General features: G+C 43.3%; 1 protein-coding gene across 3 annotated transcripts; it reads right to left on the reverse strand.

The window, feature by feature from the left end:
• Positions 1-30,798: 30,798 nt before the first annotated feature.
• On the reverse strand, positions 30,799-86,119 carry TEX55 (testis expressed 55). Of its 3 annotated transcripts, XR_012881224.1 has the most exons (7): positions 85,878-86,119; positions 82,698-82,747; positions 76,079-76,849; positions 51,013-51,150; positions 49,813-49,875; positions 32,000-32,160; positions 30,799-31,071 (listed from the first exon to the last, which is right to left on the reverse strand). XR_012881224.1 is itself a non-coding variant. In XM_075851012.1 (6 exons), exons 2-6 carry the CDS (start codon positions 82,743-82,745, stop codon positions 32,125-32,127), a joined length of 1,056 nt encoding a protein of 351 aa, XP_075707127.1. In that variant the 5' UTR covers positions 82,746-82,747; positions 85,878-86,119; the 3' UTR covers positions 31,553-32,124. The 3 variants fall into 3 exon arrangements, 2 of the variants coding, with proteins under 2 accessions (XP_075707127.1, XP_075707128.1); XM_075851012.1 differs by lacking the exon at positions 30,799-31,071 and having other exon boundaries at positions 31,553-32,160; XM_075851013.1 differs by lacking the exons at positions 30,799-31,071; positions 51,013-51,150 and having other exon boundaries at positions 31,553-32,160.
• Between the last annotated feature and the right edge of the window lie 58,060 nt (positions 86,120-144,179).

A 144,179-nucleotide genomic window follows, 5' to 3' on the forward strand; every position in this document is an offset into this window, starting at 1 on the left:
ATATACATGTATCTGTAAAAAAATATATAAGTTCATACTTACCGAGAACTCCCTGCGTCTGTCTCCAGTCCGGCCTCCCAGGATGACGTTTCAGTGTAAGTGACGGCTGCAGCCAATCACAGGCCAAGCACAGGCTGCAGCGGTCACATGGACTGGAGCGTCATCCAGGGAGGTCGGGCCGGATGCCGAAAGAGGGACGCGTCACCAAGACAACGGGCGGTAAGTATGAATTTCTTTGACTTTCACTAGGGAAAGTGCTGTCCCTTCTCTCTATCCTGCACTGAATAGGGAGAAGAGAAGCACTTTTCCTGCAGTCCGCAGCGGCCAGTCCGCATCAATTTTCTGCACATTTTGTGCAGATCCGCTGCAGAATCTGCAACGCAGATTCTGTGCGGCATTGATGCGGACAGTTGCGGAGGAATTCCGCCATGTGTGGTCATGCCCTAATACTGCCCCCTATATACAAGAATATAACACTGCTCTCAATATACAAGAATATAACTACTATAATACTGCCACTATATACAAGAATATAACTACTATAATACTGCCACTATATACAAGAATATAACTACTATACTACTGCCCCCTATATACCAGAATATAACTACTATAATACTGCCCCCTATATACAAGAATATAACTACTATAATACTGCTCCTATATACAAGAATATAACTTTTATAATACTGCTCTTATATACAAGAATATAACTACTATAATACTGCTCCCTATATACAAGAACTACTATAATACTGCCACTATATACAAGAGTATAACTACTATAATACTGCCCATATATACAAGAATATAACTACTATAATACTGCTCCTATATTCCAGAATATAACTACTATAATACTGCTCCTATATACAAGAATATAATTACTATAATACTGCCCCCTATATACCAGAATCTAACTACTATAATACTGCTCCTATATACAAGAATATAATTACTATAATACTGCCCCCTATATACCAGAATATAACTATAATACTGCTCCTATATACAAGAATATAACTACTATAATACTGCCCCATATACAAAAATATAACTACTATAATACTGCCCCTATATACAAGACTATAACTACTATAATACTGCCCCCTATATACAAGAATATAACTACTATAACACTGCTCTCTTTATACAAGAATATAACTACTATAATACTGTCCCCTATATACAAGAATATAACTAATATAACACTGCTCTCAATATACAAGAATATAACTACTATAATACTGCCACTATATACAAGAATATAACTACTATAATACTGCCCCCTATATACCAGAATATAACTACTATAATACCGCCCCTATATACAAGAATATAACTACTATAATACTGCTCCTATATACAAGAATATAACTACTATAATACTGCCCCAATATACAAGAATATAACTACTATAATACTGCCGCCTATATACAAGAATATAACTATAATGCTGCTCCTATATACAAGAATATAACTACTATAATACTGCCCCATATACAAGAATATAACTACTATAATACTGCCCCTATATACAAGACTATAACTACTATAATACTGCTCCTATATACAAGAATATAACTATTATAATACTGCCTCCTACATACAAGAATATAACTACTATAATACTGCTCCTATATACAAGAATATAATTACTATAATGCTGCCCCCATATACAAGAATATAACTACTATAATACTGCCCCCTATATACAAGAATATAACTACTATAACACTGCTCTCTATATACAAGAATATAACTACTATAATACTGCCCCCTATATACAAGAATATAACTAATATAACACTGCTCTCAATATACAAGAATATAACTACTATAATACTGCCACTATATACAAGAATATAACTACTATAATACTGCCACTATATACAAGAATATAACTACTATAATACTGCCCCCTATATACCAGAATATAACTACTATAATACTGCTCCTATATACAAGAATATAACTACTATAATACTGCTCCTATATACAAGAATATAATTACTATAATACTGCCCCCTATATACAAGAATATAACTACTACAATACTGCCCCCTATATACAATAATATAACTACTATAATACTGCCCCCTATATACAAGAATATAACTACTATAATACTGCTCCTATATACAAGAATATAACTACTATAATACTGCACCCTATATACAAGAATATAACTACTATAATTCTGCCCCAATATACAAGAATATAACTACTATAATACTGCCGCCTATATACAAGAATATAACTATAATACTGCTCCTATATACAAGAATATAACTACTATAATACTGCACCCTATATACAAGAATATAACTACTATAATTCTGCCCCTATATACAAGAATATAACTACTATAATACTGCCCCCTTATTACAAGAATATAACTACTATAATACTGCCTCTATATACAAGAATATAACTACTATAATAATGCTCCCTATATACAAGAATATAACTACTATAATACTGCCCCCTATATACAAGAATATAACTTCTATAATACTGCCCCCTTATTACAAGAATATAACTACTATAATACTGCCTCTATATACAAGAATATAACTACTATAATAATGCTCCCTATATACAAGAATATAACTACTATAATACTGCCCCCTATGTACAAGAATATAACTACTATAATACTGCCCTCTATATACAAGAATATAACTACTATAATACTGCTCCTATATACAAGAATATAACTACTATAATACTTCTCCTATATACAAGAATATAACTACTATAATACTGCCTCTATATACAAGAATATAACTACTATAATACTGCCCCCTATGTACAAGAATATAACTACTATAATACTGCTCCTATATACAAGAATATAACTACTATAATACTGCTCCTATATATAAGAATATAACTACTATAATACTGCCCCTATGTACAAGAATATAACCACTATAATACTGCCCCTATATACAAGAATATAACTACTATAATACTGCTCCTATATACAAGTATATAACTACTATAATACTGCTCCTATATATAAGAATATAACTACTATAATACTGCCCCTATGTACAAGAATATAACCACTATAATACTGCCCCCTATATACAAGAATATAACTACTATAATACTGCTCCTATATACAAGAATCTAACTACTATAACACTGCTCCTATATACAAGAATATAACTACTATAATACTGCCCCCTATATACAAGAATATAACTACTATAAGTGTTCGTTTAGACGAGGCGTAAAATTCCGCTGCGGAGCATAGGCTGCGGAGCGGAATTTGGTGTCCGCAGCATGCTCTGTCTGTTGCGGAGCAGTGGCGGACTCATGGCGGAATTTCTCCATTGACTTCAATGGAGAGTCAAAATTCCGCAATGAAGTCCGCAGATCTTATGTGTGCTGCGGAGCGTATTGGTTTTACTACCATGACATTTCTTCATTCTGGCTGGACCTATGTATTTCTAGGTCTACAGCCAGACTGAGGAAGTCAATGGGGCTCCCGTAATGACGGGAGCGTTGCTAGGAGACGTCTGTAAATAGTCACTGTCCAGGGTGCTGAAAGAGTTAAGCGATCGGCAGTAACTGTTTCTGCACCCGGGACAGTGACTACCGATCTCAATATACATGTATCTGTAAAAAAACATATAAGTTCATACTTACCGAGAACTCCCTGCGTCTGTCTCCAGTCCGGCCTCCCAGGATGACGTTTCAGTGTAAGTGACGGCTGCAGCCAATCACAGGCCAAGCACAGGCTGCAGCGGTCACATGGACTGGCGCGTCATCCAGGGAGGTCGGGCTGGATGCCGAAAGAGGGACGCGTCACCAAGACAACGGCCGGTAAGTATGAAAATCGTTTACTTTCACTAGGGAAAGTGCTGTCCCTTCTCTCTATCCTGCACTGATAGGGAGAAGGGAAGCACTTTTCCCGCAGTCCGCAGCAGCTAGTCCGCATCAATGTACTGTACATTTTGTGCAGATCCGCAGCAGAATCTGCAACGCAGATTCTGTGCGGCATTGATGCGGACAGTTGCGGAGGAAATCCGCCACGTGTGGTCATGCCCTAATACTGCTCCTATATACAAGAATATAACTACTATAATACTGCTCCTATATACAAGAATATAACTACTATAATACTGCCTCCTATATACAAGAATAACTACTATAATACTGTCCTTATATACAAGAATATAACTACTATAATACTGCTCCTATATACAAGAATATAACTACTATAATACTGCTCCTATATACAAGAATATAACTACTATAATACTGCTCCTATATACAAGAATATAACTACTATAATACTGCCTCCTATATACAAGAATAACTACTATAATACTGTCCTTATATACAAGAATATAACTACTATAATACTGCTCCTATATACAAGAATATAACTACTATAATACTGCCCTCCTATATACAAGAATAACTACTATAATACTGTCCTTATATACAAGAATATAACTACTATAATACTGCTCCTATATACAAGAATATAACTACTATAATACTGCCTCTATATACAAGAATATAACTGCTATAATACTGCCCCTATATACAAGAATATAACTACTATAATACTGCCTCTATATACAAGAATATAACTGCTATAATACTGCTCCTATATACAAGAATATAACTACTATAATACTGCCTCTATATACAAGAATATAACTGCTATAATACTGCTCCTATATACAAGAATATAACTACTATAATACTGCCCCCCCCCTATATACAAGAATATAACTACTATAATACTGCTCCTATACACAAGAATATAACTACTATAATACTGACCCCTATATACAAGAATATAACTACTATAATACTGCCCCCTATATATACAAGAATATAACTACTATAATACTGCCCCTATATACAAGAGTATAACTACTATAATACTGCCCCCTATATACAAGAATATAACTACTATAATACTGCCCCTATATACAAGAATATAACTACTATAATACTGCCCCTATATACAAGAATATAACTACTATAATACTGCTCCCCTATATACAAGAATATAACTACTATAATACTGCTCCCTATATACAAGAATATAACTACTATAATACTGCCCCCTATATACAAGAATATAACTACTATAATACTGCCCCTATATACAAGAATATAACTACTATAATACTGCCCCCTATATACAAGAATATAACTACTATAATACTGCTCCTATATACAAGAACATAACTACTATAATACTGCCCCCTATATACAAGAATATAACTACTATAATACTGCCCCTATATACAAGAATATAACTACTATAATACTGCCCCTATATACAAGAATATCACTACTATAATACTGCCTCCTATATACAAGAATATAACTACTATAATACTGCCTCTATATACAAGAATATAACTGCTATAATACTGCTCCTATATACAAGAATATAACTACTATAATACTGCCCCCCCCTATATACAAGAATATAACTACTATAATACTGCTCCTATATACAAGAATATAACTACTATAATACTGACCCCTATGTACAAAAATATAAGAATATGGATCTAAACTAATAGGAGAATTTTTTTAATGGAGTTTTACATGTTATTTTATGTAATACCACTGCTTGGTTTATAGAGTAAATTCTCTTTGAGAAAACGATCTAAAATTGCAATGCAAACGGTTTGTTCTTCTGGAGGGGTGGTCCTCTGAATGAAGATCGCCAGTTTGCATATTATATTATGGAACGAAAAGTTACAAAACAAAGCAAAAAAAGTCAAACAAAGTGTTGATGAATGACTTAAAACAAAAAACACAAAAAAACTTGTGCAATCTGCATAAATAAAATGAAAATGTACTGAAAAATTATACAAAAATATTTATATGCAAACAGTAATATCAAAATACGTAAAAAAATACTTTGCGTCAGGGGGCGTCATTGGATACACTTGAATAATATGCTGTCAGCTCCCTGCTCTGCTATTCACTCTCATATAGGCTACATGCCACTTTAGGACTGTAGCCTATGAGACACCAGGACAGGACCCATTGACAGGCCGATGCGATGCAGTGATGTTATTGCGTCAGAGATACCATCCCAGCGTCTCATTGTCTGCAGGTCTAAAGAGACTAAGCGGCTCGTTTATGGAACATGGCCTAGGTGAATATTAGTTTAAGTTTTTCATTTGACTAGTCCTGAACAACAAGGGGGCGCCATTACTGAGTGGTTGCCCTAGTAACTGGCAGCATTGTTGAATGGGGGCACTAAGGTATGACAGCATTACTGAGTGTGGGCACTAGGGGAGGTAGCAGTACTGAGTAAGGAGCACAAGGGGGGCCACATTAGTGAGTAGGGGAATATTATTATCATTACTTTGTGGGCGCACAGGAGGCACTATTACTGTGTGGGGACATACAAGGGGGCACTAGTACTATGGTGGGCACTAAGGAGTACTAATTTTGTGCGGGGCACTAATACTGTGTTGTGCACTAAAAAGGGTGGCAAACTCTGAAGAAACAAGTGATGGCCAGGAGAAGTGGTCATGGTGATTTAGTCCGGATGGAGAAGAGAAGGAAAGTGAACGACTTCAACCAGAGAAGATGTCACCTGTGAGTCACTGGATGTAATTGTATTGTAGTCACTTATATAAGGTCTACAGCGTGATAATACTCTGTAGAGCACCAGTGTAGAACTGGTATGTGACCACTGTATCGGCACTGATTAGTGGTATTATTAGTTATATTGGTCTTTGTGGTCATTGTATGTATTATTTGGTAAGTGCATGATTGTAATATTTAGAGATTTGCTATTATATATATTATATATTTGTATTTATGACAGGGCAAATTATTTGGGGGCATGGCTGATGAATCTATGGGTACAGGTTAAAGTAATCACATGGGGTAGTGTACAGATGAGGTGATGTATCTAAGCCCATTGTGTGCTAAATGTTATTTTATAGCTATGCTGTCTTCAATATATTTTTTGGGGTGAAGTGGGTGGCAAAATACATGCTCTGGTGCTTGTGTCCCAATCTTTTTAGATCCAAGCAACAAACCTGCGTTGTGTAATGGTAATGTGTAAGGGGTTAAAATGCATCTCCATCTACAACAATCTACACACAGATGACATCACTATTCATTTATAAGTAAAAACTTGGGGCAATTTTTTTAAACATATTGACCCTAAGTATATTTTTTTCATGGCCCATGAACATAAATTTCAGGACCATGATGCATTTTATCAATGTTCTTCATTCAAACTAATCTTGAGTGGGTAGGACTTCCTCCTCCAACTTTTAGAGCTTATGAGTGTCCATGAGCCCTTACTGGGGGGGGGGAGGGGGGGACACAGTCAAAAATTTGCAGTGCAGGTGTCTTTTAACGTACAATCTGGATAGATTGGGATCTTTAAGGATAAAAAACTTAATAGAGTTCTCCTTTTGGACAATACATACTTGTTAGGAGGGACCCTTGACTATGAGCTGAAAACAAAGTGTCCCCCTGCTGGGACCCCCCAGCGATCAGTTGTAATCTGTGGGGAAACTTGGCAGTAAGAGTTCAATTTGCCTGCAGCGCCACCACAGTGGAAATGAAGTATTACACAGTGTCCATTCATATCAATGTGTTGTCTATGTAATACAGGACAGGACAGGTCCTCCAGAGAAAGAGACGCTCTATGTAACCGCTCTCCACCCTGACCAAGAGATGAGCATCCTGAACATGGGACCCCCCTTTATTACCTCAGAATTCCCTAATAGGGGGTATGACAATGGATTTTCTTATTTATCGGCGACAGGAGAAGATCAGGTAATGCTGTTGATGGTTTATATCATGACACATGTGAAAAATCTCTGGGTGTTGCAGAAACCGAAGTCTGCTGACTGCCAAAAAATATTCTATAAAATGCAAATTGCTGCGAGCAGTGGTATAAACGGCTCCTGTAAATCTAATTGTGGTAATTATACTTTTATATCCGATGATGACTTTTCATTGTTGCTTAGTAGTAACCGGATTAACAAACTTGCAGATTCTAGAAGCTGTAACCAACTATCTATCTCATATCTATCTATCTATCTATCTATCTATCTATCTATCTATCTATCTATCTATCTATCTATCTATCTATCTATCTATCTATCTATCTATCTATCTATCTATCTATCTATCTATCTATCTATCATCTATCTATGCAACTAATTCTACAGCAAAAAGGAACGTTATAGATGAGTCACACGGTCCACTTGTCTATTGGTGGAGTTATCCTTTATAGATCATTATTAAGTTGCATTATTCCCTCTCACCAATTATATAAACCTGTAATCTATACAGAGCCATAAATCCACAGGTAACGCAGTATATCTATCAACACTGAGGAGCGATGAAGCAATGTTCTGAGACATAAGATCTTGTAACATTTAGGGCACGGCCAGACGTGGCGGAATTGCTGTGGAATTCTCCAGCGGACGTTTTTTACAGTTGTTTCAATACATTTTTAGGAAAGTTAGTTCAGACGTTGCGGAAAACTCCGCTGCGGACCATAGGCTGCGGTGCAGAATTTTCCCTCCCAGCATGCACTGTCTGTTGCAGAGAAGAAGCGGAATTTCACTGCGGATTTCAGCCTTTGCAATGCAAAAACTGAAATCTGTGGCAAGTCCGCTGTGATAACTGCAACGTCTGAATTACCTGTCAAATATGCAAATGTTGCTGCAGATTCGTTGCGTAATTGCCCCAAATCTGCACCAACAAGAAAAACTCTGCCACTGGACGTGCCCTTAGTATGCGGTATCTATGAAGGATTTCCAGAGATTGTACAAAGGCTTTGTGTCTTAGACACCTCTTTCCATATGTCCTAATACTGATGAACCTATATACATACACCTGGAAAGGATTTCATTAAACTAGCTTGACCTAAGCGTCCACCGACTTTCCTTAAGTCTATAAATTAAGCGGAAACTGTGAGTCTAGTACCGTAGAGAATATTATGAGTCTAATGCTGTAGAGAATACAATGAATCTAGAACTATATAGAATACTATGAGTCTAGTACTGTAGAGAATACTATGAGTCTAGTACTGTGGAGAATACTATGAGTCTAGTACTGTAGAGAATACTATGAGTCTAGCACTGTAGAGAATACTATGAGTCTAGTACTGTAGAGAATACTATGAGTCTAGTACTGTAGAGAATACTATAAGTCTAGTACTGTAGAGAATACTATAAGTCTAGTACTGTAGAGAATACTGTGAGTCTAGTACTGTAGATAATACTATGAGTCTAGTACTGTAGAGAATACTATGAGTCTAGTACTGTAGAGAATACTATAAGTCTAGTACTGTAGAGAATACTGTGAGTCTAGTACTGTAGAGAATACTATGAGTCTAGTACTGTAGAGAATACTATGAGTCTAGTACTGTAGAGAATACTGTGAGTCTAGTACTGTAGAGAATACTATGAGTCTAGTACTGTAGAGAATACTATGAGTCTAGTACTGTAGAGAATACTATGAGTCTAGCACTGTAGAGAATACTATGAGTCTAGTACTGTAGAGAATACTATGAGTCTAGTACTGTAGAGAATACTATGAGTCTAGTACTGTAGAGAATACTATGAGTCTAGTACTGTAGAGAATACTATGAGTCTAGTACTGTAGAGAATACTATGAGTCTAGTACTGTAGATAATACTATGAGTCTAGTACTGTAGAGAATACTATGAGTCTAGTACTGTAGAGAATACTATGAGTCTAGTATTGTAGAGAATACTATGAGTCTAGTACTGTAGAGAATACTATGAGTCTAGCACTGTAGAGAATACTATGAGTCTAGCACTGTAGAGAATACTATGAGTCTAGTACTGTAGAGAATACTATGAGTCTAGTACTGTAGAGAATACTGTGAGTCTAGTACTGTAGAGAATACTGTGAGTCTAGTACTGTAGAGAATACTATGAGTCTAGCACTGTAGAGAATACTATAAGTCTAGTACTGTAGAGAATACTGTGAGTCTAGTACTGTAGAGAATACTGTGAGTCTAGTACTGTAGAGAATACTATGAGTCTAGTACTGTAGAGAATACTATGAGTCTAGCACTGTAGAGAATACTATGAGTCTAGCACTGTAGAGAATACTATGAGTCTAGCACTGTAGAGAATACTATGAGTCTAGCACTGTAGAGAATACTATGAGTCTAGTACTGTAGAGAATACTATGAGTCTAGTACTGTAGAGAATACTGTGAGTCTAGTACTGTAGAGAATACTGTGAGTCTAGTACTGTAGAGAATACTATGAGTCTAGCACTGTAGAGAATACTATAAGTCTAGTACTGTAGAGAATACTATGAGTCTAGCACTGTAGAGAATACTATGAGTCTAGTACTGTAGAGAATACTATGAGTCTAGTACTGTAGAGAATACTATGAGTCTAGCACTGTAGAGAATACTATGAGTCTAGTACTGTAGAGAATACTATGAGTCTAGTACTGTAGAGAATACTGTGAGTCTAGTACTGTAGAGAATACTGTGAGTCTAGTACTGTAGAGAATACTATGAGTCTAGCACTGTAGAGAATACTATAAGTCTAGTACTGTAGAGAATACTGTGAGTCTAGTACTGTAGAGAATACTGTGAGTCTAGCACTGTAGAGAATACTATGAGTCTAGCACTGTAGAGAATACTATGAGTCTAGTACTGTAGAGAATACTATGAGTCTAGTACTGTAGAGAATACTATGAGTCTAGCACTGTAGAGAATACTATGAGTCTAGTACTGTAGAGAATACTATGAGTCTAGCACTGTAGAGAATACTATAAGTCTAGTACTGTAGAGAATACTGTGAGTCTAGTACTGTAGAGAATACTGTGAGTCTAGTACTGTAGAGAATACTATGAGTCTAGTACTGTAGAGAATACTATGAGTCTAGTACTGTAGAGAATACTATGAGTCTAGCACTGTAGAGAATACTATGAGCCTAGCACTGTGGAGAATACAATAAGTCTAGTACTGTGGAGAATACAATAAGTCTAGTATTGTAGAGAATAGTAGGAGTCTAGTACTGTAGAGAAAACTAGGAGTCTAGCACTGTGTCACGGTTTGTGGGTATGTGGACCCACTAGGCCGCACCGCCGTAGCAAGGAGGCAGCTGGCCAAACAACAGGGAACCCCAGCAATACAAAGTCCCGCACAAGGGTACCTGGATAGTCCAGACAGTGGCCGCAGCTCTGGCACGGAGGGAGGTGGGTGCAGCAGGTAACGCCAGACGTGGCGGATGACAACAGGTGCCGCAGGTTGCGCCAGGCGTGGCGAATCCCACTGGACGTGGCAGATGACACAGGACGTGGCGGATGACACAGGACGTGGCAAACAACAGCAGGTGCAGTAGACACAACCCCAACTAGTAGGAACAGGAACAAGAACACAGCAAGGGATACAGGAACAGGTACGGGTAACAACTGGAACGGGAAACGCTAAGGGACCATTTGCAAGACAGACTTGGGATATACTAACAACGCTCAGGCAAGGATCAGAAGACCTGGGGCCTTTTTATAGTCCAGGAAATCATGTGAGTTGATGATGATGATTGTCTTCATATGCGCGCGCTGGCCCTTAAAGAGCGGGCACAAGTGGAAGTGAGCGTTGGCGTCTCCTAGGAAGGAGATGGGGACCAGCGCTCACAGATCCATGGCTGCGGGTGTCAGGAGGTGAGTAGACCCGACGGCCCGCGGCCATGGACGCTACAGTATGCCCCCTCTTACACGCCCTCTTCTTGGGACCAGAGCAAGAGGGGAACTTCTTAACGAGAGCACGGGCATCGAAGTTCTCCTCCGGCTCTCAGGACCTCTCCTCAGGACCAAACCCTCTCCAGTCCACCAAATAGAAAGTCCTTCCTCCTTCCCTTTTGCAGTCCAGGATCTCCCTCACCTTGAACACATCAGAAGAATCGCTGGGAGCAATTGTGGAACAGGAAGTCTTGCTGTAGCGGTTCAGGACCACTGGTTTCAGGAGGGACACATGAAAGGAGTTGGGGATTCGGAGGGTAGGAGGCATCCGCAGTTTATAGGAGACAAGGTTAATCTGTTGCAGAATCTCAAAAGGACTGAGGAACCTGGGAGCAAACTTGTATGAAGGCACCTTCAAACGAATGTTCCATGAGGACAGCCGGACTTTGGTACCTGGAAGGTACTGAGGCGGCTCTCTTCTTTTTGTATCCGCTTTTCGCTTCATGCGATCGACTGCCAGCAAAATAGAGGACCGGGTCTGTTTGCCAGATTTGCAGAAAGTCCCCAAATGCAGAGTCAGCAGCGAGTACCTGAGAAGTAGTAGACACTGGAAGAGAGACTCTAGGATGTTGACTGTACACAATGTAAAATGGAGTGGAAGTGGTGGACTCGATTGTGTGGTTGTTGTTACGAGAACTCGGCCCATGGAAGAAGCTGTACCCAGTTATCATGCTGTAAGGAGATGAATTGATGGAGATAATTCTCCATGATCTGGTTGATCTTCTCGACTTGCCCATTGGACTGGGGGAGATAGGCTGAGGAAAAGTCCAATCTCACATCCATGAGTTTACAGAGGCCCGTCCAGAACTTTGAAGTAAACTGAACCCCCCGGTCGGACACAATGTGAAGAGGCAAACCATGCAAGCGGAAGATGTGTTGAATGAAGAGACTCGCCAGTCGAGGAGCAGAAGTTAGACCGGTCCTGCTGAGGGGGGAAGGTCAGTGACAAAGTCCATCGCAATGTGCTACCAGGGGGCATTGGGTACAAGCAGAGGTTGAAGCAGGCCGGCAGGCCTGGAGTGAGTAACCTTGTTAGAAACACACACTGTGCAAGAAGAGACAAAGTCCAGAACATCCTTAGGTAGCGTGGGCCACCAGAAGTGACGAGCAATCAAGTCTCGGGTTTTACGAACACCAGGGTGCCCAGCCAGTTTAGAACTGTGTCCCCATCTGAGAATTCTTCTCCTGTCTGCCAACCGACCAAAAGTTCTCCCCAGAGGGATGTCTCTAACCTGCAAAGGATTGGCAGTGACAATGCAGGATGGGTCTATGATACTTTGAAGGGATTCCAACGTGTCAGCCGTCTCAAATGACCTGGACAGGGCATCTGCCCTCACATTCTTGTCAGCGGGACGGTAGTGGAGCACAAATTGGAAATGGTTGAAGAACAGCGACCACCTGGCTTGACGGGGATTCAGTCGTTGTGCAGACTGAAGGTAGGTGAGGTTCTTGTGGTCGGTGTAGATCAGGATGGGGTGAGCAGCGCCCTCTAAAAGATGTCTCCACTCCTCCAGAGCCAATTTGATGACCAGTAGCTCCCGATCTCCAATAGAGTAATTGCGCTCTGCAGAAGAAAAAAGTCTTGAGTAGTAGCCACATACTACTGCCTTTCCTTTGGAGCTCCTCTGGAACTGAAGTGCACCTGCACCAACAGAGGAAGCATCCACCTCCAAAGAAAACTGCCAAGATACGTCAGGATGATGGAGGATCGAGGCTGAAGTGAAGGCTTTTTTGAGACTAATAAATGCGGACTCTGCCTCTGGAGTCCACACCTTGGCGTTCAAACCCTTATTGGTAAGGGTGGAAATGGGAGATGTCAGTCATGAGAAGTTTGGGATAAACTGCCGGCAGAAATTGGCGAATCCCAGGAAATGCTGTATGGACCTCAGGCCTTGAGGACGTGGCCACTCCAGGACAGCTCTCACTTTCTCGGGCTCCATCTTGAGACCTTGATCCGAGATGATGTAGCCCAGGAAGGGCAGAGAACTCTTCTCAAAGACGCAGTTCTCCAGCTTGGCGTATAAACGATTCTCCCTTAATTGCAGTAGAAATTGACGGACATGCCTTTGATGAGTCGTCGGATCTGGGGAGAAAATTGAAATATCATTGAGATAAACTACAACACAGATATAGAGGAGATCTCGGAAGGTATCTTTAACGAATTCCTGGAAGATCACGGGAGCGTTATACAGTCCAAATGGCATCATGACCAGGTATTCATAGTGTCCGTCTCGAGTGTTGAACGCCGTCTTCCACTCGTCCCCTTGACGGATTCGGATCAAATTATAAGCCCCATGCAAGTCTAGTTTTGAAAAAATTCTAGGGATCCGTCATTCTTTTGAACAAAGAAGAACCCAGTCCCGGCCGAGGAGGAAGCCTTTCGTATGAAACCCCTCTTCAAATTCTCCTTGATATAGGCTGACATGCATAGAGACTCTGGCAAGGAGAGAGGATATACTCGGCCATGGGGGAGAGAGGCATTAGGAACCAGTTCAATGGGGCAGTCATAAGCCCGATGTGGAGGCAGCGTCTCAGCCTCCCTTTTGCTGAAAACATCTGCAAACTGAGCAAACTGTGGGGGGGGGAGGCAGTCCCGTCAATGACTGAGGCTGAGGAGGCTGGACAGGATCGATCTTCAAGAGACAAAGACCAAGGCACTTGGAGCCCCATTAGAGAACCTCTCCAGAATTCCAGTCCAGGACTGGGGCATGCAGTTGAAGCCAAGACAGGCCAGGCAGAACAGGATTGATGGCCTTGGACAAAACAAGGAAAGAAATTAGTTCCGATTGAAGGACTCCAACCTGGCGCTTCCACGACTTGGTTTTAGAAACGATGGGATCAGGCAGAGGCAGTCCATTCACTGAGGCAACAGCCAAAGACGTCTCCAGGGGAACTGTGGGCAACTGAAGATGATCCGCTAGCTCCTTTTGGATGAAATTTGCCGCAGACCCAGAGTCAAGATAGGCAGAAACTTGATGCGTCCTCTCTCCGGATAATAGGGTCACAGGAATAGTCAGCTTGGAACAGAATGCTCTATTAGGTACCGTTCCACCTAGGGTTGTTTCTCCAACCAATCCTAGGCAATGGGCTCTCCCTGGTCTCTGGGGACACAGACGCACAATATGGCCTCCGAGGCCGCAATACAAAGTCCACAAGTGGGTCTGCGTTGTTTCTCCTGGATAGACAATTTGACATGGTTCATCTGCACAAGATCCTCTGGTGGGTAAGGATTGCTGGAAAGTAGAATCCAGCCTAGGAAGTTCTCTCTACCCGAGAACCTCTTGGGAACACTCCCGGATCCTCATGTCATCCCGGGTGGCAAGTAGGATAAGATCGTCCAAGGTAGATGGCAGATCGCGAGCGACCAGCTCGTCCTTAATCCCCGAAGACAGTCCCTGCCAGAATATGGCCACCAAAGCCTTGTTGTTCCAGGTTAACTCAGCAGCCAGGATACGGAACTGAATGGCATACTCGCCCACAGAGAGGTCTCCCTGGTGTAGGATCAGCAGAAATGCAGCAGCCGAAGAAACTCTCCCAGGTTCCTCGAAGATCGAGTGGAAAGTCCGTAAGAAGCACTGCAAGTCACGGATCTCTGGTCCCTGATGTACCCACAGAGATTTGCCGATGCCAGGGCTTTGCCAGTAAGGAGAGAAATGATGAAGGCGATCCTGACGTCATCCAAAGAGAAGGACCTGGCATGTAGTCTGAAGTGGATCTGGCACTAATTAAAAAATCCCCTGCAGGTCCTCTGGTCTCGGTCATAGCGTGGAGGTAGCGGCAAGAAGCACAGGGGATCGGCACTGGTACAGACAGGAAGTGTAGCAAGAGGAACAGCAGGAATGGGTGCGGTGATGACTGTGGTTGGAGCAACCAGCCGATGGGCAATGGTGTTCGCTAACAGGAGGAGTTGATCTTGTCGTGACTGGAGGTCTTGCATCTCGGCCAGCACGGCTTGTGTCGTCAAGGTCTCAGGTTGACCAGCGGGGTCCATGGCCTGAGCGTACTGTCACGGTTTGTGGGAATGTGGACCCACTAGGCCGCACCACCGTAGCAGGGAGGAAGCTGCGAAACAAACAGGGAAGCCCAGCAATACACAGTCCCGCACAAGGGTACCTGGATAGTCCAGACAGTGGCCGCAGCTCTGGCACGGATGGACGTGGGTGCAGCAGGTAACGCCAGACATGGCAGATGACAGCAGGTGCCGCAGGTTGTGCCAGACGTGGAGAATCCCACTGGACGTGGCAGATGACACAGGACGTGGCGGATGACACAGGACGTGGCAAACAACAGCAGGTGCAGTAGACACAACCCCAACTAGTAGGCACAGGAACAAGAACACAGCACGGGATACAGGAACAGGTAACAGGGCACGGGTAACAACTGGAACTGGAAACACTAAGGGACCATTTGCAAGACAGACTTGGGATATACTAACAACGCTCAGGCAAGGATCAGAAGGGCTGGGGCCTTCTTATAGTCCAGGAAATCATGTGAGTTGATGATGATGATTGTCTTCATGTGCGCGTGCTGGCCCCTAAAGAGCGGGCACGAGCGTGCATGCGCACCCTATGGGAAACAGCGGACCGGAGCGGAAGTGAGTGCTGGCGTCTCCTAGGAAGGAGACGGGGACCAGTGCTCACAGATCCATGGCTGCGGGCGTCAGAAGTTGAGTAGACACGACGGCCCGCGGCCATGGACGCTACACACTGTTGAGAATACTAGGAGTCTAGCACTGTAGAGAATATGATGAGCCTGTCACTGAAGGGACTGCCACTTTAAAGAGGCTCTGTCACCAGATTTTGCAACCCCTATCTGCTATTGCAGCAGATCGGCGCTGCAATGTAGATAAGAGTAACGTTTTTATTTTTAAAAAACGAGCATTTTTGGCCAAGTTATGACCATTTTTGTATTTATGCAAATGAGGCTTGCAAAAGTCCAAGTGGGCGTGTTTAAAGTAAAAGTCCAAGTGGGCGTGTATTATGTGCGTACATCGGGGCGTTTTTACTACTTTTACTAGCTGGGCGTTCTGACGAGAAGTATCATCCACTTCTCTTCAGAACGCCCAGCTTCTGGCAGTGCAGACACAGCGTGTTCTCGAGAGATTACACTGTGTCATCACTCACAGGTCCTGCATCGTGTCAGACGAGCGAGGACACATCGGCACCAGAGGCTACAGATGATTCTGCAGCAGCATCGGCGTTTGCAGGTAAGTCGATGTAGCTACTTACCTGCAAACGCTGATGCTGCTGCAGAATCAACTGTAGCCTCTGGTGCCGATGTGGCCGACACGATGCAGGACCTGGGGCAGGAAGTGAGTGACGTCACAGCGTGATCTCTGGAGAACACGCTGTGTCTGCACTGCCAGAAGCTGGACGTTCTGAAGAGAAGTGGATGATACTTCTATACACAACGCCCAGCTAGTGAAAGTAGTAAAAACGCCCCGATGTACACACATAATACAATAGACTTTTGCAAGCCTCATTTGCATAAATACAAAAATGGTCATAACTTGGCCAAAAATGCTCGTTTTTTAAAAATAAAAACGTTACTGTAATCTACATTGCAGCGCCGATCTGCTGCAATAGCAGATAGGGGTTGCAAAATCTGGTGACAGAGCCTCTTTAACTCTGGGTTCCTCTATGAGTCTGGCAGTGTAGAGACTACTATGCATATGAGACTATAAATTACTATGAGTCTTGCAAGCTAAAAAATACTATGAGTATGGGATTTTAAAGTCTACTACGAGTCTGGCGCTGTAGAGAATACTATGAACCTGATATTGTAAGGACTACCTTGAGTCTAGAACCATAGGTACGAACTACCATGTGACTTCAACTCCACATTTTACTAGGTGTCCGGCAGTGTAGGGACTACTATAAGTCTGGTACTGTAGGGACTACTATGAGTGGCAGTTTAGGGTCTACTGTGAGTATGGGGCTCTAACAAGTACTATTAGTTTTATGAGTATTCTCACTGTTGCCTAAAGATTATGGTCCGAAGTGATTTTAAAGATTTAGCTATTGTCTGAAAATACTTCATCCACCCCTGCTAATAGAAAGTCTACAAGCGCTCCTGTCTCCAGCACTGCTCAAGATCAGCTGAAATACATGATCCTGGTAGAATATACGCCTGGTGGCATCTGCCGCGTACCCATACACACTAGATTGGCGGCAGACATACACTGTAATATATCTGTGAAACATTAGTGTCTATTATTTTGGGATTAAACAGTGACACTGGAACAAAGCCGTGAGATCTACATTGACTCGGCGCCATCTGTGAATATTTCTATATATTTCATCAATATAATGATTTACATGGAAGAGTCTTTGCTATGAAATGGGATTTGCAAGGATTATCCCAGTTTTAAATGCACTTACATGAGACACGCGGCCTTATTGACACAGAAGTATATATATTATATGTATTATACATCTACATGAAGGAATACTGTACGGACTAGTGATGCCGGTCTGTCACATTAGTGTTACTGATATTTTCACTTTTTTCCACATGCTTGTAAAATAAATCAGAATGTAACGTGGCCCCGTACATAATTTTCACCCATTAATTCGCCACTTTTTAGCAGACAATCTGTTATGTTGAATTATTAGGCCGATTTGCAGCTCATGGGGTCATTTTTGCATCAAACATCCTTGGTCTGTGTATGGCCGCATGTGTTTGTACAACTATTGACCATAAACTCCATCCAATGACTGAGAGGTGACTCATGTGGTTCCCGGTTTCGTTCTCATGTTTATGCTAATGTGAAGTCTTCAATAGGTGTTTTCAATGGATTAATAATGTCCCAGTCACTGGTTCCAGCAGTTTAGCGTCCCAGTCCCTGATGTCCAATGGTTCAGTGTTACAGTCCCTGGTGTCCAGTGGTTCAGTGTTACAGTCCCTGGTGTCCAGTGGTTCAGTGTTATAGTCCCTGGTGTCCAGTGGTTCAGTGTTATAGTCCCTGGTGTCCAGTGGTTCAATGTTACAGTCCCTGGTGTCCAGTGGTTCAGTGTTACAGTCCCTGGTGTCCAGTGGTTCAGTGTTATAGTCCCTGGTGTCCAGTGGTTCAATGTTACAGTCCCTGGTGTTCAGTGGTTCAGTATTACAGTCCCTGGTGTCCAGTGGTTTAGTGCTACAGTCCCTGGTGTCCAGTGGTTCAGTGTTATAGTCCCTGGTGTCCAGCAGTCAAATGCACCAACTCATGGAATCTACTCAAGTGCTTGGTTGCCAGAGTGCATGGTGCTCAGTGATTTAAAGGGAACCTGTCACCAGCATTTAATCTATTAAACCAGCAATACCTGGTGGTAGTGGGTGAAAAATCATATCTATGTAACCTATAATTCTTAGTCGGCTCTGTACCTTTAGTATTCCATTTTTAGTGTTCCCGTGCCGTATGCTAATGAGCAAAAATGAGTCATATCTTTGTTCGAAAAGAGTCATATCTTCATTCCTCAAGCCTTTCCAAGTTAACCCCGCCTCCTTACTTTTGATTGACAGCTCGTCGCCTCCCCCAGCAAACACAAAATCCCGGACTTGCACATCGATGTCCTGTTCTGGTGCGTGCGCACAAATGGACACCGGATTATTACCATAAAAGACGCAAAATGTTTGCAGATCGTTGTTTACGGTCGAAGGAGGAGTTTAGGAGCGGCGATAACGGCAATGAACTTTTGAGTAGAGTTGTATAGGTGAAATGCTGGTGACAGGTTCCCTTTAAGAGTTCCTCCAGGAGTATATTATATATGGAAGTACAATGTATCATACTGTAATAAAAGGTTATAGAATTTAAAGTAAAATAATATTTCGTCTTTACTAGCCCACTGCTATGTTCTCAATCACAAATTCATTAAACAGAGACATAATTAACCCCTTCACACACTGCGACATAGAAGTAAAGAAATTGTAAACTAAATTTTTTTTTAAATTAAATGTATTGAACTGTGTTCACATCCCGTTAGCGCTTTCTTTCAGAGGTGTGTTGGGAGAATTACCCAACGTATGTCTCCTATGGGAGAATCTGACTTATTTTTCTGCATAGACATACAGTCAGGGGCGTAACTAGGAATGACTGGGCCCCATAGCAAACTTTTGACTGGGGCCCCCCCTCCCCTGAGTGTCACAGAACCCCCCCCCTTGTAGATAGTGTCTTTTTTATAGCCCCCCCTGTAGATAACGCCATACATCCCCCTGCGGATAACGCCATACAGCCTCCCCCCTGTAGGTAACGCCATACAGCCCCCCCTGTAGGTAACGCCATACAGCCCCAACCCCCCCAAAAAATCTGACCTATAGTGTGTCCTACAAAAGACATGTATCCCCTATCCACAGGATATCCACAGGATAGGGGATACATGTGTGATCACTGGCAGCGATAGGGAGAACGGGGGACCGAAAGTCCCACCAAGTTCTCCATGACAAACCTCGGACTTCCAGAGTCTGCGCAGCTCAATAAAAATGAAAGGAGCGCTGGTCACGCATGCGCACAAGCACGACCGGCGCTCCATTCATTTCTACGGAGCTGCCGACACAGACCCCGGAAGTCCGAGGTTTGTCATGGAGAACATTGGGGTACTTTCGGTCCCCCGTTCTCCCTATCGCTGCCAGCGATCACACATGTATCCCCTGTCCTGTGGAGAGGGGATACATCTCTTTTGTAGGAACAACCCCTTTAATGGCAGAGCGGGGAGATACCTCCCTGCTCTGCCATAGTGTTTAGTGGCGTCGCACTATAGTAGCCATAGCAGCTGCTAGCGGAGCCTCCGGCCATGGTGGAGGCCCGAGCCGGCGGGCGACACGGGCCCCCTCATGCCGCGGGCCCCGTAGCAGTCGCTACGGCTGCTACAGCGGTAGTTACGCCACTGTATACAGTGCCATTCATCTCCCATAGGGTCTCATTTTTACTGGATGACTTTATATTGTATAGTTTAGTTGACTACGCTATTAAATACAGTAACAAAATAGGTATGCCCAGGGCCGGCGTTGGCTTTACACTGCCGAAATGGCTCTTGCCGGGGATACCGCTCTCAGAGGGAGCCCCTGTCTAGGAGCAGAATTCCCCCAAGGCGTTGCCCACACTCAGGTCAGGGATTCTGCTCCTGGAGAAGCCCGGCGTCACTGTCCAGACATAGATAGTGATGTCAGTGGCTCCTCCTGGAGAGGAATTCCCGGCTAGAGCATTGCTGCCAGTCTGGCTGGTGATTCCACCCCAAGAGGGAGCCCCTGACATCACTGTCCATATATGGACAGTGAACTCAGGGGCTCCTAATGGAGTGGAATCCCCGGCCAGAGTGTTGCCGACATTCTGGCCAGGGATTCCGTTCTACAATTGAGGGTGTGTGGGGCGCTATCTACAAGGGAGAGTGTGTGGGGGCGCTATCTACAAGGGAGGGTGTGTGGCACCATCTACAAGGGGTGTGTGTGTGGCACTATCAACAGAGGGCACTGTGGCATTATCTACAGAAGGCACTGTGGCATTATCTGAAGAAGGCACTATATAGATAGAGGCACAAACTGGGGGCCTAACTTCTATATGAGGGCATAAACAGGGCCTAACTTCTATATGGGGGCACAAACCGCCGTTTTCTGCCGTTTTAGTGCCGCAGTGAATTACCCCCAAAGGGGCCAACTAAGTCTCTGTCGCCCAAGGGCCCACATAAACTTAAAGCCGGCCCTGTGTATGCCGACACGTACCGCTCCAACGTATGTCAAACGTACACCTTTTTTTCATATATCATGTCAATGGGGCTCTTTGAATACGCATTTTGAGACCCGCGCCAATTTGGAGAACGTGGGTCTTTATCCTTTCTAACTGTTACTTCCTTTTTGAAGGACAACTAATGACCTATCCACAGGATAGGTCATCAGTACATGATCAGTGGGGGTCCGGCACCTGGACCCTGCACCTATCAGCTGCCTCCAGCCCCTGAATGTCCATGCCAGAAGCAGATGGCTCCGATCACGGAATAGTGGCCGAGCTGCAGTAGTCAGAGCCATCTGCTTCTGGCTCTGAATACTGCATACCCTTTGTCGTGGAAATCCATCGCTCAAAATATATTAGACTGAAATTTATACGAGTACAAACAGACTCTCAAGGCCAGACCCCATTAGTCAGTATCCTAATTAGGATATTTCACCGATATATATCGAGAGAGGAGAAGAAAACACACAGACGCTGCTGAAATGTTCAAAATGCTCCTCTGAAGGATTTATTACCAAACTCAAACTGTTAAACTGAAATTCAGAACGGGTGTAAGCTTGAGGTTAACCAATCAGAGACAATGTAACAGTATTTGTTATTCAGTAAAAAGCAGACAATAAAATACATCCCAGATACATCATTATAATTCTTCACACATTATGTTTACAGGTTTCTTATCTCTCTTTTGGACAGAATGTCCTCGTGAAGATGGGGGAGACCTTCCCTCACGCATACTTGCCATCCTCCCATCTCACTCCCTGTCCATCTTCGCATGGGAACCAAGGTCAAAGATAAAACATACGAAATCAACATTACTTGTATTAAAGGAACAATGACTTTTCTATTCACTACAAAAGAACCAAGATGCGAACTCCAGACAAGATGGCAACTCCAGACAAGATGGGAACTCCAGACAAGATGGCAACTCCAGACAAGATGGGAACTCCAGACAAGATGGCAACTCCAGACAAGATGGGAACTCCAGACAAGATGGCAACTCCAGACAAGATGGGAACTCCAGACAAGATGGCTGCTGCACGAAACTAAATCATTTACACATTATCATCACTTTCACATAATACATATCTTAGTAATTCGGCCTCCTGCTTGATAATTCACAATGTAATTTCATACAGAGAATATAAGCAAATAAATCATCCTTCACACCTTCATAACATCCGACGCCCGGAGACAGCAGGAACAGCTGATTGGTGCGGGGTCGGACCGCCACCGATCATATACTAATGACCTATGCTGTGGATATGTCATCAGTTGTCTGTTCGTGGACACCCCCTTTAACCTTTGGCCCTATGTCTATAATACGGTAATGATATGCAGCATGCCACTAAGGTACCTGAACCAAAGAGCTTACAATCTAGGAAGAGAACTGATCCCAGACATGTGACATTGACCCAATATCACAAAACGATAAAGAGGAGCATGACACATTGGGTGATTTTCTAATCATATGTTTATGAGCTGACAGCTCCACCAGCTATTACTTTATTGCAGCAAATAAACTATTTTTGGCGATACTCACATTCCTCCGGCTCTCGCATTACTCACCCAATAATGAAGTGCCGGGCCCGCACGTCAGATCACTAATTACTGTTATGTTCTATGTCTGCATTTCCCCAGAACCATAGAAATGTTCATCATTTTAGAATAATTCTACATAAAAAGTTAAATCACTTTGTTTATTATTTATCCTGCTCTGATCCTGATTTACGTCTGTATTATACTCCAGAGCTGCACTCACTATTCTGCTGGTGGAGTCACTGTGTACATACATTACATTACTTATCCTGTACTGATCCTGAGTTACATCCTGTATTATACTCCAGAGCTGCACTCACTATTCTGCTGGTGGAGTCACTGTGTACATACATTACATTACTTATCCTGTACTGATCCTGAGTTACATCCTGTATTATACTCCAGAGCTGCACTCACTATTCTGCTGGTGGAGTCACTGTGTACATACATTACTTATCCTGTACTGATCCTGAGTTACATCCTGTATTATACTCCAGAGCAGCACTCACTATTCTGCTGGTGGAGTCACTGTGTACATACATTACATTACTTATCCTGTACTGATCCTGAGTTACATCCTATATTATACTCCAGAGCTGCACTCACTATTCTGCTGGTGGAGTCACTGTGTACATACATTACATTACTTATCCTGTACTGATCCTGAGTTACATCCTATATTATACTCCAGAGCTGCACTCACTATTCTGCTGGTGGAGTCACTGTGTACATACATTACATTACTTATCCTGCACTGATCCTGAGTTACATCCTGTATTATACACCAGAGCTGCACTCACTATTCTGCTGGTGGAGTCACTGTGTACATATATTACATTACTTATCCTGTACTGATCCTGAGTTATATCCTGTATTATACTCCAGAGCTGCACTCACTATTCTGCTGGTGGAGTCACTGTGTACATACATTATATTACTTATCCTGTACTGATCCTGAGTTACATCCTGTATTATACTCCAGAGCTGCACTCACTATTCTGCTGGTGGAGTCACTGTGTACATACATTTCATTACTTATCCTATACTGATCCTGAGTTACATCCTGTATTATACTCCAGAGCTGCACTCACTATTCTGCTGGTAGAGTCACTGTGTACATACATTACATTACTTATCCTGTACTGATCCTGAGTTATTTCCTGTATTATACTCCAGAGCTGCACTCACTATTCTGCTGGTGGAGTCACTGTGTACATACATGACATTACTTATCCTGTACTGATCCTGAGTTACATCCTGTATTATACACCAGAGCTGCACTCACTATTCTGCTGGTGGAGTCACTATATACATACATTACATTACTTATCCTGTACTGATCCTGAGTTACATCCTGTATTATACTCCAGAGCTGCACTCACTATTCTGCTGGTGGAGTCACTGTGTACATACATTACTTATCCTGTACTGATCCTGAGTTACATCCTGTATTATACTCCAGAGCTGCACTCCCTATTCTGCCGGTGGAGTCACCATATACATACATTACACTAATACTAGTTTAGAATTCCAGTTTATGTATTCCAAATTGTTATACAAGTGATCAAATGTTCGCTGCTTCAAATCCCCTATTAGTAAAAAAAATGTTTTTAACGTTTTATGAAAATAAAAGAAAGTCTCCACCAGAAAAATAAAGGAATTTTAATAATTTGTATGAGTTTACATGTAAAAAAAAAATATGCATATTTGGTACTACCGCTATCTTAATGACCAATAGAACAAAAATAACTTATTGAATGGCGTAAAAGAAAAAAAGCGGCGACACAAAATATTATGTTTTTCCATAAAACATGTGTTTTTGTGTAAGGTCTTGTCCACACGTAACGGAATTGCAGCAGAATTCAGTAGCAGCAAAGTGGGTGAGATCAACAAATCCCATCCACACGCTGCGTAAAATTTTCATGACCTGCGGTGCGTATTTTTCGAATGTGGACTGAATTGCTGCATTTTTCAGAGGAGATGTCACCATCCCCCAGCATTGTGAAAAACGCAGCAAATGGTGCGGTTTTTCCGCAGCGGAATATCTGCTAGTTTTAGCGGATATGCTGCAGATATTTTTTGCAGTAATTCCTAAAAGTGCTAAATAAAACATCAAAAAAGCGAAACATATTTGGTATCGCTACATTGATACCAAACCATTGAGTAAAATGAACTGGTCATTTTTACCGCACGATTTACTGCAAAAAAAGGAAAACTATAAACGGAATTGCGGTTTTTTTTTTGCATTCCTTCCAAAAATATTTTTATAAAAGCTTATCAATAAATTATATGTATCCCAAAATAGTGGCATCAAAAAAATAAATACAACCTGTTCTGCAAAAAACAAGACCTTATACAGCTGCACCAACGGAAAAATGAAAACGTTATGGCACTTGGAATGCGACAATGAAAAACCCCCCAAAAAAATTCCATGGTCCTTAATGCCCAAAATAGGACACGTCCTTAAAGGGTTAAATTGACCATGTCCCTAGAGAGAATTCTATAAAGTAAGGGAATCATTTAGAAAAGTGATCGCCAGCCTGTGTCTCTCCAAACTACAACTCCCAGCATGCCCTGGGCCCCAGGGCATGAAATCTAGTCACTGTCCTGTATCAAACTGCTGATCTCCTAAGCAGTGATTCTTATCAGAGAGAATCTGTCAGGGTCATTTACATAAATTAACCAAAAAATATTCGCCCTATTGCATGGAGTACTAGTCACAAATCCGGTAATAGGAAACTAATGTGTGTTTCTGCTGCCACCTGCTGGTCACATGTTGTATAGCAACGTTATTATACACAAATCCGTAATATGCAATGTCATGAGACAATAATGATAACGTTTTATCCATGGTGACATGATGGCAGTTGACCGCCACGTCATGTGACCTAAAATCAGTGTCATCACGTCATGTAAACAGTGTTAAAGGACTGAACATGAAACACAACTGATATATTACACATTTTTCGTTTTTTGCAGTGAATGATGTTTGGCCGCTATTTTTATAAAAATGGACCGTCTCTTTAAAGCCTTACTATACTGTGCAGCCCTCTGTTAACGTGGCAATTCTGGTTACCTAGCAACCACTTTACTTCCTGTCTGGGTGACCACCTCTCCAATACATGAAGCTACATGTCTTGAAGTGGTCACAGGAAGTCCTCTCTACTATACAATAGACTGCCTCTCCAGGCTCCACAGACTTGTTTTGGGGATTTGAGTCTTGAGAAGATTGTAGAAGATATCATACAGCTTCAGGAAATAAACTAAGAAATCCAGACAGTGGGCAGTGCAGGAACATGGAAAAGCATTTTACACGTCCGGTGTGTGATTTTTTAATTCCTTTAGACCATGTCCCCCTAATGGACAGTGGAAGTAGCAACGACCTTTCATGATAATTGCACAATTATATAATCCCACCAGATGAAGCTATTCCACTGTAAGGGTAAGGCCACATGTATGGGCACCATATGGTCAAAGTGTGGGTGTGATATGGCCAAAAAACATGGGCTTTTACCAGAAATCGGCACGGTTTTCGAATGCTTGTCAATGTCTGCATGGTCTGTGCAGGTAAAAATGTTGTTTACCAGCAGAAACCGTGTTCTCTCAACACTTTCTAAGGGATTCACTGAAGTACTTGGTCGAGGGGTGGACTCTTCTCTGTCCTTAGAGGGTCCCACCTTCTACCAAGTTCTCATTCTGTCTCTACAGCTTCACCTAGGGGCATTATATGCTCCTTTTTCATCCATATTCCAGATGGCCCATACTGTCAACAATCGGGTGATTAAGTCTTCGGCCCTCTGCCTTTCTTTCATTCCACCTTTTGTATATCTCCTACAATTCTGCATATACAGCTCATATGGAGACCAATGTGTCTCCATGGTTACAGACTACAAACAATCCCTGTGTAGTCTGAGCCTGTAATCATCTACTCCCCACTCTCTGATCCTTCTTGCAGATAAACTACAGACAATAGGAGAGGGGACAGGGAGTAACAGATAACTGCAGGATCAGACTACACAGGGTCTGTTTGTAGTCTGTAACCATGGAGACACGTTGGTCTGTTTAGGAGCTGTAGTTATAAAACGGTAATTGCATTGAAACAATCAAAAGTCGTTTTAAAATTGTAGACGGACTAAAGATAATTGTTAAGGATTAGTAACGGAATATCTCCATATGGCCATATATACTTCATACTCCAATATACCAGAGGGCCCATACTAAGTCAACAATGGGGTGGTTAAGTCTTTGGTTATGCCGGATTCTGAGGAAAATGGGAAATTGCCTGTGAAAGATGGGCCACCATCTTCATCAAACCATCGGAGGCGCTGTGCTCCAGTATCTCAAAGATTAAGAACATGGGATTTTCTTTTAATTTACCCTGTTTTTGTTTCTAGCAGCCCGCCAGAGCTTCTTATCTTATCCCATAGGATCTGGGTAGGATTTAAATTGACAACTGATTTTTTCCTTCCCTCCTTTTATATATCGCCTACCATTCTGTACATACAGCTCCTATGCAGTCCAATGTGTCTCCATGGTTACAGACTACAAACAAACCCTGTGTAGTCTGAGTCTGTAGTCATGTGTTACTCCCCTCCCTCTAATTCTTCTTGTGTATATACTACAGCCAGTAGGATTTGGGACAGAGAGTAACACATGACTGCAGGATCAGACTACACAGGGTTTGTTTGTAGTCTGTAACCATGGAGACACATTGGTTTGCATAGGAGCTGTAGATACAAAATGGTAGTTTTCATTAAAACAATAAAAAGTGTTTTTTTATAGTGTGCACAGACTAAAAATAATTGTTTAGGATTTGTAATAGCATATCTCCACATGGCCATATACTTCATACTCCATGTTCCTGGGGACACCTCTTGTTGATGATTGGTCAGTTTAAAAAGAACTTGATTTCTTCATACTTCAGGTTGCGACTACGCAGCAATTCTATTACGTTACTGCAACAGTACAATCAAATTAAATTCCTCACCAATTTTAAGATCTCTGCTTCTTGTCAGTTAATGGAACAATGTATCAGTGCAGGAATTGTATCAGCCTGGAGTCCAGGAGAGGAGATCGATTTAATCTGCTGATGTACCACATTTTTTGGACTAGACGCACTTTTTAGATAAACTTGGTAAAAACTGTGTGCTTCCTATAGACCCGGAGTCAAGGGCGGGAAAAGACACAATATTTCCCTGACTGTTTCCTTATAGTCAGGTTGTCCTCTCTGTCCCTACTTAACCCTGATCTGTAGGCTCATTGCAGGGCAGAAAGGGGACGCTGAATACAATCAGGACGTTCAGGACAAACAGGACACATCACTGAAGCCCACGGAGTTGAACAAACCACTAGAGCACCACTTATTTACCAGCTTCTTCAACTTAGACCACCAAGGAAGAGAACATTAACCCTCCTATTACTCTAGACCACCTGGGAAGAAAACAAACACTTCCACTACCCCAGAGAAGCAAACATGAACCCATGCACTACCCCAGACCACCAAGAAAGCAAACATGAACCTCTGCACTTTCCCAGACCACCAGGAAAGCAGGCGTTAATCCCATAGATATCTAAGACCACCAGAAAAGCAAACATGAACCCCTCCACTACCCTAGACCACCAGGGAATCAGACATTAACCCCTCCACTACCCTAGACCACAAGGGAAGCAAGCATTAACTCCTCTACTACCCTAGACCACCAGGAAAGCAGGCATTAACCCCTCCACTACCCTAGACCACCAGGGAATCAGACATTAACCCCTCCACTACCCTAGACCACAAGGGAAGCAAGCATTAACTCCTCTACTACCCTAGACCACCTGGGAAGCAGACATTAACCCCTCCACTACCCTAGACCCCCAGGGAAGCAGACATGAACCCCTCTACTACCCTAGACCACAAGGGAAGCAGGCATTAACCCCTCTACTACCCTAGACCACCAGGCAAGCAGGCATCAACCCCTCTACTACCCTAGACCACCAGGGAAGCAGGCATCATCCCCTCTACTACACTAGACCACCAGGGAAGCAGGCATTAACCCCTCCACTACCCTAGACCACCAGGCACCAATCCCTTTATTACCCAAGACCATCAGAGACGCAAAAATTAACCCCTCCACTACCCTAGACCATCAGGAAAACAGACATTAACCCCTCCACTACCCTAGAATACAGGTAGCCAGACATTAATGTCGGCTATCCTAAATCACCATGGCTGGTGGGATTAACCCCCTTCACTACCCTAGACCATCAGGGGGGCAGGCATTAACCCCATTCCAACGCTGCCTTAGACCATCATGGCTGGTAGCATTTAGCCCCCTCCACACTACCCTAGATAATCACGGCTGGTATAAGCCCCTCCACTACTGTAGACCACCAGGAAATTCTGAATTAGTCTAAAATCTTTTTTATTCTTTTGTCTAAACCTGACCAACATCTTATAGTCCCAAAACAATTAGCTCAAAGAATTGCCTAGACTGATACATTGTACTAAACTCTTAACTGCGAGAGCAAGACAGGTTTTCAGCTTCTGAAAGTTAACACTGACAGCAAGCGGAGATCTTGACAATGGTGAAGAATCGATTAAAGCAAATTAAAAAGTTGCGGAACTTTTCATTATACAATGATTATGATTTACTTACACAAGACTGGACATGTCCTTTAACCCCATCCCCGCTCCTCGCCATTTCACCTACTAGACACATATTTCACCAAAATTAATTTTTTTCCTTTTTACAGCTAAAAAGCAATTTACAAAAACAATGTGAGATACAGCGGACGGGGCCTGTGGGGCCGAGATCATCGAGACAGAAACCTTCTAATTCCTTACTGGGCAGGAGCAGCCGCTTGTTCATTAGACGTGTTATAGTGTATGGAGAGGAGTCGATAACGGCGGCGCTCCCCGGAGACGTCATTACCGCGGAGTAACAAACATGAAGTGGAGCCGAGCACGCACAGCTCACAACTACTCCACTCCCTCAACATGTCACCAACTCCACGTGTAACCAGTCTTATTAATGAACAATCAGGATCCCAAGATGGCGGCTGCGTCAGGTTATCAACGTCATTATTTACATAAGATGTAACCCGAGGGGAAGCCGAGCAATGTGTATACTGTAGTATGGGGGATGCTGCGTGGATCTGTCAGACAGTATCACATATGATAGGTTTAGATACAGCAGCAGAGCAGACAGTATCACACATGATAGGCTTAGATACAGCAGCTCAGCAGGCAGTATCACACATGATAGGATTAGATACAGTGGCTCAGCAGACAGTATCACACATGATAGGATTAGATACAGCAGCTCAGCAGACAGTATCACACATGATAGGATTAGATTCACAGCTCAGCAGACAGTATCACACATGATAGGATTAGATACACAGCTCAGCAGGCAGTATCACACATGATAGGATTAGATACACAGCTCAGCAGGCAGTATCACACATTATATGATTAGATACACAGCTGAGCAGGCAGTATCACACATGATAGGATTAGATACACAGCTGAGCAGGCGGTATCACACATGATAGGATTAGATACAGTGGCTCAGCAGGCAGTATCACACATGATAGGCTTAGATACACAGCTGAGCAGACAGTATCACATATGATAGGCTTAGTAGGAGATGTATAGTCCGTGATCACAGCTTTTCCTGGTGCATTTGTCGCATTGACTTCAATGAGGGGGAAAAAATTGACACAAAAACTTCCGGGACGGGGAAGGAAACGTATGAGGTGAGACTAGACCGGAGACTTTACTGACACACAACACACGGAGGATAACAGAGAGTAATAGAGAATGATGTTTATTCTGTGCGTTGAGCTGAATGAAGCGTCACAATAATCGGACGTGTAATGATGGATCCTCTGATCAGTTTCCTGTCCCGGTTCACATCCGTCCACGTTGACGAGGCGCCACAATCAGGAGTCCGGTCCGCATAGTACGTGATATATACGACAATCAGACGACACAGGGTCACATGATTACACGGAAATCGCAGACGCGGCGTGAGACAGGAGTGGACGATAATATTCAGCATACATGATGGAAAACATGGCATCTCTGCAGCGGATGGGGGACACGAATCATCAAACCAATCTCATCTCCATTTACTAAATGGTTAAATACAATCTATTGCTCCCTGTTATCACCCACTTTAGGCTGAATACAGCACTTTTTAATGAAATAACTGGAAGTCCAGAATAAAAAAAACCTGCTCCCGTGATCATAACTTATATCTCATGAGCTCACGACTCCATGAACATTTATATCCATCCGTGACTGATATCAGACGATCCGCTTATAACTACTGAGATTTAAGAAACTGTCGACTTTAGGGGTATTGGCCCTTTAAATTAAGCAATACCTTCATCATGGTCCCATTTGAATCTTGTAAGTTGTGGTGATCTTGTGATTGCGAAAGCCTTGCCTGATTTCAATAGCTAATGCTGCTTGCTGTCAGTGAATGGGAACATTCTTGTTTCCATCCAGAAGCCGAAATCGTAGACCTAATACTTCTCACAGCTGGGGGTTTGTTACAATCATATCCAGTTTAGACAATCCTCTTTGAGCTAAATACATCAGCAGCACAAATCTCTACCCAGTCCTTATAGTTTGTTACAATGTATCAGCGAAGGTAAAATGTATCAGTCTAGAGTCCAAGCTGTTTAGCCCACAGAGGATTATCTAGACTGGATGCAATTGAAGCAAACACTCAGCTGTGAGAAATATTAGGTCCCTATAGCTTTTCAGGCAATGGATGTAAACAAGAATTTCCCCCATTCACTGACAACAAGCAGAGATCTTGAATAATGGTGAAATATTAAAACACAAAGTATATTAGAGAGTTGCAAAACTCTTCTAAGATGAGAAAAGTTCACAGTCTCCTCCCTAAAGAGCTTGAAGAACATATCAGGTAGTAGGATGTGGCCATACAAAGATTGAGTCACTCGTCGGGGCACAGTCAGTATTAGTCCTTGATGGTTAGTACCAGTAGTGATCAGAAGAGTCTCTCAGCAGTCCTAATGTTACATGGTCCTTTACAGTAGATGCCATTGATCTGTATAGGTGAAATGTGGAGATTTCTTCCTAGCATGCTCCGCGGGGGCGGGATCATTACTGATCCTTCTTGCAGGTGATCATAGACTGGACCTAAAAAGCAAAAAGAGATGGACTGAATCACAGTAATGATGCTGAAGTCTCTCCATTATTCATGAAAAAAGGCAACAGCAAAATATAAGTGGAACTCCAACTAAATTGTAACACATCAAAACCTAAGCAAAGAGAAGCATTTCTCATTGCAACCAATCAGATTTCAGCTCTAATTTTTTAGGGGATCTTTCAAAAATAAAAGCAGCAAACTGATTCTTGTATTCTGCTGATATATCCTGGCATATAGAATAAGTCCGAAGCGAACTCACTTGCATAATTGTATAAGAAAACAAGGTTTAAAAGGCACCATCCAGGAAATGGGATACACTGTGTAATGCCTAGCGCAGGGTCTGAGGAGGCCGAGCATGACACCGGGATTAAAGAGCAATTCCAAGAGTCGACATTTATCACCTATATATAAAATAGGTGATAAGTGTCTAGTTGCAGGGGATCCCACCCCTGAGACCCCTATCGATCACTAGAACGGGGTGCGTTGCCCTCCTTTCCTCATCACGACATCCTTCCTCTGCAAAGATGAGGAGCTTAAATGGAGCAACAGTCCAGTATGCAACCTATCACTCCATTTAAATAATATAACTACTATAATACTGTCCCTATATACAAGAACATAATAACTATAATACTGCCCCTATATACAAGAATATAACTACTATAATACTGCCCCTATATACAAGAATATAACTACTATAATACTGCCCCCTATATACAAGGATATAACTACTATAATACTGCTCCTATATACAAGAACATAATAACTATAATACTGCCCCTATATACAAGAATATAACTACTATAATACTGCCCCCTATATACAAGAATATAACAACTATGATACTGCTCCTATATACAAGGATATAACTACTATAATACTGCTCCTATATACAAGAATATAACTACTATAATACTGCCCTCTATATACAAGAATATAACTACTATAATACTGCCCCCTATATACAAGAATATAACTACTATAATACTGCCTCCTATGTACAAGAATATAACTACTATAATACTGCCTCCTATGTACAAGAATATAACTACTATAATACTGCCTCCTATATACAAGAATATAACTACTATAATACTGCCCCTATATACAAGAATATAACTACTATAATACTGCTCCTATATACAAGAATATAACTACTATAATACTGCTCCCTATATACAAGAATATAACTACTATAATACTGCCTCCTATATACAAGAATATAACTACTATAATACTGCCTCCTATATACAAGAATATAACTACTATAATACTGCCTCTATATACAAGAATATAACTACTATAATACTGCCCCGATATACAAGAATATTACTACTATAATACTGCTCCTATATACAAGAATATAACTACTATGATACTGCTCCTATATACAAGGATATAACTACTATAATACTGCTCCTATATACAAGAATATAACTAACTACTATAATACTGCCCTCTATATACAAGAATATAACTACTATAATACTACCCCTATATACAAGACTAGAACTACTATAATACTGACCCTATATACAAGAATATAACTACTATAATACTGCCCCCTGTGTACAAGAATATAACTACAATAATACTGCCCCCTATATACAAGAATATAACTACTATAATATTGCCTCCTATATACAAGAATATAACTACTATAATACTGCCTCCTATGTACAAGAATATAACTACTATAATACTGCCCCCTATATACAAGAATATAACTACTATAAGACTGCCTCCTATATACAAGAATATAACTACTATAAGACTGCCTCCTATATACAAGAATATAACTACTATAATACTGCCCCCTATATGCAAGAATATAACTACTATAATACTGCCCCCTATATACAAGAATATAACTACTATAATACTGCCCCCTATATACAAGAATATAACTACTATAATACTGCCCCGATATACAAGAATATAACTACTATAATACTGCCCCCTATATACAAGAATATAACTACTATAATACTGCCCCCTATATACAAGAATATAACTACTATAATACTACCCCCTATATACAAGAATATAACTACTATAATACTGCCTCCTATGTACAAGAATATAACTACTATAATACTGCCCCCTATATACAAGAATATAACTACTATAATACTGCCCCCTATATACAAGAATATAACTACTATAAGACTGCCTCCTATATACAAGAATATAACTACTATAATACTGCCCCCTATATACAAGAATATAACTACTATAATACTACCCCCTATATACAAGAATATAACTACTATAATACTGCCTCCTATGTACAAGAATATAACTACTATAATACTGCCCCCTATATACAAGAATATAACTACTATAAGACTGCCTCCTATATACAAGAATATAACTACTATAATACTGCCTCCTATATACAAGAATATAACTACTATAATACTGCCTCCTATGTACAAGAATATAACTACTATAATACTGCCCCCTATATGCAAGAATATAACTACTATAATACTGCCCCTATATACAAGAATATAACTACTATAATACTGCCCCGATATACAAGAATATTATTACTATAATACTGCTCCTATATACAAGAATATAACTACTATGATACTGCTCCTATATACAAGGATATAACTACTATAATACTGCTCCTATATACAAGAATATAACTACTATAATACTACCCCTATATACAAGACTAGAACTACTATAATACTGACCCTATATACAAGAATATAACTACTATAATACTGCCCCCTGTGTACAAGAATATAACTACAATAATACTGCCCCCTATATACAAGAATATAACTACTATAATACTGCCTCCTATATACAAGAATATAACTACTATAATACTGCCTCCTATATACAAGAATATAACTACTATAATACTGCCTCCTATGTACAAGAATATAACTACTATAATACTGCCCCCTATATACAAGAATATAACTACTATAAGACTGCCTCCTATATACAAGAATATAACTACTATAATACTGCCTCCTATATACAAGAATATAACTACTATAATACTGCCTCCTATGTACAAGAATATAACTACTATAATACTGCCCCCTATATGCAAGAATATAACTACTATAATACTGCCCCTATATACAAGAATATAACTACTATAATACTGCCCCGATATACAAGAATATAACTACTATAATACTGCCCCTATATACAAGAATATAACTACTATAATACTGCCCCCTATATAAAAGAATATAACTACTATAATACTGCCCCTATATACAAGCATATAACTACTATAATACTGCCCCTATATAGAAGAATATAACTACTATAATACTGCTCCTTTATACAAGAATATAACTACTATAATACTGCCCCTATATACAAGAATATAACTACTATAATACTGCCACCTATATACAAGAATATAACTACTATAATACTGCCCCTATATACAAGAATATAACTACTATAATACTGCCCTTATATACAAGCATATAACTACTATAATACTACTCTCTATATACAAGAATATAACTACTATAATACTGCCCCTATATACAAGAATATAACGTCTATAATACTACCCCTATATACAAGAATATAACTACTATAATACTGCCCCTATATACAAGAATATATCTACTATAATACTGCCCCTATATACAAGAATATAACTACTATAATACTGCCTCTATGTACAAGAATATAACTACTATAATACTGCTCCTATATACAAGAATATAACTACTATAATACTGCCTCTATGTACAAGAATATAACTACTATAATACTGCCCCTATATACAAGATTATAACTACTATAATACTACCCCCTATATACAAGAATATAACTACTATAATACTGCCCCCTATATACAAGAATATAACTACTATAATACTGCCCCTATATACAAGAATATAACTACTATAATACTGCCCCCTATATACAAGTATATAACTACTATAATACTGCTCCTATATACAAGAATATAACTACTATAATACTGCCCCCTATATACAAGAATATAACTACTATAATACTGCCCCTATATACAAGAATATAACTACTATAATACTGCCCCCTATATACAAGAATATAACTACTATAATACTGCCCCCTATGTACAATAATATAACTACTATAATACTGACCCTATATACAAGAATATAACTACTATAATACTGCCTCCTATACACAAGAATATTACTACTGTAATACTGCTCCTATATACAAGAATATAACTACTATAATACTGCCTCCTATACATAAGAATATAACTACTATAATACTGCTCCTATATACAGGAATAGAACTACTATAATACTGCCCCCTATATACAGGAATATAACTACTATAATACTGCTCCTATATACAAGGATATAACTACTATAATACTGCCCCTATATACAAGAATATAACTACTATAATACTGCTCCTATATACAAGAATATAACTACTATAATACTGCCCCCTATATACAAGAATATAACTACTATAATACTGCTCCCTATATACAAGAATATAACTACTATAATACTACCCCTATATACAAGAATATAACCACTATAATACTGCTCCTATATACAAGAATAGAACTACTATAATACTGCTCCCTATATACAAGAATATAACTACTATAATACTACCCCTATATACAAGAATATAACCACTATAATACTGCTCCTATATACAAGAATATAACTACTTTAATACTGCCCATATAAACAAGAATATAACTACTATAATACTGCTCCCCTATATACAAGAATATAACTACTATAATACTGCTCCTATATACAAGAATATAACTACTATAATACTGCCCCCTATATACAAGAATATAACTACTATAATACTGCTCCTATATACAAGAATATAACTACTATAATACTGCCCCCTATATAAAAGAATATAACTACTATAATACTGCCCATATATACAAGAATATAACTACTATAAAACTGCTCCCGCTATACAAGAATATAACTATTATAATACTGCCCCCTATATACAAGAATATAACTACTATAATACTGCCCCCTATATACAAGAATATAACTACTATAATACTGCTCCTATATACAAGAATATAACTACTATAATACTGCCCCTATATACAAGAATATAACTACTATAATACTGCTTCCTATATACAAGAATATAACTACTATAACACTGCCCCTATATACAAGAATATAACTACTATAATACTGCCCCCTATATACAAGAATATAACTACTATAATACTGCTGCTATATACAAGAATATAACTACTATAATACTGCCTCTATATACAAGAATATAACTACTATAATACTGCTCCCTATATACAAGAATATAACTACTATAATACTACCCCTATATACAAGAATATAACTACTATAATACTGCTCCTATATACAAGAATATAACTGCTATAATACTGCTCCTATATACAAGAATATAACTACTATAATACTGCCCCCTATATAAAAGAATATAACTACTATAATACTGCCCATATATACAAGAATATAACTACTATAAAACTGCTCCCGCTATACAAGAATATAACTATTATAATACTGCCCCCTATATACAAGAATATAACTACTATAATACTGCCCCCTATATACAAGAATATAACTACTATAATACTGCTCCTATATACAAGAATATAACTACTATAATACTGCCCCTATATACAAGAATATAACTACTATAATACTGCTTCCTATATACAAGAATATAACTACTATAACACTGCCCCTATATACAAGAATATAACTACTATAATACTGCCCCCTATATACAAGAATATAACTACTATAATACTGCTGCTATATACAAGAATATAACTACTATAATACTGCCTCTATATACAAGAATATAACTACTATAATACTGCTCCCTATATACAAGAATATAACTACTATAATACTGCCTCTATATACAAGAATATAACTACCATGATACTACCCCCTTTAATGACATATGTATTACACTAGAATATTACAGTTGTACAGTTACATAATGTAATGCCCCCACCAAGCGTTTGTATATTTCCTATGTTTCCTGTATGTAATTATTGATCTCCCTGTAGTTGATTACCAGGTAGGATACAGTTATTAGGGAGAAGTCAATGTTGTTGAGTAGCAGTTCAAAAATATTAACAGCCAGAAATAAATACTTAAGGAAGCCGCTCTTGTTGGGTAGATTATGCTGCGATAAATGCTATTGATTGCTGCATTAATCTGTAGGCTCTTTGCATCGGCGGCCGTGCCGGTACTAATGAGAGTCTGGAAACGGCCGCTGTACAGTCATTACCCTGCGTCTCTAATGCAATATCAATACAGCAACCGGCAGAATAAATAAAAACTTGCAATGACTACACCTCTTATTCCTACTGCTAAACTACTCCAATATTTTGCCACAAGAACATTACAATAATCTGCAGAACACACATTATAAACCTCGCGGCGTAATACAGGGCGAACATTACAGGGGAAAATATAGCTACAAAGCGCTCGTCCCCGGAATGAGACAGAAAGTTCTCTTATATGGAAATAATCCAAGATTGAGGCGGCGAGAGCGGAAAACAAAGCTAAAATGTGAAAATTAAAAGATTACTAGATGAGTTGGGACCGTAATAAAGAGCGGAATATAAAAAGTATTACATAGGGGGCAGTATTATAGTAGTTATATTCTTGTATATAGGGGCAGTATTATAGTAGTTATATTCTTGTATATAGGAGCAGTATTATAGTAGTTATATTCTTGTATATAGGAACAGTATTATAGTAGTTATATTCTTGTATATAGGAGCAGTATTATAGTAGTTATATTCTTGTATATAGGAGGCAGTAATATAGTAGTTATATTCTTGTATATAGGAGCAGTATTATAGTAGTTATATTCTTGTATATAGGAGCAGTATTATAGTAGTTATATTCTTGTATATAGGAGCAGTATTATAGTAGTTATATTCTTGTATATAGGAACAGTATTATAGTAGTTATATTCTTGTATATAGGAGCAGTATTATAGTAGTTATATTCTTGTATATAGGAGGCAGTAATATAGTAGTTATATTCTTGTATATAGGAGCAGTATTATAGTAGTTATATTCTTGTATATAGGGGCAGTATTCTAGTAGTTATATTCTTATATATAGGGGGCAGTATTATAGTAGTTATATTCTTGTATATAGGGGCAGTATTATAGTAGTTATATTCTTGTATATAGGAGCAGTATTAGGGCATGACCACACATGGCGGAATTCCTCCGCAACTGTCCGCATCAATGCCGCACAGAATCTGCGTTGCAGATTCTGCAGCGGATCTGCACAAAATGTGCAGAAAATTGATGCGGACTAGCCGCTGCGGACTGCAGGAAAAGTGCTTCTCTTCTCCCTATTCAGTGCAGGATAGAGAGAAGGGACAGCACTTTCCCTAGTGAAAGTCAAAGAAATTCATACTTACCGGCCGTTTTCTTGGTGACGCGTCCCTCTTTCGGCATCCGGCCCGACCTCCCTGGATGACGCTCCAGTCCATGTGACCGCTGCAGCCTGTGCTTGGCCTGTGATTGGCTGCAGCCGTCACTAAGGCCTCATGCACACGACCGTAGTGTTTTTCTGGTCCGCAAATTCCAGGACCGTGTTCCGTGAAATGTCATCCGCAGTTCATCCGTATGTAATCCGCAAAATGCGGATGAAAAATAAAAAGCCTAGGTAAAACATGATGACGACAGAACTCATTCCCGGTCGTCGCCTAGCAACACTTCCGCAAATCCGCAAAACTGCGGATGACACACGGCGGTGTATCCGCAATTTCCACGGGCCCATTGACTTCTATTGGCATGTCCGCACCGCATTTGCGGCCCATAATAGGACATGTCCGTAGTTTCTGCGGCACGGATGTGCGGACATGCGGAGAGCCGTGAAAACACGGATAGTGTGTATGGGCCCATAGAAATGAATGGGTCCGCAATTTACCCGTGGATTTGCGGTTGAATTGCGGACGCAAAAACACGGTCGTGTGCATGAGGCCTTACACTGAAACGTCATCCTGGGAGGCCGGACTGGAGACAGACGCAGGGAGTTCTCGGTAAGTATGAACTTATATATTTTTTTACAGATACATGTATATTGAGATCGGTAGTCACTGTCCCGGGTGCAGAAACAGTTACTGCCGATCGCGTAACTCTTTCAGCACCCTGGACAGTGACTATTTACAGACGTCTCCTAGCAACGCTCCCGTCATTACGGGAGCCCCATTGACTTCCTCAGTCTGGCTGTAGACCTAGAAATACATAGGTCCAGCCAGAATGAAGAAATGTCATGGTAGTAAAAACAATACGCTCCGCAGCACACATAACATGTACATAAGATCTGCGGACTTCATTGCGGAATTTTGACTCTCCATTGAAGTCAATGGAGAAATTCCGCCATGAGTCCGCCACTGCTCCGCAACAGACAGAGCATGCTGCGGACACCAAATTCCGCTCCGCAGCCTATGCTCCGCAGCGGAATTGTACGCATCGTGTAAACGAACACTGCTAAATTAAAGTGAAAGTCAATGGAGAAACGGCTCCGCTGCGGATTAACGCTGCGGAGTGTCCGCAGCGGAATTTAAGTGAAATTCCGCCATGTGTGAACCCGCCCTTATAGTAGTTATATTCTTGTATATAGGGGCAGTATTATAGTAGTTATATTCTTGTATATAGGAGCAGTATTATAGTAGTTATATTCTTGTATATAGGGGGCAGTATTATAGTAGTTATATTCTTGTATATAGGAGCAGTATTACAGTAGTTATATTCCTGTATATAGGGGTAGTATTATAGTAGTTATATTCTTGTATATAGAGGCAGTATTATAGTAGTTATATTCTTGTATATAGGAGCAGTATTATAGTAGTTATATTCTTGTATATAGAGGCAGTATTATAGTAGTTATATTCTTGTATATAGGAGGAAGTATTATAGTAGTTATATTCTTGTATATAGGGGCAGTATTATAGTAGTTATATTCTTGTATATAGGAGCAGTATTATAGTAGTTATATTCTTGTATATAAGAGGAAGTATTATAGTAGTTATATTCTTGTATATAGGGGCAGTATTATAGTAGTTATATTCCAGTAAGCCCAGCGTAATGTAGGCGCAGCCGTAATGAAGGAAGCGCATGACTAGGTGTTTGGGAGTTCTAGGCTATTATGTTCTAGGTATTATGTTTTAGGCTATATTTATAGGGATTGGAGGGTTATGTGAAAGGGGCATGGGGCAAAATGTATCTATATGTGGTGGGTGGAGAATAAAGTATATAAGTCCATGCGGGGAAGAGGCAGCCCTCTTTCCCGCTGGACAACAGGAGAAAGTTTTGTCCTGTTATTATAGTGAAAAAGAAAAATATACGGATAAATAATTTTACTTACCTGATGGAAGCGGCGATGGAGTCAACGATGGCCAGGATCCGGGATGCAGCGATGCAGCACGGCGTGGGATGGCTGGATGCGCTGATTGCCGGGGCTCTCCCTCCGGTTCCAGCGGCTGGAGAGGAGAGTGAGGGACGCAGCAGCAGGCGTTCCGGGCCTCAGGAGAGGCCTTCTTCTGCGGATGCACCTCGGTCTGGTCGGCGCCGAGGGAGCCCCTCCAGGGACCCTCCTCCTCCTGCTGGTCCGGAGCTGCACCTTGGCGACGGTCCGCGGAGGTCTGGGAGGAATCCCATCAGGCGGGCTAGATCGGAGGTGACAGGAGGGGGGGGGGGCCGCGGCGGCCATCTTCCTCCCTCCTGTCTCAAACAACGACGCCGGAAGTGGAGGCGGGACCGGATGCGCGCGCAAGACCGGATGCGCGCACAAGGCCGGATGTGCGTGCGGGACCGGATGCGCGCGCATCACAGGAAGTGACGGCTTTCTCCGGCGCCGATGCTCCAGGTGCCGGAGGAGCTCTGCATACAGACGTCCGGACTACAAGACCGACGCGTAGGAAGAGGCGAGCGGCCTCTGGATGGGGAGCGAGATCGCCTCCTGCAGGAGCAGGGAGGCGTGTGACAGCGACAGCGACCGGAAGGACCCGGGCAGCTTCGGTGAGTGACGCCGGGCCCCATCCGGACGAGGGGGGGCAGCGGTCTGCAAGACAAGCGGTGACAAGGAGATTTGTGTTTGACAGCCCTGCAGAAGGACTGGATCGGCAGGGCTGTCAGGCTGATGTCGCGCCACCAGCGGGTGGCAGGATCGTGGCTGGATATGTCGCGCCACCAGCGGGTGGCAGGATCATGGACGGGCCGCGTTCCGCTGGGCCTAGAGCTTCCTCAACAAGAAGTGTGCGGAGCTACGGGGAGCGTGGGGTGCAGGAGCACCACTCCCCAGGATCGTCACGACCGACGCCTGGATTATCTGGAGTGATGGACGCGTCCGCTGGGAGGTCACCTCAGGGACGTACGGGTGAGTCTACCACGGATGTGGTGCCGGGGATGTGTGGGGGGGATGTGGGGGGGATGTTGTCAATGTCACAGATGCAATTGTTGTTTAGAGGGATGCAGGAGTATTTTATGAGAACTGTGCCAGGCGTAGAGCAGTCGCCAGCGAGGGTATGGGGCGCTGCTAGTGAGGCGTCTGCTAGTGCGGCAGGGAGTGCAGTTGTTAACGAGGCGATTTCTGGTGCGGCTGCGGCAGGGATTGCGGGTGTTAGTGACGTAGCGCCGGTTGTGGGTGCCGTAGTGGCGGTGGAAAAAGCGGTGGATGCGGCGGATAGTACGGTTAAGAAAGTGGTGGAGGATGTGCGTTTGGCGGATGCGGCAAAAGGCGAGGTTTATGTGTGCTTTGAGGGCCCGCTGGGGGCGCATTTGAAGGTGGAAATTAGGGAAAAGATCTGGAAAGATGAATATGTTGAGATTTTTTCTTTGCTGCCGTTAGAAAAGTTTAATTTGGACCGGTGGAAACCGGACGAAAGTAAGAAGGAGGAGGAGGAGCGGCGAAGGTATCGCTTGATTCCTCGGACTTTTGCGAATTGGCTGCAGGCCTTCGCTATCTTGGCTAGTGTGGTGGGTGAGAAGGCGCCGGAGAACTGTTCGGCGTTATTTTGTTATATGGATTCGGTAGGGGAGGCGCCCATGGTTTGTCCAGATGCTTCAAGAAGCATAAGGGCAGGCAGGGAGATGCTGAGCAGAAGAGGGGCGACGCCGGTGAGGGTGGAAAGGATGCTTCCGTTTTTAAGGGGCTATCCAAATAGGAAAGTAGCGGAGTTGTTGTGGTTAGGTTTGTCAGATGGTTTTCGGATTCCTTGTACGTCGGTTGGACGTGACGGGGTAGTCCGTAATTTGTCGTCTGCTTTGGCGCGGCCTGATCTGGTTACGGATAAGCTGCTGAAGGAGGTGGCGTTGGGCCGCATGGCGGGTCCGTTTTCCTCCCCGCCTGTTCAGAATTTGCGTGTTTCCCCGTTAGGTTTGGTTCCAAAAAAGGAGGTGAATAAATTCCGCCTTATTCATCACTTGTCTTATCCGGAAGGCGAGTCGGTGAATGACGGCATTGATCCGGCACTGTGCGCGGTTAGTTACACTAACTTTGATGCGGCGGTTGTTTGGGTTCGGAAATACGGGAAGGGCTCTCTGTTAGCGAAAACTGACATTGAGGCCGCTTTTCGTTTATTGCCGGTGCATCCGGATAGTTTTTGTTTGCTGGGATGTTATTGGCAGGAGGAATATTTTGTAGATTGTTGCCTCCCGATGGGCTGCTCCATTTCATGCGCTTATTTTGAGATGTTTAGCACGTTTTTGGAGTGGGTGGTCCGTCGGGAGGCGCAGGTGCAATCTGCGCTGCATTATCTGGATGATTTCCTGTTTATCGGGCCGCCGGGTACCTATGTGTGTGCAGGATTGCTACACACTATGGAGAGAGTGGCAATGGATTTTGGGGTACCTTTGGCGCCTGAAAAAACTGAGGGACCCACGATGGTCATTAAGTTTTTGGGAATCATGATTGATTCAGATAACATGGAGTGTCGCTTGCCTGATGATAAGTTGCTGGAGATGAGAGGGTTGGTGGCGAGTGCGCTGCGCAGGAAGAAGATACAGTTGCGGGACTTGCAATCCTTGTTGGGGCATTTGAATTTTGCTTGTAGGATTATGCCCATGGGGCGGGTGTTTTGCAGGCGATTGGCGAGTGCTACCGCAGGGGTGCATTCCCCTCATCATTTCATTAGGTTGTCGGCGGAGTTGAAAGCTGATTTGTTGGTGTGGGGGGAGTTTTTGCAGAGCTACAATGGGCGGTCGGTGCTCATGTACCAGCCAGTGTCTAGTGTGGACTTGGAGCTGTATACTGATGCGTCAGGTGCTTGTGGATTTGGGGCTTATTTCCAGGGGCAGTGGTGTGCAGGAGTTTGGCCTGATACATGGCATGAATGTGGTTTTGTCCGTAACTTGGCTCTGCTGGAATTGTTCCCGATTGTGGTGGCTGCGGAGTTGTGGGGGGATTGTCTGCGGGACCGGAGAGTGCGTTTCGTATGTGACAATATGGGTGTGGTTCAGGCTGTTAATGCGCAGACAGCTAATTCTCCGCCAGTCGTGCGGCTATTGCGACATTTAGTTTTGAGAGGTCTGATGTTGAATGCGCATTTTGTGGCAGTGCATATTCCTGGGGTGCTGAATTCTGTGGCTGATTCCCTTTCTCGTCAACAGTGGGACAGGTTTCGTCTGCTGGCGCCGGGGGCGGAGTCTCATGGCCTGCCTTGTCCAGAGCATCTGTGGAAGGTGGTGTGACAATGGCGATGTCGCTTGTGGAAAGGTCGGTTAGTGCGGTCACGTGGCAGAGGTACAGTGCGGTGTGGCAGGTATGGGAGGTGTTGTTGGAAAATGCGCAGGCAGGTATTGCAGATCGGCAGGCGTGTTTGCTGTATTTTATAGGAAAGGCGTACAGTGAAGGGGCGTCTGCAGCAACGGTCGCTCGCAGTTTGTCGGCCTTGGCTTTTTGGTTCAAGAAGAAAGGTGAGGAGGACGTGACTAAGTCCTTTCTGGTGCGGCAGGCAATGAAGGGTTTCAGGAGGGGTTCCGCAGTTAGGGATCTCAGGAAGCCGGTGTCATTTGAGCTGTTGGTAGCGATTTGTGATTTGTTGAGGGAGGTTTGTGTTTCAGCATTTGAAGTGCGGCTATTTACACTGGCCTTTTCTTTGGCTTTCTTTGGGGCGTTCCGGATATCGGAGTTGGTGTCGGCCAGTAAGAGTGTGGCAGGGGGTTTATTGTACGCTGATGTGGATTTGGATGGCTCCTGCCTTTCTTGTTTGCTCCGTAGATCTAAGACAGATCAGGAAGGGAGAGGTTTTGTGGTGCGCTTGTATGAGTTACCAGGGTCGCGGGTGTGCCCGGTCCGCGGTTTTCGGGAGTTTGTTGCGGTGAGGCCTGAGGGCCCGGCATCCTTGTTGGTTCATGCAGACGGGCTGTCTCTGTCAAAATTCCAGTTTTCACAGGTGTTCAAAAAATGTATCCTGTTGTCTGGCAGAGGTGGAGCAGGTTTTAGCTCTCATTCCTTTAGAATTGGCGCAGCTACGGAAGCAGCTCGGTGGGGATTATCCCCGGCGATGGTTAAGAAGATCGGTAGGTGGGAGTCAGACAGATATAGGTTGTATGTGCGGCCTCACTTGCTTTGAGGTGGTGGTGATAAGATGTGCTGGAGGTGGATATGGAGTAGTTACGTTGTTGTTTTGTGTTGTTTTAGGTGCAGGTCCCTGCTTGATTTGGATCATGGGGCACTCCTACGTACACTGGGGAGGTGTGCGTGCTGATGTTCGTCCGGCCGGACGGCAGTTGGGCATGGATCACGCAGAAGTGCAGGTCAGATGGTTGGGCCTGCGGGGCATGCTGTGGTGTAGGCTGTTACCAGAGGTACAATTTTATGCGGGTTTGGACAGGGCGCCGGATATCTTAGTGGTGCACCTTGGCGGCAATGATTTGGGCATTCGGTCGTCCAGGGATTTAGTGAGGGATGTGAAGATTGACCTTTTGCGGTTGTGGTCGGCGTTCCCAGGAGTGGTGATTGTCTGGTCAGATATTGTGGCTCGCAAGGTGTGGCGGCAGGCACGTTCCGTACATAGCTTAAATAAAGCGCGAGCAAAGGTCAACAAGGTAGTTGGCAGATTTGTGGCACGCAATGGCGGTGTTGTGGTGCGGCATAAGGAGTTGGAGGGTAGAGAGGTAGGTTTCCTCAGGGCGGATGGTGTTCATCTAAACGAGGTGGGTCTGGATATGTGGACCCTGGACATTAAGGAGGGCATGGAGAAAGCCCTGCAGTTGTGGAGGGACAATCATGTGTAAGGGGTCACACATGATTGTCGTGGCGGTAGGAGGAGGGGTCTTTGGAGGCACGTAATGGTAAGAAGGAGAAGCAACAATGGAGATTGTTGCAAGAGAACTCGGGGCGTTTAACCCTGGATAGTATTGGAGGGGCTGGGGAGTGGTTACCCAGCTCATATATATTCCTGATGGGCAGGGTCCCCAGGAAGGGAGAGAGAGGTCTTGGACATGGTTGGTGCCCTCGGGTCAGGTGCAGAACGGCTGTAGGGTAAGGGGTCCAGACCTAATAAGGAAACGATGGAGTTTAATGATTGAAGTGCCTTCAAGGATCCTTTATCTGGAGTTGGGAAATAGAGCAGGATGTTATCATGGAGTTATGATGTGTTTATGGTTATGCTCTTTTATCAGGAAAAAGGTGTGTTTAATAAATGGCTGCTGTGGCCTTTACACCAAAATTCATGTGTGGTCTCTTATTGGGGTTTGGGGTGTAAGGTCGTAGATAGCGGAAGCATCAAACATACCTTAAGTCATGTATATAGGGGCAGTATTATAGTAGTTATATTCTTGTATATAGGGGCAGTATTATAGTAGTTATATTCTTGTATATAGGAGCAGTATTATAGTAGTTATATTCTTGTATATAGGGGACAGTATTATAGTTATATTCTTGTATATAGGGGCAGTATTATAGTAGTTATATTCTTGTACATAGGAGGCAGTATTATAGTAGTTATATTCTTGTATATAGGAGGCAGTATTATAGTAGTTATATTCTTGTATATAGGGGCAGTATTATAGTAGATATATTCTTGTATATAGGGGGCAGTATTATAGTAGTTATATTCTTGTATATAGGAGGCAGTATTATAATAGTTATATTCTTGTATATAGGAGCAGTATAATAGCAGTTATATACTTGTATATAGGAGACAGTATTATAGTAGTTATATTCTTGTATATAGGGGGCAGTATTATAGTAGTTATATTCTTGTATATAAGAGGCAGTATTATAGTAGTTATATTCTTGTATATAGGAGCAGTATAATAGCAGTTATATACTTGTATATAGGAGGCAGTATTATAGTAGTTATATTCTTGTATATAGGGGGCAGTATTATAGTAGTTATATTCTTGTATATAGGGGGAAGTATTACAGTAGTTATATTCTTGTATATAGGGGCAGTATTATAGTAGTTATATTCTTGTATATAGGGGGAAGTATTACAGTAGTTATATTCTTGTATATAGGAGGCAGTATTATAATAGTTATATTCTTGTATATAGCAGCAGTATTATAGTAGTTATATTCTTGTATATAGGGGGCAGTATTATAGTAGTTATATTCTTGTATATAGGGGGCAGTATTATAGTAGTTATATTCTTGTATATAGGGGCAGTATTATAGTAGTATATTCTTGTATATAGGAGCAGTATTATAGTAGTTATATTCTTGTATATAGGGGCAGTATTATAGTAGTTATATTCATGTATATAGGAGCAGTATTATAGTAGTTATATTCTTGTATATAGGGGACAGTATTATAGTAGTTATATTCTTGTGTATAGGAGCAGTATTATAGTAGTTATATTCTTGTATATAGGAGCAGTATTATAGTAGTTATATTCTTGTATATAGGAGCAGTATTATAGTAGTTATATTCTTGTATATAGGGAGCAGTATTATAGTAGTTATATTCTTGTATATAGGGGCAGTATTATAGTAGTTATATTCTTGTATATAGGGGCAGTATTATAGTAGTTATATTCTTGTATATAGGGGCAGTATTATAGTAGTTATATTCTTGTATATAGGGGCAGTATTATAGTAGTTATATTCTTGTATATAGGAGCAGTATTATAGTAGTTATATTCTTGTATATAGGGGCAGTATTATAGTAGTTATATTCTTGTATATAGGGGGCAGTATTATAGTAGTTATATTCTTGTATATAGGGGCAGTATTATAGTAGTTATATTCTTGTATATAGGGAGCAGTATTATAGTAGTTATATTCTTGTATATAGGGGCAGTATTATAGTAGTTATATTCTTGTATATAGGGGGCAGTATTATAGTAGGTATATTCTTGTATATAGGGGGCAGTATTATAGTAGGTATATTCTTGTATATAGGGGCAGTATTATAGTAGTTATATTCTTGTATATAGGGGCAGTATTATAGTAGTTATATTCTTGTATATAGGGAGCAGTATTATAGTAGTTATATTCTTGTATATAGGGGGCAGTATTATAGTAGGTATATTCTTGTATATAGGGGCAGTATTATAGTAGTTATATTCTTGTATATAGGGGGCAGTATTATAGTAGTTATATTCTTGTATATAGGGAGCAGTATTATAGTAGTTATATTCTTGTATATAGGGGCAGTATTATAGTAGTTATATTCTTGTATATAGGGGGCAGTATTATAGTAGTTATATTCTTGTATATAGGGAGCAGTATTATAGTAGTTATATTCCTGTATATAGGGGCAGTATTATAGTAGTTATATTCTTGTATATAGGGGCAGTATTATAGTAGTTATATTCTTGTATATAGGGGGCAGTATTATAGTAGTTATATTCTTGTATATAGGGACAGTATTATAGTAGTTATATTCTTGTATATAAGGGGCAGTATTATAGTAGTTATATTCTTGTATATAGGAGCAGTATTATAGTAGTTATATTCTTGTATATAGGAGCAGTATTATAGTAGTTATATTCTTGTATATAGGAGCAGTATTATAGTAGTTATATTCTTGTATATAGAGGGCAGTATTATAGTAGTTATATTCTTGTATATAGGGGGCAGTATTATAGTAGTTATATTCTTGTATATAGGAGGCAGTATTATAGTAGTTATATTCTTGTATATAGGAGCAGTATTATAGTATTTATATTCTTATATATAGGGGGCAGTATTATAGTAGTTATATTCTTGTATATAGGAGCAGTATTATAGTAGTTATATTCTTGTATATAAGAGGCAGTATTATAGTAGTTATATTCTTGTATATAGCACTTTTAAAGAATGACAGTCTTCGGGGTCTGCTCCTCATTTTCACATTTTCAGAGGTGCAGTGGCGTTAGACGTCACAGTAGGCAGATATAAAGACTATGGATACTTTTATAAAAACTGTACAATAATAAAACTCTCCTTGTTGTTTATAGCAACCAAAGTGCAGCTTTTATTTTTCCAGAGCAGTTTAAGAAATAGTAGCTGAGCCTTGATTGGTTATTATGGGCATTGGCTTTACTGCTGGACAGTATTGATAAATGTAGCCTTACATCTTCTAGAATACTTCCGAAAATACCTACGGACATGAGTAGGGATCTCGACAGGTACAATACTTAGATTTAGGCTGGAGTATATAGAACGGTTGAATTTGGGACTAACAATTTACCTTTCCAAGCATAAACCCCAGTGGATCCTCTGGTTTTTCAAATACAAGATCTTCAGTGATTTCCTTAAAAAACAACAACAACAAAAAACACAAGATAAAGATCAACTGGAAAAGAAATTAAAAAAAATAATAAAGATGGTGAAATGTGAGTTTATTAGGAGCTTCCATTAGTTTTTGAGAACTTTCTACCCAGGAACTCCAACAAAACCTCCCAGAAACACCCACTTTCGGGCAAATTTACATAAGCCCCACCCATTTTGAGGTTTAATTCATGTATAGTTTTGCATTGGTTTACTGGGACATAGTAGCTCCATCTAAGAGGAACGTGCTGTTTTATACTAGGGAATTGCATTATCCATAGAATCGCTTCTCTTGCAGTACTAGGCAACACTGAAAAAAGACACTAGCGAGAATCAGAGCGAAATGTTTTACCGTATGCCCCGCCCATTTATATAGGACACACCCCCAACATCCGGCATTTACAAGTACTACTCCCATTATCACACCCCAAAATGAGTACAGACTCAGGACCAGACCCTTAAAATAAATACAGACCCGACCCACTAAATAATTACAGACCCCTGATCAGGCCCTCTAAATAGACACAGAGACCAGACCCCTAAAATACAGGCTTCAGATCCCTTAAATGAATACAGACCCCACACCAGACTCTGCGAATATAAATCCTAGACAAGACCCCCTAAATACAGACTCCAGACCGGACTCTAAATACGAATAAAAACCCCAGAGCCCCTAACTTAATACAGATCCCTTACTCCCTAAATAAATATAGGCCCACATGAGAGAGAGAGAGAGAGAGAGAGAGAGAGAGAGAGAGAGATAGAGATAGAGATATTAGATAGATAGATAGATAGATAGATAGATAGATAGATAGATAGATAGATAGATAGATAGATAGATAGATAGATAGATAGATAGATAGATAGATAGATAGATATGAGATAGATAGATAGATAATTTAGAAATATTTAAATGCTGTAATAACAGCTATGAACACACAGGGGCAGTATTGTTCAGAAGACAAAACTCTTCATGTGACATATTTCGGAGCTGTATATGGAGTACGCCATCACACCGTCACCCCATAAATAGATCTGGAGTGGAGAAACGCGCGCGCGCTCCTGTACTGGTTCCCGATTTGTCGGTAGCAGGAGGTCTGGGTCGTGTTGGGTTTGTTACCTGAAATATCTCCAGGATGTTGTGTTTCTCCATGTACTTCAGAGAACGATCAAAGGGATCTTCATAGACCGGAGGGGTGGGAAGTGCGGGGCTGGTCAGGTGACTTATCTCTGTGATCAGAACCTTCTCACCGTCCATCTAGAAGGAAAAGACACAGGGATGACATCACTCAACAATGAGGGAGAGGAAAGTCCAGATCATTGGGTGATGTCAGATTAAAAATAGGGACTATGTGTGGTGGATACTGGGCCATGCGATGCTGGATGAAGGGAATGTGAGTGCATGGAATAAAGATGCCACAAGAATCGTCCCGCGGAGTCGTCCAACCTTTTTTCTTCCTAGGAAGTCAGTGCCAAAGTTGCATGACGGCGCCAATTTCTACTGACCTCTATAAAGTGAATAAAGAAGAGAAGGTCGATCAAGGGAATCGCACCAGAAAAAAAAGTGCACGGGGCAAACAACTTTGGTGCACAATATTGGTCTACAAATTTGTGACGCCACGACGTGTCCTATAGTGCGTTCCGCCAAATGTATTACGCAGCGCGCGCCATCTTGGTAATATTGTGACAACCCGCGGCTCCCCCTTTGCTGATCCTATGACGCTATTGATGAACACGGCCTTTTTTGCGTCGTGGAACACGTTATTTTATTTGATTGGTTACAGAAGAAACCGAAAAACCGATTCCAGAAGCAGCGGGCGCAGTGATTGAGACCCCCCCCTCCCTTCTTTTACCCCCCCCCCCACCTCTCACATTAAAACGATGTAGCTACTCATGCTTGATATATCAGTGGCAAAGGGGTTAATGCGAATACCAACCAAGCAGGTTTTAGGGGAAATCAAACTTTTACAAAAATCTGATTACTGCGGCCGTGACAGATCGAGAGTCGCCTGGTTTGGGCACCACCGGAGGTTCTTTGCCCCTTTACCCAGTACAATGTCAGGTCTGCCGTGAGCTGAAGAGCTAAAAGATCGTCACTAGGGACGAGCAGCTTGACAGACGCCTTCCCGACATTTGACGTATCCATATGTCATAGGCGGGTAGGGGAAGTATGGAGCGGGCTCACGGAGTGAATACGCTCCATACGATGCCGGTGTCGGCTGTATGTCACTGCCGACACTTCAGAGTAACGAGCGCGGTCCCGCTAGTTTATCCCGTTATATGCCGCGGTCAATAGCGACCGCAGCATTTAAAATGTTAGAAAGAGGGGGCGACCCCCTCTAGCAGCTCATCGCGCCCCCCGCAATGCAAACGCGGGGTGCCGATGGTTGCTATGGCTGCCTGGGAGACTAATGAAGGCCCCCAGGTCCGCCATCTTTGTGCTCCTACTAAGCGCTGCCTCCGGCCTGTCAGAATCACCATATACCGCAATACATTAGTATTGCAGTATATGGTGCATGCGATCTAACGATCGCTGGTTGAAGTCCCCGAGGGGGACTAATAAAAAAAAAAGTACAAATTAGTAAAATAAAGTTGTTGTTTTTTATGTAAAAAAATTAATTAAAAAAGTTCAAAAAATCCCCCTTTTCCTATTTCCCCCCTAGAGCATAGTAAAAAGATAAATAAATAAACATAATTGGTATCGCCGCGTCCGTAAAAGTCGGAACTATCACAATATATCATTATTTAACCCGCACGGTGAACGCCGTAAAATAAATAATTGTAAACGCCAGAATCTCTAGATTTTGGTCACCTAATCTCCCACACAAAATGAAATAAAAAGCGATCAAACCGTCGCATGTACCCCAAAATGGTATCATTAAAAACGACAGCTTATCCCGCAAATAATAAGCCCTCATACCGCTTAACCGACGGAAAAATAAAAAAATTATGGCTCTCAGAATTTGACCAGAATAAAGTTAACATGTTGTTAATTGCACGGTGAATTCCGTAAAAACGACACGCAAAAAACCATAAAGGAATCGCAGTTTTTTTTTTCATTTTCCGCCCCACTAATTTTTTTTCCCCTTTCCTAGTACATTATACGGCACAATAAATGGCGCTACGAAAAACTACAACTCGTCCTGCAAAAATCAAGCCCTCATAGGACTATAGCGACGGAAACATAAAAAAGTTCTGGCTTTTGGAAGGTGGGGAGGAAAAAACTAAAATTTAAATCTGAAAAGTTGTTTACGACGGGAAGGGGTTAACAGACACATGCCCCACCCCTTTGTATAGGCCACACCCTCAAAATGCCAGAGTAGTGCACACGATCCCTTCATCAGACCCCAGACTCCAGTAGACAGCAGCGTTGATCTGGCGGGGGAGAGTGGGCAGATGCTGCTGCAGGACGGGAAGCCACGCAGCCAGCCAGCCCTGCCCATCCCCCCTCTCTCTCTGATAATACTGCTTGCACTGTGCATGTCACTGAATGGAAAGTCAGATCCCATTACTGGAAATCAGTCCCAGTAGCTCCAAAGACCCCTCCATGGAACCCACTTAAACACACTGATCCCCATCCCGGCCCGCGTTATTAATCAGATTTTTCTAAAATGTTAATGTAGCTCGTTTTTACTCCACTCACATCCAGAGCTGTTTTCAAAACTTTGCTGCCTGACAATTGGAACGAAGACACAAGCTCAGTTCATAACGCACTGAACTCAAAAAATGGTATTGTAGGAGTTGTAGTATTTTCTACACAGGGTCTGGTGTAAACACTACATCTCCTACAACGCACTGCAGCGGAGCATGCTCTGTAGAGACATTTATCCAGCAGGAGGCTGCAGCAGAATGTAAGGTAATCAAGGCTGAAGAAAAGAGGAAGCAGAGGTATGATGCAGCTTTGGATGTGACTGGAGTATGAGATGAGCATTATATTTGGAGCTTTGTGCCTCACTTCATTTTATACAACTACATGATGGTCACACGACGCTGATTATCAATGACAAATGTCACGAGAAAGTGACTGAGCCCCCCCCCACCCCGATCCACGCTGCACCAGACTTGTCATTGTAACCACGTGTGCGCAGGTGGAGCAGAACGTAAACGCCTCTGAGCTGCACTAAAGCGATTATCCTCATCCCGCGGTTTAATTCGGCTGCTGCTGCATCATTTTCAGGGTCATAAAAGGGATAAAGTTACTGATACGCCTCTGATGTGATCACCACTTTAACGTCCCCGCGCCCTCCTGCCATTTTTACGAACATGCTCAAATTGGATCTACAAACTTGTTTCCGTGTAATTTTCTATTGTGATGCTCCGTGAATTATTCCTTCACATACGGAAAAGATATTTGTCCTCATTAGGGTATGTTCACACGCTGTGTTTTCAGGCGTATTTCAGGGGGCGTAAACACCTCGTAGTGCGCATGAAAAACCGGTAGCTAAATGTCTGCAAACATCTGGCCATTGAAGTCAATGGGAAATCAGACGGAACGTTTCTTTTTTAAACCACCGCTTTTTTAAAAAAAAGCCCCGTAAAAAAGAACATGTCACTTCTTCAGCCATTTTTGGAGCGATTTTTCATTGTTTCAATGGAAAAACAGCTCCGAAAACGTCTAGAAAAAACGCCTCAAAAAAACGTTTTCAGCTTCAAAAATGGGTAAAAATCACAGGCTGTTTTCTCAGAAAACAGCTCCGTAATTTTCAGCCGTTTTTGACTCTGCATGTGAAGATATCCTAAGGCTTCGTTCACATCTGCGTCCGGACTCCGTTCATGGGTTCGGTCGGACCTTTCCGTCAGGGGATCCTATGAAGGGGATCCAAACGGAAACCATGGGTTTTCCGTTTGCATCAACTTTGATTATAAGGGTATGTTCACACGAGGGCGTCCGTAACGGCTGAAATTACGGGGATGTTTCAGCCTGAAAACATCCACGTAATTTCAGCCGTAACGGCATGTGCAGGCGCTTGAACGCCGCGTCCATTACGGATGTAATTGGCGCTGCTAATCATTGGAGTCAATGAATAACGGCTCCAATTACGGCCAAAGAAGTGACAGGTCACTTCTTTGACGCGGGCGTCTATTTACGCGCCGTCATTTGACAGCGGCGCGTAAATATACGCCTCGTGTGAACAGACAAACGTCTGCCCATTGCTTTCAATGGGCAGATGTTTGTCAGCGCTATTGAGGCGCTATTTTCGGGCGTAATTCGGGGCAAAAATGCCCGATTTACGTCCGTAAATAGGCCGTGTGAACATACCCTAATAGTGACGGATCCGGTGCAAATGGTTTCCGTTTGTCCCCGTTGTGTAAGGCTTCCGTCGTTTTGAGGGAATGAATGGCGCAGGCGACTACGGTATTGCTTTTCGTCAAAACGACAGAACCCTTGCACAACGGTGACAAACGGAAACCATTTGCACCGGATCCGTCACTAGTAAAATCAAAGTTGATGCAAATGGACACCTATGGCTTCCATTTGTTTCAGTTTGGATTACGATCATGGGTTCCCCTGATGGAAAGGTCCGACCGAACCCATGAACGGAGTCCGGACGCAGATGTGAACGAAGCCTTACACAGGATCTCCCCTAGAATAAAAATCCCTAGGGAATATAATTCCTTGAGTCGAAATGTTAAGAATTCTCTTCAGCCGTTCCTTCGTCATATCTGTTTCTGGGAAAAGATGGGTGACAACAAATATGGCCACCTTTACAGCTTCCATAAGGGTTCCACCCAGCTTTCCGACTCCTGAATGGTAATAGGTAGGATGTGTCACTGCAGAACTGGGCATATTTGCCATTCAGTAGTACGAGAAAGTTGGGTGGCAGCCTCTGTGGAAGGTGCGTGGGCGGTCAAGATGGTATTATTGGGTAGCACTTAAAGAGGCTATATACATTGTACTGAGAGATTGACCGAACTGCTTGAAAAAGAGGTTCTGCAGCAGCTGAGGTATGAATTGCAAGGAATAATGTGCTCTTATTATAAATGATTCAGACTTCTTTACTTCAGGGGAGGACACTAGGCCATAAAGAAAATAATCATTTTACCTAAATATTTGCCGCCGCACTCGTCCCGCCACCCTAGGCGCTGGCCCCCGCTGTGTAGATTAGAAATAGGGCAGTGATCAGGTTAGTTTAGGTGCGCAGAGATTGTTCTGCTCTTCAGCATCGTCCCGCAGCGATGGATCTGTAGGATATTGTCTATTTGTTTTCTCCTCTATTACGGCTGTAATGTGTTATATTTATAGGGTCATTGTGAGCGGTAACGTCTAGAAATGGAGAACACCGACACTTATACTGATATGTTAATAACTCCTCCGCTGGCGTGAGCTAGAACAATAGACTGAGGTAATGTACCGGACCGCAAGACGCCACGCGACCGTAAAACCGACACAATGTAGTAATGTAGTTGCTTATAGAAATGCCATAAAGACAGTGGTGCTGCGTACATATCTGCTGAGCGGTGTCATATACAGCAGGGGTGCTGCGGACATATCTGCTGAGCGGTGTCATATACAGCAGTGGTGCTACATACATATCTGCTGAGCGGTGTCATATACAGCAGTGGTGCTGCGTACATATCTGCTGAGCGGTGTCATATACAGCAGTGGTGCTGCGTACATATCTGCTGAGCGGGGTCATATACAGCAGTGGTGCTGCGTACATATCTGCTGAACGGTGATATATACAGCAGTGGTGCTGCGTACATATCTGCTGAGCGGTGTCATATACAGCAGTGGTGCTGCGTACATATCTGCTGAGCGGGGTCATATACAGCAGTGGTGCTGCGTACATATCTGATGAGCGGCGTCATATACAGCAGTGGTGCTGAGTACATATCTGCTGAGCGGTGTCATATACAGCAGTGGTGCTGAGTACATATCTGCTGAGCGGTGATATATACAGCAGTGGTGCTGCATACATATCTGCTGAGCGGTGTCATATACAGCAGTGGTGCTGAGTACATATCTGCTGAGCGGTGTCATATACAGCAGTGGTGCTGAGTACATATCTGATGAGCGGTGTCATATACAGCAGTGGTGCTGCGGACATATCTGCTGAGCGGTGATATATACAGCAGTGGTGCTGCATACATATCTGCTGAGCGGTGTCATATACAGCAGTGGTGCTGCGTACATATCTGCTGAGCGGTGTCATATACAGCAGTGGTGCTGCGTACATATCTGCTGAGCGGTGTCATACAGCAGTGGTGCTGCATACATATCTGCTGAGCGGTGATATATACAGCAGTGGTGCTGCGTACATATCTGCTGAGCGGTGTCATATACAGCAGTGGTGCTGCGGACATATCTGCTGAGCGGCGTCATATACAGCAGTGGTGCTGCGTACATATCTGCTGAGCGGTGTCATATACAGCAGTGGTGCTGCATACATATCTGCTGAGCGGTGTAATATACAGCAGTGGTGCTGCATACATATCTGCTGAGCGGGGTCATATACAGCAGTGGTGCTGAGTACATATCTGCTGAGCGGCGTCATATACAGCAGTGGTGCTGCGGACATATCTGCTGAGCGGCGTCATATACAGCAGTGGTGCTGCGGACATATCTGCTGAGCGGCGTCATATACAGCAGTGGTGCTGCGTACATATCTGCTGAGCGGTGATATATACAGCAGTGGTGCTGCATACATATCTGCTGAGCGGTGTCATATACAGCAGTGGTGCTGCGGACATATCTGCTGAGCGGCGTCATATACAGCAGTGGTGCTGCGTACATATCTGCTGAGCGGTGTCATATACAGCAGTGGTGCTGCGTACATATCTGCTGAGCGGTGTCATATACAGCAGTGGTGCTGCGTACATATCTGCTGAGCGGTGTCATACAGCAGTGGTGCTGCGTACATATCTGCTGAGCGGCGTCATATACAGCGGTGGTGCTGCGTACATATCTGCTGAGCGGTGTCATATACAGCAGGGGTGCTGCGTACATATCTGCTGAGCGGTGATATATACAGCAGTGGTGCTGCGTACATATCTGCTGAGCGGTGTCATATACAGCAGGGGTGCTGCGTACATATCTGCTGAGCGGTGATATATACAGCAGTGGTGCTGCGTACATATCTGCTGAGCGGTGTCATACAGCAGTGGTGCTGCGTACATATCTGCTGAGCGGCGTCATATACAGCAGTGGTGCTGCGTACATATCTGCTGAGCGGTGTCATATACAGCAGGGGTGCTGCGTACATATCTGCTGAGCGGTGATATATACAGCAGTGGTGCTGCGTACATATCTGCTGAGCGGCGTCATATACAGCAGTGGTGCTGCGTACATATCTGCTGAGCGGTGTCATATACAGCAGGGGTGCTGCGTACATATCTGCTGAGCGGTGATATATACAGCAGTGGTGCTGCGTACATATCTGCTGAGCGGCGTCATATACAGCAGTGGTGCTGAGTACATATCTGCTGAGCGGGGTCATATACAGCAGTGGTGCTGCATACATATCTGCTGAGCGGTGTCATATACAGCAGTGGTGCTGAGTACATATCTGCTGAGCGGTGATATATACAGCAGTGGTGCTGCATACATATCTGCTGAGCGGTGTCATATACAGCAGTGGTGCTGAGTACATATCTGCTGAGCGGCGTCATATACAGCAGTGGTGCTGAGTACTTATCTGCTGAGCGGTGTCATATACAGCAGTGGTGCTGCGTACATATCTGCTGAGCGGTGATATATACAGCAGTGGTGCTGCGGACATATCTGCTGAGCGGTGTCATATACAGCAGTGGTGCTGCGTACATATCTGCTGAGCGGTGTCATATACAGCAGTGGTGCTGCATACATATCTGCTGAGCGGTGATATATACAGCAGTGGTGCTGCGGACATATCTGCTGAGCGGCGTCATATACAGCAGTGGTGCTGCGGACATATCTGCTGGGCGGTGTCATATACAGCAGGGGTGCTGCGTACATATCTGCTGAGCGGTGTCATATACAGCAGTGGTGCTGAGTACATATCTGCTGAGCGGTGATATATACAGCAGTGGTGCTGCGGACATATCTGCTGAGCGGTGATATATACAGCAGTGGTGCTGCGGACATATCTGCTGAGCGGCGTCATATACAGCAGTGGTGCTGCGTACATATCTGCTGAGCGGTGTCATATACAGCAGTGGTGCTGCGGACATATCTGCTGAGCGGTGATATATACAGCAGTGGTGCTGCATACATATCTGCTGAGCGGCGTCATATACAGCAGTGGTGCTGCGGACATATCTGCTGAGCGGTGATATATACAGCAGTGGTGCTGCGTACATATCTGCTGAGCGGTGTCATATACAGCAGTGGTGCTGCATACATATCTGCTGAGCGGCGTCATATACAGCAGTGGTGCTGAGTACATATCTGCTGAGCGGGGTCATATACAGCAGTGGTGCTGCGTACATATCTGCTGAGCGGCGTCATATACAGCAGTGGTGCTGCGTACATATCTGCTGAGCGGCGTCATATACAGCAGTGGTGCTGCGGACATATCTGCTGAGCGGCGTCATATACAGCAGTGGTGCTGAGTACATATCTGCTGAGCGGCGTCATATACAGCAGTGGTGCTGCGGACATATCTGCTGAGCGGCGTCATATACAGCAGTGGTGCTGCGTACATATCTGCTGAGCGGTGTCATATACAGCAGTGGTGCTGCGGACATATCTGCTGAGCGGTGATATATACAGCAGTGGTGCTGCATACATATCTGCTGAGCGGCGTCATATACAGCAGTGGTGCTGCGGACATATCTGCTGAGCGGTGTCATATACAGCAGTGGTGCTGCGTACATATCTGCTGAGCGGTGTCATATACAGCAGTGGTGCTGCATACATATCTGCTGAGCGGTGATATATACAGCAGTGGTGCTGCGGACATATCTTCTGAGCGGTGATATATACAGCAGTGGTGCTGCGGACATATCTGCTGAGCGGTGTCATATACAACAGTGGTGCTGCATACATATCTGCTGAGCGGTGTCATATACAGCAATGGTGCTGCGTACATATCTGCTGAGCGGTGTCATATACAGCAGTGGTGCTGCGGACATATCTGCTGAGCGGCGTTATATACAGCAATAGTGCTGCGTACATATCTGCTGAGCGGTGTCATATACAGCAGTGGTGCTGCGTACATATCTGTTGAGCGGTGTCATATACAGCAGTGGTGCTGCGTACATATCTGCTGAGCGGCGTCATATACAGCAGTGGTGCTGAGTACATATCTGCTGAGCGGGGTCATATACAGCAGTGGTGCTGCATACATATCTGCTGAGCGGTGTCATATACAGCAGTGGTGCTGCGGATATATCTGCTGAGCGGTGATATATACAGCAGTGGTGCTGCGGACATATCTGCTGAGCGGCGTCATATACAGCAGTGGTGCTGCGGACATATCTGCTGAGCGGTGTCATATACAGCAGTGGTGCTGCGGATATATCTGCTGAGCGGTGATATATACAGCAGTGGTGCTGCGGACATATCTGCTGAGCGGCGTCATATACAGCAGTGGTGCTGCATACATATCTGCTGAGCGGTGATATAGACAGCAGTGGTGCTGCGTACATATCTGCTGAGCGGTGTCATATACAGCAGTGGTGCTGCATACATATCTGCTGAGCGGGGACATATACAGCAGTGGTGCTGCATACATATCTGCTGAGCGGTGTCATATACAGCAGTGGTGCTGAGTACATATCTGCTGAGCGGCGTCATATACAGCAGTGGTGCTGCGGACATATCTGCTGAGCGGGGACATATACAGCAGTGGTGCTGCATACATATCTGCTGAGCGGTGTCATATACAGCAGTGGTGCTGAGTACATATCTGCTGAGCGGCGTCATATACAGCAGTGGTGCTGCGGACATATCTGCTGAGCGGTGATATATACAGCAGTGGTGCTGCGGACATATCTGCTGAGCGGTGTCATATACAGCAGTGGTGCTGCGGACATATCTGCTGAGCGGTGTCATATACAGCAGTGGTGCTGCGGACATATCTGCTGAGCAGTGTCATATACAGCAGTGGTGCTGCGGACAGATCTGCTGAGCGGTGATATATACAGCAGTGGTGCTGCAGACATATCTGCTGAGCGGTGATATATACAGCAGGGGTGCTGCGGACATATCTGCTGAGCGGGGTCATATACAGCAGTGGTGCTGCGTACATATCTGCTGAGCGGTGTCATATACAGCAGTGGTGCTGCATACATATCTGCTGAGCGGTGATATATACAGCAGTGGTGCTGCGGACATATCTTCTGAGCGGTGATATATACAGCAGTGGTGCTGCGGACATATCTGCTGAGCGGTGTCATATACAACAGTGGTGCTGCATACATATCTGCTGAGCGGTGTCATATACAGCAATGGTGCTGCGTACATATCTGCTGAGCGGTGTCATATACAGCAGTGGTGCTGCGGACATATCTGCTGAGCGGCGTTATATACAGCAGTAGTGCTGCGTACATATCTGCTGAGCGGTGTCATATACAGCAGTGGTGCTGCGTACATATCTGCTGAGCGGTGTCATATACAGCAGTGGTGCTGCGTACATATCTGCTGAGCGGCGTCATATACAGCAGTGGTGCTGAGTACATATCTGCTGAGCGGGGTCATATACAGCAGTGGTGCTGCATACATATCTGCTGAGCGGGGTCATATACAGCAGTGGTGCTGCGTACATATCTGCTGAGCGGTGTCATATACAGCAGTGGTGCTGCGTACATATCTGCTGAGCGGGGTCATATACAGCAGTGGTGCTACATACATATCTGCTGAGCGGTGTCATATACAGCAGTGGTGCTGCGGATATATCTGCTGAGCGGTGATATATACAGCAGTGGTGCTGCGGACATATCTGCTGAGCGGCGTCATATACAGCAGTGGTGCTGCGGACATATCTGCTGAGCGGTGTCATATACAGCAGTGGTGCTGCGGATATATCTGCTGAGCGGTGATATATACAGCAGTGGTGCTGCGGACATATCTGCTGAGCGGCGTCATATACAGCAGTGGTGCTGCATACATATCTGCTGAGCGGTGATATAGACAGCAGTGGTGCTGCGTACATATCTGCTGAGCGGTGTCATATACAGCAGTGGTGCTGAGTACATATCTGCTGAGCGGGGTCATATACAGCAGTGGTGCTGCATACATATCTGCTGAGCGGGGTCATATACAGCAGTGGTGCTGCGTACATATCTGCTGAGCGGTGTCATATACAGCAGTGGTGCTGCGTACATATCTGCTGAGCGGGGTCATATACAGCAGTGGTGCTACATACATATCTGCTGAGCGGTGTCATATACAGCAGTGGTGCTGCGGATATATCTGCTGAGCGGTGATATATACAGCAGTGGTGCTGCGGACATATCTGCTGAGCGGCGTCATATACAGCAGTGGTGCTGCGGACATATCTGCTGAGCGGTGTCATATACAGCAGTGGTGCTGCGGATATATCTGCTGAGCGGTGATATATACAGCAGTGGTGCTGCGGACATATCTGCTGAGCGGCGTCATATACAGCAGTGGTGCTGCATACATATCTGCTGAGCGGTGATATAGACAGCAGTGGTGCTGCGTACATATCTGCTGAGCGGTGTCATATACAGCAGTGGTGCTGCATACATATCTGCTGAGCGGGGCCATATACAGCAGTGGTGCTGCGTACATATCTGCTGAGCGGGGTCATATACAGCAGTGGTGCTGCGTACATATCTGCTGAGCGGTGTCATATACAGCAGTGGTGCTGCGTACATATCTGCTGAGCGGCGTCATATACAGCAGTGGTGCTGAGTACATATCTGCTGAGCGGGGTCATATACAGCAGTGGTGCTGCATACATATCTGCTGAGCGGGGTCATATACAGCAGTGGTGCTGCGTACATATCTGCTGAGCGGTGATATATACAGCAGTGGTGCTGCGGACATATCTTCTGAGCGGTGATATATACAGCAGTGGTGCTGCGGACATATCTGCTGAGCGGTGTCATATACAACAGTGGTGCTGCATACATATCTGCTGAGCGGTGTCATATACAGCAATGGTGCTGCGTACATATCTGCTGAGCGGTGTCATATACAGCAGTGGTGCTGCGGACATATCTGCTGAGCGGCGTTATATACAGCAGTAGTGCTGCGTACATATCTGCTGAGCGGTGTCATATACAGCAGTGGTGCTGCGTACATATCTGCTGAGCGGTGTCATATACAGCAGTGGTGCTGCGTACATATCTGCTGAGCGGCGTCATATACAGCAGTGGTGCTGAGTACATATCTGCTGAGCGGGGTCATATACAGCAGTGGTGCTGCATACATATCTGCTGAGCGGGGTCATATACAGCAGTGGTGCTGCGTACATATCTGCTGAGCGGTGTCATATACAGCAGTGGTGCTGCGTACATATCTGCTGAGCGGGGTCATATACAGCAGTGGTGCTACATACATATCTGCTGAGCGGTGTCATATACAGCAGTGGTGCTGCGGATATATCTGCTGAGCGGTGATATATACAGCAGTGGTGCTGCGGACATATCTGCTGAGCGGCGTCATATACAGCAGTGGTGCTGCGGACATATCTGCTGAGCGGTGTCATATACAGCAGTGGTGCTGCGGATATATCTGCTGAGCGGTGATATATACAGCAGTGGTGCTGCGGACATATCTGCTGAGCGGCGTCATATACAGCAGTGGTGCTGCATACATATCTGCTGAGCGGTGATATAGACAGCAGTGGTGCTGCGTACATATCTGCTGAGCGGTGTCATATACAGCAGTGGTGCTGCATACATATCTGCTGAGCGGGGCCATATACAGCAGTGGTGCTGCGTACATATCTGCTGAGCGGTGTCATATACAGCAGTGGTGCTGAGTACATATCTGCTGAGCGGCGTCATATACAGCAGTGGTGCTGCATACATATCTGCTGAGCGGTGTCATATACAGCAGTGGTGCTGCGGACATATCTGCTGAGCGGTGATATATACAGCAGTGGTGCTGCGGACATATCTGCTGAGCGGTGTCATATACAGCAGTGGTGCTGCGGACATATCTGCTGAGCGGTGTCATATACAGCAGTGGTGCTGCGGACATATCTGCTGAGCGGTGTCATATACAGCAGTGGTGCTGCGGACATATCTGCTGAGCGGTGATATATACAGCAGTGGTGCTGCGTACATATCTGCTGAGCGGTGTCATATACAGCAGGGGTGCTGCGTACATATCTGCTGAGCGGTGATATATACAGCAGTGGTGCTGCGTACATATCTGCTGAGCGGTGTCATACAGCAGTGGTGCTGCGTACATATCTGCTGAGCGGCGTCATATACAGCAGTGGTGCTGCGTACATATCTGCTGAGCGGTGTCATATACAGCAGTGGTGCTGAGTACATATCTGCTGAGCGGCGTCATATACAGCAGTGGTGCTGCGTACATATCTGCTGAGCGGTGTCATATACAGCAGGGGTGCTGCGTACATATCTGCTGAGCGGTGATATATACAGCAGTGGTGCTGCGTACATATCTGCTGAGCGGCGTCATATACAGCAGTGGTGCTGCGTACATATCTGCTGAGCGGTGTCATATACAGCAGGGGTGCTGCGTACATATCTGCTGAGCGGTGATATATACAGCAGTGGTGCTGCGTACATATCTGCTGAGCGGCGTCATATACAGCAGTGGTGCTGAGTACATATCTGCTGAGCGGGGTCATATACAGCAGTGGTGCTGCATACATATCTGCTGAGCGGTGTCATATACAGCAGTGGTGCTGAGTACATATCTGCTGAGCGGTGATATATACAGCAGTGGTGCTGCATACATATCTGCTGAGCGGTGTCATATACAGCAGTGGTGCTGAGTACATATCTGCTGAGCGGCGTCATATACAGCAGTGGTGCTGAGTACTTATCTGCTGAGCGGTGTCATATACAGCAGTGGTGCTGCGTACATATCTGCTGAGCGGTGATATATACAGCAGTGGTGCTGCGGACATATCTGCTGAGCGGTGTCATATACAGCAGTGGTGCTGCGTACATATCTGCTGAGCGGTGTCATATACAGCAGTGGTGCTGCATACATATCTGCTGAGCGGTGATATATACAGCAGTGGTGCTGCGGACATATCTGCTGAGCGGCGTCATATACAGCAGTGGTGCTGCGGACATATCTGCTGGGCGGTGTCATATACAGCAGGGGTGCTGCGTACATATCTGCTGAGCGGTGTCATATACAGCAGTGGTGCTGAGTACATATCTGCTGAGCGGTGATATATACAGCAGTGGTGCTGCGGACATATCTGCTGAGCGGTGATATATACAGCAGTGGTGCTGCGGACATATCTGCTGAGCGGCGTCATATACAGCAGTGGTGCTGCGTACATATCTGCTGAGCGGTGTCATATACAGCAGTGGTGCTGCGGACATATCTGCTGAGCGGTGATATATACAGCAGTGGTGCTGCATACATATCTGCTGAGCGGCGTCATATACAGCAGTGGTGCTGCGGACATATCTGCTGAGCGGTGATATATACAGCAGTGGTGCTGCGTACATATCTGCTGAGCGGTGTCATATACAGCAGTGGTGCTGCATACATATCTGCTGAGCGGCGTCATATACAGCAGTGGTGCTGAGTACATATCTGCTGAGCGGGGTCATATACAGCAGTGGTGCTGCGTACATATCTGCTGAGCGGCGTCATATACAGCAGTGGTGCTGCGTACATATCTGCTGAGCGGCGTCATATACAGCAGTGGTGCTGCGGACATATCTGCTGAGCGGCGTCATATACAGCAGTGGTGCTGAGTACATATCTGCTGAGCGGCGTCATATACAGCAGTGGTGCTGCGGACATATCTGCTGAGCGGCGTCATATACAGCAGTGGTGCTGCGTACATATCTGCTGAGCGGTGTCATATACAGCAGTGGTGCTGCGGACATATCTGCTGAGCGGTGATATATACAGCAGTGGTGCTGCATACATATCTGCTGAGCGGCGTCATATACAGCAGTGGTGCTGCGGACATATCTGCTGAGCGGTGTCATATACAGCAGTGGTGCTGCGTACATATCTGCTGAGCGGTGTCATATACAGCAGTGGTGCTGCATACATATCTGCTGAGCGGTGATATATACAGCAGTGGTGCTGCGGACATATCTTCTGAGCGGTGATATATACAGCAGTGGTGCTGCGGACATATCTGCTGAGCGGTGTCATATACAACAGTGGTGCTGCATACATATCTGCTGAGCGGTGTCATATACAGCAATGGTGCTGCGTACATATCTGCTGAGCGGTGTCATATACAGCAGTGGTGCTGCGGACATATCTGCTGAGCGGCGTTATATACAGCAATAGTGCTGCGTACATATCTGCTGAGCGGTGTCATATACAGCAGTGGTGCTGCGTACATATCTGTTGAGCGGTGTCATATACAGCAGTGGTGCTGCGTACATATCTGCTGAGCGGCGTCATATACAGCAGTGGTGCTGAGTACATATCTGCTGAGCGGGGTCATATACAGCAGTGGTGCTGCATACATATCTGCTGAGCGGTGTCATATACAGCAGTGGTGCTGCGGATATATCTGCTGAGCGGTGATATATACAGCAGTGGTGATGCGGACATATCTGCTGAGCGGCGTCATATACAGCAGTGGTGCTGCGGACATATCTGCTGAGCGGTGTCATATACAGCAGTGGTGCTGCGGATATATCTGCTGAGCGGTGATATATACAGCAGTGGTGCTGCGGACATATCTGCTGAGCGGCGTCATATACAGCAGTGGTGCTGCATACATATCTGCTGAGCGGTGATATAGACAGCAGTGGTGCTGCGTACATATCTGCTGAGCGGTGTCATATACAGCAGTGGTGCTGCATACATATCTGCTGAGCGGGGACATATACAGCAGTGGTGCTGCATACATATCTGCTGAGCGGTGTCATATACAGCAGTGGTGCTGAGTACATATCTGCTGAGCGGCGTCATATACAGCAGTGGTGCTGCGGACATATCTGCTGAGCGGGGACATATACAGCAGTGGTGCTGCATACATATCTGCTGAGCGGTGTCATATACAGCAGTGGTGCTGAGTACATATCTGCTGAGCGGCATCATATACAGCAGTGGTGCTGCGGACATATCTGCTGAGCGGTGATATATACAGCAGTGGTGCTGCGGACATATCTGCTGAGCGGTGTCATATACAGCAGTGGTGCTGCGGACATATCTGCTGAGCGGTGTCATATACAGCAGTGGTGCTGCGGACATATCTGCTGAGCAGTGTCATATACAGCAGTGGTGCTGCGGACAGATCTGCTGAGCGGTGATATATACAGCAGTGGTGCTGCAGACATATCTGCTGAGCGGTGATATATACAGCAGGGGTGCTGCGGACATATCTGCTGAGCGGGGTCATATACAGCAGTGGTGCTGCGTACATATCTGCTGAGCGGTGTCATATACAGCAGTGGTGCTGCATACATATCTGCTGAGCGGTGATATATACAGCAGTGGTGCTGCGGACATATCTTCTGAGCGGTGATATATACAGCAGTGGTGCTGCGGACATATCTGCTGAGCGGTGTCATATACAACAGTGGTGCTGCATACATATCTGCTGAGCGGTGTCATATACAGCAATGGTGCTGCGTACATATCTGCTGAGCGGTGTCATATACAGCAGTGGTGCTGCGGACATATCTGCTGAGCGGCGTTATATACAGCAGTAGTGCTGCGTACATATCTGCTGAGCGGTGTCATATACAGCAGTGGTGCTGCGTACATATCTGCTGAGCGGTGTCATATACAGCAGTGGTGCTGCGTACATATCTGCTGAGCGGCGTCATATACAGCAGTGGTGCTGAGTACATATCTGCTGAGCGGGGTCATATACAGCAGTGGTGCTGCATACATATCTGCTGAGCGGGGTCATATACAGCAGTGGTGCTGCGTACATATCTGCTGAGCGGTGTCATATACAGCAGTGGTGCTGCGTACATATCTGCTGAGCGGGGTCATATACAGCAGTGGTGCTACATACATATCTGCTGAGCGGTGTCATATACAGCAGTGGTGCTGCGGATATATCTGCTGAGCGGTGATATATACAGCAGTGGTGCTGCGGACATATCTGCTGAGCGGCGTCATATACAGCAGTGGTGCTGCGGACATATCTGCTGAGCGGTGTCATATACAGCAGTGGTGCTGCGGATATATCTGCTGAGCGGTGATATATACAGCAGTGGTGCTGCGGACATATCTGCTGAGCGGCGTCATATACAGCAGTGGTGCTGCATACATATCTGCTGAGCGGTGATATAGACAGCAGTGGTGCTGCGTACATATCTGCTGAGCGGTGTCATATACAGCAGTGGTGCTGCATACATATCTGCTGAGCGGGGCCATATACAGCAGTGGTGCTGCGTACATATCTGCTGAGCGGTGTCATATACAGCAGTGGTGCTGAGTACATATCTGCTGAGCGGCGTCATATACAGCAGTGGTGCTGCATACATATCTGCTGAGCGGTGTCATATACAGCAGTGGTGCTGCGGACATATCTGCTGAGCGGTGATATATACAGCAGTGGTGCTGCGGACATATCTGCTGAGCGGTGTCATATACAGCAGTGGTGCTGCGGACATATCTGCTGAGCGGTGTCATATACAGCAGTGGTGCTGCGGACATATCTGCTGAGCGGTGTCATATACAGCAGTGGTGCTGCGGACATATCTGCTGAGCGGTGATATATACAGCAGGGGTGCTGCGGACATATCTGCTGAGCGGGGTCATATACAGCAGTGGTGCTGCGTACATATCTGCTGAGCGGTGTCATATACAGCAGTGGTGCTACATACATATCTGCTGAGCGGTGATATATACAGCAGTGGTGCTGCATTAATATCTGCTGAGCAGCGTCATATACAGCAGTGGTGCTGCGTACATATCTGCTGAGCGGTGTCATATACAGCAGTGGTGCTACATACATATCTGCTGAGCGGTGATATATACAGCAGTGGTGCTGCGGACATATCTGCTGAGCGGTGTCATATACAGCAGTGGTGCTGCGTACATATCTGCTGAGCGGGGTCATATACAGCAGTGGTGCTGCGTACATATCTGCTGAGCGGGGTCATATACAGCAGTGGTGCTGCATACATATCTGCTGAGCGGTGATATATACAGCAGTGGTGCTGAGTACATATCTGCTGAGCGGCGTCATATACAGCAGTGGTGCTGAGTACATATCTGCTGAGCGGCGTCATATACAGCAGTGGTGCTGCGTACATATCTGCTGAGCGGGGACATATACAGCAGTGGTGCTGCGTACATATCTGCTGAGCGGGGTCATATACAGCAGTGGTGCTGCGTACATATCTGCTGAGCGGTGTCATACACAGCAGTGGTGCTGCGGACATATCTGCTGAGCGGTGTCATATACAGCAGTGGTGCTGCGTACATATCTGCTGAGCGGCGTCATATACAGCAGTGGTGCTGCGTACATATCTGCTGAGCGGTGTCATATACAGCAGTGGTGCTACATACATATCTGCTGAGCGGGGTCATATACAGCAGTGGTGCTACATTAATATCTGCTGAGCAGCGTCATATACAGCAGTGGTGCTGCGTACATATCTGCTGAGCGGTGTCATATACAGCAGTGGTGCTACATACATATCTGCTGAGCGGTGATATATACAGCAGTGGTGCTGCGGACATATCTGCTGAGCGGTGTCATATACAGCAGTGGTGCTGCGTACATATCTGCTGAGCGGGGTCATATACAGCAGTGGTGCTGCGTACATATCTGCTGAGCGGGGTCATATACAGCAGTGGTGCTGCATACATATCTGCTGAGCGGTGATATATACAGCAGTGGTGCTGAGTACATATCTGCTGAGCGGCGTCATATACAGCAGTGGTGCTGAGTACATATCTGCTGAGCGGCGTCATATACAGCAGTGGTGCTGCGTACATATCTGCTGAGCGGGGACATATACAGCAGTGGTGCTGCGTACATATCTGCTGAGCGGGGTCATATACAGCAGTGGTGCTGCGTACATATCTGCTGAGCGGTGTCATACACAGCAGTGGTGCTGCGGACATATCTGCTGAGCGGTGTCATATACAGCAGTGGTGCTGCGTACATATCTGCTGAGCGGCGTCATATACAGCAGTGGTGCTGCGTACATATCTGCTGAGCGGCGTCATATACAGCAGTGGTGCTGCGTACATATCTGCTGAGCGGGGTCATATACAGCAGTGGTGCTACATACATATCTGCTGAGCGGCGTCATATACAGCAGTGGTGCTGCGTACATATCTGCTGAGCGGGGACATATACAGCAGTGGTGCTGCGTACATATCTGCTGAGCGGTGTCATATACAGCAGTGGTGGTCACCCAGAGCATTATGGGGGCATCAGAAGACTCTATCCGAGGGCCGCACATTACATTCAATATCCCTCTTTTTGCAGCACAGGTTGCACTTGTCCCTTCACTCTACAATACATAAGATAGGAAAATGGACGGATACGAGCTGCAGTTCACTGGGGCAAATTTGTGTGTCCTAAATTTTTAGGTGCTTTTAATGCTCCCCTAAGAGTGCAAATTAAGTGACAGCTTCTCTTACAGCTATAGCTACATGACCCCATATACAGTGGCAGTCTCATGCCACTCATATACAGTGATAACCTCAAAGTTACTAAGTGCAGTGCCAACCTCATACCTCTCATACACAGTGCCAACCTCATACCTCATATACAGTGCCAGCCTCATACCTCTCATATACAGTTCCAGCCTCATACCTCTCATATACAGTGCCAGTCTCATACCTCTCATATACAGTGCCAGCCTCATACCTCTCATATACAGTGTCAGCCTCATACCTCTCATATACAGTGCCAGCCTCATACACAGTGCCAGCCTCATACCTCTCATATACAGTGCCAGCCTCATACCTCTCATATACAGTGCCAGCCTCATACCTCTCATATACAGTGCCAGCCTCATACACAGTGCCAGCCTCATACCTCTCATATACAGTGCCAGGCTCATACCTCTCATATACAGTGCCAGCCTCATACCTCTCATATACAGTGTCAGCCTCATACCTCTCATATACAGTGCCAGACTCATACCTCTCATATACAGTGCCAGCCTCATACACAGTGCCAGCCTCATACCTCTCATATACAGTGCCAGCCTCCTACCTCTCATAGACAGTGCCAGCCTCATACCTCTCATAGACAGTGCCAGCCTCATACCTCTCATATACAGTGCCAGCCTCAAACACAGTGCTAGCCTCATACCTCTCATATACAGTGCCAGCCTCCTACCTCTCATATACAGTGCCAGCCTCATACACAGTGCCAGCCTCATACCTCTCATATACAGTGCCAGCCGCATTTACCCCTGAGTACAGCCATATGACCCCTATATAAAGTCCAGCATATCCCCACATACACAGTGTAGCCACACATGCTCCCCAAATGCATCCAGATGACCCCCATAAAGAGTCTAGCCATAGCCCTCCCATATAGACGGCAGCCACATGTACCCAAAGTTCAGCTATATAACCCCATATAAAGTCCAGCATAGCCCTTCCATATAGAGTCATAGAGTGTAGCCACATGTGCTCAAGTATAGCCATATGACCCCCATAAATAGTCTAGCCATATCCCTCCCATATAGAGTGCAGCCACATGTACCCCCAGCATAGCCATAAGCTCCCATATAAAGACCAGACTATCCCCATATAGAGTGCAACACCATGTGCCCCCCAGAACAGCCATACGCCCCTATATAAAGTCAAGAATATCCCCCATATAGAGTGCAGCAACATGTTCTCCCCAGCGAAGCCATATGGACCCCATAAAAAAATCCATAATATCTCCCCATATAAGGTCCAGGCAGATGTGCTCCCTAAGTGCAGCAATATGGCCCTTATATAGGTACAACATATCTCCCATATAGAGTGCAGCCATAGATCCCATAAAGTCCAGTATATCCCCCCCATATAGAGTGTAGCCATATCCCCTCATATACAGTGCAGCCTTTTGCCCTCTTACACTTTGTAGAATACTTACCTCTCCCTGGCTGCAGCCTCCTCTTCCTCCAAGGTCTCTTACCACCACCCATATAAGCAGGTGGCAGCATCAATGTGTGATGTTGCCACCTGCTGGCCAAATTATGTTGGTTATAGAGTCACGTTTTGGGGGGGGGGGGCAGCGGGCCACCTCCCACCACTGATCTAGAGGCTGTGAAATGGTCAGAAGGGTTAAATGTAATGTGTGAAGATGGAATTATCATTAGAAAATCATTGATTATTAGAGAGTCATTGTAGTGCATGCTGATTATTAGAGAGTCATTGTAGTGCATGCTGATTATTAGTCATTGTAGTACATGATGATTATTAGAGAGTCATTGTAGTGCATGCTGATTATTAGAGAGTCATTGTAGTGCATGCTGATTATTAGAGAGTCATTGTAGTGCATGCTGATTATTAGAGAGTCATTGTAGTGCATGCTGATTATTAGAGTCATTGTAGTACATGATGATTATTAGAGTCATTGTAGTACATGATGATTATTAGAGTCATTGTAATAATGCTGATTATTAGAGTCATTGTAGTGCATGCTGATTATTAGAGAGTCATTGTAGTGCATGCTGATTATTAGAGAGTCATTGTAGTGCATGCTGATTATTAGAGTCATTGTAGTGCATGCTGATTATTAGTCATTGTAGTGCATGCTGATTATTAGAGAGTCATTGCAGTACATGCTGATTATTAGAGAGTCATTGTAGTGCATGCTGATTATTAGAGTCATTGTAGTGCATGCTGATTATTAGAGTCATTGTAGTGCATGCTGATTATTAGAGTCATTGCAGTGCATGCTGATTATTAGAGTCATTGAAGTAAACGCTGATTATTAGAGAGTCATTGAAGTACATGATGATTATTAGAGAGTCATTGAAGTACATGATGATTATTAGAGAGTCATTGAAGTACATGATGATTATTAGAGAGTCATTGTAGTGCATGCTGATTATTAGTCATTGTAGTACATGATGATTATTAGAGAGTCATTGTAGTGCATGCTGATTATTAGAGAGTCATTGTAGTGCATGCTGATTATTAGAGTCATTGTAGTACATGCTGATTATTAGAGAGTCATTGTAGTGCATGCTGATTATTAGAGTCATTGTAGTGCATGCTGATTATTACAGAGTCATTGTAGTACACGCTGATTATTAGAGAGTCATTGTAGTACACGCTGATTATTAGTCATTGCAGTACATGCTGATTATTAGAGAGTCATTGTAGTGAATGCTGATTATTAGAGAGTCATTGTAGTGCATGCTGATTATTAGAGAGTCATTGTAGTACATGCTGATTATTAGAGAGTCATTGTAGTGCATGCTGATTATTAGAGAGTCATTGTAGTACACGCTGATTATTAGAGAGTCATTGTAGTGCATGCTGATTATTAGAGAGTCATTGTAGTACACGCTGATTATTAGAGAGTCATTGTAGTATACACTGATTATTAGAGAGTCATTGTAGTATACACTGATTATTAGTCATTGTAGTACATGCTGATTATTAGAGTCATTGTAGTACATGCTGATTATTAGAGAGTCATTGTAGTACATGCTGATTATTAGAGAGTCATTGTAGTACATGCTGATTATTAGAGAGTCATTGTAGTACACGCTGATTATTAGAGAGTCATTGTAGTACATGCTGATTATTAGTCATCGTAGTGCATGCTGATTATTAGAGAGTCATTGTAGTGCATGCTGATTATTAGAGTCATTGTAGTGCATGCTGATTATTAGAGTCATTGTAGTGCATACTGATTATTAGTCATTGTAGTACATGATGATTATTAGAGAGTCATTGTAGTGCATGCTGATTATTAGAGAGTCATTGTAGTGCATGCTGATTATTAGAGAGTCATTGTAGTGCATGCTGATTATTAGAGAGTCATTGTAGTGCATGCTGATTATTAGAGAGTCATTGTAGTGCATGCTGATTATTAGAGTCATTGTAGTGCATGCTGATTATTAGTCATTGTAGTGCATGCTGATTATTAGAGAGTCATTGCAGTACATGCTGATTATTAGAGAGTCATTGTAGTGCATGCTGATTATTAGAGTCATTGTAGTGCATGCTGATTATTAGAGTCATTGTAGTGCATGCTGATTATTAGAGTCATTGCAGTGCATGCTGATTATTAGAGTCATTGAAGTAAACGCTGATTATTAGAGAGTCATTGAAGTACATGATGATTATTAGAGAGTCATTGAAGTACATGATGATTATTAGAGAGTCATTGAAGTACATGATGATTATTAGAGAGTCATTGTAGTGCATGCTGATTATTAGTCATTGTAGTACATGATGATTATTAGAGAGTCATTGTAGTGCATGCTGATTATTAGAGAGTCATTGTAGTGCATGCTGATTATTAGAGTCATTGTAGTACATGCTGATTATTAGAGAGTCATTGTAGTGCATGCTGATTATTAGAGTCATTGTAGTGCATGCTGATTATTACAGAGTCATTGTAGTACACGCTGATTATTAGAGAGTCATTGTAGTACACGCTGATTATTAGTCATTGCAGTACATGCTGATTATTAGAGAGTCATTGTAGTGAATGCTGATTATTAGAGAGTCATTGTAGTGCATGCTGATTATTAGAGAGTCATTGTAGTACATGCTGATTATTAGAGAGTCATTGTAGTGCATGCTGATTATTAGAGAGTCATTGTAGTACACGCTGATTATTAGAGAGTCATTGTAGTGCATGCTGATTATTAGAGAGTCATTGTAGTACACGCTGATTATTAGAGAGTCATTGTAGTATACACTGATTATTAGAGAGTCATTGTAGTATACACTGATTATTAGTCATTGTAGTACATGCTGATTATTAGAGTCATTGTAGTACATGCTGATTATTAGAGAGTCATTGTAGTACATGCTGATTATTAGAGAGTCATTGTAGTACATGCTGATTATTAGAGAGTCATTGTAGTACACGCTGATTATTAGAGAGTCATTGTAGTACATGCTGATTATTAGTCATCGTAGTGCATGCTGATTATTAGAGAGTCATTGTAGTGCATGCTGATTATTAGAGTCATTGTAGTGCATGCTGATTATTAGAGTCATTGTAGTGCATGCTGATTATTAGAGAGTCATTGTAGTGCATGCTGATTATTAGAGAGTCATTGTAGTGCATGCTGATTATTAGTCATTGTAGTGCACGCTGATTATTAGAGAGTCATTGCAGTACATGCTGATTATTAGAGTCATTGTAGTACACGCTGATTATTAGAGAGTCATTGTAGTGCATGCTGATTATTAGAGAGTCATTGTAGTATACGCTGATTATTAGTCATTGTAGTGCATGCTGATTATTAGAGAGTCATTGTAGTGCATGCTGATTATTAGAGAGTCATTGTAGTGCATGCTGATTATTAGAGAGTCATTGTAGTGCATGCTGATTATTAGAGAGTCATTGTAGTATACGCTGATTATTAGTCATTGTAGTGCATGCTGATTATTAGAGAGTAATTGTCATACTCGATTAGAAGAGTCAGTTTTATGCACTCTAAATTATCAGAGAGATATTTTACATCCTGATTAACAGGCTGTTAGGATTGTTGCTCTACAATGTCACATATAATATTTTTGTGGAGGGTTTAAGCATTACAATTTAAAAGGTTTGTCCAGGATTAGAGAAAAGGATCTGCTATTTTCTTCAAACAGCGCCACTCTTGCCCATTGCCTTTGTCTGGTATTGCATATCTGCTCCATTGTCCTTACTGACTACTTGAATACCAGACACGGCCCATGGACAAGAGCGGCGCTGCCCATGGGCCCAAGCAGATCCTTTTTTTCTAATCTTGGACAACTCACTTAGGAAACGACTGGGCAGTTCTAAAGTTTTTCCTCCAAGCAGCTCACCATATTATACATGGCAGCAATTTCTCACAGTAATTGCCGGTCCTATAGAATTCAGGCAGTATATAAGATTTTGAAAAAAACTCTACGTAGACCTTAGTCATGGAGTCATCATTGTAAGAATACTGCGGCCAGCACTTAACATGTCATGTCTTATACATTATACCAAACTTAGCTAATAGTCTGGACGGAGTCTACTTACCCCCTGTGGTGGGGGCTGCAATGGTCTTGCAGGGATAGTCTCCCGGTCAGGGACTGGTGGTGTGATGTCATCTTTGATGCTTTCTGTTGTATGAGGCGTCTGTTCTTTGTCGGGAGTCTTAGCAGATTGTATAGTTTCTCCTCCTGGGGTTTCGTCTTTTGAGACATCTTCAGCAGAATGTGATGCGTTCACGTCTTCGTTGGACATATGGGTTGATTGTATTGAGTTGTCGGCCAAGGTGGAGTTGGCTTCAAAGTCATTTGTGATGATCGTTTCCCGACCTTGGATTGTGGGGTGGATTGTTTGATCTGGGGCATCAGTAGATGGAGCGAAGTTATTTACTAGATCTATGGCTTCTAGGTCCAGCTCAAGCATTGGTCCATGTTTGGTCTCAGGCTTGGGTAAACCATGTTCTTCTAAGGAATCTTCCATAGGTACAATCTTCCCATTCCCATGACTAGATATATTGGGGTTACCATCTTGCAAGGGCCCTAGACTTGTGGTGTCTTCCACCTGTCCTTCCTCCGTGGATGGGTTCTTGGACAGTGGTGGGGATCTTTCTTCTTGTGGTATCTCCTCATTCAATATCGTAGGAGAACCATCTCCATCATCTTCACCATTTTCCTCAGAGGGAACTACAAGGTTTTCCGGTTTGGTTGCCTCATCGTGGTGTTGAGCCGTTGTTATATCCGGAGGATGTGGTGATGTCGGGGTTTCAGAGGGTGATCTTAGTGATGGGCCATTTTCTGCTCTTTCGTTAATTAGAACTTCCTGACATGAACAGAAAGAAGTCAGATAGAAAGACTAACCCGACTCTACGTACTTACCACTATAAACAATTAAAACTTATCTCAGGGTAACATCAATATGACATCAAATACTCCAGAAGTAAAGAATTGGCATTCTTGCAGGTGGTATCTGGTGCCCATCAGCAAACTATAGGGCACCAAAAGGGTGGACATAGACAACAGATAGTCTATGTGCAGGAACAGTATGTAGGTCCCTTCCTGCCCGGGAGCTTATTTACGAGGTGTTCATCATAGAGTACCTCCCTAATGGTTCCCTAGGTGAACCTTAATGGGGTATTGCCATCTCAGGCATTTATGGCCTATCCACTGGTCGCGGCATCCAGATGGAGAATGAATGGAGAGGTGCGCGGCTCTCTCCATTTGCTACTATGGGAGTAACCGAAACTAGTGTGCCCTTCGTTCTCCAGATAGGTGCAGGTCCAAGAGATGGAACCCGCACCTATCAGACATTTATGCCATGTCCGGTGTATATGCCATAAACACCTAAGATGGGTATACCGCTTTAGCCAATATTTCCAGTACTTTGTGCCCCAGTTCCTTGTGTCTGCCGGTTTAGTCCTCTATTACTGGCGCCCAACAATCTGTTACCCCACTTCATCTCTGGTATATAGTCTACTAGACGGACCTCATAATTTTTCGACGGTTTTCTGTGTAGGTCTGTGATCTTTGCAAAATAGTAGATCTCTAGTGCTCTATGATCGGAGACAGGAAGCAGCATGATCGCCACAAGGGGTGGGGCTAAACAGGAAAGGATGGCCTATGTTAATTAAGGTGTCCAACTCTGGGCCCTCCATAGACAAGTCTGACACTTGACTCTGAATAGACATGAAGGTGGTGGTGACCCCCCCTGTTACCCTCAGGGCCCATATACAATGTATAAGCAGAAAGTCCAGCATACCGTAGCACATCCATATCAACAGGAGATGCAGAAATATATGAGGGAGGCCTATGTTAATGAATGTGGGGCCAGCTGGAGGGTCATCCTAGTTGGCAATGGCCGCCATACACTCCGGACCCCTGTGTAACAGCACTAGCAGTATATCCAGCACATCCATAGTCCCTCACATCCATTAGGATCGGTATGTAGGAAAGGTGGGGGGGGGGTGTCTATACCCGCGAGGTGGACCTTCTAGCCTCCTGGACACACAACTGTGAAGACTTTTATAGTTTTTTGTTTGTTTTTTTTATCTTTCGTTTTCTTCTATGTTGTTTCCTTTCTCTTGCTTTTTTTATATGATGCGATCTGATTATGTGAATCGTTTTTCTAGGTTCTTACACATTTGTGTTAATATATTTTTTTATAAATAGTGTCATGTCCATATTTGTCCCCCACTCGTACATGTCACGAGAGCCGGTACGTCTATTTTTACATCTTCTTTTAGCTTCTTGGGAATCCAAAAACCAACCAGTGCACTCGAGGCCAGATTTGTTGCGGGTTTTTTTTTTATTGCGCTGCCCATCCCTGTGTGGACCCTTTGAAGTCTCTCTCTTAGTTGTGGTGGGCCCCCAGCTTACCCTCGGGGCCCCTGTGTCGTATTATTCATGCTGCAATATTTCGCTAGCTAATTGATCTGTTTACGGTACTAAACATTGAATCACTTATCGTCAGAGAGGGGGGGGCCTCATGGCAAAGATCAAAATGGGCCCCGCCAAAAATACAGACCCCAGACCAGACTCCCTAAACACAGAGCGCATGCAATACCCCCTAAATACAGACCCCCAGACCATACAGATCAGCTGATATTCCCCTCTCCCCGATCCTGTAGTCCAATTTACTGCTGCAGACAACATCCAGGGTGTCTGAGAGTGAAGATGAGTGCAGGATCGGGGAGAGGGGGGTATGTTGCGATAACGTGGGGCACCCGGGAGATTAGCCTGCTCTTCGGGGAGTCCGGTAGATCGCCCCTTTTTTCGGGACATTCGGTTGGAGCTGACCTCTCTTTTTCATACAGACTGGCCCATGATGAGACCAAGACTGATATTGTCTTCTGTGAAGTCGGAGAAGAAGATCTTGTCCCGTTTCCAGGCTCCGTCAATGCTGCGCTCTCAGCCGGAATCACAACAGTCACAGATGACAATAATCAGTCGGGGACGGGCCGGGATCTGCTGCTATGCAGCGCATTTCTAAATAGCTTGTGTCTATTTTAGGAAAATGCAGCAGAATCGCCCCCCTTGTTGCAGCTATTTTAAAACCAGGAGACAAAAGCCCGATACCGCTCGTCACTGCCAAACATCTCTATACCGGAGACGGCCCGGCTCCTCATCCAATGCGGGCAGAGGACGGCACACAGAGAAATCATCTCTCCACGCTAGAAGGAGCAGCATCGTTATCACAATCGCTGCGTGCCATGCAGTCATTATAGCGAGGCACACGGCACCGCCGCAGCCCGCGACAAACACAAAATCATTAGCAGTTTTTCCAGTGCAAATCGACCAACTGGGATCATAGTGTAATGAGCAGATAACACAGTCACAGGGGTGGTGGATTTAAAGGGGTTGTCCAGGACTTGGCTGCTTTCTTCCAGAAACAGCGCCACACCTGATCACAGGTTGTGGCCGGTATTGCAGCTCAGCTTTATTGAAATTAATGGGGCTGAGCTGCAATACCGCACACAACCTGTGATCAGGTGTGGCGCCGTTTCTGGGGGGAGGAAAAAAAACATGTTTTTCTAATCCTGGACAACCCCTTTAAAGGGAACCTGCGACTAGAACAATTTCTATACCCAATAAAACTGAAAATTGGGCAACTGTGCCAAATATATTACCACTTTAAGGCAAATTCAGGGCTAAAAGAGGTTATTCCGGACCCCCTGAGTCCTTAGAGCACTGCTCTTCCTATTAAGAAGTCAGGGCCACATGGGCGTGTGTCCTGTGACCACTGAAGGGTCACAGAGGGGAGGGGCATATGCTATTTTCTAGCTCTCTGATAGGCCAATAACGAGTCTCAATGTTTTCCCCCCTTGTTCAGCGTTATTAGCGCAACAGCATCGCCATAAAGGCATTTTCTGGTTTTATGCAAATAAAACGTAATGATTGTATAGGGAAAAGATCTGCACATTTCTAAAAGACTTTCTTACCGTTTTCAAGATCTCTGCTTGCTGTCAGGGAATGGAAATATTCCCGTTTATATCCACACCTAATAATTTCCACAGCCGAGGGTTTGTTACAATTGTATCCTGTCTTGACAATCCTCTGTGAGCTGAACACATCAGCAGCACAAATCTCTATCTTGTCCTGATGGTTTGTTACAATGTATCAGTCTGGAGTTCAGGCTGTATAGGTTGCAGAGGACTGTTTAGACTGGATACAATAGAAACAAACCTGCAGCTGTGAGAAACATTCGGTCTGGTTGTGAATAAGAACATGTCCCGAGATCTGTCATCTTATAGGATGTCTGTATAATACGCTGCAATACAGAAGTAACGTATTATATGAGCGATCGAGCGATCACATCGTTTAGACCCCCAGGGGCACTGAAAAATAATATCAAAAAAGTTAAAGGGATTTCGGACATTTATGACATAAACACTAGATATGCCATAAATGTTTGATAGGTCCGGGGACCCGCACCAATCTCTAGAACGAGGACCCCTGACCCCCATCCTACCTTCTGTCGCGGGTCGACTCTTCCTAGAACAGCCGAGGGCGTTTTGCTACACTGTTTCCGTAACTCTCATTCACTTCTATGGGAGTTCCGGATGCCGCGTAGCAAAACGCGCTCAGCTGTCTCCAGAAAACGGACACCTCGTGGCTGGAGCGGCAGAAAAAAGGGCGGGGATGAGAAGGTCCCTGTTCTAGGGATAGGTGCGGGTCCCAGAGATGGTTATGCCAGAAATGTCCACGATGGGAATATCCCTTTAAATAAAATATTAAAACTATAAAAAAAAATAAAAAATTAAAAAAAATAGATAAAAAGCCGTTTCCTAATAAAAAATTATTTATGTACAAAAATATAAAAGGAAAAAAATCCACATCATCGGTATCGCTGCGTCCGTAACGACCAAAACGATTAAATGATCACGTTATTTATCCTGCACGGGGAACGCTGTAAAAAAATAATAAAACAACGAGGCCGGAATTGCGTTTTTTTGTTCATTCCGACTCCCAAAAACGTAATAAAAAAAGCGAACAGGAATTCGTATGTACCGCAAAATGGTACCAGGGCAAAGGTCAACTCATCCCGCCAAAAATAAGCCCCCGCACTACTCAAAAATAAAAAAAAGTAGTAAAACATCATAAAAAAACGTATACATTTGGTATCGCCGTAATCGTCCGGACCCGAAGAATAACGTGAACATGTCATTTATACCGCACAGTAGATGCCACGTCTTGAAATCCAAAATAAGCCGGATCCTTTAAGGGTTAACGTCCGCCATTTATTTTTTTTCCGCGCATTTTTTTTAACCTGGACCAACCATAAAATAAATTGCCTGCGCTGCCGCGTGATTTAATAAGTCATTTCCCGTCCGGCCGCGTAATATAAGGAGCGGTGTGCGTGCATAGATCAGGGACGCTTCCTCCGCGGGCAGTGAGGCGGACGGGGTTAATTCTTGTGTGTACCCGAGGAGACGCGGCCCGTAATCCTAAATCTATCTGACTTCTGCCATACGGATTTATGATTCGCTCTGGCGTTTTTCTATTATCTGCGCGGCAGGTCTCCAAGTGCTGGGGCTGCAATTTTAGAACCCGGGACGGCCGCTGCTCGGAGAAAATCGTCCATCGGTCTCATCCATCACCGGAGAAGAGTCACTGATGTTAGAGCGGGCGCCAAACCGCCAACGCCGCCCTCACAAACATGCAAAAAAAAAACTGCGAAAAATAAAAGTAAAATCTTGTTTCAAGCAATAGGTTGCTACCCAGCTTTTCTAGACTCCTGAATGACAGATCTGCCTGGTTATGCGAGGATACATCCCTGGCGGGCACATTAGCTGCCACCCAGCTTTCCAATAAACCTCCCCCGCTCCTGCACCATGGCATAACGAGACAGATTTACAGGAATCAGGACTCCCGGCAACCAATGCTGGAGCTGTATTGGTCGGCCATAACTGCTGGATGTCACCCAACTTTCCAGGAAACAAATAGTTTCTTACGCTCCAGTCACAACCGGAGCTGCATTCAAGATTCTGCCGGCGGCTACCTAGAAGCCACCAGCGCTGTCCTGACCGGTGAACCCCTAACCGCATAGTTCAGAACCTATAATGCACTGCTGCAATGCATTGTGGGAGATGTAGAATTTTCTATATCTGTCTATTGTGTAATGTTTAATACACTACACCTCCAACAATGCATCACAGCAGAGCACGCACTATATACTGGAGACACAAGCGTGGAGCAGCGGTCAGATATAAGAATGTCACCTGAGCGCTAACAGGAAACCTACATGTGATTGCAGCTCTGGATGTGACTAGAGAATTGCTCAGATATGGTCTGTATACGGTAGATGTCTGGAGGTTCTCAGAACTGGGTATATACGAGATTATGGGGGCAGGGAGTTTTCTGGACATCCGAACACTACAGTCGGCCTCTTTCCAACCTGAAATGGCTGATAACAGGAAACAATAGATTGAATTAACCTGCACAGCAAATTAGAGCCATAAAAGATTACTGGGTATTATCTGGGGATGATGCGGCCCCTTGGATCCCGTCAGTACTGTGCTGACAGATACCTCTTAACTGCAGCCCTCGGTTGCGACGTTAACACTACATCTCCCGCAATGCATGACAGCAGAAAGGTGGAGCTACTCTTTTGTATATAATATCAGTGTTATAATATCGAAGGTCAGATATTGTAATGTCAAAGATTGACTCACTTTTTCTGGAGAGAAGTATTCGGGGAGGGGGCCCTCTGGTACATCCATATCTACAGGTATAAAAGGGGAACAAAAAGGAACAAAAATAAAATTACTAAGAAGGCGAAGTAAAGATATAAAATATAATAATATAATAATAACTGCATATAATCACTCACTCACTCCTCCTCGTCATCCCGTATAATGTGAGAGACGTTCAGGCTGTTGCTTAGCAACAGACACTGCAGGAAGCGGGTGACTACTGCGGATTACCATGTACGGATGGAGATCGATCACATGGGACAAATACACGTGTCAGATTCTCAGTAAGGCTGGATTCACACGAACATGCTCGGTCCCTAAAGGACGGAACGTATTTCGGCCGCAAGTCCTGGACCGAACACACTGCAGGGAGCCGGGCTCCTAGCATCATAGTTATGTACGACGCTAGGAGTCCCTGCCTTGCTGCAGGACAACTGTCCCGTACTGTAATCATGTTTTCAGTACGGGACAGTAGTTCCACAGCGAGGCAGGGACTCCTAGCGTCTTACATAACTATGATGCTAGGAGCCCGGCTCCCTGCACTGTGTTCGGTCCGGGAAATGCGGCCGAAATACGTTCCGTCCTTTACAGGCCGAACATGCTCGTGTGAATCCAGCCTTACAGAAGATCATTTTGAACGCATTTCCCCTTTAAGTGCCGCTTTCTTTTTCATATGGTCAGAGAACCGGTCCTGCAGGGGGCGTCGCTGCCGGAGCTCCTTTAAAGGGAATGTGTCGCGAATGAAACTTTTTTTTTTTAAGTGTCGTTACTTATTTCTATTATATTTTTTACGTTTTTTGCTGTATGTTTTTTTTTCTTCCATATGGTGGAAAGTATTAAAAATTAAATAATAATTTGACATGTTTTCCTATGTTGGCCACCAGAGGGAGCACTTCCCGGAATTACAGGAAGGTGAATAAGGCAAAGCAACCTGACTCACAGCTGCTGTAAATGTGGGAGGGAATCTCACCCCCCCCCCCTCTACAAGCCTTTCACCCCCCCCCCCCCCCCCCACCTACAAGCCTTTCGATCTACAAGCCTTTCACCCCCCCCCCCCCCCCCTCCTTTCAGGACCGGACTAATTTTCGTTTTTATGCTTTTGTTTTTTCCTTCCCGCCTTTAAAAAGTCATAGCTCTTTTACTTTTTCGTTGACACGGCCATATGAGGGCTTCATTTTTACGGGACAAGTTGTACTTTCTGATGGTGCTATTTAACATTAGGTGTGATGTACTGGGCAGGTGGAAAAAAAAGTGGAAGGGGCAGTAAAACCGCCTCAGATACCGGTGGTCACATCTGACACCGACATCCGAGGGGTTAAATGCTTGCGATCAGAATTTTCTGCAACAAAGCAGATACCCGGCGGCTACGGCGCCCTCTCTGCTTCTGAACGGGCGCCATATTTAAATACCCTTTCCCGACATAAATCGCCGGTGGAGCGACGGGAAAGGGTTAAGATTTGTATTCCAGTGAAGTCCAGTTGACAATCCTCTAGGAGTTGAATACATCAGATGATCAAATCTCTCTTCTGATAGTTTGTTACAATGTATCAGTGCAGAGTCCAGGCTGTTTAGCTCACAGAGAAAAGTCTAGACTGGATACAATTGTAACAAACCCTCAGCTGTGAGAAGTATAAGGACAGGTTTACAATGAATGTAAGAGAGATCTTGAACGTGGTCACAGAAACACAAATAAACGTTCCATTACACAATGTTTCAGCGTTATTTATATAAAACTGGACAAACCCTTTAAAGCTGCTGCCTGGCAAACCTGATACACTGTGTTACACCCGATGCAGAGCCCGAGGGGGCGGAGCATGACACAATGATTCTCTTGTTGGTGTCCTTTGTATCCTTGTGTCATGCTCCGCCCCCTTAGGCCCTGCACTAATGGGGTTCAACGTGAACCCATAGCTGCCGGCTGTCCAGAATATCTAGGTTTTTCTGTCCCCTCATATGTGCTGGGAAATAATATACAACAACCTCCACCTGATATGAGAATGTGGCATCAGTGTGATCACCAACATGACAGATCTGTGGGGTTTGACTCCCGGCACCCCCACGATCAGTGGGCTGTTGTGGTCCCCTTTAATGTTTACTAAGCACAGCGCCATCCATTTGGTAGTGGTTGTGTCTGGTATTGCAGCAAGTGAATGGGACTGAGCTGCAGTACCAGACACTTTTAAATGTCCGGCGCTGTACCCGGTAAATAATGAAGGGGATGTGGCGCTGACCTGAGCGTCGCGGCCCCCTCAGTCAGATAATGGGGGGCGGGCGTCACCGATCTGATATTGACGCCCTCCCCTGCTTCGCCTAAATACATCAGCAGTGCAAATCTCTCTGCTGTCCCGATTTTGTTACAATGTAACAGTCCGGAGTCCATAATATTCAGCTCAGAGAGGATTGTCTACACTGGATACAATTGTAACAAACCCTCAGCTGTGAAGTATAGTCTCTGTTCATACTAGCGTCATGGCCTCCGCCAACGAATCCTGACTGATCCCCATGACTTATAATGGGGTTCAGTCGGGGGTTCTGACAGCAAGAATGTGAACAGAGACTTAGGTCTGTACAGGTGTTCAGCCTATTGATGTAAAGAAGAATGGTCCCATTCACTGACAGCAAGCAGAGATGTGGGAAACTGTTAAGAACTGCACCAGAAAAAAAAACTAAACGTTTGTAATGAATTCTGCATTGAAATTTCTCTGTGGTAACCCGGTCCCGCACACTCCGCGGTGATATCACATGACCAAGTCGTCCAATGGGTGTTGCCGGATTAAAACCGCCATTGGACGAATTGGTCAGGTGATTGACCATCATGGCGGTCTAGTGGTCGCACTGGCAAAAAATAAAAATGATGGTATTTTACAAAGTGCTTATTGAAATTGCGCGATATCTCTCAACCACGTGGACGATGACGGACGCCTGTACCAGAATAGCGGCAGGTTTTATTAGTTCATATCGTAAATTACAATTTATCACATTTCCATGTTTTATTTATTATAGATGAGCAGATTACTCCACCATAACCACCATCACCTGGATAAAGTAACCCAGGAAGCCATTGCTGATGAAGAACTACAAGTCCCAGCATGCCCTGCCAACTATATTTCTACTCCTGCTATTACAGGCAATGCCATAACAGCGGAATACCACCGGTACCTGCGACCTGGACGGCTCCGTACTTGATGAGGTTCGTTGTGTGACCGCCCTGTCAGGCTCCAAGTGAGCGCTCGTCTTGAATGTCCTCTAGCGGCCGCCGTAGTGTGGACGCTCACACCGTCACCATGACGACCCTTCATAGCGGGAAGCCGCCGAGGAGATCAGGTGACAACGCTGAGTCGTCATGGCAACAGATTAAACCCTCCTCCGCTGACGAGCGCTGAAACGTCCTTTAGCGGCTTCCGTAGAATGGACGCCGAGCTCGTCACCATGACGACGGAAAGGGATCATTTTATAACGCTCAGTCGTCATGGCAACAGACTTCGATGTCGTGATACATAGCGGTATATCCGTTACTTATACTTGTTATATCACGATATTTGGCACGACATCAGGATTTACGATTAATTAGTCTGTATTGGGGATAACCAGGACCAAATCACTGATATTATTCCCCCACTGATTATTATTAGTAGGAAGGACATTTCGTTTTAGTCACAATTAAATATATCACTTCCAATTGTAATTTTTTGGGGTGAATATCTTCTTTTTGGGTGTGAAAATGGGTGGAGCCTATGCATGTCCCGTTTACGTGTAGCGGCTGAAAAATCGGAAGCAGAACGACTACAAACATCTGCCCATTGATTTCAATGGGAAATACGGCGTTCTGTTCCGACGGGCTGTTTATGCGGCCGTTTTTGGAGCCGTTTTTCATTGGCTCTATAGAAAAACAGCTTCAAAAACGGCCGTAAAAAAACGCTGCGAAAAACGCGAGTTGCTAAAAAAACGGCTGTAAATCAGGAGCTGTTTACCCTTGAAAACAGCTCCGTATTTTCAGACGTTTTTTGCTAAGCGCGTGAACATAGCCTTAGGGTATGTTCACACGGGCTATTTTTAGCCGTTTTTCGGGCCGTAAACGCCCCGAAAAATGGCTACAAATGACGGGGCCGAACTCCTCCAAACATCTGCACATTGATTTCAATGGGAAAAACGGCGTTCCGTTCCGACGTTTATAAAAACGGCGCGTAAAAAAATCGCCCCGTAAAAAACAAGTGCAAGTCACTTCTTGAGCCGTTTTTTGGAGCCGTTTTTCATTGACTCAATAGAAAAACAACTCCAAAAACGCTGCAAAAAAACGCAAGTTGCTTAAAAAAACGACTGAAAATCAGGAGCTGTTTTCGTCCGTTTTTTGTTTGCCGCGTGAACATCGCCTTAGAGGATCTCATCTGGTGTCTGCATTCATTTTTTTGGGGCGTGGTAGAAAAAAACAGCAATTCCGCCATCATTTTTTAAGTTTTGTTTTTCCGAAGTTCACGGTGCGGTATAAATGACACGATAACGTTGTTCTGTGCGCTACTATGAATACGGCCATACCAACTTTTTTAAAAAGGAAAAACATTTTTTCGTGTGGCGCTGTACGGCGGTTTTGCTTCGGCAGGACGAGCTGTAGTCATTTGAATTATTTTAGGCTACATTCTATTTTTATATCACTTTTTCCGTTTTTTTCAGAGGCGACATCACAAAACAGCAATTGTGGCTTTCTTAGTCATTTTTTTTACGGCGCTCACCGTGTAGGATCGGTATAAATGTGGCGTTAAACAAAATACGTTTTTGTTTTTTTTTTACACTGTTATCCACAATAAATGGGATAGGGAAATAAGGCAACTTTTTTTTTTTTTTTAACTTATATTTTTGTAATATTTTTCCAAAACTTTTTCGTCGCACTATAATACTTGATCGGATTTGTCCGATTGCTTATATAATGCGTTACAATACTTCCGTATTGCAATGCATTATAGGTGTCAGTGTAAAACTGTCAGGCAGTCTATTAGACCGTGCCTCTCTCAGGCTTCCGTGATGGTAGACCTAGGGGCCATTGTTAGGCACCTGGTTGCCATAGCAACCCATCGGCACCACGCAATCGCATCTAAGGGGTTAAACAGCAGGGATCCAAGTTATCTCCAATCTTAAAGCGGGGTGTATATTACAGCTGACACCTGCAAGTGATGCCGCCGGCTCAGATCCTGAGCCCGGGCCATCACTGTGTCGTAATAGTACGGTGGCTCAGGTGAACCAACAACAAGCAGCGACGTACCATAAGGGTATGTTCACACGCAGTAGCAAATTACGTCTGAAATTACGGAGCTGTTTTCAGACTAAAACAGCTCCTGAATTTCAGACGTTTTTGCAAGTACTCGCGTTTTTCACGGCGCATTCAGGTGACGTCCAATCGGTTGCGGCAGCCAAGGCAGGCCAAAGAAGAAAAAAAGAACTGACACCAGAGAATAATAGCTTTGATCATTACTAGTAAGCGGATGGGCGACACTTTATACAGCAAGGAGGATCGGAGAGAAGCCCAGGACACGTCAACGAGTCTTTTGGGTCGGATTTGAAGGGAATGGAACGAGGACAATTTCCAAAAACTCAAAAATTTCCCGAGAGACCGGGTGACAGATCGTTGGTTGTTTTTGAGAAGAAATTGTCCCATATGGAGAGATTCGTCACTTCAGTATTTCTAGACGAACGGCGCGAGTGAATCTGGAAGATCCCATCCTTTGGGCTGGAGTCGATTGGTTTGGATTTAGTCCTTCGAGGTCGCAGAGTAGCCAACGATGGATCCAAAAAGATTCCCCGTTTTTCAGCCCTTTTCGTCCTTTGTGATGGATTCTATAGGAAGAACGTTCAAAGATTGTTTGGATTTCGCAGACCGTTGTGTATCCCGCCTGAGCATCTGAAACTTACTATATAAGTTCTGACTGTATGTGCAGCCAGTCAGCCTGACGAAGGGGCCGAAACGCGTGGCTTTGATCTTAATAAAACTTTTTAGACTTTTAAAGGTTTTACGTTAGTAGGCCATTTCTGGCGGAGCAAAGAAAAATAACATATTCATATGATTCTCCATATTGCCCAGGGGCGCAGCAGCGACAAAGAGTCCCTCGATACAACATGAAGTGCCCGGTGTTGTTTTTTATACTGGTTTTTGATGCCTGACGTTGTAGGTGACACATTTTTCTTAGAGAATGTTTTGCCCCGTTTTGGGCCACAGAAACCTGCAAAGTGAGACTTTTATATGTTTACTATTCTTACTACGTCTTTCTCATGGGATTTCCAAGCTGATCACTGGCGCCATGTGAGCTCATCAAAGCGACACCTGATTGGTCCATTCTGGACGCGTTTCTTTCATTCCGCTTTAATTTTGTGCCTTGTCCCCGTTAATGTCACTAATTGTAATTAGAATTTCTTGGGATGATTGGTGCTGATCATTTTAATGAAGGCGCATTAGTTAATGGCACAGAAAATCCTGCCGGTAATCCCTGCGGCCGCCCCCCTGGACTTCGCACGCTCCACTCCAGGGTCTAAGTCATTAATGCCGCTCCTGTAACGACCCGAGCGGTCAAGGCCGAGGTCTCTGGATCAACATCGGGGGCAGATTTTGAGCACATTTGGATTAGTGGATTATTATTACTGACACATCTTGTCTGTAATACATGAGTCCTGGAGTTGTCCTCTACTATCTGGGAAAGCTGGGTGACAGATAGTTTTGGACGCTGTAGCAGTTCCCACTTTGTTCGCCACTCATCTTTCCCAGAAACCTGAAAAGAAAATCTGCCTTGTTATGCCACTATACATCCTCCTGCTCCTGAGTTGCTGTAGAGGGTCAGCTGTTTCTTAGTTTTATCTGTTTCAGGGAAAGCTGGGTAACAAACAATATGTCCGCCATTACTGTATATGAGGGAAACGCATGGGGCCAACCTGATGGCACTGTGAATGGAGACAATATGGCTGTCGTTATGGGGCGTGGCCTGTACTTGGAAACAAGAAATTCTGCATCATGCAATGCGTACGATGACTTACACGTACCGAGTGTGCATAACGCTGACAGCCATAACGGTGACAGCCATAACGGTGACAGCCATAAAGGTGACAGCCATAACGGTGACAGCAATAACGGTGACAGCCATAATACTCCACAAAAGTGACAGCCATAATACTCCACAAAAGTGACAGCCATAACGGTGACAGCCATAATACTCCACAAAAGTGACAGCCATAATACTCCACAAAAGTGACAGCCATAATACTCCACAAAAGTGACAGCCATAATACTCCACAAAAGTGACAGCCATAATACATCACAAAAGTGACAGCCATAACGGTGACAGCCATAATACTCCACAAAAGTGACAGCCATAACGGTGACAGCCATAATACTCCACAAAAGTGACAGCCATAACGGTGACAGCCATAATACTCCACAAAAGTGACAGCCATAATACTCCACAAAAGTGACAGCCATAACGGTGACAGCCATAATACTCCACAAAAGTGACAGCCATAACGGTGACAGCCATAATACTCCACAAAAGTGACAGCCATAACGGTGACAGCCATAATACTCCACAAAAGTGACAGCCATAACGGGACAACCATAATACTCCACAAAAGTGACAGCCGTAACGGTGACAGCCATAATACTCCACAAAAGTGACAGCCATAATACTCCACAAAAGTGACAGCCATAACGGGGACAGCCATAATACTCCACAAAAGTGACAGCCGTAACGGTGACAGCCATAATACTCCACAAAAGTGACAGCCATAATACTCCACAAAAGTGACAGCCATAATACATCACAAAAGTGACAGCCATAATACATCACAAAAGTGACAGCCATAACGGTGACAGCCATAATACTCCACAAAAGTGACAGCCATAACGGTGACAGCCATAATACTCCACAAAAGTGACAGCCATAACGGTGACAGCCATAATACTCCACAAAAGTGACAGCCATAATACTCCACAAAAGTGACAGCCATAATACTCCACAAAAGTGACAGCCATAATACTCCACAAAAGTGACAGCCATAATACATCACAAAAGTGACAGCCATAATACATCACAAAAGTGACAGCCATAACGGTGACAGCCATAATACTCCACAAAAGTGACAGCCATAATACTCCACAAAAGTGACAGCCATAATACTCCACAAAAGTGACAGCCATAACGGTGACAGCCATAATACTCCACAAAAGTGACAGCCATAACGGTGACAGCCATAATACTCCACAAAAGTGACAGCCATAATACTCCACAAAAGTGACAGCCATAATACATCACAAAAGTGACAGCCATAATACATCACAAAAGTGACAGCCATAATACATCACAAAAGTGACAGCCATAATACATCACAAAAGTGACAGCCATAACGGTGACAGCCATAATACTCCACAAAAGTGACAGCCATAACGGTGACAGCCATAATACTCCACAAAAGTGACAGCCATAACGGTGACAGCCATAATACTCCACAAAAGTGACAGCCATAATACTCCACAAAAGTGACAGCCATAACGGTGACAGCCATAATACTCCACAAAAGTGACAGCCATAACGGTGACAGCCATAATACTCCACAAAAGTGACAGCCATAACGGTGACAGCCATAATACTCCACAAAAGTGACAGCCATAACGGTGACAGCCATAATACTCCACAAAAGTGACAGCCATAACGGGGACAGCCATAATACTCCACAAAAGTGACAGCCATAACGGGGACAGCCATAATACTCCACAAAAGTGACAGCCATAATACTCCACAAAAGTGACAGCCATAACGGTGACAGCCATAATACTCCACAAAAGTGACGGCCATAACGGTGACAGCCATAATACTCCACAAAAGTGACAGCCATAATACTCCACAAAAGTGACAGCCATAATACATCACAAAAGTGACAGCCATAATACATCACAAAAGTGACAGCCATAATACTCCACAAAAGTGACAGCCATAACGGGGACAGCCATAATACTCCACAAAAGTGACAGCCATAACGGTGACAGCCATAATACTCCACAAAAGTGACAGCCATTAACGGTGACAGCCATAATACTCCACAAAAGTGACAGCCATAACGGTGACAGCCATAATACTCCACAAAAGTGACAGCCATTAACGGTGACAGCCATAATACTCCACAAAAGTGACAGCCATTAACGGTGACAGCCATAATACTCCACAAAAGTGACAGCCATAACGGTGACAGCCATAATACTCCACAAAAGTGACAGCCATTAACGGTGACAGCCATAATACTCCACAAAAGTGACAGCCATAACGGTGACAGCCATAATACGCCACAAAAGTGACAGCCATAATACTCCACAAAAGTGACAGCCATAATACATCACAAAAGTGACAGCCATAATACATCACAAAAGTGACAGCCATAATACTCCACAAAAGTGACAGCCATAACGGTGACAGCCATAATACTCCACAAAAGTGACAGCCATAACGGTGACAGCCATAATACTCCACAAAAGTGACAGCCATAATACTCCACAAAAGTGACAGCCATAATACATCACAAAAGTGACAGCCATAATACTCCACAAAAGTGACAGCCATAATACATCACAAAAGTGACAGCCATAATACATCACAAAAGTGACAGCCATAATACATCACAAAAGTGACAGCCATAATACTCCACAAAAGTGACAGCCATAACGGTGACAGCCATAATACTCCACAAAAGTGACAGCCATAACGGTGACAGCCATAATACTCCACAAAAGTGACAGCCATAATACATCACAAAAGTGACAGCCATAATATATCACAAAAGTGACAGCCATAATACATCACAAAAGTGACAGCCATAATACATCACAAAAGTGACAGCCATAACGGTGACAGCCATAATACTCCACAAAAGTGACAGCCATAACGGTGACAGCCATAATACTCCACAAAAGTGACAGCCATAACGGTGACAGCCATAATACTCCACAAAAGTGACAGCCATAATACTCCACAAAAGTGACAGCCATAATACGCCACAAAAGTGACAGCCATAATACTCCACAAAAGTGACAGCCATAATACATCACAAAAGTGACAGCCATAATACATCACAAAAGTGACAGCCATAATACATCACAAAAGTGACAGCCATAACGGTGACAGCCATAATACTCCACAAAAGTGACAGCCATAACGGTGACAGCCATAATACTCCACAAAAGTGACAGCCATAACGGTGACAGCCATAATACTCCACAAAAGTGACAGCCATAACGGGGACAGCCATAATACTCCACAAAAGTGATAGCCATAACGGGGACAGCCATAATACTCCACAAAAGTGACAGCCATAACAGTGACAGTCATAATACTCCACAAAAGTGACAGCCATAATACTCCACAAAAGTGACAGCCATAACGGTGACAGCCATAATACTCCACAAAAGTGACAGCCATAATACTCCACAAAAGTGACAGCCATAATACGCCACAAAAGTGACAGCCATAATACTCCACAAAAGTGACAGCCATAATACATCACAAAAGTGACAGCCATAATACATCACAAAAGTGACAGCCATAATACATCACAAAAGTGACAGCCATAACGGTGACAGCCATAATACTCCACAAAAGTGACAGCCATAACGGTGACAGCCATAATACTCCACAAAAGTGACAGCCATAACGGTGACAGCCATAATACTCCACAAAAGTGACAGCCATAACGGTGACAGCCATAAAACTCCAAAAAAGTGACAGCCATAATGGTGACAGTCATAATACTCCACAAAAGTGACAGCCATAACAGTGACAGCCATAATACTCCACAAAAGTGACAGCCATAATGGTGACAGCCATAATACTCCACAAAAGTGACAGCCATAACGGTGACAGCCATAATACTCCACAAAAGTGACAGCCATAACGGGGACAGCCATAATACTCCACAAAAGTGACAGCCATAATGATGACAGCCATAACACGCCACAAAAGTGACAGCCATAACGATGACAGCCATAACTCGCCACAAAAGTTACAGCCATAATAGTGACAGCTATAACTCTCCACAACAGTGACAGCCATAATACTCCACAAAGGTGACAGCCATAATACTCCACAAAAGTGACAGCCATAACGGTGACAGCCATAATGCTCCACAAAAGTGACAGCCATAACGGTGACAGCCATAATACTCCACAAAAGTGACAGCCATAACGGGACAACCATAATACTCCACAAAAGTGACAGCCATAACGGGACAACCATAACCCTCGATAACAGTGACAGCCATAACAGTGACAGACGTAATCCTTCATAACAGTGACAGCCATAAACCTCCATAAAAAGTGACATACATAACAGTGACAGCCGATAACTGTAATGAGTTCCGTTGGGTTTCCATCATGGTTTGCGTAATTTTGCTAGACAAAATAGAGCTCCATGCTGCGCCATTTTGTCCGTCTAACGAAGCCGCCTATGCAGAAGTGAACACAGCCTAAGTGACAGCCATAAGCCTTCGTAACAGTGACAGTCATAACCCTCCAGTCTAAATACCAGTGACAGTCAAATCTTTCCATAACAGTGCCAGCCGCCCAGGGCCGGTTTTAGGGATGAAAAATTGCACAATCCTCTCCCTGTCAGTTCCAGAAGTCGGAGACATTTACACTAAACACTTTGCTTGACAATAAAAAGAAGCGTGTAGCTGTTTCCCTCGGCCTCTTGACATTTAATGGCGCCGCAGCGGACATGCATGACCGCCACTCCATTCAAAGTCCTCCTGGCTGCAATCGAGCCCAGTGGAGGGGAGGCCAGTGGTAGGGAGCCCAGTGGTGGGGAGCCCAGTGGTAGGGAGCCCAGTGGTGGGGAGCCCAGTGGTAGGGAGCCCAGTGGTGCGGAGCCCAGTGGTGGGGAGCCCAGTGGTGGGGAGCCCAGTGGTAGGGAGCCCAGTGGTAGGGAGCCCAGTGGTGGGGAGCCCAGTGGTAGGGAGCCCAGTGGTGGGGAGCCCAGTGGTAGGGAGCCCAGTGGTGGGGAGCCCAGTGGTAGGGAGCCCAGTGGTGGGGAGCCCAGTGGTGGGGAGCCCAGTGGTAGGGAGCCCAGTGGTGGGGAGCCCAGTGGTAGGGAGCCCAGTGGTGGGGAGCCCAGTGGTAGGGAGCCCAGTGGTGGGGAGCCCAGTGGTAGGGAGCCCAGTGGTGCGGAGCCCAGTGGTGGGGAGCCCAGTGGTGGGGAGCCCAGTGGTAGGGAGCCCAGTGGTAGGGAGCCCAGTGGTGGGGAGCCCAGTGGTAGGGAGCCCAGTGGTGGGGAGCCCAGTGGTAGGGAGCCCAGTGGTGGGGAGCCCAGTGGTAGGGAGCCCAGTGGTGGGGAGCCCAGTGGTGGGGAGCCCAGTGGTAGGGAGCCCAGTGGTGGGGAGCCCAGTGGTAGGGAGCCCAGTGGTGGGGAGCCCAGTGGTGGGGAGCCCAGTGGTGGGGAGCCCAGTGGTCATACATATATCCATTATATTGTGGATAGGTGATAAATGTTATTAGTAGGAAAATCCCTTTAGGAGAATAAATACTATTTTGCTTGATTCCCATCGCCCATGTGGTTCCGGCCTTCCTATGCCCATGACACTCTTGACTTAGCAGGAGACTTTCCTGTTCTGCCAGGGGACAACCAGGGTGGACAAGTATGGCACGGGCACCAAAAAAGTCACCTGCGGGTTCAGTGGTGCCCTGTGGTGGCACGTTGGACAGCCCTTCTGGGTATTGATGATGGGGACATTAATAATAGTATCTCAGTCCTGTGCATTAATTGATCTGTGAAGTCTTGTATCAGATTTCCATTTATCTGTCCTAACACTGGACGTCTCGGCTCCAGACTGAGTTATCTATCAGTCCCCAAGTGACTCCGTCAGTGCACCCTCATTAATCCGAAGGAAGGCTGCTCCTAATAACTCACTCTGAACTCAATAAACAAGGCTTAGCGTCCCCTCGTCTCCTGCATCATTAATCCTGGAAATTAATTGTACCCTGAGAGGGACACAGGCCGAGCACTTTTATATTTCACCAAACAGAACATCGACTAGGCCCTAACTCTGTGTCTGGAAAAAGTGGACGACAACTACTATAGTCTCTGGTGGAGATTCCACGGGGAGCACTAATAGGATTTACCATATAAGAGTCTAGGAAAGCTATCTATCTATCTATCTATCTATCTATCTATCTATCTATCTATCTATCTATCATCTATCTATCTATCTATCTATCTATCTATCTATCTATCTATCTATCTATCTATCTATCTATCTATCTATCTATCTCATATCTATCTATCTATCTATCTATCTATCTATCTATCTATCTATCTATCTATCTATCTATCTATCTATCTATCATCTATCTATCTATCTATCTATCTATCTATCTATCTATCTATCTATCTATCTATCTATCTATCTATCTATCTATCTATCTATCTATCTATCTATCTCTATCTATCTATCTATCTATCTATCTATCTATCTATCTATCTATCTATCTATCTATCTATCTATCTATCTATCTATCTATCTATCTATCTATCTATCTATCTTATCTATCTATCTATCTCATATCTATCTATCTATCTATCTATCTATCTATCTATCTATCTATCTATCTATCTATCTATCTATCTATCTATCTATCTATCTATCTATCATCTATCTATCTATCTATCTATCTATCTATCTATCTATCTATCTATCTATCTATCTATCTCATATCTATCTATCTATCTATCTATCTATCTATCTATCTATCTATCTATCTATCTATCTATCTATCTATCTATCTATCTATCTATCTATCTATATCTATCTCTATCTATCTATCTATCTATCTATCTATCTATCTATCTATCTATCTATCTATCTATCTATCTATCTATCTATCTATCATAATTAAATAAATAAATAGATATGCTATAGATAAATATGAGATGAATACAGTAACCTCACAGAAGGATAGATAGCAAATATTTATGAACAGATTAATAAATATAGTTTTTGCTTTAGTAATAACAGTTGTAGCTATTGTGGTGGTGATATTTATAATATTAATTATTATTATTATTATTATTATTATTATTATTATTATTATTATTATTATGTTATTATTATTACTATTATTTTTATCATTGCTATGCTAAGAGTGAGCACTAGGGGCAGTGTGGCACAGGACAATCATACGTACACATCAGTTTGCTCAATTACTTCTGTAATGTCCAGCATTGGCGTTCCGTATCCTATTTTTAGGCTTCACACCACCCTCAGCGGGATTCTGCTCTGTGCAATGTGTTTATCTTCGGGGCAGCTCCCTGAGCATTTCTTAGCTGAATCAAGTCCAAGAAATGGAAATCTTAACCTCCATCATAGTAGTCGTGGTGGTTCTCACCCTGGCGTAAAATAATAATAAGAAAACACAGATGCAAAGGACTAAAATGGAGTCATGTTATTTGCCACATAAGACAACACCAGTATTGGGGGGGGGGGGGTTGTTACAGGTTTTTCATTGGGGCCCAAGAGCTTCAAGTTACACCTATGTCAATTGATGGAGTGGGATCGAAGGGATTGAATAGCAATGACATCAGGTTGTGCATTTTAAGGAGTTAAAGGGATTCTCTAATCACAGCAAACCCCTTTATTATGATATCCGAGACCCTTGGCAAACCGTTGATTTTTCCGGGGGTAGTTGCTTGACTACTTATTTCCCCTGCTGGTGAGAAGTGGCATTACATGGCGGCTATTCAAACATCTTCTTCCCGGATGGAAATAGTATTTGCTTTGTCCCTACTGCCATGTACATCCATACTACTGCTGTATACTGTCTGCAGAGCTAGCTCCTACCTACGTCATCAGAGCACTAAAAATCCACAATGATTTGTATCGTGACACCACAATGTCACGATAAAGATAAATATAAATATGTGTCATCGGTATGGTACCAGGCAGAAATTAACAATTGTTCTTGTCTTTAAAGTGAATCTTCAACTTTTAACATGATGTAATTTTTAGCTCCAACATATCAACATTCTGAAACAGAGCTCCAAATCCCCTGCATTGAAATATAGGTAAATTATAAAATCTTGGCTGCCTGCTGCCACCACTAGGGGGAGCTTATGAGCTAACTGCATACTGTGTTTTTATTGAATTCTATGCAGACGTTGTAAGCAGTAAAATCTGAAGCTCCCTCTAGTGGTGACTGCAGACAGCCAGAATTTTAGAATTTAACCCTGTGCCTCGATGAACCCATTGAAGCCGCATACAATTTTTTGCTTTTGTTTTTTTCTCCCACCTTCCAAGAGCACTTTTTCAGTTTTCTGTTGGCATATCCGTATAAGGTCTTGTTTTTTGCGGAACGAGTTGTATTTTTAATATCCCCATTTAATATACTGAAGGACATTTAAAAAAAAATGGAAAAAACCCAGTAAATCCATCATTGGTTTTTGGGTGATGATTTTTTTTATTTTACTGTATGGTAAAAATGACATGTTAAATTGATATTGGTTTTTTTAAGTTTTACTACTTATCAAAATAAAAACATTTTGTTCAAATATTAGTTTTTTTTACCATATTTCGCCCTATTCTGAGACCTATAACTTTTAGTTTTTATTGGTATTAATTCAGGATACATACAACTTTTCAATTACTTTTTATTTCATTAATTTTGGGAGGCAAGAAGACCCAAAACAGCAATACTATCTTTTTACAGTGGTCACCAAGTGGGATTAATAACATGATATTTTAAGCTTGGGTCGTTATTCTTTACATTATTTTATTTAAAGGGACCCTCCGGACAAAACAAAACTTTCCCATGTGCTCTATTCTGGTATTCCATGTGTCCGTCTCTCACCTGTTATTTATCTCTATATATCAGCCTGGGGTTGTTGCTTAGCAGCAGTGTAAGGGCATGGCCAGACGTGGCGGAATTGCTCTGGAATTCCGCTGTGGACAGTCCGCTGCGGAAATCCGCAGCGTACACGTTTCTCCATTGCTTTCCACAGCTTTTTCGTTAGGTTCGTGCACATGTTACGGACAATTCCGCTGCACAGCATAGGCTGCGGCGCGGAATTTCTCCATTGACTTCAATGGAGAGTCAAAATTCCGCAATGAAGTCCGCAGATGTCATGTACATGTTGTATGTGCTGCGGAGCGTATTGGTTTTTTGACATGACATTTCTTCATTCTGGCTGGACCTATGTATTTCTAGGTCTACAGCCAGACTGAGGAAGTCAATGGGGCTCCCGTAATTACGGGAGCGTTGCTAGGCGACGTCAGTAAATAGTCACTGTCCAGGGTGCTGAAAGAGTTAAGCGATCGGCAGTAACTGTTTCTGCACCCTGGACAGTGACTACCGATCCCAATATACAGCTACCTGTAAAAAAAAATAGAAGTTCATACTTACCGAGAACTCCCTGCTTCTGTCTCCAGTCCGGCTTCCCAGGATGACGTTTCAGTCTAAGTGACGGCTGCAGCCAATCACAGGCCAATCACAGGCTGCAGCGGTCAGATGGACTGCCGCGTCATCCAGGGAGGTCGGGCTGGATGCCGAAAGAGAGACGCGTCACCAAGACAACAGCCCGGTAAGTATGAAATTCTTTTACTTTCACTAGGGAAAGTGCTGTCCCTTCTCTCTATCCTGCACTGATAGGGAGAAGGGAAGTACTTTCACCTCAATACGCAACGGCCAGTCCGCATCAATTTAATGCCCATTTTAGGCAAAGCCGCAACAGAAGCTGCAACGCAGATTATGTGCGGCATTGATGCGGACAGTGTATGTAGAACTCCGCCACGTCTGGTCATGCCCTAACTCAGGCTCGGTGACTACTTTCTCTACTTAAGTCTATGGAGATTTATGTCACCCATCACCGGCTTCAGCCGCTCCTGGACCACACTAGTATTACACAGGGGGGACAGAAACTTCTATCATCATCTACCACTGATACTTGGACTGGGTCCTGTCACACAGGTGTAGAAAAATATAGTGCAGCCTCCCTGTCTGTATACTTATGGTTTCTCAGGTTATTCAGAAGAATATAGAGAGAATGATAATCACAGGGTCCCGCAGCATGCAGAAATGGTATGGTCTTTAGCTGGTCATGTGATGCTGTGCTGAAACATCATGGGATTGATAGCAAAGCAGAGAGGAAGAGAAAGCTGGGGAAATCTAAGAATCAAGATGGAGGCTTATTTAAACCACAGACAAGGCAGCAGTTCATAAAGTAAATACATTATACATAGAATAAGTGTAGAGAGTTGTATACAGTCAGGTGAGGGGTGCAGACATGGGAAGTTGTGTTTCCACTGGAGGTCTTGCAAATAATTTTTGTATGTTGTTCAAAACTTTATTACATTTACCTTTAATTTTTTTTTTACTGCCACTAAAAGACAACGGCAAGGCTAGTACAATACTCTGCTATACTTATATATTGCAGTGTGTTGTGCTTTTAGCGTTCTCCTTTTATAGGGGAATAATATAATATTATAATCTTATCATTATAATAGGAGGACATACGTGGCAGACCTAGAGTCTATCACTAGGTCCCTAGCTGCTAAGACAACCCATCGGCACCCCCGATCGTGTTGGGGGCACCGATGGAATGACAGAGGCTATTGACTGTGGTATCTAAGTGCTGAATTGGGAGGGATCGGAGTTACCTCTGATCCCAGCCGTTACAGAAGGTTGTCAGCTGTAATATTCAGCTCCTGAGCCTGCTCCATGCATCTGCTCTACCACCAGGATGTACAGGTAATGTCGTGGTGGTTAATGGGTTAAAAAAAAGATGATGTTCAAGGGGGGTGATTCACTTTAGAGCCAAAATTGGTGGCTTTCGTAAGAGAATAAATGGCAAGTGCAATTTCATTTAGGGTGTTAGATCACACATGCAAGAAAGCATCCCTGAAATCAATGGCGCTTCCGAGGACGGGCAGTATCGCAGATTGCAGGCTATGGAAATTTTGGACCATGGCCCTAGGAGATGATGTGCTGAAGGTGGAATACCCCTTTAAGGTCAGTCATATTGTATGGACAGATATGTTACAGTAGGAAGGTCAAATAGAATATAAATATGTAAGATACAGAGACAAGACATAGAAGTCAATGAAGCAAAGTCAAGACATATTATTATACACCTCATAATGAAGCTTTATATGGGAACTGTCCCCTCTATCTGTCATTATGGGTAGACGGCCATGTAATGAACCTTAAGTGTAAGTGCAGCCATATCATATATACATTGCCTGCTCTTCTTTCCCCATTTTGCCTTTGCATTCATGAGACCAATGAGCGGCTGAGATGTGAGGATTACAGAAAAGTAACGCGACTGTAGAAATAAATAGAAGAAATTCTGCTGCGGGAGAAGAATAAAAAAGATTGATTTTTTTGAACACAGACCAAATGTGTCTTATAAATCAGAACAAGGAGAAAAACTGCAATATATACCAAGCGGCAGAGACTATACCACATATACTGACAGCAGAAACAAACTGTACAAATGCAGGAGCAGAACTCACAGATACGGACATACAACCTAAATAATATTTTTCCATAGAGGTTAGGTTTATAGTGCTATAGTAGTTATATTCTTGTATATAGGGAGCAGTATTATAGTAGTTATGTTCTTGTATATAGGAGCAGTATTATAGTAGTTATATTCTTGTATATAGGGGGCAGTATTATAGTAGTTATATTCTTGTATATAGGGGCAGTATTATAGTAGTTATATTCTTGTATATAGGAGGCAGTATTATAGTAGTTATATTCTTGTATATAGGGGGCAGTATTATAGTAGTTATATTCTTGTATATAGGGAGCAGTATTATAGTAGTTATGTTCTTGTATATAGGGGCAGTATTATAGTAGTTATGTTCTTGTATATAGGAGCAGTATTATAGTAGTTATATTCTTGTATATAGGGGGCAGTATTATAGTAGTTATATTCTTGTATATAGGGGCAGTATTATAGTAGTTATATTCTTGTATATAGGAGGCAGTATTATAGTAGTTATATTCTTGTATATAGGGGCAGTATTATAGTAGTTATATTCTTGTATATAGGAGGCAGTATTATAGTAGTTATATTCTTGTATATAGGAGCAGTATTATAGTAGTTATATTCTTGTATATATGGAGCAGTATTATAGTAGTTATATTCTTGTATATAGGGGGCAGTATTATAGTAGTTATATTCTTGTATATAGGGGCAGTATTATAGTAGTTATATTCTTGTATATAAGAGCAGTATTATAGTAGTTATATTCTTGTATATAGGGGGCAGTATTATAGTAGTTATATTCTTGTATATAGGGAGCAGTATTATAGTAGTTATATTCTTCTATATAGGAGGCAGTATTATAGTAGTTATATTCTTGTATATAGGAGGCAGTATTATAGTAGTTATATTCTTGTATATAGGAGCAGTATTATAGTAGTTATATCCTTGTATATAGGGGCAATATTATAGTAGTTATATTCTTGTATATAGGAGCAGTATTATAGTAGTTATATTCTTGTATATAGGAGCAGTATTATAGTAGTTATATTCTTGTATATAGGGCAGTATTACAGTAGTTATATTCTTGTATATAGGGGCAGTATTTTAGTAGTTATATTCTTGTATATAGGGGCAGTATTTTAGTAGTTATATTCTTGTATATAGGAGGCAGTATTACAGTAGTTATATTCTTGTATATAGGGGGCAGTATTATAGTCGTTATATTCTTGTATATAGGAACAGTATTATAGTAGTTATATTCTTGTATATAGGAGGCAGTATTATAGTAGTTATATTCTTGTATATAGGGGCAGTATTATAGTAGTTATATTCTTGTATATAGGGGCAGTATTATAGTAGTTATATTCTTGTATATAGGAGCAGTATTATAGTAGTTATATTCTTGTATATATGGAGCAGTATTATAGTAGTTATATTCTTGTATATAGGGGGCAGTATTATAGTAGTTATATTCTTGTATATAGGGGCAGTATTATAGTAGTTATATTCTTGTATATAAGAGCAGTATTATAGTAGTTATATTCTTGTATATAGGGGGCAGTATTATAGTAGTTATATTCTTGTATATAGGGAGCAGTATTATAGTAGTTATATTCTTCTATATAGGAGGCAGTATTATAGTAGTTATATTCTTGTATATAGGAGGCAGTATTATAGTAGTTATATTCTTGTATATAGGAGCAGTATTATAGTAGTTATATCCTTGTATATAGGGGCAATATTATAGTAGTTATATTCTTGTATATAGGAGCAGTATTATAGTAGTTATATTCTTGTATATAGGAGTAGTGTTATAGTAGTTATATTCTTGTATATAGGAGCAGTATTATAGTAGTTATATTCTTGTATATAGGGCAGTATTACAGTAGTTATATTCTTGTATATAGGGGCAGTATTATAGTAGTTATATTCTTGTATATAGGAGGCAGTATTACAGTAGTTATATTCTTGTATATAGGGGGCAGTATTATAGTCGTTATATTCTTGTATATAGGAACAGTATTATAGTAGTTATATTCTTGTATATAGGGGGCAGTATTATAGTAGTTATATTCTTGTATATAGGAGGCAGTGTTATAGTAGTTATATTCTTGTATATAGAGGCAGTATTAGGGCATGACCACACATGGCGGAATTCCTCCGCAACTGTCCGCATCGATGCCGCACCTAATCCGGGTTGCGGATTACGGCTGCGGATCTGCACAAAATGTGCAGAAAATTGATGCGGACTAGCTGCTGCGGACTGCGGGAAAAGTGCTTCCCTTCTCCCTATCAGTGCAGGATAGAGAGAAGGGACAGCACTTTCCCTAGTGAAAGTAAAAGAAATTCATACTTACCGCCCGTTGTCTTTATGACGCGTCCCTCCTTCGGCATCCAGCCCGACCTCCCTGGATGACGCGCCAGTCCATGTGACCGCTGCAGCCTGTGCTTGGCCTGTGATTGGCTGCAGCCGTCACTTACACTGAAACGTCATCCTGGGAGGCCGGACTGGAGACAGAAACAGGGAGTTCTCGGTAAGTACGAACTTCATTTTTTTTTACAGATACATGTATATTGGGATCGGTAGTCACTGTCCCGGGTGCAGAAACAGTTACTGCCGATCGCTTAACTCTTTCAGCACCCTGGACAGTGACTATTTACTGACGTCTCCTAGCAACGCTCCCGTCATTACGGGAGCCCCATTGACTTCCTCAGTCTGGCTGTAGACCTAGAAATACATAGGTCCAGCCAGAATGAAGAAATGTCAAGTAAAAAAAGCAAGACGCATCCGCAGCACACATGACATGTGCATGACAGCTGCGGACTTCATTGCGGAACTTTGAATCTCCATTGAAGTCAATGGAGAAATTCCGCCATGAGTCCGCCACTGCTCCGCAACAGACAGAGCATGCTGCGGACACCAAATTCCGCTCCGCAGCCTATGCTCCGCAGCGGAATTGTACGCATCGTGTAAACGAACACTGCTAAATTAAAGTGAAAGTCAATGTAGAAACGGCTCCGCTGCGGATTAACGCTGCGGAGTGTCCGCAGCGGAATTTAAGTGCAATTCCGCCATGTGTGAACCCGCCCTTATAGTAGTTATATTCTTGTATACAGGGGCAGTATTATAGTAGTTATATTCTTGTATATAGGGGGCAGTATTATAGTAGTTATATTCTTGTATATAGGGGCAGTATTATAGTAGTTATATTCTTGTATATAGGAGACAGTATTATAGTAGTTATATTCTTGTATATAGGGGCAGTATTATAGTAGTTATATTCTTGTATATAGGGAACAGTATTATAGTAGTTATATTCTTGTATATAGGGGGCAGTATTATAGTAGTTATATTCTTGTATATAGGGGGCAGTATTATAGTAGTTATATTCTTGTATATAGGAGCAGTATTATAGTAGTTATATTCTTGTATATAGGAGCAGTATTATAGTAGTTATATTCTTGTATATAGGAGCAGTATTATAGTAGTTATATTCTTGTATATAGGGAGCAGTATTATAGTAGTTATATTCTTGTATATAGGGGCAGTATTATAGTAGTTATATTCTTGTATATAGGGGGTAGTATTATAGTAGTTATATTCTTGTATATAGGAGCAGTATTATAGTAGTTATATTCTTGTATATAGGAGGCAGTGTTATAGTAGTTGTATTCTTGTATATAGGAGGCAGTGTTATAGTAGTTGAATTCTTGTATATATGAGGCAGTGTTATAGTAGTTATATTCTTGTATATAGGGGGCAGTATTATAGTAGTTATATTCTTGTATATATGATCAGTATTATAGTAGTTATATTCTTGTATATAAGAGGCAGTATTATAGTAGTTATATTCTTGTATATAGGGGGCAGTATTATAGTAGTTATATTCTTGTATATAGGATCAGTATTATAGTAGTTATAGTCTTGTATATAGGAGCAGTATTACAGTAGTTATATTCTTGTATATAGGGGCAGCAGTATAGTAGTTATATTCTTGTATATAGGAGCAGTATTATAGTAGTTATATTCATGTATATATGGCAGTATTATAGTAGTTATATTCTTGTATATGGGGGCAGTATTAAAGTAGTTATATTCTTGTATATAGGGGGCAGTATTATAGTACTTATATTCTTGTATATAGGGAGCAGTATTATAGTAGTTATATACTTGTATATAGGGGCAGTATTATAGTAGTTATATTCTTGTATATAGGGGGCAGTGTTATAGTAGTTATATTCTTGTATATAGGGGGCAGTATTATAGTAGTTATATTCTTGTATATAGGGGCAGTATTATAGTAGTTATATTCTTGTATATAGGAGCAGTATTATAGTAGTTATATTCTTGTATATAGGGGCAGTGTTATAGTAGTTATATTCTTGTATATAGGGAGCAGTATTATAGTAGTTATATTCCTGTATATAGGAGCAGTATTATAGTAGTTATATTCTTGTATATAGGGGGCAGTATTATAGTAGTTATATTCTTGTATATAGGAGCAGTATTATAGTAGTTATATTATTGTATATAGGGGCAGTATTATAGTAGTTATATTCTTGTATATAGGGGCAGTATTATAGTAGTTATATTCTTGTATATAGGGGCAGTATTATAGTAGTTATATTCTTGTATATAGGGGGCAGTATTATAGTAGTTATATTCTTGTATATAGGAGCAGTATTATAGTAGTTATATTCTTGTATATAGGAGCAGTATTATAATAGTTATATTCTTGTATATAGGGGGCAGTATTATAGTAGTTATATTCTTGTATATAGGAGCAGTATTATAGTAGTTGTATTCTTGTATATAGGAGCAGTATTATAGTAGTTATATTCTTGTATATAGGGGCAGTATTATAGTAGTTATATTCTTGTATATATGGGCAGTATTATAGTAGTTATATTCTTGTATATAGGGCAGTATTATAGTAGTTATATTCTTGTATATATGGGCAGTATTATAGTAGTTATATTCTTGTATATAGGGAGCAGTATTATAGTAGTTATATTCTTGTATATAGGGGCAGTATTATAGTAGTTATATTCTTGTATATAGGAGCAGTATTATAGTAGTTATATTCTTGTATATAGGAGCAGTATTATAGTAGTTATATTCTTGTATATATGGGCAGTATTATAGTAGTTATATTCTTGTATATAGGGGGCAGTATTATAGTAGTTATATTCTTGTATATAGGAAGCAACATTATAGTAGTTATATTCTTGTATATAGGAGCAGTATTATAGTAGATATATTCTTGTATATAGAGGGCAATATTATAGTAGTTATATTCTTGTATATAGGGGCAGTATTATAGTAGTTATATTCTTGTATATAGGAGGCAGTATTATAGTAGTTATATTCTTGTATATAGGAGCAGTATAATAGTAGTTATATACTTGTATATAGGAGCAGTATTATAGTAGTTATATACTTGTATATAGGAGCAGTATTATAGTAGTTATATTCTTGTATATAGGGGGCAGTATTATAGTAGTTATATTCTTGTATATAGGAGCAGTATTATAGTAGTTATATTCTTGTATATAGGGGGCAGTATTATAGTAGTTATATTCTTGTATATATGGGCAGTATTATAGTAGTTATATTCTTGTATATAGGGCAGTATTATAGTAGTTATATTCTTGCATTAGTTATGCGTTTTGCTGGCCAAGTTACCAGTACTCTGACAGTTTAATTACATTGAGGGGCAGTCTGGACACGGTACCCCTGCAGTAGACCTCGATCATTTCGGAACAACTGATTAAAATTTTAAAAGAATTTAAAAAAAGAGAACAACGATTTCCAAGTATAATTTTTCAGAGAGCAGACTACGCCTTTTTTGAACTTAAGATGTAGTTTAATGTTCTTCTGAAAATCTGCAGTCCAGGGAACGGCCCCATTCTCTACTAATCGCCCTACAAAACGTTGTGATCCCGCATTATATATTCTGGAGGGGGGATGTAATTAGCTTATAAATATACATATCAGTGTTTTATGTGAGTGCAGATTCTCGCTTCAGATACTTTCTGTGCTGGAACTGTCTGATCCACTTTATGTCTCTACTCTTTACATGTAGCGTCGCTGTGTAAGGTGCCAGCTTGGCGGGGAAGTCTAAAAGGCAAATTGCTGAATGTGTCATACCCACAAGCATGAATTCAAGGAACCTCATCATTACTTTATTTTTCCAAATTTTTTATTTTAATTTTTTTTTCGTCTTAAAGTGGAGTTCCCCTTTTTTTAACATAGTTTCATCTTTAGGCTCAAAATTCTGTGCTGATTATCTTCTTAATATATATTTTGTTGATACAGAGCTATAAATTCCCTGCATAGATATAGATTTAAATGATACATTTTAAAATCTGCAGCATTCTGATATTTCTGCATACAATTTACTGTAAATTGCAACGAATTTGATGTAATCAGCACTACAATTCTGCGGCAATTTCAGAATAGGAGGTGTCATCTTTTTCCGAAACTTTAGCATATGTCCACACGTAGCGTAAACACTGCAGATTTTCCGCAACTGATTACAGTAGCAGCAGAGAGGATGAGATTTGAACAAATCTCATCCACACGCTGCATAAAAAAATCAGCCGAAAAAACGTTTATAAATTGACCTGCGGTGCGTTGTTTTTAATCCGCAGAATGTCAATTTATGCTGATGAGGTGAAACGTCATACCAGGAGGCCAGGCTGCAGGACGTCAGAGGGACGCATCGCCATGGTGGAGAAGTACAGGCTTTTTTTTTTTTTTTTTTTTAAACCGCGGTCTTCTACAGAGGTCATTCCGGCTGAAAAACTTCTATACAGCCTATCTGCCCTGTATCAACATGGCCTTAGAACGGCTATTTGAAAAAAAAAAAACATTGGATGTTCCCATGGAAAGGAAAAAAGTGTAATCTTTTTTAGGACTATAGGGCTATGTCACAACTATGAATACTGTGAGCTCCATGATCTACCAATAGCATACCTGCCTAAAAGGTAAACCAACCACTGCTATAGGCAAGTGGCAAAAGATCCTAAATCGAAGCTGCATTGAGAGCCGTTACAAATTAGTGGTGGAGGGACATGTTGGAAACAGGGTCAGACTAGCCCACCAAATGACCCTCCATAGGGCCCAGACTCTGACACACTAAGGCTGGGTTCACACGTGGCGGAATTTCACTTGAATTCCGCTGCGGACACTCCGCAGCGTTAATCCGCAGCGGAGCCGTTTCTCCATTGACTTCCACTTCTATTTAGCAGTGTTCGTTTAGACGATGCGTAAAATTCCGCTGCGGAGCATAGGCTGCGGTGCGGAATTTGGTGTCCGCAGCCTGCTCTGTCTGTTGCGGAGCAGTGGTGGACTGGTTGCGGACTCATGGCGGAATTTCTCCATTGACTTCAATGGAGATTCTAAGCTCCGCAATGAAGTCTGCAGCTGTCATGCACATGTTATGTGTGCTGCGGATGCGTCTTGCTTTTTTAACTTGACATTTCTTCATTCTGGCTGGACCTATGTATTTCTAGGTCTACAGCCAGACTGAGGAAGTCAATGGGGCTCCCGTAATTACGGGAGCGTTGCTAGGCGACGTCAGTAAATAGTCACTGTCCAGGGTGCTGAAAGAGTTAGGGCATGACCACACGTGGCGGATTTCCTCCGCAACTGTCCGCATCAATGCCGCACAGAATCTGCGTTGCAGATTCTGCTGCGGATCTGCACAAAATGTGCAGTACATTGATGCGGACTAGCTGCTGCGGACTGCGGGAAAAGTGCTTCCCTTCTCCCTATCAGTGCAGGATAGAGAGAAGGGACAGCACTTTCCCTAGTGAAAGTAAACGATTTTCATACTTACCGGCCGTTGTCTTGGTGACGCGTCCCTCTTTCGGCATCCAGCCCGACCTCCCTGGATGACGCGCCAGTCCATGTGACCGCTGCAGCCTGTGCTTGGCCTGTGATTGGCTGCAGCCGTCACTTACACTGAAACGTCATCCTGGGAGGCCGGACTGGAGACAGACGCAGGGAGTTCTCGGTAAGTATGAACTTATATTTTTTTTTACAGATACATGTATATTGGGATCGGTAGTCACTGTCCCGGGTGCAGAAACAGTTACTGCCGATCGCTTAACTCTTTCAGCACCCTGGACAGTGACTATTTACAGACGTCTCCTAGCAACGCTCCCGTCATTACGGGAGCCCCATTGACTTCCTCAGTCTGGCTGTAGACCTAGAAATACATAGGTCCAGCCAGAATGAAGAAATGTCATGGTAGTAAAACCAATACGCTCCGCAGCACACATAAGATCTGCGGACTTCATTGCGGAATTTTGACTCTCCATTGAAGTCAATGGAGAAATTCCGCCATGAGTCCGCCACTGCTCCGCAACAGACAGAGCATGCTGCGGACACCAAATTCCGCTCCGCAGCCTATGCTCCGCAGCGGAATTTTACGCCTCGTCTAAACGAACACTGCTAAATTAAAGTGTAAGTCAATGGACAAACGGCACCGCTGCGGATTAACGCTGCGGAGTGTCCGCAGCGGAATTTAAGTGAAATTCCGCCACGTGTGAACCCAGCCTTAAGCGATCGGCAGTAACTGTTTCTGCACCCTGGACAGTGACTACCGATCACAATATACAGCAACCTGTAAAAAAAATAGAAGTTCATACTTACCGAGAACTCCCTGCTTCTGTCTCCAGTCCAGCTTCCCAGGATGACGTTTCAGTCTAAGTGACGGCTGCAGCCAATCACAGGCTGCAGCGGTCACATGGACTGGCGCGTCATCCAGGGAGGTCGGGCTGGATGCTGAAAGAGGGACGCGTCACCAAGACAACGGCCGGTAAGTATGAAATTCGTTTACTTTCACTAGGGAAAGTGCTGTCCCTTCTCTCTATCCTGCACTGATAGGGAGAAGGGAAGCACTTTTCCCGCAGTCCGCAGCAGCTAGTCCGCATCAATTTACTGCACATTTTGGGCAGATCCGCCGCAGAATCTGCAACGCAGATTCTGTGCGCCATTGATGCGGACAGTTGCGGAGGAAAACCGCCACGTGGGGCCATGCCCTAAAGGTCCTCAAAGCTCGAGCAGAAGACAACCTAATTTGGAGTGACTTTGGTACAATCACTTGCCACCTCATAAACCCGTGAGCCCGCGCCATACTCCCCCACCCGACATGCGCCTTATATATATGACGAATGTCGGGAATGGGTTCAATAGCACCACCATACAGTACTAAATAATAGCTCCATGCATGGTAGTGGATAGTAATCTATACTAATAATTTTAGGATTTGTGACGGTCACAAGCCCCGGGTGCCAGGCCATCAGTGGCGCCCCCTTCAGCAGGGGGCGGTAATGTAAGACTGCACAGGTTGCACACCCCTAAGGATGGCCCTTATTACTGTGATAATGGCTGTGACCCCATCACAGATGATAGGGGATCGCTATCCCTCCACCACCATCAGTTCTATTTTCAGTCAAACACGACCACTAGTGGGCAGCGACGCGGCGTCTTGTTTCTTCTCATAAACCTGTTTAGTGCGGAGCTTGTTAAAAGCTTTCTTTGTCTTATAAAAATTTACATTAATTAATCATTCAGATTCATCTCCATTTATTCGCCGGCTTCTATTGTTCAATAAATTATCATTTTCCACCATCTCCATAATTCATTGGAAATGCTAAAAATACTTCTGTGTTTTTTTTTTTTGCTGTGAAATTTCCATCTGTTGAGAAGAAGTCACCACAAAATGGGATACGAGCCAAAAACAGGGACGAAGGGGCAGGTATTAACCTTAAAAAAAAATCGACGAAAAAATGAAATTTTTTTTGTGTTTTTTTTTTTAATATTTCTTTTTCTTTACATTTTTTTTTTCACAAACGGATCTGAAAAATATTGTAGATTTTATCTTCCCAGAACGAGTGTCCTGTGGTTTACAGGAATATTGTATGTTGCTATAAATTTTTAAAATGTAACCTATTTATATCTTGGTAACTTGATATTTGACTGAAGGTCATTAACTCGCTATCTTTTCCTCCATTTTTTGTGGGGGTGGGGCATTGAGAGTAGAGAGTAAAACCTTTTTATTACCTTTGTCCTCATGCATGTTCTTAAAAAGGACTCGAAAACCTAAAGAGGTTCCCCAGAACTATAACGTTAATGGCCTCTTCTCAGGCCCGGGGTGGTCTGACCTCGGGGCAGCCCGCTGATCAGCACAATGAAGGGGCTACGGCACAGTTTGTTAACATAGAAACAGCGGCTTATCCATATAAGCAGCTGTGCCTGGTTCAAGCGAATAAGAGAAGCTGCTGTGCCAGGCGCAGCAGCTTGTCTGTATGAGCGCCAATACTTCTTCATTGTGCTGATTGAGGGGGGTCCCAGAGGTCAGACCCCTACTGATCAATCATTGATGGCCTATCTTAGGGATAAGCCATCAATGTTATAGTTCTGGAGAATCCTTTTAAAAGGGTTGTCTACTTTGGACAAACTCTGTCCCGCCAGCAGTCACCCAGGCCACTAGCTGATAGAAGGGAGTCACACCATCACCATCCCCGCAGCCCGCGTTTAGCTGGTATTATGGAGGGGCCTACTCGGCTGATCGTTCTTTCCCTTCCAGCCCTAAGATGAGTGGTCCTTTGTGCAGTACGTGGTGGCAGCGGGTTCTTCAGAGCAAGAGATGTTTTTGTTATGGCGCTCTGCTTTGCCTTTTAGACAGGGGTTTCTAATCAAGAGAGCCCACTTTTTTTGTTTTCACAAGTCCTAATGAGGTATATGGAAAAGGGTTCTCTAAAGAGGACAATCCCTTTAAATATGGTGGGAGATTTGGTTGTCAGCCTTGTAAAAAAACAAAAACCTGTCCAACATGGGGGGAATGGAAAAATAGCAATATCTCTGTACAGTTAGGGGTGTTTTGCTCATTAGGTTGCATTGGGCTTGTTAGAAGGGACCCTTGACAATAAGCTGAACACAAAGTGACCCCCTGCTGGGACCCCTAGTGATCAGCTGTAATCCGTGCGGAAACCTATCAGTAAGTGTTCAATTTCCCTGCGGCGCTACCACAGGAGAAATGAAGCATTACAGAATGTTCATTCACATCAATGTGTTGTCTGTGTAATACAGGACAGGACAGGTCCTCCTGAGAGAGTGACACTCTTTATAACCGCTTTCTCTACTCCAGCTAAGAGATGAGGATCCTGAACAGAGGACCAACCTCCCCTCTATTAACTCATAATTCCCTAAAATTATATATGAGAATGGGGTTTCTAAACTGTATAATCCTTTTAACAATTTGCCAAGTTTGACATCTAAAGTTTACCGATCTTATAGCTTTTTAATCTGAATAGGTCAAAAATTATCTGCTGATTAATGTCATAGAATATCCTTATTGGGATCGAAGATCCGTTTTCATGATACAGAGCTCCAAATTCCCTGCATAGACCCAGAGTCATAAAATTCTGTCTTACTAAAGCCACCACTAGGGAGAGCTTATGTGCTTACAGTAGATGGATTTATTATTGAGTTCAATGAGAAATGTAAGCTCCCCCTAGTGGTGGCTGCAGGCAGACAGAATGTTATCATTTATCTCTATGTAAATGCAGCGGATTTGGAACTCTGTGTCTGGAAAATAGAGCTCCGACCTCTATCAAGAAATATTTAGAAATGAATCTGCAGCATGTTTTCTCTATATGGGAATCTCCCGCATGAACAGAACAACCAGAGACATTGAGCTTCACATAACCACTAATTAAGACAACAAGATAATCCACGGTTCAGTGATAATGTATTTTCTCAGTGTTTGTGTTCCCTGCACAAAGAATAAATCGCTGTTAAGAAGACAATCAGGAGACCCCAGGAATCAGCTTATGGGGTGGCACTAATTGAGGGGCACATAATTCCTAATTATACACAGTTAGCGTGATGCTCCACCTCTGATTCCCTTTGGCTCTATACCAGGGGTGGGCAAACTTTTTGACTCGCGGGCCACAATGGGTTCTAAAATTTGACAGAGGGGCCGGGCCAGGAGCATTTGGAGGGAGTGTTTGGGCCGGATATACTAAAGCATTAAATGTAGTGTGTGCAAACCTCATAGCACAGTAAGAACACTACAACCCAATTTATTAACGGTCTTTCAAATGTGAAAAATAGCCCTTATCAGTTAATAAATTTGTCTCAAGGAATATGCAAGATATGGCATTTACATACTATTTCGCAGATACTGGGAGGAGGAAATGTAAATAGATTAAAATAACATACGCACTGTGATTTATCAAGAAAAAAGTTCTGTTGACTCTGTAAATTAGCTGCCAACCTCTGAGCAGTAGCCGCCCGTTCTTGTGTTGACTGCTTGCTAGCATAGTTTGCATGCTTCGTGGCAAAGTGACGGCTGATATTGTACTCTTTGAAAACCGAAGGGCTTAATGGTGACGTGAAACGAAGTGAAAATTAAAGTGAAATAAAGAGAAATACGCGCCACATTAACCCCTTAATGACCGGGCCATTTTGCACGTTAATGACCAAGGATTATTTTTTGTTTTTCCACGGTCGCATTCCAAGAGTCGTAACTCTTTTTTTATTCCGTCGACATAGCCGTATAAGGGCTTGTTTTTTCCGGGACGAGTTGTATTTTGTAATTGTACCATTTTTAGATGCTTATAATATATTGATTAACTTTTATTAACTTTATTTTAGGAGAGAATTGAAAATAAGCAGCTATTCCAGCATTAATTTTCACGTTATAAATTTACGCCGTTTACTATGCAGCGTAAATAACATGTTAACTTTATTCTATGGGTCGGCACGATTACAGGGATACCAAATGTGTAAAGGTTTTATATGTTTTTTCTACGTTTGCACAATAAAAAGCCTTTTAGAAAAAAATTACTTGTTTTTGCATCGCCGCGTTCCAAGAGCCGTCATTTTTTTATTTTTCCGTCGATGTGGCCGTACGTGGGATTGATTTTTGCGGGACAATGTGTAGTTTTCATTAGTACTATTTTGGGGTACATAGGACTTATAGATGAACTTTTATTTTATTTTTTATGGGGGGAATGGGAGAAAAGAGAGAATTTTGCCGTTGTTTTTTGCGTTTTCTTTGGACGCCGTTCATCCGGCGGTTTAATTAATGTGTTCATTTTATTGGTCAAGTTGTTACGATCGCGGGGATACCATATATGTGTATGTGTTATTTGTTTTGACCGTTTTATTAAATAAAACCACTTTTTGGGGCAAAAAAGTAGTTTTATTTGACTTTGACTGTAATTTTTTTTATTTTTTTTTTCACAAACTTTATTTAACGGTTTTACTTTTTTTTTTTTAGTCCCACCAGGGGACTTCACTATGCGATGTGCCGATCGCATATATAATGCTTTGGTATACTTAGTATACCAAAGCATTATTGCCTGTCAGTGTAAAACTGACAGGCAACCTGTTAGGTCATGCCTCTGGCATCGCCTAACAGGCAGATGCTGAAGACAGACCTGGGGGTCTTTGTTAGACCCCCGGCTGTCATGGAAACCCGACGGCGACCCGCGATTTGTTTGCGGGGGCGCCGATCGGGAGACAGAGGGAGCTCCCCCCTCTGTCAAACACATTAAATGCCGCTGTCACTGTTGACAGCGGCATTTAATGGGTTAAACTGCCGGAATCGGCGCGCGCTTCGATTCCGGCAGTTGCAGCAGGAGCCAGGCTGTGTATAACAGCCGTGCTCCTGCCGCTGATCGCGTGGGTAAACTGTCAGTACCCGCGCGATCACAGGACGGATATATCCGTCCTCCTGCGCGAACTAGCAGCTGCTGAGGACGGATATATCTTGGACAAGTTCGGCGGGCCGGATTAAAAAGCCTAACGGGCCGTATGTGGCCCGCGGGCCGTAGTTTGCCCATGTCTGCTCTATACTCATCAGATCTATAATCCAGCATCTATAATATATCCTCATAATCTTTTTGGCTGTTTTCACTTTTTCCTAATACCTGGAAACCATCACCAAGCTGACATGGACAGATCTGTCATCCCTATTTTGTATCTTTGTATTTAATACTTTAAGGCTATGTTCACACAGAGTTTTTTGCAGGCAGAAAATCTGCTTCAAAATTCCGTTTGGAAGTTTGAGGCAGATTTTGCTCTGCCTGCACGCCGATTTTCGCTGCGTTTTTCGCCCGCGGCCATTGAGCGCCGCGGGCATAAAACGCCACGAAATACGCTTTCTCTGCCTCCCATTGATGTCAATGGGAGGTCAGAGGCGTAAACGCCCGAAGATAGGGCATGTCCCTTCTTTCTCCCGCGAGCCGGTTTTGTCCATGGTCACGTGATAAATACACAGGTTCATGGCTCGTTACTGTTACAGTTTGTGTATTAGAGCTATGTCTTCTAACAATCCCAGCCCCTGTGTGTCCATCACATGACCATGTAGTGATCCCAGCCCCTGTGTGTCCATCACATGACCATGTAACGATCCCAGCACCTGTGTGTTCATCACATGACCATGTAACGATCCCAGCAGCAGTGTGTCCATCACATGTTCATGTAATGATCCCAGCACCTGTGTGTCCATCACATGACAATGTAACGATCCCAGCACCTGTGTGTCCATCACATGACAATGTAACGATCCCAGCACCTGTGTGTACATCACATGACCATGTAACGATCCCAGCACCTGTGTGTCCATCACATGACCATGTAATGATCCCAGCACCAGTGTGTCCATCACATACCATGTAATAATCCCGACAGCTGTGTGTCCATCATATGACCATGTAACGATCCCAGCACCTGTGTCCATCACATGACCATGTAGCGATCCCAGCACCTGTGTGTCCATCACATGACCATGTAACGATCCCAGCACATGTTTGTTCATCACATGACCATGTAACGATCCCAGCACCTGTGTGTCCATCACATGACCATGTAATGATCCCAGCACCTGTGTGTCCATCACATGACAATGTAACGATCCCAGCACCAGTGTGTCCATCACATGACCATGTAATAATCCCGACAGCTGTGTCCATCATATGACCATGTAACGATCCCAGCACCTGTGTCCATCACATGCCCATGTAGCGATCGCAGCACCTGTGTGTCCATCACATGACCATGTAGCGATCCCAGCACCTGTGTGTCCATCACATGACCATGTAACAATCCCAGCACCTGTGTGTCCATCACATGACCATGTAGTGATCCCAGTCCCTGTGTGTCCATCACATGACCATGTAACGATCCCAGCACCTGTGTGTCCATCACATGACCATGTAACGATCACAGCACCAGTGTGTCTATCACATGACCATGTAACGATCACAGCACCTGTGTGTCCATCACATGACCATGTAACAATCCCAGCACCTGTGTGTCCATCACATGAGCATGTAACAATCCCAGCACCTGTGTGTCCATCACATGACTATGTAACGATCCCAGCACCTGTGTGTCCATCACATGACCATGTAACGATCCCAGCACTTGTGTGTCCATCACATGACCATGTAACAATCCCAGCACCTGTGTGTCCATCACATGAGCATGTAACAATCCCAGCACCTGTGTGTCCATCACATGACTATGTAACGATCCCAGCACTTGTGTGTCCATCACATGACCATGTAACGATCCCAGCACCTGTGTGTTCATCACATGACCATGTAACGATCCCAGCAGCAGTGTGTCCATCACATGATCATGTAATGATCCCAGCACCTGTGTGTCCATCACATGACAATGTAACGATCCCAGCACCTGTGTGTCCATCACATGACAATGTAACGATCCCAGCACCTGTGTGTACATCACATGACCATGTAACGATCCCAGCACCTGTGTGTCCATCACATGACCATGTAATGATCCCAGCACCAGTGTGTCCATCACATACCATGTAATAATCCCGACAGCTGTGTGTCCATCATATGACCATGTAACGATCCCAGCACCTGTGTCCATCACATGACCATGTAGCGATCCCAGCACCTGTGTGTCCATCACATGACCATGTAACGATCCCAGCACATGTTTGTTCATCACATGACCATGTAACGATCCCAGCACCTGTGTGTCCATCACATGACCATGTAATGATCCCAGCACCTGTGTGTCCATCACATGACAATGTAACGATCCCAGCACCAGTGTGTCCATCACATGACCATGTAATAATCCCGACAGCTGTGTCCATCATATGACCATGTAACGATCCCAGCACCTGTGTCCATCACATGCCCATGTAGCGATCCCAGCACCTGTGTGTCCATCACATGACCATGTAGCGATCCCAGCACCTGTGTGTCCATCACATGACCATGTAACAATCCCAGCACCTGTGTGTCCATCACATGACCATGTAGTGATCCCAGCCCCTGTGTGTCCATCACATGACCATGTAACGATCCCAGCACCTGTGTGTCCATCACATGACCATGTAACGATCCCAGCACCAGTGTGTCTATCACATGACCATGTAACGATCACAGCACCTGTGTGTCCATCACATGACCATGTAACAATCCCAGCACCTGTGTGTCCATCACATGAGCATGTAACAATCCCAGCACCTGTGTGTCCATCACATGACTATGTAACGATCCCAGCACCTGTGTGTCCATCACATGACCATGTAACGATCCCAGCACTTGTGTGTCCATCACATGACCATGTAACAATCCCAGCACCTGTGTGTCCATCACATGAGCATGTAACAATCCCAGCACCTGTGTGTCCATCACATGACTATGTAACGATCCCAGCACTTGTGTGTCCATCACATGACCATGTAACAATCCCAGCACCTGAGTGTCCATCACATGACCATGTATCGATCCCAGCACCAGTGTGTCCATCACATGACCATGTAACGATCCCAGCAGCTGAGTGTCCATCACATGACCATGTAACGATCCCAGCACCTGCGTGTCCATCACATGACTATGGACAGAATTGTATCTACTGGAAGTAAACAAAGTATGTTTCTACTGATTGACAGCAAGCAGAGATCTTGAAAACCACAAGGAATTAATACAGAAAGTATATTGGAAAATGGTATAACTTTTAAATAGACAAAAAAATAACTTTCATTTGCTGAAATCGGACAATCCCTTCAAGTCTATAGTCGTGTCCTGCTGTAAACGGCTCTGGGTCTGATCAGTATGATAAATGCAAATATAGAAAAATCCAGCATCCAGTAATCCAAATAGTCTGATAGTCCGGCACTTGTCTCCAGTAAAGAATTGTAGAAAAGTCCTGTGATTAAAATACAAAGTAGAACATTTTGTACTTGTCATTTATTTTTCTTTCTTTAGGCCTCATGCACACGACCGTGTTCGGTCCGTGATATACGGTCCGCATGTCGGCCGCTTGTCCCGGACCGTACAAAGTACAGGGAGCCGGGCTCCTAGCATCATACTTATCTATGACGCTAGGTGTCACTGCCTATCCACGTAACTACTGTCACACACTAAAACATGATTACAGTACGGGACAGTAGTTCCGCGGACAGGCAGTGACCCCTATCGTCATAGATAAGTGTGATGCTAGGAGCCCGACTCCCTGCACTGTGTTCGGTCCGGGACATGCAGCCGACATGCGGACCGTATATCACGGACCGAACACGGTCGTGTGCATGGGGCCTTACTCTTACAAGAGAGTTTAATATATTTTTCTATGACCATCCAATAATCCAGAATATTTGATAATCCGGTGCTTCTTACAAACCGTTGAGGAAATTGACTATATTTTCAGAATTGATATGTAAATCATAGACTCTTCGCATGTTCATACATATCTGCCAACAGTCCTGTCCCAGGAACCAATGCAATAAAAGGGGTGTGGTTTGCCTACATTTGCAGAAATTAAATCTCTGTGCAGTTTTGGGGGCGTTCCAGGACACAACAGTCTTAAAATGCCCCATAATTTGGGATTTAAATGTTGGAAGACATGGTTCACATGCGCTAGTTCCAATAAAGCTAAAAAGATCCGTCAACAGCTAGCCTGCTTGGTGACAGTTTCCAGGAAACACAGAGTATAAATCAATCTAAAAAGTGCATAAAAAAACAACAAATAAGGGAATTACACAGATTTTCCATTCTGCTGATTACACGCATGACCTAAAAGCATCTGGTAGGGGTCCTTTATTCATTGCCAATTGTGCCCCCTCCCCCCAAAAAAAAATAGTGAATTGCCCCCTCCCTGACTATAATGTGCCAGTTATATTTATTACGCTTTATACAACAGCTGGCGGCAAACATTAAAAATAGCAGAGTAATGTGTTCCCATATAGTACGATATCATTACGCAAGACGGCGCTTAATGCAACATTTTCCTCCAATTAAAAAGTATCACTCGTTAGCAGTTCCCAGCAAGGTGGGAAAAGTAACGATTCACTTGTCTCGGTCTGTTGCTCTGGCAACCGCTACGTCTTGGTTCACACACGGCAGCACAAAGAATCAAAGTTCCATTTTAAGATTCCGACAGGGTGCTCAGCGGGTCACTGCCCACAAAGGTGCCAGGCTACCTGCCAAGTAATGCCAGCGATCCTGCCCCTCCAACCCCATTTCAAGGTTCATATCTGGAATATTGATCAGCAAAATGCGCAATTTCATTAACCTTTCTTCCGTTATAATTTCTTCAGAACGGAAGGCTTTTTGGCAGAGTCTTAATCCTTCATGGTTTATTTTGTTTTTTAATCCCCTTAAAATCCTGCATAAAAAAATCTGCCATTTTTAAGGAAAGAGACGTTTGAGGACCCGATTCTAATGTCATCACTGATGAAATCCTTTAAATGTCAACGATTGTAAAAGCCGCGAGAATCATTTCAAGGATTTCCTTGTTCTATGGGTTAAAGGGGTCATCCATTGTGGACAATTCCTTTTAGGCAGAAGGGTCCCCTGATAAGATGATTATAGGGTGTCTTGCTGCTGTGATCCCCAGCGATCAGCTGTAAACTGTGGGGGGAGCTTGGTAGTAAGTGTTCTATTTCCCTACAGTGCCACCACAGGGGAAATGAAGTATTACATGGTGTGCCGGGTCCTCCAGACTGAGATATTCTTTGTAGCCAGTCTCTGCCTAGCTAATTTATGGAGGTTATGAATGAGGGGACCCCCACTTTACATTAAGAATCCCCTAATAGGGTATCCAGACAACCCCTTTAAGACTTGTGCATTTACCGTCCTTCTATAGATCAGCAGTAAACTGCGCCCGACTTCAGTCAATTATATAAAATTGTGCTTAATCAGCAGTGCACCATGGGAAATCCCAGCGACATTAATCATCCCCCCCCCCCCTCCATTGAATATTTAAGAAGTACAGTACAGAATAGGTTGGCGGAGGCGCAGGCTATAAAGATTATTGGCAGATCTGCTTTATATCACGATCACTAAACATAATTGAAGGGACATTTACTTTGTATTTCTAATTAAAACGAGCGGCGGCATCAAAACGTATTTATTAATGCTGTAAAATTGAAAAATAATTAAAGGGGTTGTCTACTTTAGCCCTATTAGGACGTATGGAGGTAATAACGGAACCCATGCTCGATTAACCAGAGCGGAGGGTGCTACAAAGTGCTGCTCAGTGTGGAGAAGAAGGTGCGGCCCACACAAGGGTTGTCACCCAGCTTTTCTAGAGTCCTGAATGGCAAACCTTCCCCCACTTTAATTCACTGTATCATTTCTTTAAAAATTGGAATCCTAAACTCTTGGACATTTTAAGCCACATCCCCGTTCAAATTGTGAACACCCCCAAAAACTTTCTAGAAAAGCCCCTCAGAAATGGTAATTAAAGGAACACTCCAAGCACACACAACTAGTACAGGGTCTGAGGGGGCGGGGTCTGAGGGGGCGGTGCATCATACAGGAATTATCCCTCCTTCTTTGAATCCCTGTGTCATGCTCCGCCCCCTCAGGTCCTGCACTAGGCATAACACATGGTGTGTCAGTTTTCTCTATTGTATTCCTTTAAGAGAGTGCACCACACAGACCCTGAACCAACAAGGGATACTCGAAATTGTAAGCTCCGCACTAAGAAGAAGTTAGATGTGTGGTTTTTCTCGCTTTTCTTCAGCCAGGAAGAGCTGAAAGAGGGAAGGCAAGGACCCACTGGATGACTGGGTGACAGAAATTAGCCCAATGAAAGCTAATATGGCTGACGGTGGTAGTGGTCGGAAAGCTACTTCCTGTCCTGCAGACAGGACAGTAGACACTTAGACATAAGACTGCACACATTTGCTGCATATAAGGGTTCAAGAGCACAGTTCGTTTTATATATTATTTGCCCCCTGCCGTCCTATTGCCACAACAGTTCTGCAATGTATTTGTTTCAATAAAATAATTGGAGCTCAACTAATCATCCAGTATCATTTGGTAGAATTTTGAATGCAGCTTTGGATGTGACTAGAGTATATAAATCGAAGCCAAGATGAGTGGAGCAAATTACAGTAAAATTCTCATAACCTGACTTCTCCAGGAAGGCCACGGTGCCAAATTGTTGGAAACGCTGCACTATTGGAATTGGTGGACAGGAAGTCTAATTCCCGATTCCGCATAATTCTCAGTGTAAGTATTAATAAGGCCAATGGCATGCAAATGTGTATGTAAGGGCTGGCACCAACGTGATAATGCCAACATTCCCAGATACCGACGCTGACATGATGGTGCCAATGCCCCCTAGGTCTGGTGGGAACATCAGCATTATAACCTCAGTGTCATCACGGTGGTGCCAGCACGTACATGCTCCTGAATGCCGGTGGCCTGATCAGTAATGATTATGTTGAGGGTTATGTATAACGTCCAAGCGTAGAGTTAGGTCTCAGTGAACCACCACCCTACAGAATCAGAGTCCCCCAAGAAAACATATGTATCTTTATATTACCAACCTTTCCAAAAAGAAAAAAAAAAAAGTTGCAGCAATACCTTTCTATTCTCACTTCGGGACACTGACTTTATATAGAGGTTTTATAAAAAAAAGTCAGGATCCCTGAGAGGTGGAAACCATACAAGAAATATTGTAAAATAGCCACAGTACCAAAACTTTATGGGATATAGCCCACTGGGCCCGGCCCGAAATGTTATATGGAAAGAGCCATGAGCTAAGACAATTCCTTGGGTTAGTATACAAGGATACTGGTGGACTATACTTATTCCTTACTGTCACCATACCCTGCCCACTATCAGCCTTGGGCACCTTACAACTGGGTCACCAGGGTCTGGAATAATACCCACTGTGCCCCTAGGAATTTCTTATTGCCCCTGGTGGGTCACCAAGGGTTTAATACTGTTATTATCCTTACTGGAGCAGCGGATCCTTGAGTTGTAAGGTGGTATGGACTTTCCAAGGGAGATTCCCAGGTCGCGGTCCTCAGAGTAGTCACGGTTCAACAACTGGAACGGCTGAGTAAAGGTAGAGGCGAAGTCAGGAACGGAACCAGAGGTCGTCATCTGGAGACAGTTAAAAATACATTAAAAAAAACAGAGAACCAGATGAAGACGTAATCCGAAAACGAGCCAGGGGTCAAAACCTAGAGACAAGGTTAAGGCCAATCTCGGGATCAGACGTGTCAATGGGTCTGACGTCATCAGAGGGCGCTGATTGCTGGAAGAACATTTCTGGATCGGGTGGAGTTGAGTAGTAGTGCAGGCTGCTATATATACCCAACGCGGCCAGGGGGGGGGGGGGTGAGAGCAGGGTGGCCTCGGCCTCCAGCGGAAATACATCACTGGTTCTTGGGGAGGTGAGTAACAGATGTTCCATCATAAGGTCTAGATGTCACACCACCAAGTCACTATGGTCTTCATGTTGAACGATTAGTCACCAGGAGGATCTCTGGAGCATGGCATCCCCAAAGACTGGAACCTATGTCTGTATTTTTTATGCAAAATGTTGTATGAATGAACACTTAGACCCATTCTACATGGCACCATACTGTAGTTCAGATGGCAACATTGATGCCGAGGACAAAAAGGGTTGGGATGGTCATGTAGCCTGTCTGTCCTTTGTATTGTTCATGTATATGGTCTTTTTAAGAGACTACAAACCATATTGGCTTTTAATACATCTACCAGGGGGCCCTAGTAAGAGAAAGCCCCCGCTCGGGTTAGCCTTTGTCCCCACTAAATGGGCAGCACAGGTCTTCAGAGGGTTTTGTACAAGATACTCAATCTTTAACAAAAGGAGGTGGAAAGTGGATCCAGTGGTCACTCTAAACTTCTATCTCCAAAGGTAAGGAAGAGAGTGCTCAAGCACTGTGGATGTCGGGGTGTGATGGTGCAAAACTAAACCAGAAGATGGGCCCCAATATAAGCAATGCTATGGTCCCCCTGGCCTCTACGTACACCCTTGACTCTTCTCTCGGGACATCTTAGGTTGGACGTCTTCCCACCACCTCTATCGGAAGGCTGTTCCATGAATGTATCACGTCGTTTTTCTTCTTATTATGAAGTCTCTAAGGACTGACTGGTCCAATACTCCAACTAAAGGCCCAGAACCCTAGGACTGTTTTTGGAATTTGCACATTTGCCATCTTGAATATTGGCAGCCCGGTTGATGAAGACATCTTTATATAGGACCCCTGAGGCTTCGGGAAGGATAGTGCAGAAGGTGTTGATCCTCTGAGCCTGCCAGCCGCGTTGTGGAGAAGCCGTTTTATAAATACTGAAAGATCTGTCAGGAGGAATCAGAGGATCCCATTGTAGAAAAACTGAGAAGGGACAGCGCCGCTCCTCACATCAAGGGATAGGTGGCGGCGTCACCGAAATGTCTACATTAACCCTCCGTATCCCAGACGGTTGCTCCTCCATATTATATGTTCACTGGCACTCGAGATGGAAATCTAGTAGGGCTGGGTTTGTCTGATGCAGCAGATCAGGGTTTGTCAGACGTAGCACATCTAGGTTTGATAGATGTAGCAGAGCTGGGTTTGTCTTGCGACACAACTCACATTATTTTACATAGGACTGCAACTAAAAGTCTATTGCATTATCTTTTTCTGAGCTTTCGCACCATAAGGCTTCAAAGAGTTAAGATACAATTTAAGCTCCGCTACATTCAATGTCACCAACCCCAAATGACAAATGAGTTGCTTGCGTATAAGTTATGCCGCTTTCCCCCTGCATTACTGTTTTATATCAGTTTATAGTCCAAATGCCCAACATGGGATTGATAGGAAGAGACTGTAACACGGCTATTACCGTGCGTAATCAGATAAATGCTTTCTAAGCATATCTTGTGGCTTCACATATCTACCGGCCGTTTAATTTTGCTAATGTAAGTTAAGCAATGCAGCCATACATTACCTCCAGAGCAGCGCTCCTGATGACATTTTTCAAATTCATTCTTTTAATGTAATCGTAAAGCCAAGATAACCTTTATGGAGTCTTGATAAATCTCTATCTCCGCGCTGCACTAGTAATTACCGTCGTGATGTTTACATTAAAGGGAAAGATGCTGCAGAAGATTCAAATGACTGTAGACATATAGGAAATGATTAAGGAGCAGACGGAAACGGGAGAATGGAGGTTATGAAGCCTGGTGGTCATGTGAGGACAAGTTTTTCAAGGGCAACTCCACCAAGGAAAATTGCATAGGGGGAAAAAGATAAGCAAACAAATAATGCAAATATATTATTGTCCATATAAGCAGTATTATAATAGTTATATTCTTGTATATAGGGGCAGTATTATAATAGTTATATTCTTGTATATAGGGAGCAGTATTATAGTAGTTATATTCTTGTATATAGGAGCAGTATTATAGTAGTTATATTCTTGTATATAGTGGGTAGTATTATAGTAGTTATATTCTTGTATATAGGAGCAGTATTATAGTAGTTATATTCTTGTATATAGGAGCAGTATTATAGTAGTTATATTCTTGTGTATAGGGAGCAGTATTATAGTAGTTATATTCTTGTATATAGGGGCAGTATTATAGTAGTTATATTCTTGTATATAGGAGCAGTATTATAGTAGTTATATTCTTGTATATAGGAGCAGTATTATAATAGTTATATTCTTGTATATAGGAGCAGTATTATAGTAGTTATATTCTTGTATATAGGGGGCAGTATTATAGTAGTTATATTCTTGTACATAGGGGGCAGTATTATAGTAGTTATATTCTTGTACATAGGGGGCAGTATTATAGTAGTTATATTCTTGTATATAGGGGCAGTATTATAGTAGTTATATTCTTGTATATAGGAGCAGTATTATAGTAGTTATATTCTTGTATATAGGGGCAGTATTATAGTCATTATATTCTTGTATATAGGAGGCAGTATTATAGTAGTTGTATTCTTGTATATAGGGGGCAGTATTATAGTAGTTATATTCTTGTATATAGGGGGCAGTATTATAGTAGTTATATTCTTGTATATAGGAGCAGTATTATAGTAATTATATTCTTGTATATAGGAGCAGTATTATAGTCATTATATTCTTGTATATAGGAGGCAGTATTATAGTAGTTGTATTCTTGTACATAGAGGCAGTATTATAGTAGTTATATTCTTGTATATAGGGGGCAGTATTATAGTAGTTATATTCTTGTATATAGGAGCAGTATTATAGTAATTATATTCTTGTATATAGGAGCAGTATTATAGTAGTTATATTCTTGTATATATGGGGCAGTATTATAGTAGTTATATTCTTGTATATAGGGGGCAGTATTATAGTAGTTATATTCTTTTATATAGGAGCAGTATTATAGTAGTTATATTCTTGTATATAGGAGGCAGTATTATAGTAGTTATATTCTTGTACATAGGAGCAGTATTATAGTAGTTATATTCTTGTATATAGGAACAGTATTGTAGTAGTTATATTCTTGAATATAGGGGCAGTATTATAGTAGTTATATTCTATGTTCTTGTATATAGGGGCAGTATTATAGTAGTTATATTCTTGTATATAGGAGCAGTATTATAGTAGTTATATTCTTGTATATAGGAGGCAGTATTATAGTAGTTATAGTCTTGTATATAGGAGGCAGTATTATAGTAGTTATATTCTTGTATATAGGGGGCAGTATTATAGTAGATATATTCTTGTATATAGGAGGCAGTATTATAGTAGTTATATTCTTGTACATAGGAGCAGTATTATAGTAGTTATATTCTTGTATATAGGGGGCAGTATTATAGTAGTTATATTCTTGTATATAGGGGGCAGTATTATAGTAGTTATATTCTTGTATATAGGGGCAGTATTATAGTAGTTATATTCTTGTATATAGGGGCAGTATTATAGTAGTTATATTCTTGTATATAGGGGCAGTGTTATAGTAGTTATATTCTTGTATATAGTGGACAGTATTATAGTAGTTATATTCTTGTATATAGGAGCAGTATTATAGTAGTTATATTCTTGTATATAGGAGCAGTATTATAGTAGTTATATTCTTGTATATAGGAGCAGTATTATAGTAGTTATATTCTTGTATATAGGAAGCAGTATTATAGTAGTTATATTCTTGTATATAGGGTGCAGTATTATAGTAGTTATATTCTTGTATATAGGGGCAGTATTATAGTAGTTATAGTCTTGTATATAGTGGGCAGTATTATAGTAGTTATATTCTTGTATATAGGGGGCAGTATTATAGTAGTTATATTCTTGTCTATAGGGTCATTATTATAGTAGTTATATTCTTGTATATAGAAGCAGTATTATAGTAGTTATATTCCTGTATATAGGAGCAGTATTATAGTAGTTATATTCCTGTATATAGGAGCAGTATTATAGTAGTTATATTCTTGTATATAGGAGGCAGTATTATAGTAGTTATATTCTTGTCTATAGGGTCAGTATTATAGTAGTTATATTCTTGTATATAGAAGCAGTAATATCGTAGTTATATTCCTGTATATAGGAGCAGTATTATAGTAGTTATATTCCTGTATATAGGGGCAGTATTATAGTAGTTATATTCTTGTCTATAGGGTCAGTATTATAGTAGTTATATTCTTGTATATAGAAGCAGTAATATCGTAGTTATATTCCTGTATATAGGAGCAGTATTATAGTAGTTATATTCCTGTATATAGGGGCAGTATTATAGTAGTTATATTCTTGTATATAGTGGCAGTATTATAGTAGTTATATTCTTGTATATAGGGAGCAGTATTATAGTAGTTATATTCTTGTATATAGGGGCAGTATTATAGTAGTTATATTCTTGTATATAGGAGGCAGTATTATAGTAGTTATTTTCTTGTATATAAGGGGCAGTATTATAGTAGTTATATTCTTGTATATAGGGGGCAGTATTATAGTAATTATATTCTTGTATATAGGAGGCAGTATTATAGTAGTTATATTCTTGTATATAGGGGGGCAGTATTATAGTAGTTATATTCTTGTATATAGGAGCAGTATTATAGTAGTTATATTCTTGTATATAGGGGCAGTATTATAGTAGTTATTTTCTTGTATATAGGAGCAGTATTATAGTAGATATATTCTTGTATATAGGGGCAGTATTATAGTAGTTATATTCTTGTATATAGGAGCAGTATTATAGTAGATATATTCTTGTATATAGGAGCAGTGTTATAGTAGTTATATTCTTGTATATAGGGGCAGTATTATAGTAGTTATATTCTTGTATATAGGGGCAGTATTATAGTAGTTATATTCTTGTATATAGGGGGCAGTATTATAGTAGTTATATTCTTGTATATAGGAGCAGTATTATAGTATTTATATTCTTATATATAGGGGGCAGTATTATAGTAGTTATATTCTTGTATATAGGAGCAGTATTATAGTAGTTATATTCTTGTATATAGGTGCAGTATTATAGTAGTTATATTCTTGTATATAGGGGCAGTATTATAGTAGTTATATTCTTGTACATAGGGGGCAGTATTATAGTAATTATATTCTTGTATATAGGAGGCAGTATTATAGTAGTTATATTCTTGTATATAGGGGGCAGTATTATAGTAGTTATAGTCTTGTATATAGAGGGCAGTATTATAGTAGTTATATTCTTGTATATAGGGGCAGTATTATAGTAGTTATATTCTTGTATATAGGGGCAGTATTATAGTAGTTATATTCTTGTACATAGGGGGCAGTATTATAGTAGTTATATTCTTGTATATAGGGGGCAGTATTATAGTAGTTATAGTCTTGTATATAGAGGGCAGTATTATAGTAGTTATATTCTTGTATATAGGGGCAGTATTATAGTAGTTATATTCTTGTATATAGGGGCAGTATTATAGTAGTTATATTCTTGTACATAGGGGGCAGTATTATAGTAATTATATTCTTGTATATAGGGGGCAGTATTATATTAGTTATATTGCAGTAAAGCAGTTTTCTCTTCCCTTCCTCACTGTAAAGTGCATTACTTAGCCGGGTGTGACACTAAGCTCTAGAGACATTTTCTGCCATGATAAAGCAAAGTATTATTCATGTATTTTACGATTAACACTTTTGTAAAATATTCTCAGTGTACATGTTCTTATTTGTGATCAGTGCTCAGCTGTATAAAGTGATGTGCACTCTGGAGGAATAATAATGCAGCCCTCCCACTGTCCAGCCTAATAGTCGTCCTGTATGTGCGTTTAACAGACGTGACTGAGTCATTTTACATGTGATTAGAGCCCGGGAGCTGACAGTTAGATCGGTAATCAGCGCCAGGTACATGCTTAATGATCCATTGTAACATTTTACATCCTGACAAATCGTTGCCCCCTCTGGGAATACAGATATATTTATCAGAACCTGTTGTTAATAGGGTGTTCGCACAGGATGAGGTTGCTAAGAAACTCGGCGCTGACGATCGGTGAATTTATCTCTTAACTAGGACTACAGTGGGGACTGGAACAGTGACAGACCAGGGAGATCAGGGACATGTGAACTGTGTCAAGACGATCGCTGATTAACCTGTGGCGAAAACTTATCGGATTTAAGTAAATCAAAGCATGGGGGGCGGGTCAGGTTTATAATGGTAAACATATGGAAAAACAGCTTTTTTTTTTACTAAAACCGAATGTACAGTAAACTTCAATATCCCTCTCTACCTCCTTTTACACATTTACAATGGTCCAGGAAGCTGAGATATGAGGAGCTGTTTGATATTGTCCTCAGACTGTAGAGCTGCTTGGCCTTTAGCTGTAGTAAATCTGAATTTTCTTTCCTTAACTAAAAAAATAAACCAGGTCTTCAGTTTCGAGCCTTGTAATGAGAATCACTGGTGATCACAGGATTTACTACTCTTCAGTGTGAGGACCCCGTCAAACAGCCCCTCATATCTCCGCTTCCTGGACAGCATGACAAATCAAAGACAAACCATTAATGGTTACATGACGCAAAAATAGGGAATGTTATATTTGTGGAGAGACTAAAATGACATTGCTAAAAAAAAAAATATGGCTACACCTATAGCAGAGTGTTTGATAAACAAGAACCTGGAAGTATTTAACTTCTTAAAGTGACTCTGTCGGGTCTCTATCTGGGGGAAGCGCAGGACAGACGGGGAGATGCTGAGCTTGGGGATAATAGTTTTCTATGATTTGATTCAGTATTTTCATGTAAAAATGTGTTTAACTGTTGTAAGGTCTCATAGAGAAAGCCTGTGAGTCCTGCTTCCCCCACCCATTTATAGAGAAAGCCTGTGAGTCCTGCTTCCCACACACATTTATAGAGAAAGCCTGTGAGTCCTGCTTCCCACACACATTTATAGAGAAAGCCTGTGAGTCCTGCTTCCCACACACATTTATAGAGAAAGCCTGTGAGTCCTGCTTCCCACAAACATTTATAGAGAGAGCATGTGAGTCCTGCTCCCCCACCCATTCATAGAGAAAGCCTGTGAGTCCTAGTTCCCCCACCCACTCATATAGAAAACCTGTGAGTCCTAGTTCCTCCACCCACTCATATAGAATACCTGTGAGTCCTGCTTCCCACACACATTTATAGAGAGAGCCTGTGAGTCCTGCTCCCCCACCCACTCATATCGAATACCTGTGAGTCCTGCTCCCCCCAGCCACTCATAGGGAAAGCCTGTATGTCCTGCTCCCCCACCCACTCATATAGAATACCTGTGAGTCCTAGTTCCCCCACCCACTCATAGAGAAAGCCTGTGAGTCCTGCTCCCCCCACCCACTCATAGAGAAATCCTGTGAATCCTGCTCCCCCCAGCCACTCATAGAGAAAGCCTGTGAGTCCTGCTTCCCCCGCCCACTCATAGAAAAAGCCTATGAGTCCTGCACCCTCTACCCACTCATAGAGAAAGCCTATGAGTCCTGCTTCCCCCGCCCACTCATAGGGAAAGCCTGTGAGTCCTGCTTCCCCCGCCCACTCATAGGGAAAGCCTGTGAGTCCCAGTTCTCCCACCCACTCATATAGAAAACCTGTGATCAAATACAGCAAGATGGACTCATGGCTTCCGATCCTATTACTTTCCTAGTGCAGCAGAGTGTTCATTATATCCGACCCCAAATACATATATATATATTTGGTCAGGAGCTTTCTGCCCACTACAAATCTATAGCAATCACAGCGCAGCTGGCAGCACGCCATTTACCGACTTAAGAGCGTTATTTTTAGTTCGACGTGCGAAGGAATGAGCTTAACCAAACATAAAAGAGTCATCACCTTGTATCGTGCAGATTTTATCATCGATTCTCCATTTGTCCGACCGGCTGTTGATTAAAGTTCTGAATAACTGAGCACATTCTGAAGTCTGTATCCATAATTAATGAGTCCACTATGTGGTCTGAGCTCAGACCCTTCACTGTATATGTTCATCTCCGGGTATGTCCTCAATTAGAGATGAAAGGCAGAAGGTTGGATGGTGACACTTATTATTGATGTTTGTATAATGTCCAATTGCTCACTAATAAAGGGTTGATAGAAGTTTATCACAGGGTCTCCTACTTATGTAATTCCCAGCGATCAGCGATAATATAGAGAGGAACTTGGCAATAAGTTTTCAATTTACCAGCAGCGCCACCACAGGGAAAACTAAGTATTACCCAGTGCCACTGAAATCAATGGCCTGTCTATGTAATGCATGGACATGTGAGGTCCTCCAGAACAATTCATGCTCTTTGCAGCTCCTCTGACTATCAGATGAGGGTCCGGAAGGTGAATTTCCCTCTATTAACTTAGAGTTACCCCAAGTTAGATTTCCAAAATATGCTATTTGAAAATGAGTTTTCTAAACCAGCCCCCCCCCCCCCAAACTTTAAATCAATAGAAATGGGATTAAGAGCAAAACCAATTATATGTATTTGTTAAAGGATCTTTCCACCTTTGATCATCGCCATTTTAGAGTTTCTCTAGAGAATTCATCTATATAAAAAGTTTAGCCACTTTGTCAATATGTTATATATGTTCAACTTCGGACACCATTTTACAATTAATATAAACAGTACAAGTTTAGTCTTGTATAATACTCCAGAGCTTTATTCACAATTCTGCTAGTTGGTATTAGACAGTTAACCCCTTAATGACCACCCTATTTTGGACCTTAATGACCAGGCCATTTTTTACGTTTTTCCATCGTCGCATTCCAAGAGTTATAACTCTCTTATTTTTGCGTCGACATAGCTGTATAAGGTCTTGTTTTTTGCGGGACAAGTTGTATTTTTTAATAGCACCATTTTGAGGTACATATTATTTATTGATTACCTTTTATTAACTTTTTTTTGCGGGGGAATAGAAAAAAATCTGAATTTCGCCACTTTTTTTGCATCCTAAATCTACGCCGTTTACCGTGTGGTATAAATAATACAATAACTTTATTCAGCGGGTTGTTACGATTGTAACGATACCAAATTTGTATATTTTTTGTATGTTTTACTACTTTTACACAGTAAAAACGCTTTTTTTTCTAAATTATTTGTTTTTGTGTCTCCATATTTGAAGAGCCGTAACGTTTTTATTTCTTTGCCGATGCAGTTGTATGATTGCTTTTTTTTTGCGGGACGACTTGTAGTTTTTATTGGTACCATTTTGGAGTAGATGCGACTTTTTGATCACTTTTTAATCACATTTTTTTAAAGTCAGGATTCACAGAAAACAGCAATTTTTCTGTCGTTTTTTATTTAATTTTTTACGGTGTTCACCGGGCGGGTTAAATAATGTAATAGCTTTATAGTCGGGGTCGTTACGGACGCGGCGATACCAAATATGTGTAACTTTTTTACTTTATTTTGGTTTTTTAATACTAAAGCAGTTTGTAAGGGGAAAAAGTGGGTTTTTCATTTTTTTTTCAAATTTTTTTTTTTATTAACTTTATTCAACTTTTTTTTAACTTTTTTACTAGTCCCACTAGGGGACTTTAATATGCGATTCTGCGATCGCTATTATAATACACTGCAATACTTCTGTATTGCAGTGTATTATGCCTGTCCGTTTAAAACGGACAGGCATCTGCTAGGTCATGCCTCCGGCATGATCTAGCAGGCATTCGCTCCAGGCAGACCTGGGGGCCTTTATTAGGCCCCCGGCTGCCATTGGAGACACAGACACTCGGCGATCTTATCGCCGGGTGTCGGTGGGAAGAGAGGGAGCTCCTCCCTCTCTCCAAAACCACTCAGATGCGGTGCTCGCTATTGAGCACCGCATCTGAGGGGTTAAACGGGTGAGATCGATACTAATATTGATCTCACCCGGCAGAGCAGGGACGCTCCTAGCCCTCAGCTGCCTCTGGCAGCTGAGAGCAGGGAGATCTGACAGCTCCCTGCTCTGTTTACTTATTCCGATGCCGCGACTTAAAAAGTCTATGGCATCGGAATAAGGCCCGTTAATGACCGACGTAGAAACACGATGGGCCGGTTACTAACGGGTTAATGAGCTTGTGGACCGACACCTCCTAACAGCTTAACTGAGCTCCTATAATGCAGGGGGCAGTTATTTGTTTTCTGCATCAGGTTACTAAACCGAACCTGGTGTAAAATTAATTTACCACAATACAAATCACAAGAGCAAGCCCTGTACAAACACTGAAGCAGCAGAGAATGCTGAGAGATTTCAGCTCTGAAGCCTGCAAAATGTTTACTGTTGCTCTAGAATATATTACAGGCTGTAACTCCGGATCAGTACAGGATAAGTAATGTAATGTATGTACACAGTGACTCCACCAGCAGAATAGTGAGTGCAGCTCTGAAGTATAATACAGGATGTAACTCAGGATCAGTACAGGATAACTCAGAATCAGTACAGGATAACTCAGGATCAGTACAGGATAAGTAATGTAATGTATGTACACAGTGACTCCACCAGCAGAATAGTGAGTGCAGCTCTGGAGTATAATACAGGATGTAACTCAGGATCAGTACAGGATAAGTAATGTAATGTACGTATACAGTGACTCCACCAGAAGAATAGTGAGCGCAGCTCTGGAGTATAATACAGGCTGTAACTCAGGATCTGTACAAGATAAGTAATGTAATGTATGTACACAGTGACTCCACCAGCAGAATAGTCAGTGCAGCTCTGGAGTGGGTGGAGTAGGAGGTGTGGAGAGAGCTGCTGAGACTTCCGTGCAGGCCTTGGATCCAGGGACTTTCCTTATCCTATCTGCCCAGGCCTCATACCATCTGCCTGGGCTTGGAAAGTACCCTGAGGGGGGTTCCATCCTAGGATGGAGCCTCAGACCTCTACCTCCCGGAGCATGCCAGCGGGGGGTAGAGGGTCATCCCAGCTGGCTGGGAATATGCAAACGGTCGCGGGGGTGAGGAGATCATCTCGGGGCAAGGCTATCCTGGCTCCCCCCGTGGCTGGAACCCTGGATAAGGGTATGGAGACGCGGTCCGGCATGGTGATAGAGGTGTTGTCATCTGGAGAAGGACCAGCACTGTCCGGACATTTGGATGACGGTCGTGTGGAGGAATGGGGACAGCTGAGGACCGGAGAGACGGTGGAGAACTTCAGCTCCCGTCTGGCTATGCGGTTGGAGGAGTATCGGGACCTCAGGAAGTCGCTGCAACGGCTCCGTGCGGACTTGGCGGTCGCCAGAGGAAGGGCTGCAAAAGCCACAGGAGGTAAGAGGTCCCGATACCGTTTAAATGTGAAATCCTTGTTGGAGGAAATAAAAGAAGTGGAAGAGAGACGTGAGGAGATTTTAGCAGGCGGAGGGGTGTTTGGAGAAAAGTTAAAAAACGAAGAGAGGTTTGCCGAGATGGCAGCACCTATAAAAATAGAAAGTATGGAGGAAGACACAGCAAAGGAAAATGTGGTGGAGGCAATGGAGCATGAGAATGTAAAGTCCAGAGAAGGCACAGATTCTGAGGCACCCAGGAGCAGTGAGGAGGAGGAGGGTGGACTCACAGCTGGGAATAATCAGGAGTGTTTTGAAACTGACAGTGAGCGGCCTCCAGGATTACTCACTCAGATCCGTAACGTGGAGTCGCCGGTATCCTTCCAGGGATTTTGTTTCGGTGCGGAGTTACCCGCAGAGGAGGAAAAGGAAAAGAAAAAAAAAATTAAGAAGAAAAAAAAGGAAAAGGAAAAAAAATCTGCTAAAGGTTCATTTAAACTTGTGTATACAGCAAGATCCTTCCTGTGCTCTGAGCCAGATGAAAGTCAGGATCAGGGCGCAGGTCCCGCAAGGCGCCCAGCTCAAGCCTCTGCAGTGGGGCTGGAGCGGGAATGCGGGGAGAGTGTTACGGGTCCGGCATTAGAACACGTGGTGGTCAAAATGGCGCCGGACGCCAACCCCTGCAAAGGGGGCGGTACTGGTGGCCTGGTGACGCCAGGGGGTGTGTCCCCGTGTCCGGTGAATGGCGAGCCCGGGAAACTGGTCTTTGATGCGAGTCAGGGGTCGGGAGAACGGGTAAACCAGAAACCGGATGTGGTGTCTGAAAGCCGGAAGTCTGTCGGTGTCGCAGTAAAGCCGTCAGACGTTCCGGACAAGGGCGGTCACAGAGGGGGCTCTGGCTCTGTTGGCCACTCCTCTGTGGGAGGGGGGAGTGGTCCGGAGGCGGCTCCAGTGACGTCAGTGGCTCCTTCGTCCGCATCGCTGAAAAGTGGTGTAGGCGAGAAGGGGGCTGCTGGCGTCGGGGGCGACGGTGCCCCCTTTCCCAAAAATGTTCCGTGCATAGAACAGATGGAGGTTAATGAGGCGGAGGGCACAGCAGGGACACCGCTTATAACATCTGGTGGCGTCCCTGCAAAGGTGCCTGATGATGCGGAGACTGAAGCAATGTCTACCCACACAAAATGTACAGCAAAAATACATAACATAGAACCAGGCCTGGCCAGAAGGATGACTGCAGGGGGACCTGGTGGGTTAAATGAAAAAGTTGCGGCTGTGGATGTGGAAACTGCTGGGGGTATGCAGGTGTCTGTAAATAAAGTTGCTGGAGTGTCTGCTGGTAATGGGGTGTTGAGTGCTGTGTCTGTAGGTGGTGAGGTGGTGGGTGGTGGGGATGGGGTATCAACCAGGGGCAATGGGCCTGGCGCTCCTCTTGCTGTGACATCCGGCAGGTCTTATGCTGGTGTGGCAGCGGGGGGACAGCGGGCCCACCCATCTTCATCCTCAAGGTCCGGGGACGGTAACTTGCAACAACGTCTCTTGGACGCTTTAAGAGAGGGAAAGCAAACTCTAACCATAGGGGGAGTGCAGAAGGATCTGTCTTTCTGGATAGACAGATATGGTCTAAATGCCTTCCGAGAGCAACGAGGAGATCAGTGGTCGCTCCCAACAGCCGGGCAGGCTGTAGCCAGGAGGAATGTGGTCCGTCTCCGGTGGCGTGGCAATGACGCGTGCCCTCCCAGAAAGAGGGTGGTGGAGCTGCTGCTGGGGATGGGCTTCAAGGCGAGTGACATCTTTGCCTTGATACATCCTCATGGCTCGGTCGAGTTTGACATCAGCTTTGTTCACCTAGGGGGCCTTGAGGTCTTCTGGGGGAACTACGAGCTGATGAAGGACGAGCCTGGCTGGCGAGACTTTGCTGCACAAGCAATTTCTCGCCAAAGTGGTCCCAAGAGAGTGACCGTTCTTACCCGTAACGAGTCACTCTCTTGTATTGATATCATGACCTGGTTGGGAAGGTACGGAGAGGTAGTAGAGATTCCACGGAAGAACATGGATGAGTTTGGCATCTGGTCAGGGGCCTGGACGTTCATGGTTAAACTAAAGCGTCTGGGACAGACGGTGTCCCACATACCATCGTCTGCTTTCCTGTGAAGAGATCGGATCCTTGTCTTCTACCAGGGGCAGCCGAAGTTGTGTCACCGGTGTGGCGACCCCTCACATTTGAGTGCAGGCTGCAAGGTGCAGAAGTGTGCTCATTGTGGGGGGATTGGTCATCTAGCCGCATCGTGTGACCGTATTCGCTGCAACCTGTGTGGTGACTTAGGTCACCCGTTCAGTCGGTGTCCTCGCTCTGTTGTCAATGCTTGTTCCAAACCTGCGGAGGATGAAAGGAGGGAGGCCTCTTACTGTATGAATACTGTTGTATGAATATGTGTGGATACTGTTTTCCACAAGGTAATGTGAATATACTGTCTTGTTCTATGCTTGAAAACAATAAAAAAAACTATTGAAACGAAAGGAGGGAGGCCTCCGTGGGTGGGGGTGCGGGCAGGGACGATGGGGCACAGGGGCAAGGGAAGAATGCAAAGAAGGGTCCCCCTTCTCGCCAGAGAAGGGCGGAGAAGTAATAGAAACAGGGAGAGAACCTCCAGCTCACCGGTCTGCGTCTCCAACAGCGTCCATCGGATCCCCGCGACGGCCCGCGGTATGAAACAATAATGTAGAGGAAGAGTGATCCAGCGCTGATGTTAGTTTAAAAGGGAAATGAGAGTCCCATGTTTATTAGAAAAAAAAATTTTAGTAAAAATAGAACGGGAGACGCAGTCCCAAAGTGCAAGTAGTTAGGGTATATGCCCCAAGCCTACGCGTTTCAAACGCGGTCTGCGTTCTTAATCATGGCAAGAAAGATAATGACCGTGTGTCTGGGGCTCTCTTGTGTGCGGAGAAGCAAAGGAAGGAGAGGATTTGGAGGGCGCTCCAGGAAACTGGGACGACCTCTGATTCGGATCTGGATGCCCCCCCTGAAGCTGATGCCCCTGGGGAGGCCGAATTGAACGGGGAGATGAGGAGGATCCAAAGGGAGCAGAGGGCTGAGGACTCTCAGTCCTCCCACTATGAAAGTGTGGGAGAGAAAGAGAGGACTCAGCCTACAGCAAAAGGGACACCGGGCAAAACCCAAGGGCCAAATACATCTGGCCCCGCCCTGGCCCAGGAAGGTAAATCCTGTACCCCCCTGGTGCGCTCTACTGATCGATACCATGCTCTCGTGGACATTCCAGCCTCTCATACTAAGAGGGAGGGCATGGTAGGGCACCCTAGAGTCGTTGAGCCTCCCCTGCTGCAGGGGCCGTTGCCCCCAGAGGGGGAGGTTGACCCGGAACTTGGGGATCAAGATGGGAATAGGGTGGTGAGTATGGACTCCTCAGTTTGCAAGAAGCGAGGCAAAGAAGGGGGGTCCTCATCAGATAGAGGGGGGGGTGGGAAGAAGAAAGCCGTCTAACTCAAACATCCATGATGGCGGCACCCACTCCGTTGACGCTGGCATCAATTAACGTTGCCAGCATTAAGTCAGATAGGGCGAGATTTGCAGCCTTTGATTTTCTTGGCCGAGTTGAAGCCGACATTTTGTTTTTGCAGGAGACCAGGCTGTCACTTTTGGCAGACGTCGTTAAATCTAGGAGGGAGTGGCGACGCGGGCCCTCCTACTGGTCTCTTGCGGCTGAGCCCTATAGCGGAGTGGCGGTCCTTTTCACCGCACCGGTAACATGCCGACGGATGATTGAGTTAGAAATGGGGAGGTGCTTGATCTTAGATGTCCTCATGGGGGGACAGGAATTAAGACTAATCAATATATACGGACCCCAGAGCAAATGGGACCGTAAAAATCTCTTCATGAGGATTAAGCCTTTCCTTTTTTCAGGTCGACAAGTTATCTTTGGAGGGGACTTCAATACTGTCGTGAGGCCCCGAGATAGAGGAGGTTCCGGAGATAAAAAATTGACCTATGATAGTGTAGCATTAAAAAATATAGTTAGCGATGCTCGCCTGGTGGATATCCACATCAGGCATACCCCAGGCCACTCGGGTTTCACCTATCGTAGAGGTAGTTGTAGGTCTAGGATAGACAGGTTTTTTTTGAAGGAGGAAGCCATCTCTTCACCAGTGTCAGTTGTTGAGGTGGAGTTCTCCGATCACTGTATGATTATTTTCTCTTTGAACATTGCAGAGTCCCTCCAGATGGGAAGAGGTATATGGAGGCTGAATTCTACTCTCTTGGAAGAAGCGGAGATAAGACAGGCCTTTGAGGATTTTCTTCAGAGCCGGGTACCTTTGTTGGATCTCAGTGGTACTAAGTCTGAGTGGTGGGAGTTATTTAAAGTCCGGGTGGCAGGTTTTTTCCGCAGGCTCTCAAGCCTCAGGTCCATGAGTAGGTACCGCCTATATCAGGAACTGAGGAGGAAACTCGAACATCTGGTCTCAACCGGGGGTAGTGGGGAGGAGATCTCCGTGGTGAAAGCTTTGCTCAGGAGGTGTCAGTATGATAGGCACACATCTTTAGTTCTTGAGAGGGATTTCGGGAGGTACCGCTCGCCCGACCCCTACAGGAACTGTAAGATGTCAGTGAGTCGTAAGGATGTGACAGGACTGATTGATAGTACAGGATCTCTGAAGAGATCCAAATCAGGGATCTTGGAGGTCGTCAGATCCTTCTACTCGCACCTCTTGGGGAAGCAAGATCCAAACCGAGACGAGATGTCGGCTTTCCTGGCTGAAACCATCCCTGAGCCAGGGGTAGACCCCTCCCTCGGTGTTTTGATAGACTCGATCAAGGAAGAGGAAGTTGGATTGGCGATTGATGGGCTTGCCCTCAAAAAATCGCCAGGGCCGGATGGCTTAACATCCGAGTTTTATAAGACTTTTAAAGGAACCCTAGTTCCCCTCTTGACTGAGGTGTTTAATGAGTGCCTTTCCTCGGGTACTTTGCCAATGTCAATGAGGAGGTTGGCCTTGATCGTTTTATCGAAGGGTAAAGACTCGACCCGTATTGAGAATTGGCGTCCCATAGCGCTGCTCAATACGGACAGAAAGGTTCTCGCAAAGGTGCTGTTTAATCGGCTGGTGAAGTTTGCATCCCGGCTCCTTTCGCCGGTCCAGCATTGCTCTGTTCCAGGCCGCAGCACATTTAGTGCTGTCCTCAGTGTCAGAGAGGCAGTGGAGCAGGGAAATTCTGGTCGGTGGGAGGGGTACATCCTGTCCTTGGACCAGGCCAAGGCTTTTGACCTGGTGGACCACGAGTACCTCTGGTCGGTCCTTCTGAGGTACGGCCTACCGGGGGAGTTTGTCAATTGGCTACAGACCTTATACACTGGGTCTGAGACTTTTGCGCTGGTGAACGGTTGGGTTGGAACCCCCTTTGAGGTTGGGTCTGGTGTCCGCCAGGGTTGTCCGTTGAGCCCTTTGCTATATGCGTTCGCAATTGATCCTTTTCTTAAAAGGATCGATCGTGGGCCATTGGCGGGAGTTGGGGCCGGCCTGGAGGGGCCGGAGGCCACTCAGAGGGTGGTTGCGTACGCAGACGACGTCTCCATTTTTGTCTCCTCGAGAGGGGAGGCAGAGTGGGTGATGTCGGAAGTGGAGCGTTACTCATTGGCATCTGGGTACAAGATTAACCGGGATAAGTGCAAAAGTCTCTGGCTGGGAGGAGGAGATCCTGGTTTTGATCTCCCGGACACCCTTCTGCTAAGATCTTAGGAGTCGAATTTGGCCCGGGTGATTACCCCAAGAAGAACTGGGAGGATAGGCTGAATCTAGTTGCCCAGAAGGTCGACCAATGGAAGGGTTGGTCCTTAACCCTGAGGGAAAGGGTTCACTTGGCCAAGGCCTACCTGGTGCCCATGTTGCTTTACCTGGGCAGTGTGTGCATCTTGCCAGAACCTCTCTGGACTCGGGTCTATAGCCTGTTCTTCCAGCTGTTATGGGGGAACAGGCTCAACCTAATCAAGAGGGAGGTTACTTACCTACCAAGGACACTAGGCGGGTTAGGTATGGTTAACCCGGTGGTGTTCCTAGTGAACACCTTTGTTAAGCTCAACCTGGCAAACCTCTGGCAAGAGAGGGCTCCTTGGTGGATATCCTCCTGCAGGGGGTGGTTTCGGCCTTTCTTCCAGGAATGGGAGAGAGGAGGGCAAGTGAAAGACCTGCGTACACCTCACGGACATCTCCCGGCTTATGCCACCCTGGCGCTGAAGATTGTTCGCCGGTGGGGTCTGGAGGTGTGGGAGATCAGGACCATGTAGAGAAAATTTCTTGACAGGAGGGTCCTGATGACCCACTTCCAGAAGCCCCTGGTGCTCAAAGACTGCCTAAGTAGTGACCTCGGGGTGGGATTAAAACTTTTAAATTCAGCGAGGATTCCCCAGAAGTTTTGGGATCTGGCTTTGCGTTGCTTCCATGGGAGACTGTATGTGAGGGGCAATCTAAAGTGCAGAAACTCTGATGATCGGGATTGCCCCCGGGAGGAGTGCGGCGGAGTGCTGGAAAGCATGGAGCATTTCCTGCTTCATTGCCCTTTCAATACAGAGGTATACAAAAGGGTGGGAGCCTCCATTGGTTGGCCAGGCCTAACCAGGCCTAACCAGCCTCTCCTATGCTGGGTGGGCCTATGGAGTGTTCGGAGACCTCGGTGGTAGGGACCATTGCACCTTGTTTCTAGTCAGTATAGTGGTCAGGCACTTTATGTGGAATGCACGATGTCTAGTTTCTACCCAGAAGAAAATCCTCCTAGTGGATGAGGTTGTTAGCAATATCATGGGTGACCTGGTGAAGGTGCATTCTTTGGAGGTCGGCAGATTGGGAGCATCCAAAGCCTCTCGTCTTTGGAGGGGCTTTTCCTTTTGGGTGCCTTAATGTGTCTGCCTTCATGAGGGAGGGGAAGTGCTCAACTGGAGGTGGGGGGTCTGCGTTCCGCTGAGGCACCAATAAAAAATATAGCGATAGGGCTCGGAATAAGGGAAAGGTGAGGGTCAGCATAGGGTCAGCTTTCAATAGGGTCAAGAAAGGGCTAGTAATAGGGTAAGGAGATAGGGCAAGCGATAGGGAGGGTGCAGCGGTGGACGTGGTACCTTGGCCTCTGGGGGGGGGTGCTGGGGGGGGGCTTTCCCTACTCTCTATCTGGTGATGGGCTAGGTAAGCACTGGAAGATTTTTGTTTTGTTTAGGATTGAAATGGCAGGAAAAAGGTTTACAAGCGACCGAACTTGGTGCTTTCGGGTACGGTGTATTTTGTATATGGTGAAGTGGTATTTGGACAAGTTGGTGATGTGTATTGTATTATATTGTAGAAATGTTGTTAGAATAGGGATAGACTTAAGGGGGTTAATAGATAGGTTGGGAGGGGGTCGGGGGGGGGGGGGGTTTGCCTGACCCAGCCCCGGACTATACGGACATGGGAGGACATGGGGCGGGGGGCTGGGCTGGGGTGTTGGGTGTGGTGGTGGGGGCCAGCATCTGGACTATGCGGACGTGAGAGGACATGAGGCGAGATGCTGGCTGGGGTGGTGGAGTTTAGGTAAGAAGGGTAAGGTTAGGGAAAGTCAGGATGTGTATAGTGTGATTAAAAAAAATATATATATATATATATATATTTTAAAAAAAAAAAGATTAAAAAAAATAAAAAATAAATTGGGATTAGTATTATTAGATTTTGGATTGTTTTTGTTATTATTATTATTATTATTATTTTATTTGTTATTATTATTATTATTTTATTTGTTATTATTATGTTGTTTCTTTAGGCCCTTGGTTGACGCGGGTCGGGGGATTTTCTGTTAGTACTTTGGATTACGTTTATATGATGTTTGTAAATATTCTAGTTATTGTTTAGTTTCGGACGAAGTGTAGATGTAAGTATATAAGAGTGGGGTGTATGTGGCCGGGTCTGGTATAGTTTTCTCTTCTCATATACAGAGATGTATATAAGAAAATTTGTTTATAAGAATTGGGTTGTGACTTTTTGGTTATATGGAATTAGTTATGTATTTGTTTTTCAGTTTATGTTTTGTAAATTTATATAAAATAAAGAGATACAGGATATAACTCAGGATCAGTACAGGATAAGTAATGTATGTATACAGTGACTCCACCAGCAGAATAGTGAGTGCAGCTCTGGAGTGTAATACAGGATGCAAGTCAGGATCAGTACAGGATAAGTAATATAATGTATGTACACAGTGACTCCACCAGCAGAATAGTGTGTGCAGCTCTGGAGTCTAATACAGGTTGTACAAAAAAATGGGACATAGAATGTAATTAAAACCACAGAAAAGGCCATACTCACAGATTAGGTGGTGGGTAAAATACCCGTTCCAAACAGGACGCAACCAGGTCAGAGAATGCTGTTGATGGGAAGTGCCCAGGTGTGTTTAAATAATGATAGCCACTCCCACTAACCTTGAGGGGAGTGGTGTGTTGGGCATGGAAGTAAATGTGTAATAATAATAAATAATAAAGTACTGTGTATAGTGCACATGTGAGGTATAGGGGACATGACTAAGTGTAGTGTGTAGAAATCAGGGCTGTGAGTGAAACAAAAAAAGTGAGTGTAGAGTGTAAAACATGGAGGCATAGTGTTTGGATAGTGAGGCACAGCATATATCGCCGAATAGCAGCCTATTTATAACGCCCATACTGTAAGAGAGCGGGCTGCCCTGCATGCAGTGCCAAACATCCGCACACCAGGCTATCCCAGCATCATAAGACCCGGGCGCGTCCTGAAAAAAAGTATGTACAATGTAAGTAACCATGAAAAAACATGGGGTATTAGTTGTTGTTTTGGCCAAAAAAACGCAAGCTCGCAATCCACGTCACGGATCCCCACACTTGCGAGTCCCTACCTAGAACTTTTCGTTCCAAAATCTAAGATATACAAAAAAATGGGACATAGAATGTAATTAAAACCACAGAAAAGGCCATACTCACAGATTAGGTGGTGGGTAAAATACCCGTTCCAAACAGGACGCAACCAGGTCAGAGAATGCTGTTGATGGGAAGTGCCCAGGTGTGTTTAAATAATGATAGCCACTCCCACTTACCTTGAGGTATCTAAGATATACCTTTTTTGTATATCTTAGATTTTGGAACGAAAAGTTCTAGGTAGGGACTCGCAAGTGTGGGGATCCGTGACGTGGATTGCGAGCTTGCGTTTTTTTGGCCAAAACAACAACTAATACCCCATGTTTTTTCATGGTTACTTACATTGTACATACTTTTTTTCAGGACGCGCCCGGGTCTTATGATGCTGGGATAGCCTGGTGTGCGGATGTTTGGCACTGCATGCAGGGCAGCCCGCTCTCTTACAGTATGGGCGTTATAAATAGGCTGCTATTCGGCGATATATGCTGTGCCTCACTATCCAAACACTATGCCTCCATGTTTTACACTCTACACTCACTTTTTTTGTTTCACTCACAGCCCTGATTTCTACACACTACACTTAGTCATGTCCCCTATACCTCACATGTGCACTATACACAGTACTTTATTATTTATTATTATTACACATTTACTTCCATGCCCAACACACCACTCCCCTCAAGGTTAGTGGGAGTGGCTATCATTATTTAAACACACCTGGGCACTTCCCATCAACAGCATTCTCTGACCTGGTTGCGTCCTGTTTGGAACGGGTATTTTACCCACCACCTAATCTGTGAGTATGGCCTTTTCTGTGGTTTTAATACAGGTTGTAACTCAGGATCAGTACAGGATAAGTAATGTAATGTATGTACACAGTGACTCCACCAGCAGAATAGTGAGTGCAGCTCTGGAGTATAATACAGCATGTAACTCAGGATCCGTACAAGATAAGTAATGTAATGTATGTACACAGTGACTCCACCAGCAGAATAGTGAGTGCAGCTCTGGAGTATAATACAGGATATAACTCATGATCAGTACAGGATAAGTAATATAATGTATGTACACAGTGACTCCACCAGCA

The sequence above is a fragment of the Rhinoderma darwinii genome, chromosome 2 (assembly GCF_050947455.1).
Source record: "Rhinoderma darwinii isolate aRhiDar2 chromosome 2, aRhiDar2.hap1, whole genome shotgun sequence".
Taxonomy (NCBI): domain Eukaryota; kingdom Metazoa; phylum Chordata; class Amphibia; order Anura; family Rhinodermatidae; genus Rhinoderma; species Rhinoderma darwinii.

Coding starts and splice junctions, on each gene's coding strand:
- TEX55 (XM_075851012.1), bottom strand. CDS start 82,745: ATGGATGTACCAGAGGGCCCCCTCCCCGAATACTTCTCTCCAGAAAAA. Junction 49,876..51,012: donor ACATCCTGGAGATATTTCAG/GTAACAAACCCA, acceptor TTGTTTTTTAAG/GAAATCACTGAAGATCTTGT. Junction 32,161..49,812: donor TGGGGTTTATGCTTGGAAAG/GTAAATTGTTAG, acceptor TTTGCTTTTTAG/GTCCAGTCTATGATCACCTG.